Source organism: Pagrus pagrus, assembly GCF_965226575.1.
Source record: "Pagrus pagrus genome assembly, chromosome: 10".
In the NCBI taxonomy this organism is placed as follows: domain Eukaryota; kingdom Metazoa; phylum Chordata; class Actinopteri; order Spariformes; family Sparidae; genus Pagrus; species Pagrus pagrus.
Genome location: NC_140194.1, coordinates 29,055,308 through 29,199,486, shown reverse-complemented (window position 1 = coordinate 29,199,486; position 144,179 = coordinate 29,055,308). Strand labels below are relative to the sequence as shown.

At 41.7% G+C, this 144,179-nt stretch overlaps 5 protein-coding genes across 6 annotated transcripts in view; 4 read left to right on the top strand and 1 right to left on the bottom strand.

Moving 5' to 3' along the window:
• slc7a5 (solute carrier family 7 member 5) overlaps positions 1-4,692 on the top strand; it is a 21,311-nt gene extending 16,619 nt beyond the window's left edge. Inside the window, exons 9-10 of the mRNA XM_084364863.1 lie at positions 2,110-2,287; positions 2,388-4,692. Of these exons, the coding sequence (XP_084220989.1) occupies positions 2,110-2,287; positions 2,388-2,443 (234 nt within the window). The 3' untranslated portion in view covers positions 2,444-4,692. The remainder of the gene's footprint in view (positions 1-2,109; positions 2,288-2,387) is intronic.
• A 16,701-nt stretch (positions 4,693-21,393) lies between these two features.
• Positions 21,394-30,428, top strand: klhdc4 (kelch domain containing 4). The gene is made up of 13 exons (XM_084364586.1): positions 21,394-21,605; positions 21,917-22,008; positions 22,440-22,518; positions 22,807-22,905; positions 24,632-24,768; positions 25,019-25,111; positions 26,127-26,289; positions 26,373-26,451; positions 26,570-26,778; positions 27,162-27,393; positions 27,497-27,679; positions 27,884-28,003; positions 30,003-30,428. The coding sequence occupies exons 1-13, from the start codon at positions 21,507-21,509 to the stop codon at positions 30,173-30,175; spliced, it is 1,758 nt and encodes a 585-aa protein (XP_084220712.1). The 5' UTR covers positions 21,394-21,506; the 3' UTR covers positions 30,176-30,428.
• An 8,137-nt stretch (positions 30,429-38,565) lies between these two features.
• jph3b (junctophilin 3b) lies at positions 38,566-94,880 on the top strand. Its single transcript, XM_084365443.1, has 6 exons — positions 38,566-40,398; positions 56,931-57,417; positions 61,217-61,582; positions 76,695-76,819; positions 78,235-79,229; positions 92,464-94,880. The coding sequence occupies exons 1-6, from the start codon at positions 40,017-40,019 to the stop codon at positions 92,542-92,544; spliced, it is 2,436 nt and encodes an 811-aa protein (XP_084221569.1). The 5' UTR covers positions 38,566-40,016; the 3' UTR covers positions 92,545-94,880.
• A 1,374-nt stretch (positions 94,881-96,254) lies between these two features.
• zcchc14 (zinc finger, CCHC domain containing 14) lies at positions 96,255-127,128 on the top strand. 2 transcript variants are annotated; one of them, XM_084363473.1, is made up of 14 exons: positions 96,255-97,596; positions 99,254-99,484; positions 107,758-108,001; positions 111,844-111,914; positions 112,091-112,162; positions 112,446-112,513; positions 113,778-113,944; positions 115,879-115,915; positions 115,992-116,496; positions 116,701-116,789; positions 119,849-119,946; positions 120,079-120,231; positions 121,456-122,673; positions 123,964-127,128. In XM_084363473.1, exons 1-14 carry the CDS (start codon positions 97,102-97,104, stop codon positions 124,017-124,019), a joined length of 3,504 nt encoding a protein of 1,167 aa, XP_084219599.1. In that variant the 5' UTR covers positions 96,255-97,101; the 3' UTR covers positions 124,020-127,128. The 2 variants fall into 2 exon arrangements, with proteins under 2 accessions (XP_084219599.1, XP_084219598.1); XM_084363472.1 differs by having other exon boundaries at positions 116,701-116,798.
• A 3,178-nt stretch (positions 127,129-130,306) lies between these two features.
• map1lc3b (microtubule-associated protein 1 light chain 3 beta) lies at positions 130,307-139,690 on the bottom strand. Its single transcript, XM_084364578.1, has 4 exons — positions 139,424-139,690; positions 135,878-135,933; positions 132,348-132,454; positions 130,307-132,155 (listed from the first exon to the last, which is right to left on the bottom strand). Exons 1-4 carry the CDS (start codon positions 139,461-139,463, stop codon positions 131,978-131,980), a joined length of 381 nt encoding a protein of 126 aa, XP_084220704.1. The 5' UTR covers positions 139,464-139,690; the 3' UTR covers positions 130,307-131,977.
• Positions 139,691-144,179: the final 4,489 nt, after the last annotated feature.

Genomic DNA, 144,179 nt, shown 5'->3' with positions numbered 1-144,179 from the left:
CTGCAATCTTGTAGAGTCATGACATCTTCAGTTCACATTCAGTCTGTAGCCAGAAGTGTGTGGTCACCTGACCATACCTCTCATAAGTGATTGTTGGAGGCATTCATATGCCGCTATAACAGCCGCCACTCTTCTGAGAGGGCTCTCCACTTGGTTTTGGACGTGGCTGCAGGGATCTGCGCCCATTTAGCATGCGCCCACAAGCACATTAGTTGGGTTCAATACTGATGTCGGGTTATAAGGCCTGGCTCGCAGTTAGCGTTCAAGTTCAACCAGAATGAATGGGGTTGAGGTCAAGTTCTTCTTCACCAAACTCAGAAAGCCATTTCTTTGTGGACCTTGCTTTGTGGACAAAGGCGTTGTCATGGTGACACAGGAAGGGCCTTTCCAAACTGTTGCCACAAAGCTGGAAGCACGCTGTTTTCTCAGATATCATTGTATGCTGTAGCAAAAAAATGTACCTTCATTATGGCTGAGGAGGTCCTGTCCTAATCAAGAAAAACATGCATTCACTAATGATGTGTAATCACCAACTCTTCACTCCCCTTCATTTTGGTGCCTTTCAGCTGATTGTTTTGGTTCACTCGTATTTCATATTTTTTGGTGTAATGTACACTGTTAGCCTCAAACAGCAGAAGCAGAAAGTTAGCAACTAGCTCATGAGCATAGTGGAGCATTTAGCAGCTTAAGAGTCGAATGTTTCTCTCAGGAGTTGGTGGAGACCAAAAACAGAGCAAAAGGGAGTGTGAATATTAGACTTGTATTCATGAGGTGGTCAGAAACATGACTCTAAATGAATACAATGTGGTCCATGCTGCTGTGAGGCTTTTGACCCACTGATCCACTTGATGCATACCTATACTGGTTCACTATCATCCTCTACTAGGGGAACTATATTGTAGTTGCACTTTGCTCCAGACTTAAATCAGAATCAGAAATACTTTATTGATCCCTGAGGGGAAATTGCTTGCGTTATAGCTGCTCCCATCCAAAGTCCAGAAATATGCAGGGAAAAAAGATAAAAAATAAATACAATTTTTAAAAAAATAAATAAATAAAAATGGTAAAGGTCCAGTGTGTAGAATTTAGGGGTTGAAATGGAAAAATAGTCTCAGCAGGAATGGAATATAATGTTCATCGTCCTACAAAGGTACTGGGTCCGCCAGTCTGCCATGTTGCAACGCCACATTTCTACAGTAGCCCAGAACAGACAAACCAAACACTGACTCTAGGGAAGGGCTTTTGTATTTTTATTGGTTTGATCTGCCACCTCAGAGGAGGGTGAGAAGAGGTTGCAATCTGAAACGTCCCCATAAAATTCCACTAAATCATACACACTGGTCCTTTCAATATAATCACACACTTTATTGAAGTTACTAAACTGTTAGAAAGACAACTAGAAAGAGCTGTAGATTTTCTTTTGTTTAGTTTTGCATGTTTTTTATGTTTGTAGGTAGTGTTTTGTTTCCAGTATGTACTTATTTGCACTCCAAATAACTTTTTTTAGAGACTTGGGTTGGGTGTGGTCTTAAGTTGCTCTGACATCTCACTACAGTGTTCTGAGGCAAAGATGATACTGTGTCAAGGGAGAACAGAACAGAAAGTCATTTGGACCTGCTTCAGTAATGAGACTAGTTTATTAAGAGAGAAATTAAAATGTACAAGGGAGTGGACAGCTACATGGGTCGGAAAATCCCTTTAATGGTACTGTAACTATTATTCACTTGCTTGCCAAGTTGGATTAAAAGATTGATACCACTCTCATGTCTACAGCTAAATATAAAGCCACAGCCAGCAGCCGATTAGCTTAGCATTGAGACAAGGGTAAACTGGCTCCGTCAACAGTTGCCAAAATTCAGTGATGAGCACCTCTAAAGCTCACTGATTAGCACACATCTTGTTTGATTAATCTGCACAAAAATAGAAACGTAAAAACAACATGTCATGGTTTTACTGGGGATTATGTACCCTTTAGTCACTAGAAGTGACTAAGCTTTATTCCCAAAATGACGAATTATCCCTTTGAGAGAGGGGCGCTGTAGATCTCTGCACTTTATCTGATGATCTTTCAGAGTTTCTGTTAAAAATCCTCCTATCTTCTCTCTGCAGGTGAATATTCTGCTGCCAGTGAGCTTCGTGCTGGCCTGCCTCTTCCTCATCATCGTCTCCTTCTGGAAGACTCCAAAGGAGTGTGCCATCGGCTTCGGCATCATCGCCACCGGTGTTCCCGTGTACTTAATCGGTGTGTGGTGGAAGAGCAAACCCCAGTGGCTACAACAGGGAATCTGTGAGTACAGCACCTGTCTCTGCTCATGATTGAGCCTCTGAAACTGCTGTTTCACTTGACATTGTGTATAATCATCAATCGTGTGTGTGTGTGTTTGCAGTCTCCACCACAGCCCTCTGTCAGAAGATGATGGAGGTGGTGCCTCAGGAGTCCTAAAAGCCAGTGGCCAATTGGGTTGCACCAACAGTGACCTCTGAGCTCTGACATCAAAGCTGATGAAGCCTGACCTCTGTTGACCCCCCTATCCCATCACTCCTTCTTTCTTACACACACACACAGACACAGACACACACACACCCTGTCTGCTGGGTGTTGATAAGGACCTGATGAAGACAGAAACATGCAGGCGTTAGCGGCCTTTAACTCTTTTTCTCTTGTTTCTTATGTTGCTGACATTTTTGAGTTGTTACCTGTTTTTGAGTATGAACTATTTTTAGTCACTAACTATCCTTTGTAGGCTGTTATGAGTTGTTGTTTATTACGATGCATTTCAATGATTTGTTTTTATTTGTGAATAAGTTGATGTTAAATATCCTCCCTCATCAGATCACTGTTGTGTGTATCAAGCTGTGCCTTATGTGGCAAATGAAGATGTACCTGTCAGCTGTGGCAGTAGTTGTCGATGATGTCTGAGACTGCGGTCAGCCTTGGCACTGACTTGTAAATAGCTGTAAACAGCTGTAAATAGCTGTAAACAGCTGTCAACAGCTGTAAAGAGAGCTCTCTCTTGAGTCTAAAACCTTTGCATCCAGGAACTTTTTTGTTAAAATCCTGCAAGCATCTGCTTTTAATCTCCTGAAACCAACTTTTGCTTCCAAGTAAAAGTAAAAGTTAAAAGATGAGTTTTGTCAGATATTCATGAAGGAAAGCTTTGGGCCTGCAGTCATTACAACTCACGCACTTTTAGCTAAAGTCCTGTGCTCTCTGTGTTGTTGCTCTTTGGTCGACGTTGCAGCACCACTCAGTGTCTGTCGTCTGTTGGGTTTTAACCCTGACCTCTGTTTATGTGACCCAGTGTGGTTTGAAAGCTGCTCTAGGAAGAGGTTTCTGTTTATTGATTTTGACTGTTGACTCAAATGTCCGTTCACATGAAGACATGTCATTAGTCAACTGACTTATACACATGCAGGTGGGTAGTCAGTATATTGAGCTTACTCGTCTGGCTAATTGGAACCCTCAGAGGGAGGAGGAAGAACTATAGGGAGATGTTAAAATGTCATGTTTTTGGTCAAAGCCTACTTGCATTACATATTTATTTCAAACGTATTACATACCAGCCATGGTGGTAAACTCTACTGCAGATCCCCTCACAGGATTTCTGGGAATTGGAGTTTACCTTTGAAGTGCATTAGTCTTTAAATCAATAGTGCGGTCAGATGAACCAAGGTGCATATACCAGGACTCAAAAGTGTATGAAGACAATAAGTGAAAAGTGGGTCAAAATTCAAAGTATGCGCCATTTTCCTGCTGTTGATTATTTTTTGGGTCAGCGACCTCGTTATTAGTGGGGATCAATATCTCCTTGTTCTGAGCCCAGCTCACAGAATGCCATTTAAACTCATCACACTGACTGTTTTCAGACACAATGTTTCAAACTGAACACTAAAATAAAGGCGTGTAACTGTACACACAGTGTCAAGTTAGAGCAAGGGTTTGTTTGTGCGCATGTTGAAGGGGGAGGGAAGTGTCTACATTAGAGGTTCAGTCACTTTCAAACAGTTTTTGTTTTTCAGTCACTGGTGACATTTCTGTGTAAACATCTCACTGTTCAATACTTAGATTTTCTGTCACATTATATTGTATTTTAGTGTGTGTGTGTGTGTGTTTTGGGGAGTCCTTAATGTGTGGGTGGAGGCAGGTTGGGGTAAGAGGTCAAAGATAATACAGAGAGAGATGTTAGAGAGGCAATGAGGAGATTTTTTTTTTTTTTTCTTTTTTTTTTAAAAGAGGGGGAGGAAGGCGCAGAAGGAGCACATTTTCAGATCACATAGTGAACTGCTAGTTTTTGTTTTTCATCCTCATTTTTTGTTTTTACTTGTCCACACACAGCCACAGTTAGTTCTGTATTATTAACGTCGACCCTCCTCCCAGCAACGGACCAAAAGTTCCACGTTACTGTGGCAGCGTCGTTTCCGTAGAGACTGTGTGAGCGCTCTAGAGGGGGCAGAGTCGTTGCCGGTGGATGCAGGAGGGGTTAATGTGTAATATGTTTTAGAGGTAGATCCTTTCTAACACTCCAGCCATCGCACAAAGCCGATGGGGAAACTAACCTGAATAGGACTTTAGAAATTTTATTTATTTATTTTTAGGAAACTTTGTTATCTATTGTTATTAGTCCTTCTAATTTGTTTACAGGGCATTTTGTGCAAAGTGCTTTACAAATAAATCTTGAGGTTTTTTTTCCACTCTTGTGTTCTGTTGTGTTTGGTTTTGGTCTGTGTGTTGTCTCATCTGTTCTCCTTTATTCACTTATTTTTTATTTTATTTTTGTATGGCTAAATGCCAACTATAATCACAGCATAATCCGCAAATACCAAAAAATATAAATCATGGGGATGCTTTTGAATATGGTTTATTTTAAGTTGGAGCTGCTTGACATGACTTTGAAGTTCCACTTTTACAGAGCTCTATAGCATCTTTTAGCTCATTGTTTAGGTTTTTATGGCCCGTAAACATACAGTTTTGGTTCAGCTTAGGTCAGGGCTGTCACCCTCTTTGTTTTTTGCTAAAAAGCTCTGAGAAACCCACTGTACACTACCGGACCAGTACCTAACATCAGACTGACAAGGTAGCAACAAGCTGCTGAACAAGTCTAGATATTTTCTTCAGGAACAGATCTAAAAGTAGAGTGATTAGAAACACAACTCTAAATGAATGCTTATGTTGCGTCTGCTACAAGGGCAGACAAACATTTTTTTGGCAACATTTTAGCCTAACAGCTTTATAAGCTGATTAAACCTGTGTCAATGTGTTGAATATAGCTTGTTGCACTGCCCCCAAGTGGCCAGAATAATTAATGCAGGTTGGAGAAGGTGAAAACCTTTCCAAATTTTCAACTTGTCCTTGATTTCCACGTTCTGTGTGTACAAACAAGGATGCAGATTCTTGTTTTTTATTGGGATAAATAGAAATATACAATGACTGCATTAAAATTAAGGACATCTTAATATTGAGTTTTATATCATTGTTCTCCAAGAGTAAAAACTTTATCTCCAACTTCCTTCTGGAGGGTGACAAACTGTCAAATATCCTGTCCATAAACTCAGAAAATTCACCATATTCTTCTGGGGGCTATCTTAATTCTTCTCTCAGCTGCTTTTGGACAAGTTGATCACTTTATCTTTTTGGACTGCCTCAAGCATGTTGTTGGCATTCAGGGACTGGCCCTCCTCCTACATCCAAGACCAGTTGGCCTCTGTCAGAATTGGGACTTTGTGTTCTTCCTCTGTTCCCATCTCGTGTAGAGTATCACAAGGCTCCGTTTTAGGTCCTATTTTATTCTCATTTTGACTTCTTCCTTTAGGGTATGTTTTCAGAAAATATAATACTACTATCATTTCTATGCAGACGACTCCCAGCTGTACCTCACAGTGTTTATTATCTTTAAATTGTTTTGGGGATGTAAAATCCTGGATGGCAAAAAGCTTCCTTAAGCTGAACCAGAACAAAATTAAGGTCCTGATTTCCAGTCCTGCAGACAGTTCTGCATCCATTATCAATGCTGGGCCTCTTTCATCAGATGTAAAGTCCCGTGTAAAAAATCTTGGCGTTTTCTTTGATTCTGGTTTAAAATTTTATAAACAAATCAACTCAAGATTCTTCTTCTGAAGATTCTTGCTCGACGTACGTAAATGTGCTCTCTAAATACACATGCCTTGCCTCAGCTAAGTTGATAAACAAAATCATGAATAGTCTGGACCCACTTCACACAGGATCTCTGTAATAATTTGTACCACTGGTGTACAATTTATTCTGAAAACCTCAGCATGATTTGTTACTTTGTTACTTTAGTGAACAGGCACAATGAAAGACAGTGCTAATCCACTGAATAACAATTTGAACTCGCTGTTCCATAAACAACTGGACCTTTTCCATGTAACAGACTCATTAACTGATGTCAAAAGCTGCACCACTGTAACACGGCATTGAAACAATAGTGGCTAAATAATTTCCTCTTGACCAGTGCCAAAAACAATACTCTGTACTGCAATAAAACATTAACTAGACCAACAATGTCACCTGCCAGTCACCTTGCCTTCAACACAGGACTTCTTCCGTCAGCTGTTTACTTAGACTCGCTTCTCTTCAGACTGTTTCATGTTGCCATTCAGTGTGTCCATCACTGTTTGTCTTTTTATTTTATTTGACAATTACGTGTGTGGCATTACCACACCTGTGCAGCAGCAGAGTAATGATTGGATTGAATGTGTAAAGAGGAGTGTATGAGAAGAGGAAGTACTCAGAGCTTGTGTGTGTTTGCTGACCATTATACAGGTCACATGTCTCATATTTTGGTATAAATGTTTGTAAGATCATTTTTTGCTTGAAATTCCACTCGATTACAACAAGCTGCTCTATCAGACACTGTAGCACATCTGTTTCCTGTGCCCTGTGTTCAAGTATCTTATTTACTGGTAATCTAGTGCTTTGTGAAACCTGCTTTGTACTGTGTAGCAGCACGAGTAGATTCAATTTGTGTGTTTCCTCTTTCTTTCCCGATGCTCTTTCCAGTATTTTCATTAGCATTGTGGAAAATCTGAAATGAGAGAAAACGTGACCTACTTTTGAACCTTTGTTAACATGTCACACTCCTCTCTCACCTGCATCCTGCCTGACTCCTCACTCTTGACTGTCCCGTGAAGGCAAATAGCAACAAAAATGTGAAAAGCAAATCTTTTTTAATTGTTCTAAAAACAGTGGCGCCCCCAAGGTGGGGCCAGGGGGACCATGGCCCCCTGCATATAACTGTTGGCTGTCTTTGCGAAAAAACACCCCTTCCCCTAGTGAGTTGCATATGCATAATATGTTTCTCAGTAATGAGAACAAAATGCGTTTATCTGATATTTAACCTTACATACTATTTATTTACAGTAACCTTTGGTGGCCAAGCCAAGATTTCCGTGGCCCCTTCTGGCCCCCCCCTATAAAAAATTGTGGGGCCGCCCCTGTCTAAAAAGCCTTACTTACTTCCTTACATTACTTCTCTTGTTCCAGAATTCTATATTTAGGTGTTTTTTTTACAGTATTGAGATTTATTTTTGAAAAGCTTGGGTGATTAAAATCGATTTTGTTCTTGTCGATTGATAATTTAAAGTTATTTTTCTACGTTGAATTATAACTTTTTCAAATCACTGCCTGTAAAAAAAGCCTTAATTTATCGTTCTGTAGTGTCTAGACTTACCACCAACTCTACCTGGAAAATTACTGTGATCTTTACTGTGCGTGGTGCCTACTAAACATTATATTTTGCCTTTGTGCCTGTGTTAAACTGCCTCTCGTCTTGCTCTGTAGCCTCTACAACACAAGACAGGAAGGATGAGCGTCTGAGTGATCTTATTGTTAAAGAGGTAGCAAAGGGTGTCTGTTGAGCGCTTTCCTGATCTTCGTCAGGCCTTACTCTGCCTTCTCATGCTCTCCTCACACTCATCCTCAGTCATTTAGTGTTCCAGTTTCCATCAAAGTCTTGCAGGCAGTCGGAAATTCCTGTTTCCCACTCGTGTTCCCACTTGTAGGTCACAGCTGAATGGATGTGGAATGCCAACGTCTCATCAATGAATTGTGCAACTTGCATAACGTCTAAACAGGTTCCTTGGTCGAGGTTTAGTTTCAGACAGTTAACAAACAAACAAAAAACAGTCAAATTACAATTTAAAATGATTTCCCAACATTCCTTGTTAGTTGAGTAGACACTGAGCTGGATTGAAAATGTGATGAGAGCATGAGAACAGAACAACATTCATCCACTGTACTGCTGCTGCTCTTCCTTTCCTCCTGATATTTGTATGACTTTGTATTTCTTGTTTTTATTCTGCAGAATAAAAAATAAAGACAGAACAAAATAAAAGCAAACTCTGTTTCTCTCATAACATCTACTAAAGTTTTACCATCGTCAACTTAACCTTTTTCCTTAACTTAACTAAAAGTACCAATACGGCAATGTAGAAATACTTTTTTACAAGTAAAAGTCCTGCATGAGACATTCTACCGAAAAGCAAAATGTAGCTACAATATTAAAGTAAAAGCACTGTTTGTCTCTGACTTATTCATTATCAGGTAGGACATCATGGGATTATTAACGCTGAAGAATGAATGTTTAAGCAGCATGTTGGTGTTTTGACTGCTGGCTTGTGGAGTTATTAGTTCTTCTTTGTATAAGGTTTAATACACAGCGACACCAGGTAAGAACAACAGGTAAGAGAGAAGAAAAAAAGTTCTGATACACTAGTCTGTTCAGAATTTTTCTCAAATCTCTGATTTATGGGACCAAATACTGGATCATTTGAACATTTATTAACATGAAAAGATGTGAGAAGTTTAGAGTGGGAAATTACTATTTGGTAGAGCTCGTAGACTTCTGAAATGTGACCACAACCACACTGCTTTTTATAAGACATCAGAAACCAACAGGAACGGTTGGAAACAACCGGTTTAGTCTTTAACATTGTCTTGTATTGTTATATTATCCATTGTGTAAAATCTTCATCTTAAAAGTAACTAGTAACTTAAGCTGTCAAATAAATGTAGTGTAGCAGAAAGTACAATTTTTCCCTTTTAAATGTGGAGTATGAATCAGATCTATAAGTAGCATAAAATCAAAATACTCAAGTAAAGAACAGGTAAGTAAGGAAGTCAAAAATTGTACTTAAGTCTTGTAACTGACAGAATTGTAAAAAACAGCCAGTAGTCGTACTTGAGTAAAAGTATTAAAACATTACTTTGGTAGTAAGTGAAAGTCACCCATATGAATTGTACTTGTATAAGTATTTGATATATATTTCAGTGTCAAGTAATTTTCTGGCAGTACATGTACTTAAGTATCAAAAGTAGAAGTAAAGGTAAGTAACACATATATTCACATGTATGTATATACTGTGTACTACGGCTCTACCGATTATTGGCCTGGCTGATTATTCGATCTGATATTCAGCATCTTTCTGATCAACATTATCAGTGTCGTGTAAAATCTGATTGTCGATAAAATAAATCAATTGAAAATAACACTTCTTTGGCTCTGATGCAGCATGCACTCTGTAAAGTAACTAGTAACTAAAGTAATGAAATGAATGTAGTGGCGTAAAAAGTACAATATCTGCCTTATATCTGCCATATAAAGTAACAGGAAATGGAAATACTGGAGTAAAATACAAATTGCTCAAAAATGTACTGATGTACAGTGCTTGAATACATTTACTTAGTTACTTTCCACCACTGATAATCAAACTGTTTAATTGGCGTTTAAAGGGGCTCTACGTAACAATTTTGTAGTAATTTGAATGTATTTATCACTTTTTTATTGGCCAAATGTGAGCAGAGACCTTCCCTGTCTCGCTCGGTGGCCTCTACCAGCCTGTGGACAACTTGTTTAAGTTGTTTAATGATGCTGGACGGTGGATTGCTGTGTGAAGGACTCGTATTGGATTTTCCTTCATGCACATCCTCCAGTGCCTTGTCTGAGGGCCTCTCTCCGCTCTGCTAAAAGTGGGCAACAGTAGCTAATTTTAGTCCAGAAATGGAGACCACTAACATAAACTAATGAGCGGCTTCCACCACAACACAGACGTTTATTATTGCTGTTTGTTGTTGATGATAGGAGTATCACATGAATCTGTACTGGCAGTAAACTGTCGGAGATGATTAAAGCAGGACTCTGTCACGTTGGTTGCTGAGGTAAACATAACACGCAGCTGATAAATGTTCATAGAACCAAACAAGCTAATCCTCTCAAGTATTCAAAGTATTCAGGGCAGCCAGGGGTGGAAGTGAAGGACTGAAACAAGGTCAGTTTGACAGCCTCATGGTAAAGGTGAGGTGTGAGGACAGAAGCAGAACCTTGAACCCATGGACAAACAAGGCCTGGTTCAAGGACTTTAGGATGGACGAGGTTAATTGTTTCACAAAATCTGTGATCCATGTTTCAAACTCAAGATTGTTGGTGTGATTCTTTGTCTCTGGCCATCTCAGATTAAGTTCAACCTTATGTTTTGATGTCATCACTCAAAATCCTCTTCAGCTGATTGGATTAAATTCCCATGTGGTAAGTTCATCACAGCACTCTTTATCTGTGTGCAATCAGTTATCCAATGTTTCTACAAGCAATGTTGAGTCACAATATTGATTGAAACACTAGAAATCAAATGCTGCTTCTGCCTCCACGTGCAGGGGCAATTGTGATACTTTTGAGGACATTCCAACCAGAGAGCGATCTGTGAGTAAGTAGAGGTAGCTCTTGTTTTCTTCTGGAAAGGCCGTTGTTGCATAAAACTGGGCTGTCTATACAGTAGAAAGAACAATTCTCGAAATCGGCGTGACATGACCAGAGAAAACAGAGAAAAACAGTGAGAAAAAGGGGTGTGGAGAGGTGATGCTATCTCTTGATCCAACTGTACTCTGTGATAATCAGCTAACCACTGGAAACGCTTCAGACTGGAACTCTGTAGCTGAAAGACAGCTGATTCAGCTGCAAAACTGCTGACAGATGTGCAGAGAATCCTGTTTCAGCCATTACATCCATGTACCACCACACTGGCAGAGCCTAGTGAGGGCTGGAAACAACATAACAGTCACAAACTTTGCTACACTGAAAGAGTGTTTTAGGAAACTGCAGTATAGAGGAGGCTGCTGCAGGTTGCTGCAACATTTCACAGAGGGGCCTGAGCTGACCCTGAGGGTACCAGCTGACAGGGCGGTCTTCACACAGCCTGAGAGATGCATTTGTGAGCCGATCATGAGTCTGTAGATGGAAGGATACCTCTGTGTGTATGTGTTAGTGTAGGTTTAGGGCTGCATAGTCCTCAATTACATTTACTGTAATCCAGCTGTGATAATTATTTTTTGTGGAGTCATTATTGGGTTCATTCACTTGAACTAGTTTGTTATATAGTCTTTGCTGACAGGAAATAAAGCTTGGAAATCTGGAAGTCCTCAGTTTCTACCAACACATTATGAGAAAATGTTGGACCTCAGTGAAATCCATCTTCAACTTCAATGAAGACTGTAAAAGTGTCTTCATATTTCTCATTCAGACTTGGATTAGTTGCGTCTGTAGACGTAGGCCTGCTGTTTTACTGCTGTCCCTCTCTGATCAGTGAAAAGAAGTCTGCAAATCTGCCTGATGATGACCTGATGAGAGAGGAATGCCCCACTGAAACGAGACTCGGTAATTTCGAAGACTAAATCACAGAAAACAAGTTGAAGAACCTGAAGACACTTCTGCTGAAGACATTTCCAAGACGTTCTTACTGTCCAGCTGTGGGTGTCTATTACATATTATCCTGTGGTCATCTTTGTTAGTTCACAAAAATCAAAAGAATATATATAAAAATAAAATGATCTGGGGCCTGTTTTTCATGTGTCCGGCCCCTTTAATGGCTGATTAAACATGTTAAACGACAATATAGCAAACATGTCTGTGACAGATGGTCTGTGTTGGGTTGTGGAAACCATTAGAGCACCTTGTTTTCTATTGGAAACTATGACAGACCAGCTGAGCAACATCAGAACACAACCCATAAGAAACCATCACACACCAATAGTGACCACTGGAACCATCTGGAGTACTGGAGCCGTCAGCGATCACTGTACAGCCTCTACAGCCCCAATAAGTACACACTCTCTGCCTCTCACTCTCATACTGTTGTATAGTAAGTTTGAGGTGTGGTGGCTGATCAATGGGAGGTGAAAGAAAGTGGGCGTGAGCCAACAAACTGCTCTGTACAAACAAATGAACTCCTGACAGCTCACCGATGTAGCTAAATTCCTTATACTGACCCATAACACACATGCTCAACCTGTGCAATAGATCATCTGATGCACAAATCAGATGTAGGTCAGTTGGTCAAGTTTACTTCAAATAATCAAGTAGATGCATCAGGAACAGAACGATCAAGACAAGGTGGAGTCCAACTGTAAAAATTTGCACTGAAGTAATCAGACATGTCTGACAGATGTTTGAACAAGACTGAAAGGGACTCACAACTCACAAGTTCAGATTACTTCTGGCAAATCATCACACATTAATGCAAAACACATCAGGGCATTCTATATAAATAATCTATACGGTTCACAATGTTTTCGCTCAGTAAGTTGCTCATGAATCATCTCAAGCAAAACACAAAAAAGAACAAATCCAAGATAAGAGGAGAGAACACAGAGAAACAAGCTGTCACAAAGTTATTAAAAGTGCGGTTCAAACATATTAAGACTGCAGTGGAGAAAAAAAACGGTGGCCGTACACAAGAAATCAAAAACTGAAACATGCATACTCCCTCACAGACTGCTGCTCTTTGTGTAACAGAGAGATGGCTGGAAGAATCACTGACTGTAAAAGAGACTGGCCACTACAACATGTCGCAACGAACCACGTCATGCGACTGCTCAAAATGAATTTATTACAAAAATAAACTTATTAGAATTCAGATTTCTTTCTTACAATCATTTATATTTTATTGGTTCACATATATGCACAAGAAATATTTTTATTGGACCTATTTTATGTTTGAAGTGACATTTCTCAGCCTCCACCTATGGTTTCTAGGTCAAGTTGGGATTTCTCAAAGCTACATAAAATAGATAAATTAACAATGCCACTTCCTTTTTATTCAGTTTCCCTTTTTACTACTGCACCTTTAAGAATATAAAAAAAAAAAAAAAAACACTCCTTCCCTCTCATTGTTCGAGCACTTGAAGGAGTTCAGCTTATTTACTTGCATGATTCTTGCAGTGTTGCAAACCATGAACGCACTTATTGAATAAATGTAAATGTACTATTTCCTATTTTTCTCACACTGCTGCTGCTGCTGATGATAAAGTCTGTGTGAGAGGAAACCAGATAGAGCAGCGGCTGCAGTACAACAAACAGTCTATATCCACACTGCAGGGAACACTGGCAGGTGTGAGCTCTGATTTTCACTTCCCTATAGAAACACACACACACACACACACACACACACACACACTAAGACATCCACACGTAGCGGCATTAACATGCTTCCCGAACATACGTGTGCAACGAAGCTTACACAAACACACACACTGGGTGGTGCGCTGAGATCAAACACTTTACTTGTGCTTGTCTTTGTCTATTGTCTGTGAGGTTTAAAGGAGCACAGAGGAAGGAGACATGACACACACACACACACACACACACACACACACACACACACACTGCATTTTATTTGCATTTGCCTTACAGCTGATTTCTTCAAAATGACTGTAGTCTTTATTATCCCAGTTTGAGATAACCCCAGCACTTTAGTTACAATTAAAGGCATAGTATGCAGGATTTGTCGGTTGCTGTTTGTAAACACACCTTTACTATTTTCAAATTGCTTCATGGCAGTTACATTCAACCATGTGGGAAGGCTGAGAGCAGAAGAGAGATTACACAGAAAAGTAACCTGGTTGCTATGTTTTTATGGATTCACACCAGCTGTCATCCAAAAACGTCACAAACACAGAATACCAAAATGCACAAAAAAAAAAAAAAAAAAAAAAAAAGAAATGGGAAAAACAAAAACAAAACAAAATAAAAAGGTGGAGGGCAGAGTATAGACAGACTCCACCACACTTTGTTAAAACTCTCCACACAGTCAGCACAGAAGAAGTCCCAGTGGAACACTCAGTGTGTCTTTCTGTGATTACCTAAAATACTCGAAACTCTTACATTTATGTTTTTAGAGCCCAATATAGCACATACAGTAATTACTGTAAACTACACTGCAATTTGCTACTTTCTGCAACATGTACATCTAAAAAGAAATAAAAAATATTATCACTAATTAAACCAACATAATGTTACATACATGTTTACTTCAACATACAAGTTTTCAACACATAACATTGGTATGACGTAATGAGTTCTGTTTGTAATGAGCACCTACTGACAATTTCCACATAATGTTGCTTTAAAGGACCTGTTTGTAAGTTCGTTTTTTGAGTCTCATTCCCAAAGCATCAGTTTTTGACGGATTGGAAGTGGGACTCAAAAATCTAATTTCTTTTTATTTCTTTTTTCTTTTTCTTTTTTTACAGACCTTTTCCATTGTTTTGACATTGTTTCTGAGCAACAGGAGGATGATATCAGTTTTCCATACTGGTCCACAATCGTGTGTGTGTTCCTGCCCCCTCGTCCGTGTGAATGCAGCAACAGTGTCTATTTCTAAAACCATCCTAATCACAGGCTGGATGATGGTCTTTCTTTTCAGGTATCAACATCTGCGCTCATCTCATCACCTCAGCCCTTTATTCTCCCCCTCCAGCGTCAGTCACGACCAGACGTTCAGGCTAACAGGCAGACGGCACGAGGCTGAGGGCAGTATTGACGCAAGGATGCTGAGTCACAAATGCATTTGTAGGTGTGCGAGTGTGTGTGTGTGTGTGTGTGTGTGTATTCATGCAGAGGGGCACAGGTGCAAGCCAGCCATCTGTTCTTCTGTTTCCATCACGGTAAACAACATTTGTTCAGAGAAGATGTCCATGTTCCCTTTTGGCTCACTAAACTGGGCTTGAAAAGTACCTCTGTTGTCAAGTCCAGTTACATTGTCTTGAATGAAGTCAAGTCACATTAGGCCATGCCAAACAAAGCAGAGTTATTTCAGGTCAAATGCAGTCAAGCCCACGTCATAAATTCGGAGACGAGACGAGCTAAATCTAGTCAAATTGAATAACCAAAACAAAATAAATTAAATCAATCAATTCAAGTCAGGAAAGTGAAATAAAAAACTGAAACCAAGCAAAAATAAGTCAAAACAATCAAACCAGATCGAGTCGAACCAGGCCAAGCCACGTCAATCTCAAATATTGTCAAGTCAGTTAACTCTAGCATTTTCCGAGGAGAAAATGACAGGAAAAACTAGTTGAAGGCGGCATCAGAAAGACTCTAGAAACCAACAAGAGAGAGCTACATTTTGAAAGTATCCAACCGAAAAACTTCCTTCGTGTAGAGCCACTCCTCCAAAACACATGAATTTATGGATCTAATGAGGAAAAATCTGAATATAGGTTGGAGGTGGGGCCCTCTTCATCCCAATGAAAGCTGCTCAGTGGTATATGAAGCCAAAAAACTTCGACTTCCTGTACTTTTTGCAGAGCTTCCAATAGAGTGTGGATGTTATGTCAAATTGGCTTCAATGCCCAGAGTTATCCCTGGGGGCTTACATGACCTACACTGATCAAGGCTTCCCATAGGCCTCGCCGGCCAGCTGGGAGAAATATTAGACGATAGTTCGCTACATTCCACAAGCTTTCTTAACTGAACTCATCTGATAAATAAATAAATAAATAATAAACTGTGTTCAATGCCCAAATCCTATAAACACAAGCAAAATAGACCTCACAAACATGCCTCCATCCAAAAAGGGTACCCAGTGAATACACCCAATTGGATTAGCCACTAAACAAATCCATTGCTCAGGTGCTGTGTGCTTCATGCTACTCGGTTAGCTGCTGAATGAGTCTGTCGCTCAGGAGCTGTGTGCTTCGTGCTACTTGATTAGCTGCTGAATGAGTCTGTCGCTCAGGGGCTGTGTGCTTTGTGCTACTCGGTTAGCAGCTGAATGAGTCTGTCGCTCAGGCACTGTGTGCTTTGCTCAACTCGGTTAGCGGCTGAATGAGTCTGTCGCTCAGGGGCTGTGTGCTTTGTGCTACTCGGTTAACGGCTGAATGAGTCTGTCGCTCAGAAGCTATGTGCTTTGTGCTACTCGGTTAGCGACTGAATGACAGACTCTGTCAGAGGCTGTGTACTGTGAGTCCTGAACATTGTTGTCATCGCCAACCAAAACCAACTAGCATTACCTCATGTCTCACTCACATGTTAGAAAACATCTAATCTAATAATTAACTCGTTAATAGCCTTAGCAAGATGATCGGAACACTCAGGTCATGCGCAATGAGTGCATGGGCAGAGACAGGTATGCAGGTAGACAGACAGGTAGCATTTCATTTGGCCCGTATGAAATGATTGGATGGACTTATAAGAGACCAGAGGTTTTTCTTTTATTTGTCAGTGCATTTTCTTTACTGATTGCTGTCAGGATGTTAAGAGATTTTCCACAAATCTAACAAAAAATGCCTCAAGAGTAACTTACCAACCCCAGCTTTAATGTGATGTCTCACAAAGGAATTCAATCAGACACCATTCAGGTTATTGGCTGGGCTAGAGCTGTAGAGAAAACTCTTATTCTTCACTGTTAGTTTTTATTTGATACTGGCTCTCATTTAATGAAATAAATATGTTTTTTTTTTAATCTTAACTTACTTTTTATCCAGTTTATTTCTCAGGGACAGTGCATAATAATGAACATTACTGTAAATTTGCTGGAATTAGTCAAGAGGGTAGTTTTATCTGTAGTACCTGGCCAGGTGTAAAGTTGGCAACCTAAAATCAAGAAAGACGTTCAAACCAACACTCAGGAATGTAAGATATGTCAATTACAGTAAAAGCAGGACAACGACATGGGCAGCAAGAAAAAACTGAGCAAATTACAGCCTGTCACTTTATTCAGATGTCCCTCACACATGGACAGTCACTGACAGTCACTGACAAGCCCTTACATTGAAGCTGTGTTGATGGTGTGGGTAGAGCATTTGATTTTTTAATTACAACATGCCTCTCAATAATTTCAAACATGGAACATTTCAGAAGCTTGACGTAAGGATATTCACCATGTGACACCCTGTCTGCTGATCTGCCTGATTACCCCAGTATAACTTAGGTTCCATGGGCTTGTTTGCCCTGTTTTTGCCTCTAAGACATAGAAATGTGCCCTGCATACTTCAGTAAGTCTGCAGACTGGTTGCAAGAACAATGGTCTGAGAAGCAGTATTGCTTTTGGGCCCCTGTCTCATGGATCCCCACATGACTACAGTGAGATGTTTTAGTGGGTCTGGCTCCAAGTAAAGGGGGTTATGTTTCTTATTTGTAATATTAATACCATGCAAATTTGCGGTTCATCATGTTATTCACTTGCTTGACAGGTTGTGCACAGGCATAAGTTGAGAGCTTGTGATAAGATGTGTGACTGTCCTGAGGTAGAGAAGATAAAGACATGGTGAGACTGAGGCTCTCTGATAACCTGCTTTCTCTCTCTGTCTGTTACTACACAAAGACTCAAACAGACACAATTATGGAATACGCCAGTGAATGGAATTGAAAAAATTCATTCTGTCACTTACTCATATGCAAGCATACACACACACACACACACACACATACACACACACGCACACGCACACGCACACACACACACACACACACACACACACACACACACACTAGCAGAGTAGCACATACCTTGGGGCACCTCAGAGGAAAACCACCAAAGGTTAACAGTCATGTGCCGTATGCATGTGTCCGTGTGTGCGTGTGTGTGGTCAGCTGATGTGTGTGTGAACCTTTGTGACTGTTTGTAGATACTGGGAAGGGAAATGAATATCACAATATGTTGACAGATGGCTGGAAAGAGCTGATACCCACAGCAGACGGTGATGAATTCACAGGTCAGTTGTAAACATTGTGTCCTCCATTTTTTAATCACCGTGAACAGATATGAAATAATTACAAGTGATGGAGATGAAGGATAAGATTTCCATTTGACCAGTGAGGGACGAACCCATTCAAAGGACAGGAAGGCACAGATGAGAAATCCTCAGTGAGATTGCAAAAGCAATTTAAAGTGGTATGAATCTATCTGATGCCATCATTTGACTGCCACATTTAATTCTGCATTGGGCAATTTTTCTCTGTTAGAATAGCATCCTTCTATAAAGCAGATATCATTACTCGATATGCAGGTGTCGCTTTAGTTTAGGCACTAAAACACTTCACAAGATCTTATTATCAAAGGAGAGTAACACATTACACCTTGAGGTTGTCCTACTGGAGTGGGTTCAAGTCAAGGCTTTGAAGGACTGGCTCCAAAGAAACACACAGCTGCCCTCTTTTGGTTATAATACGTACTGTCAACCAGGTTCAAAGTGTCTTTGAGGCCACTTGCTGCATCTTCCTGGTGACCACTTTATTTGTGAGAAAAAGGGGCTTTCTTTCAGCATCTCCTCAACAAATCATCATGTTTTATCTGAAAATTAACAAATGTTTCTGGATGCTGTGTGCATGCAGGGCCTGTCAGGAGGGGTTTTAGGGACAAACAAATGCCCTATTAGGGTGTCAAGACACTTCCCTGCTCATTAGTACCTGTCGATTCTCTCTGTGACATTCCACACACACTGAAGATAAATGCACACGTGTATTCAAACACGCAAACAGACCCTCAGGGGCCTGAAGAAACTTCAGGTTGTACTTTAACTTACTTTGTAATTTCATCCATCAAAAAACACGATTAAAAACTGCGACAGTAGGGACCTTCAGCTTGTTGCTGCTATTAAATGCAAAACTCAGTCACATTATCTGCACTCGGTTCACTTTTTCTCAACTCTTCGCACAATTCTTGACTCTTTACTGACATGCAACTCAGCACAACAGTTAATGTCATTTGTCTGCCAACGGTGTCACTCATTATATATTAACCTTAAAAATGACAATTGTTGTCACTATTGTTTTTATTTATATATTGAGCACAAAACCAAGATGTAGTTTCAACAAAAATAAGGTCACCTATTTATTGCTGGAAAAAAGTTTGTCAGAGAAATTAACAAGAAATGTGGCAATATGTTTCAACGGGCTTCTTTTTTTTTTTTTTTGCCATTTGTGCCGCGAGTAATTCCACTTGCACAAAATAAAAGTAAGTAAGTCAAAGCATTAAAAAGTGATCAACAGTTAAGTCCACATTGACGTCTGCTGTTCTGAGTGCAAAGTTTTAAAAAAGTTAACCTGCACAGAGAAATCTGTGACTTTGCAATTAGAAAAAAAACAAAAATAATAAATAAAATAAAAATGTAACTACAAATCAAAACATTATATATTTCCTATACTTAAGATTAAATTTCAACATTTTCTACTTATGGCCTGTGTTTTCTGGCTTTTGTCACAGTAAATCATATTCAACCATGAAGTAACCACTTCCTTGAAGGCTTGTTCCTGGAACAGCAAGCTGCTTTTACCTGCTGTCAGACCTTTAGATAATGAACTTAGATGATGTTTTATCATTATCAGTGACCAGAGTGTGGTGACATGCTGCACTCTGTGGATTAGAGTTAAAGTTCAGAGCTTATACAGGTCCTTCTCAAAAAATTAGCATATTGTGATAAAGTTCATTCTTTTCCATAATGTAATGATAAAAATTAAACTTTCATATATTTCAGATTCATTGCACACCAACTGAAATATTTCAGGTCTTTTATTGTTTTAATACTGATGATTTTGGCATACAGCTCATGAAAACCCAAAATTCCTATCTCAAAAAATTAGCATATCATGAAAAGGTTCTCTAAACGAGCTATTAACCTAATCATCTGAATCAACGAATTAACTCGAAACACCTGCAAAAGATTCCTGAGGCTTTTAAAAACTCCCAGCCTGGTTCATTACTCAAAACCGCAATCATGGGTAAGACTGCCGACCTGACTGCTGTCCAGAAGGCCATCATTGACACCCTCAAGCAAGAGGGTAAGACACAGAAAGAAATTTCTGAACGAATAGGCTGTTCCCAGAGTGCCGTATCAAGGCACCTCAGTGGGAAGTCTGTGGGAAGGAAAAAGTGTGGCAGAAAACGCTGCACGACGAGAAGAGGTGACCGGACCCTGAGGAAGATTGTGGAGAAGGGCCGATTCCAGACCTTGGGGGACCTGCGGAAGCAGTGGACTGAGTCTGGAGTAGAAACATCCAGAGCCACCGTGCACAGGCGTGTGCAGGAAATGGGCTGCAGGTGCCGCATTCCCCAGGTCAAGCCACTTTTGAACCAGAAACAGCGGCAGAAGCGCCTGACCTGGGCTACAGAGAAGCAGCACTGGACTGTTGCTCAGTGGTCCAAAGTACTTTTTTCGGATGAAAGCAAATTTTGCATGTCATTCGGAAATCAAGGTGCCAGAGTCTGGAGGAAGACTGGGGAGAAGGAAATGCCAAAATGCCTGAAGTCCAGTGTCAAGTACCCACAGTCAGTGATGGTCTGGGGTGCCATGTCAGCTGCTGGTGTTGGTCCACTGTGTTTTATCAAGGGCAGGGTCAATGCAGCTAGCTATCAGGAGATTTTGGAGCACTTCATGCTTCCATCTGCTGAAAAGCTTTATGGAGATGAAGATTTCATTTTTCAGCACGACCTGGCACCTGCTCACAGTGCCAAAACCACTGGTAAATGGTTTACTGACCATGGTATTACTGTGCTCAATTGGCCTGCCAACTCTCCTGACCTGAACCCCATAGAGAATCTGTGGGATATTGTGAAGAGAAAGTTGAGAGACGCAAGACCCAACACTCTGGATGAGCTTAAGGCCGCTATCGAAGCATCCTGGGCCTCCATAAGACCTCAGCAGTGCCACAGGCTGATTGCCTCCATGCCACGCCGCATTGAAGCAGTCATTTCTGCAAAAGGATTCCCGACCAAGTATTGAGTGCATAACTGAACATAATTATTTGAAGGTTGACTTTTTTTGTATTAAAAACACTTTTCTTTTATTGGTCGGATGAAATATGCTAATTTTTTTAGATAGGGATTTTTGGTTTTTCTTGACTTTTTTGCCAAAATCATCAATATTAAAACAATAAAAGGCTTGAACTACTTCAGTTGTGTGTAATGAATCTGAAATATATGAAAGTCTAATGTTTATCAGTACATTACAGAAAATAATGAACTTTATCACAATATGCTAATTTTTTGAGAAGGACCTGTATATAGACACCTGAACTTCTCTGTGTCCTCCGCCACGCTAGAGGGCGCTGTTACATTGTTACACCGTGTTAACTTCCAGTTTGTTGCCGGAAGTAAATCCCACTTGTCAGAGGGAAGGCACGCGAGTTTGTTTGGATTTCCATGTGACACCGACTTCGTTCTGAAATAACAGATAAAACCTCTTTAACTTGAACACTATCAGTCTGTGCTTCACAGCAGTCATGGGCAAAAAAGGCAAGAAAGAGAAGAAGGTGAAGGGGGCGGAGAAGACAGCCGCCAAGATGGAGAAAAAGGTTTCAAAGAGGTCCAAACGAGAGGAGGTAACACTCCACCTGTACTAAGTGATAAATGCTATATGATAATATCTGTACTTTTCATATCTCACAAAGAGGACAAGGCCAATAGTTATGTAGCTTTGTAGAAATTACTGTTAAAAGTGTGTTGTAAAATGATTTGTAGCTAGCTATTAGCCTCGTCACTGCAGCAAGGGCTAACTGATTGATTAGTGAAAAGTAAACTGTCTGTAATATCCCTAGGACCCACAGCTAGCTATTTTTTGAAAGCCCTTTACCTCCTTCTGGTTTTGTTCCTCCCATCTTTCATCTTTCCTGCCTCCCTTCTCTGTCTCCAGGAGGATTTGGAGGCTCTGATTGCTGAGTTTCAGACTCTGGATGCAAAGAAGACCCAGGTCGTAGAGACAACATGTCCACCTCCATCACCAAGGTAAAAAGACTGCATCACCTTCTTCAGATGTATCCTGCCTAATGGGGAAATGGTTGTGCATCCAAGTGAAACACAGAACACGCAGAGAGATCATGACAAAAAACACTATACATAACAAATGTATAACACACAACAAATGTATTTCACTATCTCACATTAAACAGTGTTGATTAACATCTGGCCATCATGATCCAGTCTAATCAGCAATGGTTAAAACAACGTCACAATTATCATCCTCCACCACTTATATCTCAACAAGATATTTCAGTCTCGACTGACGGACCAACTTTGCTGTCATTACAGCCGTGCTGCAAGCTTGACTAAGAAGCAGTTTCACAGGAATGTGTAACTTATATATACCTGAATCAAGACTATCATGGCTGGATGATGTACATGTCTTACAGTCTCTGATCTGTTTTTATGTTTTTCAGATTGAATGCATCTCTTTCTGCCCATCCTGAGAAAGATGAACTCATCCTGTTTGGAGGAGAGTTCTTCAACGGCAGGAAGGTAGTGAATAAAATCCTCAGTGATTAATGAAACTTGCCACTTTTCTTACAAACTTTCCTAAAATGTCTTTTTAAGATGAATAATTTTGCAGCCTCTTTAAAGCAGAATTCATCTTTATTCTTAATGTAAACGACTGGTCAACTGAGATTTTGTTCACAATCGTTCACATGGTCAAACTGTATATAAAGCTCATGAGCTTTGATGTGCGTGATTCCTTTTTTCTAAGTTTTGTCAGTTTGTTACCGCAGTATTTACACTAAATAAATCCTGTTCTTGCCTTTTTTGCAGACGTTCCTGTACAATGATCTGTTTTTCTACAACATCAAGAAGAACTGTTGGGTTAAATCAGAGATCCCCAACCCTCCCCCCCCACGCTGCTCTCACCAGGTACACCCACAGCGAGGGTCATTACGCCTCTTTTGGTGCGAAACAGTGCAATGTTTTTTGCACAGTTTAACAATCCAGCAGACAGAAAACAACACATACTCCTCTATTTGTCCACCTGCCTGTGAGTGTTTGACTCTTTGTTACGTTAGTACTACATCCAAGTAAGCAAAGATCAGGTTTTAATAATTAGTTAACTATAACTATAATTAAAGGAGAAATTCACCATGTTTTATGCGAATATCCCAATCAGTGTTGATGGTACATGTAGTTAAATGAGCCAATAGAATCCCCAGTGTGTGGTGTCTTGAAAGTGTAAGTTGGATTATAGAGTTTTCCTGCTTGCAGCTTTATAACCTGTAGTCTGTCTGCTGAGAAGAAGAGCCTCATGGAAATTATATTTAAAAAATATAAAGCAAGTCATTTACTGTTTTTAAAGTCACTCTGTGAAGCTGAGGCCGATTATTCTGTTCGCACTCAGAGGCTGCTGGTGTGAAGCTGTGAGCCGTCTGTAATTCTTTGGTTACAGTTTTGATCACGTCGATTACTCTCCTCTCCTCCTCTGGAGCAGGTTCGGTGGTCGGAGAGATGATCTGCTGCAGGTTTACCAGCTGGTTTGACTCACTGTCATCTGTTGGAGCTGCAGCCCCGAGCGCTCTCGGAGATGCTGCTTGGCTCTGTGCACTCTCAATGTGCCTTTTGGTGTTCCGCTCTTGAAGTGCCCTCTCCGACCCCAACACTGATGGCTAAGGAACAGACGTTCAACACGTCCTTTTTGGGGTGCTTAGTGCTTTGAATTAAGTGGCTTTGTGTTAATTAATTACAATAAGCTTTAGTGTGTGTTTTCCACAGGTCTGTATGTTTTGAGACGGTAAACTGTATGCCTACATATTTTCTAAATATATTTAAACATTGCATTAGACTACAAAATACTCACTCAGTGGTCATATTTCCTCTCGGCCCTGCTGGTCTTGTTTTTGTCCAGTTGATCTTTAGGATCCTGAAGAAGGTCCCTGGCTGACCTCTACGCAAAGCAGAAGTGAACTTTTTAACACACAGGCGCTTCTTCAGGCTGGTTGTCGGCGACAGTATCCAGCAAAAACTGCCCACGCTAAAATTCACTGCAGCAGAAATAATCAGTTTCTGTTGGTGTGGGAGGGCAGTGTGAGCAAACTCACCACCAGTTGCCGTCTTCTGTCGGCAGCTCTCGATAGTCGCTGTTGACCATGTCCTCTCACGCTCTTTCAGCTGCAGCTCGGCCTCTCTCTGCTGGATGCCTTTAGTTTTTTACTCTGACTCGAATAAGCATCCAGCCAGAGTATCATAGTCAGCCCTTCTATGACGCCCCCCAGCGACACAGAGAACATTGAGGGGGGCTCACTGGTGTGTCCCTCAGCACTAACTAAATTCCAATAGATAGAGATTAAGGTTGAAAAATGTTGAAGTTACCCTTTAATAGACCCTGGTAACATCAAATTTGCTTGGAAGTCCTTGATCATTGTTGTGATTCTTCGTTCTAACCACCAGGGGGAAGACTATTGTCGCACAGGTCAGGGGAGACTTTGAAACTTATCAGCAATGTCATCACAGCTGATGGCCTGCTGCAACGAAACCATTTAAATCTGAGGACATTAAACCTCTTTATCTCACTGTGTTCATGCAGCTGTCTTCCTCCACTCCTCTTTGTCCCTCCTCTGTGTCTCCGTCTCCCCTCCCCTCCATCCCTTAGGCGGTGGTTGTTCCCCAGGGCGGAGGTCAGCTCTGGGTCTTTGGGGGAGAGTTTGCCTCTCCAAACGGGGAACAGTTCTACCACTACAAGGACCTTTGGGTGCTGCACCTGGCTACACACACCTGGGAGAACATCAAGTATGTGCAGAGGGTCATAAAAATGGATGTCGGGTTGCCATAAAGACTATTTTGTGATGAATTAATATATGAGGAATTCTGAATTGGTCCTATCATTTCCTTTTATATTAGTCAAGTCAATAAGAAATACACTGCTTCATAAAAAACAGTGCTTGATTATGTAAAATAAGTCCCATAGGTGCGTGGTGTGATAATTATGATTTCACAGACATCGGTGATCAGAATTGAGTTCAGGTGTTGTGTTTTTCAGGGCTCCTGGCGGTCCATCAGGTCGCAGCGGCCACCGCATGGTCCTCAGCAAGAAACAGCTGCTGGTGTTTGGAGGTTTCCATGAGAGCACCAGGTAGGCAGAAGGCTACTGAATGATAAACATGGACTGTACTGTATGCTTGTAATTGAGTTGACCATGGGCAGGTAGCATGTTTGATGACATCTTTACTCTCTCCATACCCTGAAATGGATGAAGGAAGACAACCTCTTCCAAGTTCTGTTGGTTTTAATGCTGCTAGAAACCAAGAGATCATCCCACAGAGATCGGCAAACTTTCATCTGTTAGAGTCAATATATCAAAATGAAAAAGTTGGACTTAGTCATAGTGACATACATGGCCTGGCTGTATAAGTAATGAATTTTTAAAATAAGTGTAATTTTAAATGGTAATATTAAAAAGACAGCGACATGTGGTTCTCATTATGTAGATTTGTTGACATAAAAAAGATGACCTCTGAATTTATGTACAGTGCGTGGTGGTATGCACCTTTACAGTTGGTTTGCGATCTGCCAATAAACCAGAAGAAGAATACAGTACATGCGCCTCAAATGTACAGAGGAAGGAAAAAGTCTACGAGTATTAACCCAACACATCTTTTAAGAGCTATGGAATTAATCATCCATCTTTGCTCACTACATTTTAGCCTTTCTTACCATCAGGTTGGAATAGACTTCATATTGGTATCTGCCATCAGAAACAGGTAATTATCGGTCTGTATCGGCTCAGTAAAATTCATACCGTGCACCATGAACAGGGTCACTTCTAGAGACAAACACAGTGAGAAAATGCTCTGTTGGGTTCTTCTCAGCCCAACAGAGCATTTTAGTGTCTTTTAGCAAACTGTTTTGCTTTCACAGTGGCCCACAATGTTACAGCACACGGACACAGTGGACACCACAAATAGCTAAAAAGCAGGTGAATATTGGACTTGGATTGATCGGGTGGAAACCAACATGACTTCAAATAAATGCTGCTCTGTATATGTTGGATATAAGTGTTTGCCGTATCACTTGACTGTTCTCTACACAGCAGTGTTCAGTTTAGTTTCAGCATTTTCACCTCCCGCTTCCCTTTCCTCCCACCGCAGGGATTTTATCTACTACAATGACGTCTACTCTTTCTCCCTGGAAACCTTCTCCTGGTCACGCCTCACTACGTCAGGCTCCGCCCCCTCCCCACGCTCCGCCTGTCAGATGTCCGCCACGCCCGACGGCACAGGCGTCATCATCTATGGAGGATACTCCAAAGTGGTGAGTGTGTGTTTGTGTCTCCCATATGGATATTACTTAAGATCTGAAATCTGAGTAATAGTTGTGTGATTTTTTTTCTACAGAGAGTGAAGAAAGATGTGGAGAAGGGGACCATCCATTCTGACATGTTTCTCCTGAAGCGAGAGGGTAAAGCTGACCAAGGTACGAAAAAGTTCATAGTTGGAGACAAAATCATTTAAGACAACATAAGTGATAAACCTTCACAGAAAACATCCAGCCAATATCCTTGTTGGTATTATTTTGTTCCTCTGTCCTCCAGAGAAGTGGTCGTGGTCCAGGTTGAGCCCCTCCGGTAACAAGCCCCCTCCTCGCTCTGGTTTCTCTCTGGCGGCGGGCCCAGCTGGCCGGGCGGTACTGTTTGGTGGGGTTTGTGATGAGGAAGAGGAAGAGTCACTGGAGGGCGACTTCTACAATGACCTCTATCTGTATGATACAGTGAAGAACCGCTGGTTCCCCGGCCTGCTCAGGGTGAGACTCTGAAGCTGCTGCATGAATGAGTGTTTGTCCAGTTTGTTTTCAGGTTGTCTGTCCCGTTCTTGTGAACGCGATATCTGAGGAGGGCCTTGAGGGAATTTCTACAAATTTGGTACAAATGTCCAGTATGACTCGAGGATGAACTGCTTCGATGTTGGTGGTCAAAGGTCAAGGTCACTGTGACCCAATGGCGCCTCATTCTTGTGAACATGATATCTCAGAAACACCTTGAGGGAATTTCCAATGTTCATCCTTGAGTCCAACTCCCTTAATTAAACTAGAGCCTATAACGTGAACAAATCATTACAATATGAAGCCGTGTTTAACTACTTGCTCGCTGTCTGTGATAGTTTATCATTTTAATTTTGTCTTTCCAGGGAAACAAGTCAGAGAAGAAGAAGCGCCGGAGGGGGAAGAAGACTGGAGCTGAAGGGGAGGGAGCCGAGACAGAGGGGGTGGAAGAGGAGTCGGCGTCACAAGCACCCACTGAGGTCGTCAAGGAGATCGTCACGGAAGACGGCACAGTGATGACCATCAAGGAAGTGATCCCTGGAGCTCAGGAGGAAGAGGGGGAGGAGGAAGAAGAAGAGGAAGAGGAGGAGGATGATGGCAAGATTACACAAACACACACACAAATTTAAAATGTGAAAACTGAAAAAATATAGACAGGCTGGATGATTACATGTTTCGTTTTCACCTCCTTATACCTCAGCCTCTGCCCCCCTGGTGGAGCCCTGCTCGAGGTCCAGCTCCATGTCAACAACGCGTCAGGGCAAGCTCTTCCTGTACGGGGGAATGTTTGAGGTCGGTGACCGCCAATTCACCCTGAACGACTTCTACTGCCTGGATCTCCACAAGATGGACCGGTGGGAGGTTCTGGTTGAAATGGACCCAAGTAAGTAAAGAAGACATGCAATCAGAATGACAAGAAGAAAGATATGAAAAGAATTCATGGTGAGCTCAGCTGATAGTCGTAAAGCAGCCAGTGTGACGATTTGTCTGGCCCGAATATCTTGTGACGCAGGAGAGCAGTTGGAGGATTATAAGATGGGAGAGAACGGCGTGAGTTTCATTTGGATTTATGATTCTTTCTCCTCAGAGACACAGGAGTGGCTGGAAGAGTCTGAGTCAGAGGAAGATGATGAGGAAGAGGAGGCCAAAGGAGCAGAGGGGGAGGAAGAGGAGGACGAGTCTGAAGAGGAGAGCGAGGATGAGGAAGGTAAGAGATAGTTCTGTCCTACACTTGTGTCTCTTTCGTTCCCACTTCACCTTCTGATGTGACCACGATTAGAAACAAGCACAGTATCCGGATCAGGATGTGGTTGACATCAAAACAGTTACACCAACCTTCAAAACACGTGAAAACATCTCCAATATAAAATCTGATATGGCATCAGTAGGAACCTCTAGGCACTGAATGCAACATACTGTTTCTAAATGTCTTTAATCTATCTATATATTTGAATTGGCCATACCAATATATTTGCTAATATCCCCTTTTTGCAAATATATGCACATTGGTCAATATGTTAGCCAATAGTGAACAAGAAATTACACACAGTAATCCAAACTTTTGTCTAAGGTGGGCTGAGACAGAGAGACATTTTTAGATTTCAACTGTTGAATGTCCTGACCAGTACAGGTCACAACTGAAAAAGACTACGGCCTTGTTCACTGTGCTCGCCCAAATCTGTTTTTTGCCATATGATGATTGTATTCAGACTGATTTTAGAAAGTCTGCAGAGCAAACAAACACATGAAATGTGAGTTTTGCTAATTGGATCCTAACCACAATTAGAGGTGGTTTGAAATATGATTCCAACTGGATTTCTACAGATACGTCTCAGTCCGGACGCTCTGGCCACTCAAAATGTCTTTCGCGTCACTCTCAGTGCCACGCACAACAACAACATCAAATCCAGAGTGACAGAAGTGCAGCAGAGTGACTAAGCAGAATCCGGCATGGAAGACAACACACAGTAACTGTCTGTGGACCGTCTTTGATGGCTCTCCATTTCTCATGCTTCTTTGTTTGGAATACACGTCACAAACATGTGTAATTATGCCCATGTTGTTACCACAGCAACTCATGCAGATAGGTTTGAGATGTTTGGACACAAATGCGAATTGATCACTCTGATCACTAAGCCAGCAGACAGTCTGTTTGAAAGATCTGATTTGAGAAACGGATCTGATTTGCTTGCAGTCTGAACAAAACCTATGAGTCTACAGCCATGCTAGCAGATCTTTAAGGTTGTACCCTAGACACAGCGATGCTTGAAACTAAGTGCTCACATTAACGTGCTAACATACTCACAGTGTTAAACATCAGCTAACATTAGCATGTTAAATGACTTTTAACAGGTATAATATTTACCATGCACTGCCTTAGTTTAGTTAGTCCAATGTTGTTGATATAATTTCACAATAATGGCAGCCTCGTTGTGGCGCTAGATGAAAACTCGAAAGATCACCAAACTGTGTTGAATTCATCCTCTGAGGACCATGAATGTTAACCTATTTAATGCTTATTGAGATAGTTCAGTCTGAGTCAAAGTGGTAGCCTGGCCAACTGACCAAAAACAGGCCTTTTTAACAGCAGACATTTTGTCATGTAACAGTAGGAAGAGGACGAGTGCAATGATGACTTCATTTCATTTAGCTGCTTCAGTTACAGGGTTCATCCTCATTCACTACAACACATGAATAGGACCGAGCCATAGATTCTTTTACTCCTATTGCAAGTCCAAATATTCGCAATAGGCCTCTGCATTCTGTACAGCCATGCCCCTAAATAAATATGGCTGATTTATCATTATCAGATTTTTAAACACTCAAATATTAATATTGGTATCAGCCTCAAAAATACAGTATCAGTGACTCTATACATATATAGACTTTTACTGCCTAGTTGCCTGGGTAAAGCTTTATAAACACCGGAGCTTATATTTGCCTCCATGCTCCCTGTTTGTAAGCCTGACTGTTCTGTCTAAGATAGCCAGTCTTTAGGAGTTAGACTAACTGTTACCTTGGCCACTCCTGTTCATTTGAGTCTACTTAACTCTGCCTGTTGGGAAATAAGCAGCAGATAGGCTCCCTCAAAGTTGATATTCGATCTGGCTGCAAACCAGCTAGAAGCTGTTCTCACTAAATTTGACCGTGATTTTGTAAAATGTTATGAGCAGCTTTAACCTGTCTACCTGACTGTGTGTTTCCAGATGAAGAAGAGCACCCCGCGGTGCAGGAGGGAGAGACAGTGACGGATTACCAGGTGCGTACAGAGCAGTACTGGATAGGACTGGCACGTGCCAACATGGGCCCCGACGCCAAGGACAAAAAGGTTGCCAAGGTCGCCCTCGCTATGGCTAAAATCTTCTATGAAGACCAGTAGTGGGATACGGCAAACGTGCCTGCGTCGTGTGTGCGTGTGTAAAATATTTTTTGTAATTACCTTTTATAAAACATCTCATTTGAACTGTACTGCAAATAATTACATAATACAATTCAAATTTCATTTTAAGACAGAAAACAAAGAAACACTTGAGCAGATGAAATTTGATTGAATGGACTGTTTGACATTTGTTGATATACCAGTGCACATAACGGTTTTCATTGTTTTTCAATAAAGTAAACCCATCATGTCACTAAATAATATTTCACATTTCTTACCTGCATTGCTGCTTGAGCTAAATGAGTGTTAAACAAGCAGGTAAGTCTCCTGTGAGGACTGACAAGATGGAGGTTGTACAGTTGTGGTCAAAAGTTTCCATCCACTTGTAACGGACTTGTATAACATGGCAGCCTTCACTTCCAGTGGTTTCTACAGCTCTCATTTTTCTGTGATGCAATGAGAGGAACACAAACTACTTTGTCACAAAAAACATTCATAAAGTTTGGATCAGTAATGAATTTATTATAGGTCGTCTTTGACATATAATAAATTAATCCTTTGGGTTGGTGGCCGGCCCGACTTGGGAATGAGACTAAAAAAATCAACATTCTTACAATTTGGACCTTTTAAAGGCCTATTGGTGATTTAATACGTTACCTTTTTTATGTTTCAATGAATCCGAAAGCTGTTTTGTTTCCTGCTGCAAGGGGAGACTGTTCATAGTTTTCAATAAACATGATCCTTTTATGGTGAGGACAACTTAGAAAAATGGTAATACACCGTGAAGACAAAAAAAATGCAAGTCAACGTTTATGAATCAGAGTAATTAAAGTACTTAACAAGTAAAAATAAATTATTAAAACACAGTTTGCCCTCAATGGATGTTTTTCTAAACTGATTTTCAACTCTCACAGTGACAACATCCAATATCCATACTCTACTACTGGTTTTCTAAATAGGGTTTGGCCCCATCTGGTGGACATGTTTGTCAGTGCAGTCAGTCACAGGTGGAGAACAGTTGTAACAGCGACTAGACCTGCAAACACTGAGGTGATTTGTCAGCGAAACCAACAATGCAGTGCTTTATGTAAGTGTGCTAAAACTGAACAAGCCAATACAAACATCAGGGTTATTGTACTTTTCCACTTGAAGTCTGTTATGAATAAAGCTCCACCTGAGAATGGGAGAGTGTACTTCAACAACCACAAGTTTTATTGTAGGTTTGAGCTGAAAGCAGCCAAAAGTACTCCAAGAAGAAGTTAAAAAAAAAACCCACAATCTGATATTTCTTCTGTTCCCTTCTGATCTAACTTTAACTGCTTTACATTGGTCATCTTTTCATCATTCTAGTTAAGTTGTGTCTTTCCCCAAGACTTCTGATTACTGGGCCTATTTTCTCCCCCTTTAGCAAGATAACTGCTTCGTAGATATGATGGTTTGGTGTGCCCCCTGCAGATAGCTTGCAGCAACACATGTCCTTTGTTTGAGTTTTACTCCACTACAACAAGCAAGAGGGAGAATGGGAAGAGAGAAAGCAGGCGGACGGTGAGCAGAGACGAGGAATGACTATATTTCGGAATCGTCAAACGATAAGAGGAGTGTTGAGGGGCTGGAGAGCAGGGGGAGCAGTGTGGGAGAGGGAAGAAGGTAGAGAGAGCAGGTGAGAAAGATGGGATGGAAGACAACGGCAGCAGGGAAGAAAGGAGAGGAGGAGCAGTGAGGGATGCGGGGAAGGAGGAGGGGAGGAGTGCACGATGTGTGAGGGAAGACATCAGTCACCGAGCGAGCACCAGCCTATCCCTCAGTGACCTATTTTATCCTCCATCAGCATGCTGAACGAGGGATGAGAAGAGGCTGATGAATAATAGAGGAGAAGGAGAGATGGATGAGAATGAGGCTGCCTTCCTCTCGTTCACTTCTCCCTCCTTCTCAGCCCCTCTTCTCCCTCTTTCCTGCGACCCCCTTTTTTTTTTATTTTAACTCCAGGACAAAAAAAGATTTTATAAATAACTTAAGAGATTTTTTTGGGCGCAGTGCTGACGTGGGGGCACGTAGCGTGTAATCGTCAGAGATACGTCTGTCGTGATTGTGTGTGTGTGTGTGTGTCTGAGAGAGAAACTTGTAGAATATGGGTATGTCAGTTTGAGGCGGGGAAATTTATAGCTTTGTCTTGACTCATTGTACATTATGTTGCGAGAACAAATTGTTAGACTTGTTATTAAAGAAGATGAACTGAGTCACTTTTGGCTGCAAGGATATCAGGAATGATGATGTCAGAGTGGCCAGAACTTCACTTTTGAACCTTGGATGGATACCACAGCGCCATATGTTATTTGAAAGCAGATCGTTTATATTTAACGATTCACAATTTCAAAGCACACTGCTCTGGAGGAACACCCCTATTGATCACAAGAACATTTTTTTTTTTATCAAGGCGTGTATGAGGTGCCACATAGACCATAATTTGCACTGAGATTGTCTTATTACGACCTGAGACATAATACTGAAAGAACTAACACACACACACACACACACACACACACACACACACACACACACAAACTAATGAAAGTCATTTTATATATATATATATATATATATATATATATATATATATATATATACGTTTGGGTGGATGATTAAGCATACATGTAGAGTCGGATGATGTCAGAGCCAATTGTCGCATCACTACCACCAGGTCTGTCTGGGGGTAAACTGAAGCAATTGTCAAATTTGTCAAAAAAAGCTTCTTCAAAAATTGTAAATGACCAGAGATCCTTGAGCATACAGTCAGAAAATATTAGACGAATGGGTCCTGAGATACAATATTTGTTGCGGACGGACGGACAGACACACACGACCAAATGCATGATTGCTTCATTCTCAACACTCTTCAACATGCTTTCAGCAGAACCCCCTGATAAACCCACTGTCCAGTGCCAACCCAGTACCGACACCAGAAAGACAGAGTTAGGAAGTAGCAGTTGAAAACAGTGGCGCATTTAGCAGCTAAAGAGTCAGATATTTTCCCCAGGTGTTGGTGGAGACCAAAATAGAGCTGAAAGGATTTAGCCTTGTTTTCATGTCCAGTTTGCTAACAGGATATATGCATCTTTTCATATAAAATGTTCTATATTAACTTTTATAATAATGACCTAAAAGATAAAAACATGCAAATGTATTTACAATTGTGAAATAGCTACCAAAAAATCAGTTACTGTAGTTTTACAAACTGCAAATGTACCCTTTATTTATCTGTTGTAGATGAGTGCTCCAACAATCTCCCCACATCCCTGCCAACCCAACCCTTTCCTACATCAGAGTACTACACCAAACAGTACAGTGCTTATACCTTTCCAAGACAATTCAACAGGCATCATCAGGTGTGTGGAGGTGAGAAAGTAAGCAGGGTTTGAACTTCTCGCTCAAGCTCTTAATTCATTCTTCACAGAACTCCATCACTTTTCACACCAATGAATAACACCATTAAAGTGAGTGCTCTTCCACATTTGAATATTTCACAATGATCACATCTCACCTCTTTCTGGCTTTTGATCTTGCCTGTGTCTGTTCAGAACACACTATAAACACCTTGCCTCCAACACATCAAGCATACTTATCTGCTGCTCACTGTCACACGTTTCCACTTCACCCAAAAGCCCCAAAATAAAAGTAAATGAAGCAGACATGTTGCTTGTCAACCTCCTTTCTACCACTATAGCTGCTGTCAAGAGCAACACACAGTACACATGGATCAGAGAGGAGACAGCCATGCAAAGACCAAAACCATGAGAAACACAGCTGCCATCTGAGGTTGGATGCATGAAATGCTAGATAGAGCGCCTATAAAAAGTATTAAACCCCTTAATTGTTTTCCATTGTTTTTAATACTTTTATAAATGGAGTCATGGTCAATATACAAAAAATGCACAAAACAAAAAAATTACAAAATACACGTACAAAAGTGAAAGCAGATTTCTTCAAAGTGATGTCAGGCACCTTTGGCCTCAATCACAGCACTGAGTCTGTGCGGATAGGTCTCAATAAAGTTTGCACATCTGGACGCTGCACTTTTAATCCATTCTTCTTTGCTAAACTGCTCAAGCTCTGTCAGGTTGCACGGCGATCGCACGTGAAAGCCCTTTTCAAGTCCAGCCACAAACTTTCTATTGGACTGAGGTCTGGGCTTTGACTCGGCCACTCCAGAACATTCACCTTGTTGTCTTTAAACCTTTTCTGTGTGTAGCTTTCGCTGTATGCTTTGGGTCATTGTGTTGCTGGAAAAGAAATCTTCTCCCAAGTCGCAGTGCTCTTGCAGACTGAATCAGTTATTCCTCCAGGATTTCCCTATTTGTTGCTGCATTAATTTTACCCTCTACCTTTACAAGCCTTCCAGGTCAGCAGGGAGGGTCTGCTCTAGGCAGATTTACTCATGTGCCATATTCCTTCAATTTCTTAATGATGGATTAAACTGAACTCTGGGGGATGTTCAGTGACTTGGAGATGTTTTTATATCCATCCCCTGACTTATCAACGGAGTTCCTTTGAGTGTTTTGTCTTCATGGTGTAATTGTAGCCAGGAATACTGATTAACCTGCAACTGTACCTTCAGACACAGCTGTCTTTATACTACCATCCCTTGAGACACATTTAATGCATCCAGGTGATCTCCATTTCACTAATTGTGAGACTACTACTACTACTACTAAAGGCACCTTTGCCTACATAGGGACAGTGCAATGGAACAAATTAGATAGGGATATAAAAGTCTTATCCAGCCTAAACTCCTTTAAAAGGAGAATTAAGGCCTGGTTACTAGAGAGGGTAGCGGAATAGAGAAGGTAACCATCGAATGTATTTAATTTCTTTTTTCTTAAAAAATATGTTTCTTTGGTTTTATGGTTTTAGGTGACTATTATACACTCTGTGAGTGTCATGTCATGTCTTGTCTTGTCTTGTCATGTCTTGCCTTGATGTTTTATGTGAGGACCACAATGGAAATAAGTCCTGGACTTTCTTGTGTTTTTATCCTCAATTGTACTTTTTATGAGACATTTTATGCTGCAATTAAATAAATCAAAATCAAAATCAAACCACCAATTGACTGGACCTCCGTTGAATAAGGTCAGTCACTTTAAAGGGGGTGAATACTTATGCAATCATTTATCATGTACTTATTTTACTTTCCTTCAAAAGTAAAAGTTCCTAATGTAATGTCAATTACTTTGAAGGAAACTGTTTTGACTTTGACATTAAAACTTTTTTTTTTCAATTTATAAAAGCAGTTATGGGGAAAACAATTAAGGGGGTGAATACTTTTCATAGGCACCATAGATAGACAAACCTCACTTTTAGAGTTAACCTCTAAATTTTGACCTACACATCCTCTCATATGTATTGTATACCCATTATTTCATTAATGCTCTGCTTTTGTCAAAATGTAACCTCATGACCCAGTAACAATTATCCATGATTGTGTAAGCAGCTTCTTAGCTCTAATTGACACTGGTCAGATGATGTCATGGAGTTGTGCGCTCAGACACTTGTGTTACTAATTTCTCTAAATCCTAATCCCCATGTTGTGGTCAGGAAGTCAAACTAACTGTGTCCCATTCTCCTGCTCACCTTCTCTCTATCTCTCTCTCTCCCTCCCCCATCCCTCTCTCTCCTCTTTCTCTTCACTCCCTCCCTCCCTCTCTCTCTCTACTACCAGTGTGTTTAGAGGCCTAAGCCTTAATCCCCAGCCTCACAGTGATTTTATTACTGTAATCTGTGCTGGAATTGGCTTAGCTCTCCCAGACACTGGCAGACAGAAGGACAAGGACAACAAGAGCAAAAGGGCAGCTGTAGGGAGGAGTTGAACGGGAGAAAGGAGGACATGGGAAGAAGCGTGAGAGAGTTCTTCGTGGTCTAGAGGAAGTCATGGAGAGGACAGTCAGGGAGAGGTAGAGAGGACAGACAAAATGCATGGTCTGAGAGGAGTTCACCTGCAATAATAATTTTACTAACGTTGTATCACCTGGTGTTTCCATTCTTCCCACCCTGACATCTAAGCATCAGTCAAGTGGTCCATAGTGGGACAAAAAACTCCTGAGCAAGGCACTTTAAGGGTAAATCCACTGTGAATCATACAGGGAGAAAGATTCAGCTCTAAAACCCAACCAGCACAAGTAACTGGCAATTAAACAAAAGCATGTGTACCAGTAGCAACAGCAGTGAACAATACAGCCAAATGAATATTTCTCATGTGTTGTCATGGCTGCATCCCAATGGAAAATGTGCTACTACTGTCTCTGCCAATACTTGAAACATATTAAATTTGAAAACAAGTTTTAGCAAAGCATCTTTGCTGCATGCAAAGCAGTGGGATGCAATTTGGTGTCCGTCAATGCAGCGGGAGCGCCAAGACAAAACGTCCGGCAAAAAAGAAGTTGAACCGAGCTCAACTTTTGCAGCAGAACAGCACAATGTTAACCAGGAAGGTGTTGTTGGTCGAAAAACATTCCTTGCGGATTAGTATGACGTGAACAGTATCTTTCTACTGTTAGGCTCGCAATCATCCTGACATAAAATAAAATTGTCCCCACAGTTGCAAAATCCTGTCTGTAAGTATTACAAACCATATTCTGGCTCTTCGTGTCGGTTTAACCGGCTGCTGAAGCCCAGCTCTCTCTCAGTCCTCTCCCACTTCCATGTCTCCTGTTCCCACCTGCCTGGTGTTTTTTCACCAGAGTCACAGTCCTCAGAGTCAGAGATCAGAGTCGCTGTAAATCACCTCTGGACTGTATCCCCTGTCTTCAAACTTACCGCTGTCTATTTCAGACACTGTGTTCAGCACCAGTCTGCTGTTCAGCCATGTTTAATTGGGGGCTGCTGAGCCCTCCTAAACTGAGCTCCATTGCAGTGACTGCCGGATGATCTGAGGTCCAGGCAAACTTCATTCAGCAAATAGGGCCACTTAGCTGCATGGCTAATGAAGCTAGCTAACGGCATCTAGTGTATAGTAGACTATACAGAGCAGCAGTTGTTGGTTGCTCTAGTGATAAGCTGCCCTCTATATTTTTGGAGCTACATTTAATTCTGGCCATCCAAATTATAACTTTCACCTGTCACTCAAACTGGACTTTGTAGATCATGTTTCATTGTTTCACATACTGACGGACCATAATAGTGTAAATTAAAAAATCTGTATCAGAGTCAATGTTGCAATCAGTCAATCATTTGAAAGCCTCAAAACAAGGTGCTATAAGTAAATAAAATCCATTTCACACTTAAGTGTGGTTTTCCTTCAAGTATCATAATTCTGGTAGTATCCATATCAGCTAATCAATAGGAAGTCTTTGTGCTGTTTCTTCCTCAGAGAATATCCACTGCATAGACCATCATTAACAACCTTGTTTTCCCACATATACTTCTTTGTCCTCCGTGCTATGTTGAAAAGATAACTTCAGCATTAAGTATCTTTCAGGTAACTGACACCTTTATTTGTGGTGTCACCTGACACGTACTGACAAGTAAAAATATTTGATTAATTACTCATTTACTAGGATTAAAGCCTCTGGTTTTGGCAATTTTTTGCTGGCAAACAAGTGGGGGGCTCTCCAGTTCAACCTTGTTCATTTACATGTACAACCAAAAATACAAAGCTGGTTAAAAAGTTCCTGTTTAACACTGTGGCTGCGTGGGTTAGGTGTAGGACTAGGATTAGGTGTAGAAGACTGGGGTTTTATGCCATTTGGAAAATGTTGTAACACTCTATAACCCACATACTTTATGTTTTAAAAAAACATGGTTTAGATTAAAATATACCTTATCACAATGTTAAAAATGCATGTTTGAAAAGATAACTTCTCCCATGTGTGTATGTTTCCAGTCTTTTCCCTGAGTCCCTATGCTTTGACATTACAAAAACGTTTTGGCCAGTTGTAATGATGTTCCTGGTGCCCCAGAAACAACAATAACACGACAATATCAGATCATGCAGTGGTATCAGTCTTCTAATCTGAATCTCAGCAAGAAGCAAATAGGCGCATTTCACAAAATGTTGAGCTATTCCTTTAACGTTCAGCTGTCTGCCGGCTGGACATATGTATCACTACCACTGCAGTCATCTTTAGACGCTCGGATCAAGCCAACCAGCTGAGACAAGATGCGGTAAGAGAAGACAAAGGGTGAGAGAATGATAAAAAGCTACAGGTGATGGAGGGAGAGAGACGCTTGTGTCCGTGCAGAGTGTGTGTCTCTTTAAGAGCTGGAGTGTGCTATTGAGCAGAGGAGGGGGGGGATTGGTTGGCAGCATTGGAACAGTCCTCTCTAATGAGCAGATTTTCTGAGAGAGAGAGAGAGAGAGGCACACACACACATACACACACACACACACACACACACACACACACACACACACACACACAGATCAGGAGAGAGAGAGGGAGAGAGAGAGAGATACTGAGATCCAGCCTTAGGAGGAGAAGAGATTGTAAGACCAAGACAGCAGGCAGGAAGGCAGGCTGTGCGTCAGCCGGCGCTCCATAGGGAAACATGGAGACGAGCAGGAGATGCTGAAGAGGACGCAACACACCATAACAGGATCATATAGATGGATGTTATTTCATCAAGCAGGCAACCTGAAGGCAACCCACGCAGAAGATAAACCACTTATGGACGCAGTGGATTAAAGACCTACAGACAGACTGAGAGAGAGAGGGAGAGGGGGAAGAGAGGAGGAGAAATTAATGAATTCACTTGTTTATTTTCGTTGTGTGTGTGTGCGCACTTGCTGTCAGAAAGAGTGTGTGTGTGCCTGCATATACTGTGTGCCTGCATAAGGCAGGAGACTGCATTGCTGCTCTCCAGCAAGACAGGACAGACCAAAAAAAAGAAGGCAGCCAAGCAGATTATCTTATGTTTCCCCATTTTTCTGTCTCTCCCTCTCTCTATGCATGTGTAGTGTCGCCTCGCTGTGTGACCAGGCACAGTGTGTGTGTGTGTGTGAAGGCTGGGACTAAGAAGAGGATGCTGAAGCCTGAAGTGAGCTACAGAGTCTGACTTTAAATGGTCTTCTTTTTGTCTGATCATCAAGAGTGGGCTCGAAGAAAAAACAATCTCTGCGGAGGAGAGTCTTCTTCTCAACATGTCACAGCTCCAGTTGGGTGCTGATCAGGGAGCCTGAGGGTGGCTTCTATGCTGGAGGCTTGGAGGTTTGAAGGGCTGCCACCGGGGAGACTTCTCGGCTCTACACCCCAGAGAGGTGAAAGCATCATCAGGTAGGAGGCGAGTGAACGCGGGGGCCTGAGCGGAAAGCAGGAAAGGAGTAGGAGGAAGAGTTGTGTGTGTCGTAGACTGTGTAGGCAGGCCGATGGCAGGACCGGTGGAGCTGCCTGATGCTTTAAACTCTTTTCGCTGAGAGAGGATAATGGCAGCTCTGGGCCCACTTTCCTCCTCTCTCACCTGTGTTTGCCACAGAGAAGCTGGAAAGTGCTAACCGATGCTACAAAGAGCCCACCAAGAGGATGGTGTGAACAGCCTCAACCTTTCCCACCACGCCGGGAGACCCCAGACACCCCTGTGAGGGGCCAAGTTTTGTTCTTCGCCTTGTTTCTTCTTCCTCTTCTCCGAACCAGCTGAAAAAAAGGGGTGGTGTTGCCTAAATTCTGTGGGGGTTCTCTCCCTCTCCCTCCCACTCTCTCCTCATCCTCACCCCTGACCTCACCAACCTCCACCCTCAGCTCCATGGACTGGTTCTAGCACCAACCTGTCCTTATTTTTCCTCCCTTCGTTTTATTTTTCTTTTCTTTTTCTTTTTGTTGAGGCTTCAGGGGAATTGCCAAGACCTGTTTCATGCATGTCCACTGGCGGCAGGTTCAACTTTGACGATGGGGGGTCATACTGCGGAGGGTGGGAGGAGGGCAAGGCGCACGGCCACGGGATCTGTACCGGACCCAAGGGCCAGGGCGAGTACTGTGGGTCCTGGGCCCATGGCTTCGAGCTGCTGGGTGTCTACACTTGGCCTAGCGGGAACACCTACCAGGGCACCTGGGCCCAGGGCAAGAGACATGGCGTGGGCGTCGAGAATAAAGGCCGGTGGGTGTACAAAGGCGAGTGGACGCACGGCTTTAAGGGACGCTACGGCCTGCGGGAGAGCACGGGGACGAGCGGGAAGTACGAGGGGACGTGGAACAACGGGCTCCAGGACGGATACGGAACAGAGACGTACTCAGATGGAGGTAAGAGGGGGAGGAGAGACACACGGGCAGATGCATTGTGGGTGTTTTGGTGGTCGGTTCAAGTGTGTTACGTGAGAATGTGTGAACCAAACTGTGCCTGTTATGGAGCGATATTTGAGAGTGAGTGACAACTGTCCTGTGTGAAATGGACTTATTACTGGACAATCATTGACAGGCCAATAACAGCTTCACATGTGACAGATGTGCATTAGGAGGAGTTTGTCTGGAGGTCTTCTCGGGTCATCGTTTCTTCTGCTGTGCCTTGCAGAGGCGAGGGGTTGCATCAGGACAGGCTTTGAACATGATTCTAAATTTCCACTCTAATTGTCTACATCTGACTCTGCCTTTCTCCGCATCTTTTCTTTCCTCCCAACCTTCACCCCTCTTTTCAGCTACATCAGGACACACTGTGTATTTGGAGTCCTTCAATTGAGGCCATGCAGTCTTAAGGGATATGTAAAAGGTTGGAGGGACAGAGGAGGACAGCAGCTCCAGAGTAACAAGTGCCAAGAAAACAAAGTGTTTTAGAAAGCAGATTACAATGTCACTGTAGTCATTTAACAGAAAGGGTGGAGACATAAAATCCATGTCGTTACATATACCATGCCAGTTTAATTACTCCTGTAATTAATCTATACACAGCACAGAACAAAAGATTCACACTTCAGCGTGGCAGCTAATGTTCAAACATTTTTTCACTCCAAATGAGATGTAATTAGCCGTGGTTTTAGTTATTCTGTCTAGACAAAACAACAGTGTTCAGGCATTAGTGGCTCTGTGAGGCTAAATGTAAAAGTCAGCATGATAAAATGCTCACAATGACAGTGCTAACATGCTGATGCTCAGCTGGTTACCACCATTTTAGTTTAACATATTAGCATGCTAATATTCGCAAATTAGCAGCAGACACACAAAGAAGGCTCTTATGTCATTGGTTTTGCAGATATTTGGTCATAAAATGTTGAAGATGGTGCTATAACAAAGGGGATAAAAGTTACTACAATAGACCCTTTCCACAGCAGACGTGTTGACTTGTCAAAGCAGGACAAGTACAGGTGTAATTTCTTACATTAATGATGGCTTCATTCCATTTAGTTGAGCTAGTTCCTGGGCTCTGGTATTGTGTATGCTCACTTACTGACACGACTTACTAGTACTCTTATTAGAATGGAGCCTTGTAACATTATTGGTCACTCCTGTGCTTTTCCTGCTATGACAAGCCAACATGTCTGCTCAGAAAGGGTGTATTAATCTTCTGTAACCAGTGACATCTATACTAGATTATGTGACATGCAACCACCAGTTGTTGAGATATTTTAGTCTGGACCAAGGTACTGTAACGGATCAACTTCCCAACCGACATTGCAGTTCCTATAAAGCCATGCTGCTAGCATGACTGTATAAAAATACAGCTTGAAACAAGTCTACTGGTGGAAATGTCCAGAAAATTCCAATTGCAATACTATTGTGACACTTGTGACACCCAGAATAATAGTAATAATTTGACTGCAGTACAAAGCTGAAAAATGAATTATGTCACCAAAATGTATGATTGATGACATTTCTGGTTCTATTTGTACTTGTAAACATATTTTAAAAGTGCAATATGTAAGACTTCCAGTTGAAAACATTCAAAATTTACAAAAGGTATCAACAGAATGTGGAGAAATAACAGTTTAGATGTTGTGACGTCTACGTTGTGTGTTGCAAAGACCAGCTAGCCTCGGCCCATCCAGGTCCAAGCTCCTGTGCTGGAAATGTAAAGATCAACACTTCCCTGGTGCTTCGAGTTCCCAGGTGGGACTGCTAGCTGCACAGCTAACTGAGCTATCTAGCTAACAGCGGCTACAGTTAACCGCAGTTAGCGGTAACTATGGTGATATGCTGCCCCTTATGTGTTTCTATTATGAATTCAAAAGGCGGTCAGTTCAAAGTGCACATTTAAAGGACTTTAGTATGTGGAATATCTTTTGAATCAGCTGCAGATTTGTCCTGAAACTGAAATCAATGCACTTTGAGTCTTAGACCCGGGCTCAGTTCAGTCACTGTTAATGAGACACACACCATATGGATTCTGGTTTAAAAATAGACACACACTTGCACACACCCAAGCATATTGTGCGTGCAAAAATGCACACAAATCTGGTGGTGTGACTCGAGCAACAGAGCTGACAGTAGCATACATGCAGTTAAAGCAAAGCTTTGTTGCATAACTCTACAACTAGCAGGCCGTTTTACAACAACTGGTCTGGACACACACACACACACACACACACACACACACACACACACACACACACACACACACACACACAGAGTCCCGAGCAGCCTGATAAAATCCTTAGACCAGACTGGTTTCAGAGGTTGCATCAGGACAAATGGGAAGAAGTCGGACTGATAGTTACCCAGACAGATGGGACGGACGGATGGAGGGAGGGAGGCTGGGATAGATGGATGGACATATATACAGACTGATGGATGAATGGATCAGTTATATTATCAGCAGACAATGGGAGGATGGCCGGCTGGCTAGAAGGATGGATGTATGATTACCATGATTACCATGAAAGATATGCTCTAATCAGGGGATGAGGAAGATGATTACAGAAAGAAAGGGAAAGATAAAAATGGAAAGCAAAAGAAAAAAAATTGATAAGAAAACCTCCCAGGGAGGGACGTGTTGGAGAGACACTGTAGCTCTGTGAAGTATTTGAACCCGCATACTGTAAATGCAGCACAGATTGGCCTAGTTATGAGTGTTTATCTTGCTCCAACAGTACACAGTGTCCTTATTAAAACAGCATGCATTTGTCCTTCATAAAAATCTGACGCAACAAAAATGTCCAAAAAAAATGATTTTAATGGACAGATTAACTGATCACGCTCATAATGATAAATACTATCATAAGTGTCCAAAGAGGGAATGGTTTATCTTTCTATGGCTGACAACTAACATGTCTCTTTTTAGTGATTTTCACCAGACACACTTCCTTCCCTGAGTTATCCTTAAGTTTACTCTAATTTAGTCTCAGTTAGCTTCTTCAAAAGTCATGGCTAATGCTGAAGAGAAAGGTTTGTGTAAAACCCTCAGCAGAAGAAGTTTCTCTAACTGCAGTCTTAGTATGTCAGGGGACTAACATACATAGCAATAGCTGGTAGCTAACACCAAGGCCTTCACACAGATGGGGTGAAGATGAAAATTATAGAGGCTTAAATGGTACAGAATGGAACGCTGTAACAAATTCAAACAACTAAACCCTTGGGTGAAGCATGGCCAGGCAAAATGTGTCTTGCCTAAGAGAAAATGCTATATTAATGAAGAGAAGCAGCCTATATTTCAGATTCAGCTTAGACGAGTTGATGAGCTTTATTCGAAAGAACATTTCATGTATTGAAAGCTGTAATTCATTTCTGGCCACAAAACAGATTCATTTAGAGGCAATTTGGGTAAATACGCTATCCTGATGTTTTAGCAACTAACAAACTGTTGCCTAACTTTTACAGATTCAGCAGGCATGGACCAACACTAGCATTCATTTGGACTGGTGTTTTTAGTCACCTGACAAATTTAAGCTAAATGTCACTTTGTTCGCCGACAACACTTTAGAAAATCTTTCTCTCTAGCAGCTAAATAATCAAATTTCCTATCCAGCTACTTAGTAACTTTATCCGTCTGCCAGATAATATCTGACAGCTAGCATTTAGAAGTTTTCTGCTACTTTCTGCAGATGAATGGTGAGGCTGAAGTACACATATGTACCATTCAACTGAAACAAAGAGCTAAAAGAGGCTAAAGAGCACATTTAAGTCATTTAAGAGTAACTGTAGTGAAGTTTTTAGTTGAACTGTACGCTGTCATAATCTGACTAATCTGAATTTGTCCTTAATGAACACCCAAATTACAGAGAACTTGTGGTCCCAGGAGCTACTTTTCAAAGAACTAAAAGCTTCCTTTAACCTGTTATTGTCTGCTTTTCCACCAGGGTCGAAAGACCTGCCAATAATAAAGATTTGGCAAATCAGTCTGCTGATGTATGAATAAGTGATGGCTGTTTTTCACGCCATTTTCCCCTTTAGACTTTACAACAAAGAAGCCTGGATGTCCGAATCAGTTATCTATCGTACTCTTTTTTTCTGTAACTCCATGTTGATGAGTTGAAGCACAAAATGGTGGCTGTAATAAAATGCTGCCTGTGCTTGGCCAATCACAAATGTTCACTGCTGCTATGCCCCCCCCCCCCCCCAACATTTCTGTACTTTTTTTAAAGTTATACCCCCAGAGCAAGGACTTTGTTGGGGGGTAATATAATGTCCCTATAATGAAACTAATTTCGACCCTGGTCCCTATGGTGGAAAGGCACTGAGATCCTCCAAAGGTCCTGGGGAAAATTCCTGCGGTGGAAACACGGCTCTAGAAATGTCAGAAAAACTCACTTGTCAGTCTTTTCTTGACTTAATGGATCTTCCTTGTGTACTCGAATTTGACGTTGCTCCAGACCAAAGTGTTCCTGCTAAATAAAGCATGAAGGTGGACATTTATTATGCATACTGTAAACGTCAACACATATTAAGATTATTTGATTGAAATCAAAATGTCAAAGTTGTGAAACGTGATGCTAATGACTTTGGCACCCTGAAATCAACTCTAGCATGGGAAGTGGTCATCTGAAAAGGCCAAACACAGGTTACTCTCAGGAGAAAGCCGACAGTCTATCTTTACAACCTCAGGGCTCTGTCATGTCCAAAGCAATAAGAGTCAGCAGCCAAATCATTCAAAGATGCTCTGCTGCCTACACACTTTTGGAACACGCAGCGCACTTAAGAGCCAGCTACTTTTCCCACAGTCAGGTCGAGGCTGCCTGCCAGTCCCACTCTCACCTCCATCTACACCTGATGCCACATTTCTAGGAAACACTCCTCCTCTATCTTATCACTGCTGCTTGGCTTCTGGTTCCTCTCCTACGTTTGCCAACATTTCTCTCTCCTCTCCTCCCACCTCTCTCTATCCTCCCTCGCTCCACTGCATTTCCTCGGAGCCGCTCTGTACAGTAGGGTTTCCATAGCAACGCTCGCCGACATGCAGCAGGTCAGCGTGTCACGAGGGACTCAGTGTTCCTCGCTGCCATTGGCCGCCCAGCCGGCTCTACCGTGCTCTGATTGGCTGGTTTGGTCTTCCGGGCTAATGGTGTTTACTGAGATGAAGAGCTAAGCTGACTGATTACCGACCACACACACGGAGGAAGAGAGAGGGAGTGAAGTAGAAAAATGAGAAGACAGCTTCAGTAATCATTTTAGGGAGAAATGAAGTGAGTCACAAAGGGAGAGATTACAACTGTCACTGTGTACAACAGTGGTAACAACTGAAGATTACATCGGCAGTGGCTGTTGTGTCTGACAAGCTGATATGCCACACACGGGGCCGAACACACAGAAACTCTCAAAACCATCCCTTATTTCACACTGTATTAAAAAATAAGTGTGACAGCATTCATATAAAGGCACATCCAATCACAGACGCTCCATTAAACGGGGCTCGTAACAGCTCAGCAGCATCCTGGAACCTCTCTCCTGTCCCCCAGCTGTTGGCAAATACACTACAACAACATTATAATTGTCCTACATTAACATATCTTGCTAGCTTTGCTAAAGGCTGCTATCAGTGCAGTAATTATTCCAGCTCTGACCATGTTATGTAAGCTGACATAGTAAATTCACTTCTCATGTTTGAATATACCCAGCAACTACATCAATTAATATCTACACTCAAACATGATAGGTGGCCTGAATGAATCCAAAAACCTGCTTCTTTGGGTCATGTGCTGTCACGGTAAGACTCTGGAAGCTCCACGACTGAATTTGACAGAATATATTTGCAGCCAATTTGAGCGTGTGGGAGGAAACTCTTCAGCTAACAGCCACACTCTGTTTTCTATCATCCTGTTACTAAGACGTGTTTCTCTGGATCACCCAGCCGTGCATGTAGAATAGTTATGTTTAGATTGGAAATACTGAGGACCATTTTTAAAGCAGCTTTAAAGTCTCCATGAAACAGGTAGTGGAGTGCTATTTGCTTAAGCATGGATACGTGTTTCCTGTAAGAAACAGGCAGCAGCCAATAGCGCAGACTGTACGTTGAGCCCCACCCCAACCCCCAGCTGCAGAGTCGCCGACGTTGCCTCTGCATGGACTGGCAGCTCCTAGTGAACACGGCCATACTGGAAAGGAACAACACAGCCTCTGAGAAGATGAAGGCTAGGGAATACTAAGGTGGTTCTCTTGCGAGGGTTGGCTCCTGGTAACCTGCGGCTGAGTCAGCAAGGACCAATCTCACAGCAGCTAACTACGTTTAGCAGCAGTTAGCGCTAACTTTAGCAACAAAAACACTTAAACAGCAATTTGGACTTGATGGGAACTTTAAAGACACTCAAAACTGTCCATCACAATTGTGCCATATTGGTGACCTTCAAGACAAAATCATTTTAGATAAAACCAAGACAAACGAGGTCAGTGTCTCAGAAAACAGCAACAGACCATGTTCCAAGTTCCTCTTTCAGCAGGTATGAGCACTGCTGAAGAGTCCTGAACATGACAGTAGGTCCCTGTGGTCCTGGGACGTAGGTCACCAACAAGAGTTATCCAGACATCGCTGTCTTTGCTTTGCTTTCTAGCTAGCTTCACACGTTTACCATCTTTCTGTTGTCTGCATTTACATCCCGTTACCAACTGTTTGTCGGCCATCTTGCCAAGGTGACCAACCAATCCCTGTTATCGTTTCATGTCTCTGCTCCATAAAGTAGAACTGAGTTGATACTAGTGTTAAACACCCTAATACTGGTTTGCAATTACTGTTGTTTATTGTCATTTTAATGCTGTTCAACTGCATGGATATTGCTTTTTTGCTTTGCCAACTATTGCCCGTATTGCAATATCTGATCTGCTCACTTGTCAATGACACTGCTGAGGTTTGTTCAGTTTTCCACCTCTTTCTATCTTTCATCTGTCATCGCACCTTCACTGATGTGATGTGAATGTTAAAAATGTTAACATTGATGATCTTTCTTCTGTGGTTTTGGGGCAAGGTCAACCTTAAAGGGTGGTGCAACCGTGCTCATCTTCTAATGCATCTCTTGAGAAGTTTGAGACATAAATCCAAGTCATCTGCAAAGCACAGGTTGTCCAGCACAGGATGTCTTTGATTGTTGTCAGTTGCTGGCAAGAATAAAAAAAGGGGACAGCACTTATCCTTGACAGGATGCAGGTCATTGCCTCATACATGATGTTACCTCATAATGTTGACTGACAGATCACAAATAGAGGAAGAATAGGTTTTCCCTGTCTATGCCATCAAATACTCCTTAATTAAATAGATGGATTTATTGCTGTATTCCACCTTTCCTCAGTCACAATACAGAGTTGTATTTGGTCAGTAGGGTACAGCTCTGTGTGCTGCTCCTGTTTGAATGCTGTTCCTTCATACTGTTCAACATGATCCTGTTAAGCACTTCGCCTGATGTAGATAGGAGTGTGATCCCTCTGTAGTTTGCACGGTTGCTGAGGTTGACCTGTTTTGCTATCTTGATCGAAAAGTGAGTGTCTCCATCAGGGTGTTAAAGTAGGGATGTGGTCTCAGGTCCTGCTGCCTTTCCAGATTTCTTCTTTGTTTGGTTTATTACCTCTAATGTCCTTCCTTGTCAGTTCTTCTCATTCCTCACTTTAACTGGCTTTTCACTGGTCTTTCTGGCTTTTTCCCCCCCTCCTGTTTTTTCTCAAAGATGAGCTTAATTGCCTCGGTAACTCGACGTGAACGAAATAAAACTCAACACATTCTTGATTCGTCTTCCCACAATCGCCTCTAGTTTAGTTGAAAAACATCTTTCAATCACAGAGTAAGATGTGAAAATATTCGGCCTCTGCACACCTTTTTAGCACACTGCTGATATCCAGCTCTGCCTTGCTTTGAGCTGTCCATCTGCCGTTTCTTGTTGTCCCCAGTCAAAGTCCTGGTCAGATCCTCTGTGTCCCGCTGTGTTCAGGGAATTTGAGCTCAGTTGAGCACCGTTGCCTGTGGTGACTCCTCCTGTGAATCCAGGTCTTGGTCCAGGCAGACTCCCTTCAGCTAATAGTGCCACTAAGCTGCACGACTAACTGAGCTAACTTGCTAATGGCAGCTAGTTATAACACCCAAAAATAGCTACAGCAAAGTGTATAGTGAGCAGCAGTTAGAGGGTATGCTGCCACTTATATTTGTTGAGCTACCTTCGACAGGCGGTCCCATCTTACATTTGACACTTTTAAAGGTAAGATGTGGAGTTTTTGAGTCCTAGCTGCAATATCGTGCAGTATTTTTGTAAGCAGGCCCACCATTTCTTTGATATATGTAACACACGTGACTGTCAGCAGTTTCACACGATTCCAGTGTTGATTAGCAACATGCAAAAACATGTAGAAATTTGCTAACAAAAGGCGGGAAAGAAGATAGCCAGCAAATGTGGATGTAAACAATGCAGGGTACGTTTAAATCCATCCTCAGTATTTAGTGTTACTCTTTCTCCCAGTAGATACAGTATGACTTTTCTTTAATTGTCTTGATTCTTGCTTTTTTTTTTTTAAGGTTGGTTTCCATCCTGTACACACAGAAAAAGGCTCAACTGAACACAACCTATATGTACTTAGAAAAAGTAATATGTGTTAACATATAATGCTGAACTTTAGTGGGAGGCCTACTGCACAATGAGATCTCAACACAAAAACCATCGGTTACAAAATGTCTGTTGACGTTGTGTGGACATTTTTCAATGGTCAGGGACATGGTGTACTACCGTGTTATCATGAATCTTTTCCATGAATTTTTTGAGCAGATAAATAATCCCCAAATGGGAATCTGAAAGACTCAGACAGAAAAAGGGGCCTAGGCAAAATCTCTTAAACGGATAACGGTCCCACACAGTGATTTACACAGGCAGAGGTTTAGCTTTGAACTGAACTTCTCTTGCTTTTAGTGTTCAGTGATTTGACCATGGCCTGCTGTGTTTCTGTCTGTTATCCCGCCTGTCTGTATGGCCTGATGTCTGTCAGTTGTCTCGTCTACATTAGACTTTAGTTTACCTTTTATCTGTCTCTCCTTTTGCCTGATACGTATTGCTTTCCTACTCTGCCCATGTGTCACTAGGTCTTAGGGTTTCTTTGTCTTTTCGTCCTCTCGGTCGCTGGGGGTTTCTTACACTATAGCAAGCTGAGCATCACTTTTCATAGCAAGGGATGCAAAATAGAAACCCGCTTCAGGGAAACACACTCATGTGTAGTGCACTAGATTTACTTGTTTCTCAAAAAAGCATTGCACACTATCCCCACAAATCAGTTCAGTAAGAAAGAGACACATAACCATAAATGGTGGAGTCAAGGAGAATCCACCTCCTCAGCATTTGTTCGTGGCTTTTTTGATTTACCACAGATGGGCTTCAATTGTGTAGTGAAGAAACTATTCAGAAGTGCCAAAGCATTGGCTTTATTTCTTTTTTATTCAGGGTCATCACTAATACGCTCTTCCTCTACTACCAACAACGACCCCACGGCAGGCTTTAGCTTATGTAATGGGAGTGGTTTGATGTTTGTAGTGAGGATTAGCAGTGCCTCTCTGAAACATGCAAACTCCAAATGTCCATCTTGGAAGTCTGCCCTGGACCAATGCTAGTAGTACAATTCTGAGCGGACATACTAATGAGGGAGTTTGCCCTTGAAGCACTTGGGATGGCATGGTGCTGCAACTTCTCTAAAAGTCTTAATGATTGGGGACTGTGAACATTAATAGCAGAGGAGGGTCAGAAAATGGGGAGGGTTGTGGATTTTTATAAACTTTTTTGCTGAAGGTAGTCTCACTTTTTTGGGAGAGTAGGTGAGGGTCTCTTAATTAGTTTTTCACCCCAGTCTTACATTTTCTTTAACTTTTGCCTTTCAGATGAATTATAAATGATTTTCTCATCCACATGTTGGTTATCGGGTACAGTACATCATCTAGTACATCAAGATTCTTCATGCTTCGCCTCTTTGGCTGTGTTCTCTCTGCATGGTACAGCTCACCTCGACTTGCTTTTGGTACCAGGTACCTCTCTATTTTCCACTGCAGATGTTACCCCCTCAATGAACGGGGATGTCTTTGCTGATTGTCATAGCAATGGCAAAAAAATACTGTGGCCTAATCTTCAATGCCACCAAAAACACGCAGCATCAGTGGAGGATATCGTTTCCTTCTGAGATCTTTTCATCAGCAACCGATCAGAGGAACATCTGCAGTCCGTCTGTTGACCCATTACCCCTTTTCAAACAAGGCCTTCAGGTGCTAGTTCGGAGAAAAATGCCTTCTCTAAAACCAGTTATTTGTGTTTCAGCAGCCAAAGAACTGGCTCTTAGCCAGGAATACTGGTTCCAGAGTGGCACCAACACTTTTCTGGTTTAGAACAAAGAACCACTCACGTCAGGGGCTGGGGGGCGGGGTTATCGTGACCGAGGACCAACTAAAACCACTTATGACCTCCATTTTAAAAAAAACAGAGCTCGTGTAGCATGTTCTGACTTATCCATGGGAGAATAAATTAAAGATTTTAACTATTTTCACTAATCAAAGCAACAGTGGTCTGAGGACCAGTCATGTTTGGATGTCAGTGTAGGCACACAAAGCCAGGAGCAACACCTGTAAAGTCATTGTATTCTGCCATAGTTGTGAACATATTAATGTAGGTTTGCAGGTTGAATGAACTCTGCACCAGCACTAGCACCAGTCCAGAACCAGCATTTGGTTAGCTTTGGTGGAAAGGGGGAGCATGGTGTACTTTTGTGGGTGGGCATTTTTCCAAATCTGGGCTGAGTGAATAAAAACATTGCGGTTGTCAGTGTGCAAGATGTCCATTTTGCCCCAGTGATGATTCTCTTTGACCGTAAGTGGATTGCTGTGTTTTCAGTCCACTGTTTAGTATCAGTTCACCTGGCTTGGAACCACAACTGAAGTGACACCAAAACAAGTACCAGGTGCTATCCGGATCTTAGAATGGTTCCAAGCCAGCTGAGTGAAGTCGAGCCATATCAGTTAAAATGCAGTATTTTAGTTATCAATGGTGAATTGTTGTTCTGGTGTTGTTTAATTATTTTGAGTTATTGGGGGAATGATAGCTGTAGATTTTTTCCTTACTCAGGGTGGGTGAAAATTTAACAATTGAACTTCTGTTAAAAAGTGAAACATGACGTTCAGCCCCCTCACACAGCAATCATTTTCATACAGTCCTTTATTGTTATCATTATTCATAATCTGATTATTGTTGTTGCAATTACACATTTCTTAGCAGCTGTAACTGAAGAATTATAATCGCCACAGCTGAAACCTCTGCTGGCACAAACGGTCTGAGCAGACTGTGTGAGAAACTTGACCTTGTGTTGTCTAATCTCCCTCTCCCTCCCCATTCCTCTCACATACACGAACACAGACAGTGCTCCGACATGCAAGTGCTGACATGGTGAAACAAAACATTAATAATTCATAAAATAACCAATTTCAACTCCGGCACAGGCCTCTCTTTCTTACTGCTGCGCTCTACAATCCAATATTTTGAGGTTTAAAGAAGCCAGTGAGGCTACTGTGCAATAATATAGATGCATATGAACTACGGACTTTGACTCCTCTGGAGCGAGTGGCTGAATTTCAAACCGTTGTCATCAGAAAGTATGACTAGTGGTCTAGTTTTTCAAAGACAAAAAAGTACAGTTCAAACAAGAGATTGACAGATTTCGACAAGGGTCTCCTCCTGCCGTATCCTTAGAGTGAAATACAGACCCTGAGAGACAGATGGGTTTTAACCTAGAAATAGAGAACAGACGTGTGCATTTGTTAAAGAGACAATTATGAATTCAGCCTGGGGGTTGGCGCATGATCAAATCGCTGTGCCCCTGTGATGTTTCCGCAGCTTTGATCTCTGTGCGTTAACTCTTTCTTTGCGGCTGCCCCGGCCCTGGGTTACAGGCCCATATGATTTCAGAGCGCTTCCTGTTGGCCTGCAGGCAAAATCAGTGAAATCGTTTTGGCATGCGAGTTGTGAAGCGGATTCTCCTCACAACTGTAGGCCTGGGGTGGAGGCCTTTACATATCCAGAGGTCTATTTTTTTCAAAACAGCTGTGACAGGTTCATATTGAAAATGATGAGTGGTGGATAACCTAATCTGCTGTTGCTGCAGGTAAAGCATTCTGCCTTTTTCGTTCAAAAGACGCAGCTGCAGTGAAAAAACTGGACTGTGTGACTGGATGAGTTTCCATTTCAACTGTAAATGAGTGATTTTGGAGGAATATTCCCACCAACAGTCTGCTGTCAGACTGTATATTTCAGCACCATGGAGAGCGACAGGCTCATTGGAACAGCAGCCCAGTGCCCCACTGAATATTTGATTTACTCAGGCAACACTGATTGAGGGTTGTATATGCCTTCTAGAAATCACAAAAAAGCAAAAACCCACGCACTATTTTGTGTATTTCTACAGTTCTGCAAAAAACAAAACAAAACAAAAAACACTGTGAAGGATTTTGTGAAAGAGGTGGTGACTTGACATTTTGAGGCTACAGTTTGTGCTGCTGTTGAATTGTGTTGTGTTATACTGAAGGTTCGTCAACAATTTACATACGTCTCAATTTTACACATTAAAGTGTGTTTACAGGTTTTGAGGAGTATTGCTGTGAAAAAGTAGTATAAAGCCTTTTGTGGCTCCAGAGGAAGCTGCATGTAATCTGATAAGTTGCCTCCAGTGATGTCACTCAGTCAAATTGCATTGTGGGTAGGTTTTGAAAAGCAGTCAGCTGGTTGCATTGCATTCCTAAATCACTGTTGAACTCATTATGAACATTTTACAAACAAATGATCCAAGTTGATACAGCAGAACAAGAGACACCACATTTTTTATTCCACACAAAACCTGGGCCTATATTACCCACAATGCAACTTAGCCACTGAGTGACATCACTGGAGGCAGTTTATCAGATTACATGCAGCCTCCTCTGGAGCCACAGAAGGCTTTACACTACTTTTTCCACATATGTGATAGTATTTTTCAAAACCCTTTTGTGTTAGTTACCCTTTATTGGTGTGGACAAAACGTAAGAAGCACTGTGTGTGTTTTACGAACACTAAGGTAGCTATAACACTTTGTAGTTTGAAACTGCATAACATTTTGAATTTATTTCCTTGATTGCTACTCAATACATTTATTGGAATAAGAGAAATGTGAAGTGTTAAAAGGTAGCTTTGTTCGATTTCCATACTACAATACACACTAACTCTGTACAATATATACTCAATACTGACTGACAGTATGCTGTTTTTGCAATTGGTATATAAGAAATCTACATACATTCAGCTTTATAGGAACAGGAAAAAATTACATTTCAGTCCGGCAGTCGGTTAGCTTAGCATAGCCTCACATAAAGACTGGAAACAAGGGGATATAGTTAGCCTGGCTCTGCGCCTGTAAAGCTTATTAATTAAACTGCTGTATCATGTTTGTTTATCAGTATTTAATCCAAAGTGTATAAATGCAGTTTTATGTGGGTGATGTGCCTGACTATTTCTTTGCCAGGACGGCAAGGACTCTGGTTGCTTAGCAACCTCACGATGACGACAGTCTTGAGCAAATAGTGCCACAAAATCCCTGTTAAACGGATATGGGTTAAATAAGAAGGTATAACAAGTTAATTAATGAGCTTAAGAGCTGCTGGTCGGTGTGAATATGAAAAGATATCCGGGCTATCTATTTCCCCCTGTTTGCAATATGTATGCTAAGCTAAGCTAACCAGCTACTAGCACATTAGGGAGACAGACATGAGAATTGTATTGATCTTTTCATCTCACTCTCGGCAAAACGCTGAACCGTTCCTTATAAAAAACATTGCCAGTTGAATGAAACAAAGTGGTTACTATTAGTTTGCTGCAGGTTTTCTGGAGCTGTTTCATCACCACTCATAGTTCAGTTTTGGTTTAAGCAGTTTCATTTTCAGTTTAGCTGCCCCTCCGTTTCATTTCACTGGGTTTTTTGTACGCATAATGTTTTGTTTTCAATTTCTGTTCTGTTTTGTCACTTTTCCAGTGTGAACATAGTACATACTCAAAACCTACTTAGAAGTTGTATGCTGTACGAATTTGGGACACGTATTGTTTTGGTCGTACTGCTATCAGTAAGCGTCATTATAAACTTTAGCTTCAGTAATCTTTCTACCAGATGTGTGACCTGCAGCAGACAGAGCCTTTTTTTTCCTTGTCTGGTTCTACCTCTTTCTGCACTGTCAGCAGAAACACAGGGGACGCTGTCTGTCTCTGCATACTCAGGACTGTCTCTGTCTCACTCCCCTGCTCAAACATGCTGCTGGCCTTTTAATAAAATGGTAATCTTATCACGCTGTTGCACGGGTGTTTGTGTGTGTGTGTGTGTGTGTGTGTGTGTGTGCGCGTTCTTTGATCTGTCTGTCATATGGTCGTACAGCTGTGTACTGACACGATTACAAAGGCCCAGCCAGATGTGCTGTCCAGCTGTCTATGACACAGACTGTTTGTTTGTGTGTGTGTGTGTGTGTGTGTGTGTGTGTTGAGGGGTAAGAGACAGCATATCGTCCTAATGACGAGGGCAGGTTCAGAAAGAGGCTTTCAGCAGCACTGTGGATGTGCTTGTTGTGTCTGTGTGAGCGTGTTTGAGGGTGTCTTAGATCGTAAGCAGGGATACAATTGGCTTATAACATCGGCTTCATTGAGCACTTCCCACTTCACTGACACTTGAGCCCACAAGGGAAATGTTTGTGTGTGTTTGTGATGGAGATGGAGAACGTTGCAGTCCTTATATGGTCATGTAGTTTGGTTAGAGCCAGTGCGTTTGCTACAGAATGAATCAGAGTGCTGTTACATCAGAGGTACGGGCAGGCGGGATGGATCACTTGCACTCCTATTGGAACACACACTTCCGTTTTAGCAGGCTGGTTTGAGTGTGTGTGTGTGTGTATGTGTGTGTGTGAGAGAGAGAAATGACGGAAGCAAACACACACATACACACACACACACACAAACACACACAGATGCCCTACTTTTCAGCATCATGGGGATGTAAGGACTATTATGCAGCAGTATGTGCGGGTGCTAGTGCAGAGGCATGGTGTGAATGAATGGGAATTGATGGACAGACAAGAGGAGGCCACTCCCATCAGTACAGTACTACTCCTTAACATAAACCTAACTCAAATGATTTCATCCACTATAAACACAAAACAGCATAAAATGCTGAGGAAACATTATGATGCCGAATTAAAGAGGGAATAAATTCACACACTGTATGATTAATTCATGTCCAGGACTATATAATGTGGCAAAATAGAAAAAGAGCAAACAAGTGCAGGTCATATTGAGCCTTTCATGCAGCCATGGGCGGATTTAACTATTCAGGGGGCAACATTTTTGGTGGAGCCACCATCAACCCCCCCAAAACACACAGTTAGGGCTCAGTCACAAATACGCAAAATTAACAGTTGCAAATTTGTCTCCTGTTCACGTCCATCATGTGCAAGCGAACTGGCACATACCTGTAGAACATTTGGATCCAGTGGGGAAGTGAATTCATAACTTGGCTTAGCAAGGAGGCCAACATTGCTGAACTCACAGCCACAACCAATAGCAAAGACATTTGTGTGGTTGAATCCTCAAAAAAAAAAAAAAAATCGTCCAATCACTGCGTAGTAGGGCTTAGGCGGGATTTAAAATTGGATCGTCATCTTTACTAGCAATAGAGCTACCTTCCTAGCTAGCCCCGTTCACAGATTTATAACAGAACTAGATTACTGATCCTAAAATAGCACACATTCAGTCCAATGAGAACTGCTTGTCTGCTGCATAAGTCAGAGAGAATCTGGCATTCGGGGGTTACTCCCTTTTTTTACGTGGCCCATTAAATGTTTCTGCCACTGGTCCCGCCAGCAAGTTCCCACTCGGCCCATAGACTTTACATTGTGATGACATCACAGATTTTTAAATAGCTTCTTTTGACTCAAGGAAACTTTTACAAATACAAAACCTCAAAAATTTGTAGTAGATAGAGTCATAATCAACCCTGTTTGCAGTTTGAGGTGTCCTGTCTCCTTTACAATGGTGCTCAGTGGGGAAAGTACTCTCTGGGCCGCAGGAAATTGCAATTGCTGCAATTCCACAAGTGGCCACTTGGCAAAACTGGAAGCAAGGCAGAGTGGCACAGCCATTGCCGGTCTAAATTATACATCCATGGCCCCGTTTTGGACTGACACATCCACCACATAGGAGGCAGTCCCCGAAGGTCCCATAGGAAAGCACAGGGAAGCGGCTGTATGCTGCACTGTAACAAATTTCAGGTGGTAACCAAACAGTTAATCTGCGTCCTTGAGCTCTTTTGTCTTATGTAAAAAATAAATGATTATACATACAGCACATATATGTAAAGGAAAATATTTTCATAGAGTTTGTATTTGTATCTTTTCTCCTCTCTCCCTCCAGGAACTTTTCAGGGCCAGTGGGTTGGTGGGATGCGGCATGGCTATGGAGTTCGTCAGAGTGTCCCGTACGGCATGGCGGCCGTCATCCGTTCCCCACTCCGTACCTCCATAAACTCTCTCCGCTCCGGTTCGGAGCACAGCAATGGTACAGCTCTGCTGGACCGGACCGGGGCAGTGGTTCCTGGTCCACCTCCTGTTCCTGGTACACTAACCACCAGCGTGTCCATGTGCAGCACGGGCAGCAGTGGCAGCAGCCCCGCTGTGTCTCGTGGAGGCTTCGTGCTGACGGCACACAGCGAGGCTGAGCTGCTGAAGGGGAAGAGAAAAGGCGGGTTGTTCCGCAGATCCATCCTGTCCGGGCTCAAGCTGAGGAAGTCCGAGTCCAGGAGCTCTCTGGCCTCACAGAGGTCGAAACAGAGTTCATTCAGGAGCGAGGCTGGGATGAGTACTGTGTCCTCTGCTGCATCTGATATCAACTCTACTATCAGGTAATAACAGGAGAAGATGATGGAGGGGGTGGGTGGGCGAGCTCTACTCCGTCAGGTAGCTGTATGGTCTACTAGGAAGTGAAGTTGCCTTTAAATTGAAGAACTTGAATATAATCACAAAGATACAATGGAAAGAAAAAAAAGCCTTTTTTAAAGCTTATTTTATATAGACCATTTTCACATGGCGGCCATTTTCTTCTGATGTCACACTCAGGGTGGGAAGCTCAAATGTTGTACTGCTGTGTTTTACAGGGAAAGTCATATAATTGTTATTTTCCTGCTTCCTGATCGATTAACAACTGTAAGGACAATGGATAGATTGATCTGGAGGGACATTGTACCATATTTCAAGGTAAAACAACAGGTTTGATGACTGATTAGCTTCCATTAGACAACAGCTTACATTAGCATTCAGTCACATTCTTAAAACTTTTCTTGAAATATGGGCGGCTGTGCCTCCAGATTTTCACTATCTTTTTAGTTACAGATCAATTGGGAAGCTATAAAATGACAACAATTTGTCAGATTACCTATGTCTCTATGACTTCTAACCTGTAGCACAGCAGCATAACATAACATTGTCCCAGCATTCAAGTTTTCCACCCTGAGCACCCTGAGTTGGAGGAAAATGGCTGCCACGCGAATAAGGTCTATTGCAACCCAGTACCAATATCAGTTTGAGTACAAGACTTGCTTGTGAACAGCGGAGTCTTTCCAGGATGCCCTGTTCATACCCAATCATCATACCATCACCTGGTACCAATGAACCTGTTCACCTGTGGAAGGTTCCAAACAGGTGTTTTTGGATTCCACCACTTCCCCAGTCTTTTGCTGCTCCTGTCCCAGCTTGTTTGAAACGTATTGCAGGCATCAGCTCACAATAAGCAGATATTTACAAAAATCTTTGCAGCTGATGAGGTAAAGCTTTAAATATATTGTCTTTGTGCTGTTTTCAATTGAGTATATGTCAAAAATGATGATGGTGATGATGATATACAAAGTAAATATCAGAAAGCTTTTTCACATATCATTATGTCAAAATCACACCCTTAACTGTAGTGCTTACTGAGCATCATGTATTAGATTTTTTATCCAATTTTGGGAACAACAAGTCTCCAAGTCCTCACGTCTCTTGTCCGCAATCCCCCTTTTCACACAGAAGCATGTCAGAGCAGTTTCAAGGCCGTTTCCTGGCACCACTAAATCATTACATACACACTGTACTGGCTGACACTGAGAAGAGTTTGTCATATCAACTCCGTCACGAGCTAATAAAATGAACGAACGTGTGGCGCAAGGTGGAGTGAACGGACAAGGAGGCATGACGTACAGGGAGAGGGAACTGTCCTTCATCTGGAGGGCATTAAGACAACAAGAGGCACCTGTCCCACTTTAGTGTCTTTAAAATGGATTGGCATGCGGTACTAAGTGGCCTACAGGTCAGTTTACTGGTCAGCTGGCCTGGAGCCTGAAAAGTTTCCAGTTTAACATTGTGTTATCCAGTCATAAGCCTGTCATGTTTGTCTCTCTGCTCTGCTGTCATCTTTGAATATTCTCTACCAGTCATGTTGCACCAGCTCAGAGTCAGTCACAGAGTGCACATCATGCAGGGTGCTCTGAATTACACATGAATAGTAGAAGCATGTTTCATGTATTGAGTAAACAGCAGTGTCATTGTCTTGAATGCGCTGAATCAATCGTGTGCCACTGGAAACACTCCAGGCACACTGGATTGAGGTCGCTTATTTTTAAAGGCAATTACTTGACGACAAGAGTCAGCATCTCCTAACCTGTTTGTTGGCAAACAAACTGGTTAGGAGATGACAGCAGCTAATCAGGTCTGGTTAAGTGTTGGCACAGCTAGCAAGGATAGAAATTCCTCGTTTTTTCTTCCACAGTGAACATTTATAAAAATGTGTGAATGCCGGATAAAATGCAACGTTTCTAATTAATTTGTATGTTATGTAGTACAAAGCATCAGTGATTTGATGGAGTTGTGCTAATTTTTATCATTTGATGGTGCATATTCTGAACATACTATAGCAAAAGCTCTTAAGATGGGCCAGTGAAAACATACTAAAGGGAAGTACAGATCATTAATTGATGGTCTGAGGAGACAAGATGAAAACAAGTTGATGTGAATCCTAGTTGAACAAGACACTTATTATTCCCCACCAACTTCAGACGAGCTCTACACTGGCTGACCATGAGGGAGTGTTACACCAAGGACTGGTATCGTATAAATAGACAGGGACAAGAGAATAGGGAAAATATCTGTGAAGCGTTGCCAGTGTTTTGTCTGTTCTCAAGTTTTTTGACATTTACATTCCCTATAAGGCATCCTGAAAAAAGTAGCCTTCCCAACTTGGGATTTTTGGATTTGATCATGACTCTGGTTAAAATATTTCTGAATGCTTTGCAATATAAAATTATCAAAGGAATAGTTGAACATTTTTGGAAATGGCCTCACTGGCCTACTTTCCGTGTGAAGACTGATATCAATCTCACGCCTGTGTGATAAGTATGTAGACTTGTGTTAGCATAGCACCTAGCATAGCGTAAAGGCTTGAAACATGAAGAAACATCAAGCCTTTTGGGAGTCTTAGTCTGCATCCAAATGTCTGGACTTCACCCGTCTTGCAGACTTGAGTCCTGAAGGCTCCCAAACCCACAGTTCTTCAAGTCCACAAGGGCCTCAAGTGGACTTCCTGCAGACTTCCAGAGTCCACTTTCACCGATTTAATTACCAACAATTCATTGCGATAGGGATGTGTATGAATATATGAAACAATTACTTTACTTGAATGTTACTTGAGTCATGTAGGTCAGAAATGATTTAACCACATCATAAAATAAATATGTAGAAGTACAGGTTATAGAGGTCTCAAATGGATTTTATTACTGTAGTCTTTAGGCCTTTCAGTGGCTTACATTAGCCTTGCAGTCTCACGCACTCGCAGACTTCCCGTGATGACAGTGAACACATCACAGTACATCTGATAAGAGACCACGAGGGCTCAATCCACAAGTCCAGAGGGTGGACGTTTGGATTCAGCCTTGTTGTCAGACTGAAGTTGCCAGGTTTGGTACCATCCTGCTTGTAAAGAAAAACTTGTGCTTATTGACCATACCTGGCAACCAGTGCTGTAAAGAAATAGCTTCAACATGTACTGTAACTTCCCTGAAATTCCAAATCGTCATTTTTGCATATCTGTTTGTGTGCAAATTAAACAAATTTAATACAAAACATATTACATTGCTGAACTTAAGAGCATTGGACCTTCCCCCTGCCTCCAGTCTCAATGCTGTGCTAAGATGACCACTTCCTGATTTAAAAGTTTCTTCTGTAGTAATCAAGGCTCGACCACTTATGTTCTGAGAAGCCCTTGTCTTTTGACCACACCAGGTGGTGGTCTTGACATAAATAGGTACTTCCTGAAGCTGCAATTATACTCTGCACCTCCGAGTGCGCAAGGGTCCTGGTAACATACATTCTGACATCAGAGGGTGTATGCGTACACTATTTGCGTAAGTCTGCGTACTTCTGATTCAGAAGAAGATTCGGAGTTCTGTTTATGCTACTGGAGTTCGCTTTGAGGACATATTTCACACATGCACATGACGTATTTTGTAGCTTGTTGTAGCTCACAAATAAACATCACCTTGACCCTAGTATACCTTCGTGCAATTGTGGAAAGTATATTTTCAGTTCATACTGTACATAACTACGCTATAGTTTGGGAGTATGATCCAGTTTCGAGTACGCCAGCTAAACCAAAGTAACCTCTCACCTTTCCAGTCTCGGAGATGCAGACGCAGAGCTGGCTGTCGCTGACGACGATGTGGACGCCACGGCAACAGAGACCTACTGCGGAGAGTGGAAGAACGACAAGCGGACAGGGTACGGCGTGAGCCGGCGGTCTGACGGGCTGCAGTACGAGGGGGAGTGGCTTAGCAACAAACGTCATGGCTATGGCTGCACCACGTTTCCCGATGGCACAAAAGAGGAAGGGAAGTACAAACAGAACATCCTGGTGAGCGGCAAAAGGAAGAACCTGATCCCCCTTCGGGCCAGTAAGATCAGAGAGAAGGTGGACCGAGCCGTGGAGGGAGCGCAGAAGGCTGCCGACATCGCCAGGCAGAAGGCGGAGATCGCTCTGTCCAGGTAAGGACTTTACGGTAGTTTGTGATGGAGGTAAAAAGCCACCCAGTTTAGAGTCTTAGCTTCTTCCTACGAGGGATGTGGCCCTACATGAGTTAGAATGTCTGAAGTGGGTGGGGCTCGGTTGGAATAGGTGATCTGCACATCAATCAGGATTTAGAAATATTGGATCAGGTTGTGATAACGGGGATCCTTTGCTTTTGTTGCCAGCAGCATCAATCAAATCTGATCAATTCACACCCACAAAGTCCTGATGAAGCAGATACATTTTTTGGACAAATATTAATGAAGGATGTTTTTTTGTCCTGAACTTAAACTTTGTGTGCTCCTGTTTAGTTATAAATATTTAATGTCATAATGATAATTAGGATCTGGAACATTTTCAGAGGCTACACAAGAGTACACAACATAATGAGACTACATTAAATCATTGTGAGGCTTAAAATATTCTCAGTGAAGTTCCTTTAGTTTCAGGTTACAGTATTTATCTGCCTGGAAAGAAAACACCTCCATTGTAAAAGTCCACAGTTTTACAAATGAGGGCTATGGACTGCTTTATAAGCCTGATTATGAGACTGAATTGCCATTTTGTTTCACATCATTTATTCAGTCACATTGTGTTCAGGTTACCTGATTTTGTTCAGGGGAATAGAATATTTTTATTTCTAATATTTTTTGCGCTGCCCCCTAGATTCATTTTCAGTTGACATGGAAGCTGTGGTAGCAGACACTTGATTTTAGAGTTGTAATTGACAGAGTTCAGAGTTTTTAACTCCAATTTTTTTTTGTCTAAATAGCATTTAAGATTGTGAAATAAATCATAATTTATGGAATAAAGTCCCATTAGGTTCTCTGGGAGACTGATGTGTCCAAACACCATTAACAACGTTGACTTGTTTTAACTCACGTCTTTTTAAATATTCCAAAACATTTGCAAAGTCAGATCATTTTTATTTGCTCTACCTTAGCAACTTATGCAACAATCTGCACCATGAAACACTTCGCTGCAAAGATAAAGTATTCATGATTAATCAAACTGCTTTTTTGTCAAGTTTTAAGATGACTTTTACAGCTTCCTTGTTGCAGTTGTGACAAAAAAAAGTGTGCGCACATTGTTGCACTTTTCGCCAAAAGCTACTAATAGCTTGACATAGCTTCACAGACTCTGGGTCATATGATAATCCCCTCATCTCTTTCCTCTCATTTCCACGAGATGTGTTCAGGTACAAGCCAATCTTAAACATAAAATCTTCCCACTAAACAGACTATACTGACTACCAGTGTCACTGACCGAATCAGTAGGTTTTAGCTGTGGAGCTGTTGCCTCTTCGTTAAAAAGCTTTGTTAAGATAGTCGAAATGTAGTAATTCTGTTGCAGATAGATGAACACTGAACTGTTTACCTGATGAACAGTATCTGTAAAAGCTAGCAACACATGGTCTAAACCACAAACACACTGAATGTACAACTGAGGTGAAAAATCAGCGCTGATTGCTGCTGCGGTTTAAACAGTGTTGCCTTCTCTTACTGATGTGTTTACTGAGGTCATTGACTTCAAACCTACGAACTTAATTAAACATTTATTATTTTTCAAATCAACAAAGCGATTTATAATTTCCACCTCTAATTTCCACTCATCATATTCCATTCCTCCACCTCTCTGTTCATCTCTCATCACTCTGTCCTCATATTGTACCAGTGTCCACCCCCTACTGATGGCTCCATGTGTCTGGACCATGGGGGGAGTTGGCTCTATCTGTTAACACTTGTGGCTCCACATCATAATTGAAATCAATGACAGACTTAGAATTGGATTAAGGTTAAGGTGAAAGTAGGGTTAAGGAGGTTATTGTACAAGTGAAACAGCAAGCGAAGCGAGACCGTCGGGAGCTGCTAAGACTCTGATGGAGCTGCTCTGCTGAATGGAAATGAGAAGCTGCTCTCATTATAACTCGGCTCATTGAACTAAAACAATGAGCACAGTTGGGGTGATGATGTTAATGGGCGTGCCCTGACCTTCTTTAGAAACTTTTGGACAGGAATATAAAGCGACATTTTTTGTTTATCAGCTCAGGACTCAGATCAGAAATTAATTAGCTGTCCTGGGACCTGCAGTCATGGATACACATTGATACTCTGGTCATGTGGGGACCCGTCAGAAGTAGGCCTGTGACCCATTTTGGTCCCAGACCTTGTTGTTTCAAGGAACCAGGTTATAGGGCCATGAACACAGTAGTTCTGTGGCAGCACTTGCTGTCAAAGGTTCTTTTTTTAAACCACATATGATGATGGAGTTTGTTCAGCAGTGTTTGAATAAGGAAATGTAATAATTGTCAAGGTGAACAATTTGGATAATGTTCCAAGCGATCAGTCCAGGGGAGCAAGCAATTTGGCTGCGAGCTTCAAAGGAATCACATCCCACAGTTAGATTTATATTCACTACAAGACGCCAATCCTAAGAAAGTAAAACAGATGGTCACCAGTAAAATGTGTAGGTCCCCAGTGGCTATTTTTACTGGCTGTTTTTAGATCAGTATTTCCCTGATATTGACCCAACAGCCTAAGGTATTTAAAATCTGAGAAAAGTGACCTTATATTAGGTCCACTGTGTAGAATTTTGGAGGATCTATTGGCAGAAATGGAGTGTGATATCCATTATCGTATTTCAATCAGTGTAAAATCACCTAAAACTAACAATTGTTGTTTTTTTCGTTATCTTAGAATGAGCCTTTTATAGCTACAGAGGGAGCAGGTCCTATTCCACAGAGTCCGCCATGTTGCACCGCCATGGTTCTACAGTAGCCCAGAATGGACAAACCAAAGACCGGGTCCAGAGAGGGCTTTTTTCTCATTTTTGCAGCCACAGTAGGGGAGGATGAGTCGAGGGATATTCAGTCGTATGCAATCTGCAAGCTCAGCAGTAGATGCCGCTAAATCCTACTCACTTAGGCTATGGCCTAAAGGTTAGAGTACAACACTTTTGAATGGACAATAGAGGGTCAATGGTTTAATACTTTGACAGGATAAATCTGGGTGGGTAATGTGAAAGAGCAGAGCTGAATCAGTGCTTGGTATCAGAAAAACAAGAGGTTCAGTACACATAGCTAGTACCAATTCAACAATAGGACTTGTACATGCCTAAAAAGATGTATTTTAAGAAATACATATATTATATATTTGACAAATTGGGGAATGCTGAGAGTTAGATAAGAAAATTGATACCATTTTCATGTTTGCAGCCGCCGCTAAACATGAAGCTAGAGCCAGGAGGTCACCATTGTAGTCTAGTCAAGGACTTGAAGCAGGGGGAAACAGCTAGCTCGGCTCGGACACCCCTACGCTTACTAATTAGCAGGTTGTGCTCTGTTCGTGTAATTCATACACACACAAATGTAAAAACTAAACTTTCATGCTAGCTGTGTCACCCAGCGGGGGGGCAACCGCCATTCCGACATAACACCATTCCGACATAACGCCATTCCGACATTAGGTCCTAATTGTCGGAATGGCAACACTTAAGCCTTTAATGAAACATCCCATCATTCCGACATTTTTTGCCTCCTAAGGTCGGAATGGTGATATTTATTTCTTTTTTAAATGTATTGCCATTCCGACACATCTTTTAAAAGGGTTAGGGTTAGGGTTATGGGTTGCTGATTATGGTGAAACTTTGTCGGAATGCCGGGACGTTTGCACGTTGGAATAGTGGTATGTCGGAATGGTGACATGTCGGACTTTTGGGATGTTGGAATTTTGGTATGTCGGAATGCGAATATGTAACCCACCCAGCTCTAGCTAATCTAAGCTAACCATCTCTGCTCTTACTTCATATTTAGCAGACACATATGAGAGTGGTGTAACTACTCTCATCTAACTCTCAGCAAGACAGTTTGCAGCTGTAAGATGAATTTAACACATTTTGGAAATTCATCATCATGGAGTTGAGTTTAAAGGTGCAATATGTAAGAATTGGCCTCCTGTCAAATTCATATGCAGAACAAACAGTGGGCAACATATCACCAGTGTAACTGCTAACTGTTGCTAACTGTAGCTGCTGTTAGCTATCTAGTGCAGTTAGCCAGGGGACCAGGAGAGTGTTATTGTAGACATTGCTGAAGGTGAGGTTCGCCCAGGGCGTCATGCAAGCTAGGACCACTACTGCCTGATCTGATCTCACCCTACTGAGCCTAATGGCTTGTATGTGAACACAGCAATGGAAAGAAGCCTTTTCTGTAACTTCACTTTTATCCAGGAAGACACAGATATTCAGTCCTGCAAAGGAAAGATGTGAGCAACAGTTGAGATAAATGTCAGCCTCACACAGTGTGACCTTGAGTTTGTGAATGAACCAGTTGCATGAAAAGAGGTTAGGTTTACTATCTGATTAGCAGCTGACCTTGGAACAGATCAATATAATGTGTTGCACACTGACATAATGGTCAATAACTGACACACAGTCCATGTACTGTATATATCCTTGTGTTTGCATGTGGTAGAGAGTAGAGTAGATCACATGGTTTCTACAACTGGCTTAAAAGGACAAGCTCGTTAAGAAGAGGATAGAGAAAGAGCGTGACGAAGAAGTTGTGTGAGAGAAGACAGAGATGAGGAGAGTGTAAAAGTTGGAGTTAGAGAGAAAAAGACTAAGAAAGTGAAACTGAAAAAGTTAGAGAGAGTGAGAGAGATTTCCGCATTATGCCAACAATGTTGGCAGGCAGCCTGAGGGAGAGCAGAGGCTGAACCAGAGGCTCTCTCTCTCTCTCTCTCTCTCTCACACACACAAACACACACACGTACCGGCTCTTCCTTATATGCTTATAAGCTTACTTGCGTACTGATGTGTGTGAATGCAGCTGCTGAGCATGCCTGTATTTGTTGAGCGTACATGCAAGAGGATACACGAGCTGAATGATTAAAGATCCAATCCTATTAGTCCTGATAACAGGGCGGTCTGACCACAGCTCGCTCCAGCTGCTCACCTCACTCATCTCACACTGTTGATGCCTTACACAGAAAAACAAAGAAAGACAAATAGAAATGGAGGCAAATTAGAGATAGAGAACACATCGGTCACACATATATCATCATTAGGTCTTCTGTAATTCTCGTTTTTTTAAGGTTGCACATGTAGCAATTTGTACAGCTATTGCAACAGCCTATCAGACCTGCAGTGAAGGTTGTCACATAATGTTCAGACCTCAAGCTTAGCCAGACATACACTGATGGATGGACCAAAACATTGTCACATGTGTAGCCTGATCCTAATACAAGTAGTCTGTACCCACTACTCAGACAGTATGAATGACTAGGAATGGCAAGTGTTCAGTTTTGTTAGGTTGTATCTAAAGTACAACACTTTGTAGAAGCACAAAGTTGAACTTTTATTCCACTGTAAGAAATGTATAATGTAAGTGCAGCAATGCAGACAGCAGGCATGTATATAGATATAAACACTACATAACCTTTCAACAAAAGTGACTGAAATCCAATCTGCCTTTGAAAAATCAGGGCAAAGTATTGTCCAGAGGCAGCTATGCTCATCACAGACCAGCTGGGACAGCCTGTCAGCAATTTTTTAAATATTGTAATATTCCCCAGAGGCTTCAACAGAGGCTAAGAGCGGCTATGCAAAGTCAAGTACCCTGTTTAAAAGGGTGTCAAAATTCTCTGTCCCTGGTTCACATCCTCTAATATGTATAGCATAGTCCAGTGTGGATTATATTTTTAATGTCTTGTTGTGTATTAGAGAAGAGCCCGACTGATATATGTTGTACGATATGCGGCAATATGAAAAAGGTTTTTTTTTTTTTTACAAAACATAATGCAGAAACAGCTGTTTGAGGTAATGAATAATTACTATTTTTCCAGTGAAGTTAACTGTTTCAATGCACTGTTGTCATTTGTTAAACTCTAACATGTCCTTCCTCCATTACATATCTTTATCACAAGGCACAACTCCTAATATCATCATGGTCATTGGACCCAAAAATCGATTTTTGGTCAGCTCTGTTATAGTATATATAAGAGTATAAAGACGTATCCTCACTATACTACTAAAGTAAGTGGGCAGAGATTAAAATGTATTATGCAAAGTGGGTCAACTGGTCACAAATACAATAATGGACCAAAAATATAAAAAAATGTTCGAACTAGAAAAGCATTAATTTGTGGTTTAGTAATATCAGACCAGATTTCTATGTAATACACCACTTTGACACTGTTCGCCATTGTGCACATACTGATGTTGAGGTCATTAATATCTAAGTTTGGATAAAATTCAGTGGAAACTCTATTCCCTGGAATAAAAATGGTTTGCATTGTATAATGATAAGAGATTTGGTTTTGAGTAAGTAATAGTTATTTATCTGCTTGAGCTTTTTATGTTCACTGGCCTTGATAAAATAGATCAAAGGAAAAATAAATGTGAATTCTGCCTCAGCTGACAGAACTGAAACACACTATAAATGATCCATTCCCCATTAAAAGATGTGCCTTTTTGTTGTGCATTTGTTTTCAGCGTGAGCTCGTGGTTTTCACTCGAGTGACTGACTGCTACAGTAACAAAGACTGAGCTTGCACAGATAAAACAAGGCAGGCAGCCACCAGAGGGCACATATAAGAGTTTTGTTTAAGGACATTATTTTAAAATTTAAGTTTCATATCAGTGTTGAGTACAGGAATTGGCCCTTTACATGTTTAAGGTAAGCTAAAACAAACTCTTGAAGCAGGTGGAAACATGCTAGCAAGCTACATCAAGGGTCCTTCCAACAACAAAGCAGTCCTATTTGAATTATTATAGCTTGAGTAGCTAACATTAAACATGTAGATGTAGAGAGGTTAGCTAGTGGTTCTATTTACTGACAAGTAACAGCGTATTACTGTTGACAAAACTAAATCTCTAAAATTGCTGTTCTAACAGTTACATTTTCGGCTTTTCCCACCGTCCTAACCCCAAACAGACTAACTAGCTGCCTGAACTGGTAGCTTGTCTGCTGGCTAGAATCAAGTGTCAGACAGCTAACATGAATGGCTGTCAGGCCACCGCTAGTCTGCTTGGCTGTCATTTGTGCTAGTTGGCTAGCTACATGATAAAACACGTCAGTTAAGCAACTTTGGACTTGTTGGAGGGCATAATTTTCTTCTAGCTATTTCCCAATGCTTTCTGTCTATGTGCTAAGCTAGGCAACACATTTCAGACCTCTACTTGGATACAGAGAGATGAAACTGATATGAATAATTTCTGTTATGATCGAAAACTTCTTTATATAATCGTGAGCATGTGTTTCACAGCAGTTGTATTTACAGCCACATTTCCCATAAACTCTCTAAAGGTGGTCTGGTTTGTTCAAGGTTATTATACTAATGCCTTCAAATGAGGAATTAAGACTCTTCAAACTGTATTATTCATTCTGTTCACCTGGTTGTCTGCAGTTTGCTTCATTGCCCCTCTGTTGGTTTACCTCTGCTTCCTCTCTGGGCCGTCTATGATCCAGCGGCTGTCCTCTCTGTTTCATTTTCTAACAATCATTGTAATGAGTAGGTAGAAATGTTCTGTGGGTCTGAACAATGTTTGACTGAACACTGAGCTGTAATGTGGACCCACAGGTGGCTCTGTCAGAAATAAAGACGCACAGTCAGGTCGTGCATACTGCAGCTGATGCATGCTGAGGAGGACTGTGCTCGGATGTTTGGAGGGCAGGAGCTCATGCACAAGGGGGGACTTAAATTATTTTTGGGGAGGGACAGAGTGTCCTTGTTTAAAGTAGGGTGCCTCTTTATGCACGCTTAAAGCAGATAAAACCAGATCTCAATACAAAAAGTACTTGAATAAGCCGGTTTCATGAGGAGCAGAGCATCGTCTCTGTGAGGCAAGGCTGAAATACAACCAATTTATACTAGATTTGAAAACCACAACATGCTCAAAGATGAGCTCTTTGAAACAGAAGTAAAGTGCCTCTGACACTGCTAAATCTTGTCAGCAGTAAGTAACGTGCATATTTAAAGGGATTGTTTTGTTTTTAGAAGTGTTGAGGTAGTTACACTAGTTAAAGTAGTTACAGTAGATTGTGGTCAGCACATCCCCGGTTTAGAGAATCAGCAGGAGTACCAGTGTAGGAAGCTAAACAATGTACAGCCATGAACAGGAAATGAAGCAGTTATATTGCTCCCTTCAAGGCCACCAGACTTCTTTCACAAAAACAGCAATTTACCAATTACAGAACATGGGGAGTTGCTGGTCTACCGCTGCCTCAAGCCGTTAGTTTGTGTTGTTGTGCCACTTTGGTGACTCTGAACTAAGCCCATTAAACACTGAAGTCACACAATTTCACGCACAAACTAATCGTTAGACCAGGAAGTCCCGTGTTCTGTGAGGTAAAATGACTGTTAATGTCATGGGAGTCTGGTGGCTTTGAAGAAAGCATTATTGGATGCTTCAGTTTTCCATCGCAGTGGTTGTCTGGCTAGGTAAAGTAGTGAATATATTCTAAATATAGCGTACACCTCAACTGATACTGATTACTTTTAGGTGGGTCTTTTTTTTAGGTGGCTAAAATACATTTAGTGTCTCCAGCAGGACATTGCTTAGCTTCCCACACTGCAACTCCTGCTTCTTCTCCAAGCTGGGGGCGAGCCACATACCATCTACTGTTGGTACAACACTGACGATGGATAACCACCTCATATAACCCTACTTAAAAAAACAGAAACAATTTCTTTAGCTGATTTGAAGAGTATAGTTTTCTCGGATAGCGGCAGAAATTAAACATAACACTCAACAATCCTAACGGTACATACAGTAAGTTGTAGCCTGGTCTTTAAACCAGCTCTCTGCAGCTCTGTGGTACACCCATGCACACACACAGAAATGTCTAACCCAGATTCAGACAGCAGCATAGCCCAGGACAGGACAGCCTCTCTCTTTCTTTCTCCGTGTCCCAGAACAGCAGGGTATTTCCTTGTGGAACACCAGGAGAAACCCTGAGAGGTGAAACACAGTCACAGGATAGCTGCTGCAGAGAGTCTTGGAGCTAAATACAAGAACAACAGCAATCTGGTTCAAGGATGAAGAGGCTCGTCGTCCAACTTTCCTGGAGTGTGTGTATTTCTAAAAATGTTAATCAGCTACTTTTGAATGTCCATGTGTACGATCCATGTTAGGAGGCAGAGAGGTCAAAGGTCAGCCTCAGCTCCAGAACAAAATCCTGGATCTGGTAGAAAATCTGTGTCAGCCGTCCACGTGCCTGATGTTACAGTAAATCCCAGATTTGTGTGTGTGTGTGTGTGTATGATACGATGTGCCCTGATGGCTGTTGTCACATGCGCTGATGTAACTGATGCGACATCAGGCTACCTGTGATTAGCTAGTACCAGACAAACACACCACTGACTCACTGCGCTTCGTGGACGGAGCCATTCACTGCAATCCTGTGACCTCGTTTCATCAGCGAGCCTAAAGCCCAACACACACTCTCAAACGCATGCACACACACAGACACTATTAGCAGTGATGCAAACCGGAAAGCTCTGTTAGAGATTCAGGTATGAATCATCCTCATCATCATCATCAGCTGGTTCGGAGTAATGACAGAGATGATGGAGGAGCTTAGCATGAGTCCTGGATTAGACTTTCTCTCCCCGTCTCTCTCCTCATCTAACCTCAGAGTGTGTGTTTGTCTTCCTCTGTGTATCTCTTCCATCTCCTGTTTGTTTTGGCTCTCCTCTCCTTCGCTGTCCTCCTTTATCTTGTGTCCTTTAGGCCTTGGTATCTCTGTTCGTTCGCTCCGTCCTCTTAAAGGTGCTACGTGTTGCACCTGAGACATTAACACCCCTTTGTCAAAGTGTATGTGATACTTTACACAAACGTTCATTGTCAAATCATAGCTTGGCATTTGCGTGGCAAGCCTGTCAATTTTTGGATATCTCTACATATTGAAGTGGTGTCCATTAATGCTGTAGTTAGACTGATACTTGATATTAAGAGTTTGGGTGGTTGTGCTTTTGTTAACTAGCTTTACAAAAAAGCAAAACACAAAAGCAAAATTATAAGGAACTGATTAAACGGTGTGTTTATCTACTTCAACGTAAAATGAGCAGTTAGCTGGAAACGTTAGCACACATGGCTTCTTACTACTGTACCTGCAGTAGTAACCTAGGAATACAAGCCAAGGGTCATGTTATTAGCTAACTAGCCTATATTATCTTGTGGGACCACAGGTTTCATAAGAAATACCCCCTTCTCAAGATGGAGACATCCATTTTGTGAGAACCGAGACATACGACATCAGGTTGAGGTTTTGAGTGGTAAATCTGCCATCAGGCTGTCGGGGCTTATCAAAGGGTCCTTTACCATGAACATACAAAACTAGCGTTATGCAACTAATTAATATTTCTATCATTGATTGATCCATCTATGATTTTTTTAGTCACTGGTAATCATTTTTCAACTTAGAATATAAAGAAAACGGGAAATTCAGTGAAAACGAAACAACAAAGCAGAAAAAAAACGTAGACACCATCATAGATGGGATCACACCCGCTTTGGGCACATCAACACGTTCACGCTGTGACCCATGACCAGTCAGCTGTGATTACTACATTATTACATGAGATCACACCCATCTTTGATCTCAACTACACACCTGTATAGTTTCCTGACTGCATCTGGCACGGTTGTGACGCTATCTGTCCACAATGAAATAAAATGTTCTACTTTTCTGATTTCCATTGAGCAACTTTTAAAAAAACAAACAAACAAAAAAAAACAACTAAACCTTTAGCTTTCAATTACTATTTTCTTGTAATGAATATCACAATATACAAGGTACAAGGTACATTTATTGTCATATTTTTAACAAGGGTTTAAAAAACTAAATAATGAATGAGTCTTTGAGTCCTGCTACATCCATTTTATACACTGGAGTGTTGAGGATGAGTTCAGGAGTCTCATGGCCTCGTAAATGTAGCTGCTCCCTTGTCTGATGGTACTCTGCAGATACTTCTGTATCTTTTGCCATACGGCAGCAGGGTGAACAGACTGTGGCTGGGTGGGTGTTGTCTTTTTGTACCCTTTGGGCTCTGTGCAGACATCCCACTTCACTGATGTCACTGATGCTCTGTAGATGGTACCAGTGATGTTCTGGGTGGTTTACACCACCCACTGTAGAGCCTTCCTGTCCTGGGCTGTACACGAACCGTACCAGTTTATGTTTCCAGTCAGGATGCTTTCCATTGCTCCTCTGACAAAGTTGACCAGAATCTTGCTCTAGACTTCCTAAGTTTCCTGGGAAGTAGAGCCTTTTTTGTGCTTTTTTTTAACCAGGGTGGTGACGTATGATGACCAAGATAGGTTCTCAGTGACGGTAATTCCAAGAAACTCTTCACCTACGTCACCTCAGTCCCACTGATGTAGACAGGGGTATGTGTCTTTGTCTCTGCTCCAATGTGGTCATATCATCACTATAAAATACCACAGAAAGTAAAAACAGGATAACTTTGAGTTATTACTAGGCCCCATATAACCAGAGTGGAGACAATGGGCTGCCCTGTCTGCTTTCAGTGGTATTTTCAGTGCAAGTGGCTCACAGTCAAGCCATATTTCTCATAAACCCTGTTCCTCCCTGTCAGAAAGAAGACATTGCAGGTTGAACCCCTCCCATTCTTCTGCTTTAATGTAGAGGTTGTCAATCTTTCAGGCGCCGCTTTAATTATGCTGTCTAACAATTAATCTGGTAATGATTCATTGATGGTGAGACCTAAGACCTTTTCAACACCATCTTCTTTCTTTCTTCCTTTCCCCTCTCTCCCTGTAACACCATCTCGATCTCTTCTTTGTCACACTTGTCTCTCCTCCCTCCCTCTCTTTCTTTTCTCTCTTCTTGCCCTCCATCTACAACTCTTTTTTTTCCTTTTGGACAGGAAGTTGTGTTGTATAATCAAGCAAGCCATTGAACAGGCAGCTTTTTTTCTCTGCAGGCAGTTGATTCATCCAGAAACAGGTTGTTCCTGGGGAAGGCAGGAGTGGGCCAGGAAGTTGTGGAGGGCAGGATGAGAGAGGCAGAGATTCTTTTGTGTTGTGGTCTGAGCACCAAGGTGAGAGCAGGATGTGCCAGATTAGCCTGAGTGAGTGTGTTTGCATGGGAAGCGGTTTCTTCATGACATTTAAGCCTTGTGAATATGGAAAAAAGCACATGAAAAAATCCTACATGTGATTATGTCATGTGAAACAGTAAGACAGTCTTCCTCTCTCCTTACACCTCACCTCCCCCACAGCCAACAAGCACGCACTCACACACACACACATGGCGGTGTTGAGTATACTGTGGGCCTGGCATAGCAGTGCTGGCAGAGAGTGCAGAGAGGGGCAAAGAGAAACAGAGAGGCGAAGAGCAAAAAATCAATAGCCATCGACATGCAACACTGCATCAAGACTGTTACTGCCCAGAGAGAGAAAAGAGAGGCATGGAGGGAGGGATGGAGAGGTTGTTTTACAGGAGTCGAGAGCCCTTCCAAAGACAGAGAAAGACAGGCGATTGGAAAAGGAGAGACGGAGGTGAGAGGAGGGTTATGATTGAGAGAATAGATCTGTTTGATGGGAGCAGAGAGATAGAAAGAGAAGGTGCTACAAGAGGCAGATGAAAAGGGGATTGTGATAAAGATGGAGGGAGCAATTAGGAATAGGCATAAAGGGACATGGGCAGGAATAAAAGAAAGAGCGAGGGAGATATGAAAAGGAGGCTGTAAAGGAGCAGTCAGAGAGATGAAGGAGATGTGAAAAGCCCGACGAGCAGACGAAGCGGAATGAATTATTTTATGATAATAAACACATTTTCAAGCAAAAGATTACAGCGGCTGTAAACAGATGAATACAGAAGGCCTCATCGTGGTGCAGCTCTGTAATTATGGTCCTCCCAAAGCTACTGTGTGAGGTATCATGTAATATGCTGATGGCTACATGCTGTTCAAGATCTTGTGTGTGTGTGTGTTTGTGTGTGTGTGTTTCTAGCTCAGGTGTCTTTTATAATAAGATTCGTCAGCCGTAACCAGACACAATAGAAAAGATAACTGAGATATGAAGGCGGCGCTGTATGCTGCATGTTCTGTTAATAATGATACCTGAGGATAAACGCTTCATAAGTTCCCATAGACAAAGGAACAGTAAACTGTCGTTGACGTTCGACATTTTCTCAAAAGTTATATACAGTTTTAGTTGTGTAGTGTGTGGTGTTTTCTTTACGTTATTTTAACGTGGTGGCCCAACATTTCTCGAAACTGTCCATACAGTGACACAATTGTACAACTGATACTGGACTTTTGGAGCTGATGCCTTTCCCAATAATAGGGAGTTAAAGATACTGATAGTGATATATCAGCCAATATTACACAGAATATATACATAAACACACATTTTTCCAATGATCACTAAAATGTGTTTATCAAACATTTTTGACAAAGATGTGTACTAAAAGCAGAAAAAGAAAACTTTTAAAATTCCCCCTTGTATTGTTTCCATGTTGAATTACTGCTGCCGCCGCTATCACACACACACTGAGAGAGTGTTAGAGTTTAACACCCTGTTCTCTTAATAGGCAGGTTTAGTTACTTACTGATTTAGAAGAAAGAATGCAAGTTTTGAACCATCTCAAGCAGGGGAACAGACTTTAACACAACACTGGCGCTCTCCATCGAGTGAAAGCCCGTCCCTTCACTCTTGTTTTACCTTCGGTTTCTATCACTTTCCCTCTTCACCTTCTTTGCCTCCTCCTTCAGCGGGGTTTCTTTTTCTTTACAGTGAGTTTCCACAGTTCTTCCAGTGGTTCCAATGTTACCTGGGGATGAACGCCTCTTCCTGTTTTGGTTTGCAACTGCATGAGCGTTTCCTTTGCGCCGTAATGCTGCCTTCATTTTTGCGGGAAACATCCGTCCCAGTGGCAGACAAAATAACATAGTGAAAGTGAGACCCGCTTGGGCCAGTTAGTATGGAGCGTGGTCTGGTAGCTAGAGAGGTGCAAGCTTGCACCTCCTGGGCACTGCAGAGAGCAAGGCACCGAAGCGCTAAATTCTCGCGACGCCTAATTACAGTGCTGCCCCCACGCTCTGACGCCTCTCCGTATATTAATGCATGTGTGCAGAATGTGAAACAAAATCACAAATCAGGCTACATCTACACTAAAAACAGTCTTGTTGCTCCAAGCTGTTTTTTGGTCAGCAGGGAGGTGTTTTCAGGTAGTTTTCATTAAGGTTTTCATCCATACTAAAACGCCCACATGTGGTTCTACACAGTCTTATGGCTCTGCTGAGTGTCAACATGTGTCAACATCTCTGTTCTGTCCCATCCTCCTCTCTCTGATCAATTATACTACTAACTTCTTCAGTTATACAACCAAATTCATAATTCACAGTAACTGTCCTCATCTGCATGTGGTTCTGTTCTGTCAGACAAATGGAGCATAAACTGGTGATTTAATTGCTGCTCTCTAAAAACTCTGTTTTCAGGTGAGATAAGTGTTTTTGTGGACAGAGGGGTCAACATTTAGCGCTTAGTCTACCTGCACTTTCATTGGTTGTGGGTTGGACATCAAAGGTTACCCACCTGTTTTTACATGGGCTTCAACAAGGTCAACGAGAACCCTTTAGAATAATTGTGAGAACAAATAGATTCCTTAATTTGCATACAGTTTCCTGAACTTTAATTTTTTTTCTCCCAATCAAAGAATTGAGCCCACATTGTAAGATACAAGCCAGGCAAAGTTAATAGAGGTGAACTGGTTGCGTTCTGAGGGTGTGTAGTAAATGAACCAGCGCTCAACAATAAATACCCCGACATCAGTGGAAAACTTTAACACTGTGGTGTACTGTTTGCACTTTCATTGTTACAAAAGGTCAGTTATTGGTTTTTTTTTCCTCCAGTATTTTTGGAAACTTTAACTCTATTCTCTTCTGTTCTTTGCATTCCTTATCTCCTTCCAACCTGCTTTACTTTTTTTGTACAGGAATTAGTTTTGGACGGCGCTATGATTCAGTTTTTGTTTTTTTCTCATTTTAAAATGCTTAAAGATAAAAATTTGAATGTGACTATTGACTCCGTACATTCTGTTCCCTGTCTTTTGTGCATCAGGACGGCTCATGCACAGGGTAAAGCAGAGGCAGCGGTGGGAGCAGCTCAGAAAGCGCAGGAGGAGAGTCGTATGGCCCGGGTCACCGCCAAGCAGTTCTCCCCATCCTTCCAGCACCCAGGAAATGGTGAGCAAACATACAAACATGTACACACTGCAGCACGTCCATAATCTGCAACCCAGCCAAGCAGACATATACACGTGTGTGTGTGTGTGTGTGTGTGTGTGTGTACATGTATGTAAGGGTTGGTGATAAAGGTCAGTGTGAGCCCCCCTCCAGCTTCATGTTTCTGCCTCTGTCACTCACACCTGTACAGCACTGCAGGTAGCCAACCCACAAGAACATGCATTACTAAGCGCTGTGAGAAACACACACACACATGCACACACACTGGCTTAATGACACATACAGTACACTCCCACACACAGATACCTGAGATGACAGTGATTGTTCTTTAACCATCCATTCTGCTCTCAGCGGCTGTCTGTTTCTCTCACAGCTAAAAGAAAAAAAGGAAACACTCCATGTTACTGTGAGGACATCTGTGTCACCAAGTATTAGCTGACATTTTGCAACATGTTTGTGTTGAGACGTACATCCTGGACATCATCAAGTACATTACTGTTTGCCTTGCATCTGTACACAGATAAGAACTAAGGGACTGTAAAAAAAATATTAGGAGTGAAGATTTGGGAGGAGGGAGGGTAGTTCAGTTTGTTAAGGAGGGTTTTTCAACATTTTCCCACCACAGATTCATTCACACACAAAGATGTTTTTTACTCTTCATGATGAGCCATGCAACTCAGGCATCATGTAATCCAGTGATCTTCAATGACTTTCAGGCCAAGGACCCCTTAGCTGATAGCAAGATGGAGCAGGGACCCCCTACTATTTATATTGTATACAATTCTGTTTCATATTGAACTGGGCCTATGATAGCATGTAGAGTGGGAGCTGTTGTAGCATGGCTAATGTTAGCTATGTTAGCATCACCTCCTGGGTGGAGGGTATGTCAGAGTCTCTTACTCGATAAGTTATAAAACAATACATTTTGCCTCAAGAGAATATCTGCACACTTAATACAGATAACTGACCAATATGTTTCAGTAACATGTTAGCTGACTAGTTAGCCACTGCAGATAGGTGCTGCACAGAGATTTAGGGTATTGTTACATTAGCTTGCTCACAGGTTTTATTTTTTGACCCAAACGGGACAATTTTCACATCCATAGCTGGCTGTTGTAGCTGAATGGGTTAAATACAGGCCTCTCACCCAGGAGACTGCCACTGTGTCCTAAATGGAACGTGTTGTTTTGTTGTTATTATTTTGATTATTCTCCATTTTGTTTTAGTTTTTGACAACTTTTTTTCTGATAGCGTCTTTCGAAAATAGATCCCCTAATTCATTTTTGTACAGTCCCTAACACGTATTGTGATATCATGCATGTCATTGTTGTCTGACCTGATGCTTATTGTGCTTCATTTAAGCAAGTCTAAAGTAGTAAGAAGAGATGACGTTGAATATCTTCTGACTTTTGCAGGTATGGAGGTGCAGCGTCCCAAACGTCAGGTCTCCAGCGAGGTGGAGGGCGAGGGGCTGTCAAGTAGCGCTGGCACCGCCGACAGCCCCGACCTCTATGTAAAGAGCGGGGCCTCCGACGACCCATCTAACGACGCTGCAACCCCAGACCTCAGTCCCCCTTCCTCCTCACCCCCCCACACTCCTCCGCCCCCTGCTCGACCCAGCCAGCGCAGCAGGAGTGCCCGCTTCCATCGGCAGAGCGCCGTGGACCACACGGACAGGACGAAGGACGGAGGAGAAAGGGGTGAGAAAGGCGGGGGAGGAGGGCAGACGGAGATCCAGGTGCTGATGGAAGGAGGAAGCGGGGGAGGTGAAGGAGGAGGAGGAGGGAAGGAGTACCCACGGGCCAATAGCTGGAGCGAGGACAAGAGGAGAGGGGTGTTGTCAAAGGGAGGAGGTGGGGTCAGCGGACGAGGAGCGAGCCGGACCAACGGACACAAACACAGCTCCTCCAATCACAAGTCCCGGGAGCACGGATCATCCAATCACAGACAGGCCAGAGGGGACAGGTGGACGGAGTCATCCTCGTCTGCCTCTTGGACATCCGGACACAGGGGCGTGCACGGCAGGGGAGGCCGGCTGCTGGAGCAGGACGAGGAGAAAATTAGCAATTATGAGATGGAGATGAAGCCTTTACAGCCCAGAGACTCCACTACCCACAAGCCCCATGGGCACGGGGAGGAGAGGCACGGGCACAGTCACGCTCATGCAGAAGGGCGCTCGCACACCGTGCAACGACAGAGGCATAAGAACCGCGATGGGAGGGAGGGGAGGGAAGGGAGAGAGGGGAAAGAGGGGCGGGAGGGGGGTAAAGACTCACACAAACTGGACAGAGCGGGGGACAAGATGGATTCACGGCCTCTACGTCGGGACCTCACCCTCTCCCCCCCTCTGAAGTCCTCCCCCATCACACCGGACCAGGACCGCAGCCTCGCACAGAGCAAAGGCAACTCAGTAAGATTCACACTGAGCACACCAACACAACTCTATCACACATGAAATACAACACTTAACCAACTCTGACAGATTAAAGCTGCACAGGCAGAAAGATTTTTGTCTCACCAAACAGCTGATGGCTGAGATATCCTCAACATGGCACCGCACAAATTACTTGGAGATAGTTTTTATTGTCATTGGCTGAAAATTCTTCTGCCGCACCAGCTGTGTGAGTTTAAATTTAGGAGAAAAAACACAAGACTAACTCTTCAACAACAGTAAGCAACTCACCTCGTTTTATATCTTCATTGTCTTCACCACATCAGCAGCCCCTGTGAGCAAACAGTTCTCCCATAACACCAGGTTTCTAATATTTAAAACTTCTAAAAATTCCATTAGTACAAAGTTGCCTTTTGTTGCAACTTTAAATCTTTTTTTAAGACTTTTTCTTTATACAGCAATGAAAAAAAAGCCACCTTACTGTTGAAGCAGCTGTATAAAACTGTGACAACTATGACCCTGTAGACTCAAAATACAACACTACAAAATCTCTCATCCCTCTCTATATCTCCTGGTGTAAAACACTTACTTTTCAAGTTCAGAGTCCAACCCGTCCAATTTGAGTGAATTGTTTCAACTTGATTTTGATTTAATTATTTTTATAAATTTTACACCAATTTAATCTGGATGGTTTTTGAATATTAGTAATTTTCTATCATAGTTTGTTAACTTTAAAGATGCATGTATGTAAGCATGGGCCACCTGAACTCAAAACAGACAGGGGGCAGCATATCAACTAAGTTACTGCTTACTGTAGCTGCTGTTAGCTAGTTAGCTCGGTTGGCCTTGCATCTAGTGGTCCAGACTGGGAGTTTGGGGCACCAGGGGTGCTGGTTTACACCTCTGGCACAGGTATGTTGGGCTGAGGTCATGGACCTATTGCTAATGGACACAGCCTTGAGACAGAGCACCATTCATTCCGATGAAGGCTGCTCAGTGTCGCATGAAGCCCCAAAAGGACTTCTGGCCAGGACTCTTCCACATAGCTTCTACATTGTGCGGCCCATAGGCCGTGCACACTAGAGACGTCCGCTGACTAACTTCCGGTTTAGCACCTGGCTAACTTGAATGGGGATAAAATAATTTAATCGTGCAGCTCTTCTAGACTTCCCAAATGTTATTGGACCGAATGGCCCAAATTATGATCACGAAATGAGTCTTTTCCCGGGGTTTGAGGCGCTTCTTTCACAATGTAAGCTCATGTGAAAAAGTATTTTTGGGCTGCAGTGCATCACATGATGATTTAATTACGCGGTTTGGCCACTACGAAAACTGGCTTCAGAGCCTGGTGCTCCTCCTGGGGGCTTGGCTGGGATGGACCGGGGCTAGCTGGTTAGCATGCTAACTTCAGTGGATATCTCAACAACACAATACATAGATGTAATAACGTCAAAACTGGTATTTCTAAACATATTTTTTGAATGTTTTCAACTAAAATTCTCACATATTGCTCTTGCATTAAGACAACATTCTTCAAATAAAATTGAAATGAGCCTCGAGGAATTTCAAAGAGAATAATTCAAACCACATGAATACTGATTTAAGTATTCAGAAAATTTGAATGCTTAAATTTCAACATTAAAGTGACAATTCAATATTTGTGTATTCACGATGGATCACATGACCACTTGTATGTGGAACACTCCAGTTCCCCTCAGCTCTACTGAGCATTTTGGTCTTTCACCTCTTTCTCTGGACCGTCCGCCCCCAGAACATTACTGTTTGATTATCACCTCACCGTACACTACCTGCTCCAGACCAAACAATGACAGACAGACAAAGTTAGCAACTAGCTGGTGAACATATTTAACAGCTAAAGAACCAGATTTGTTTAGGAGTTGGTAGAGACAAAAACAGAAAAACAGAGCTAAAAGGAGAGTGAGGACTGGACTGGCCTTCATCAGGTGAGCAAGATGAATGCTAATTGGAGACACCATGGAAGAGGGGCAACTCCCTCTGTAGATGTTAAAGGCTCAGTTGAAGGGAATGAAAACACAATTATTCTTAGTTTCAGGTAATTATATACATATGAAAACATAATTATGAGTATTATATTCCATTTCTGCCAGTAGATCCCCCTGAATCCTACACAATGGACCTTTAAATGGTGGTAATATATCAGTGCTGTTTACAGCTTCTACTACCTTAAAGTGTCCAAAACATCAATTTTTGCAGATTGAACTATTCGTTAACAATCAAACTTTGCAATAAGAGATTCACTTGCTTATAAGAATCAAATCATTGGCGCCTTTTTTTTCCTTCCATAGAAATTAGACTTTATTTTGATGTCGAGGTGTAATTAGAAAATTTAATGAAACTGGATTAATTTATATATATATTCACGTGAGGTCTGGTTGAAAACCTAATAACATAAACACTGTCCCTGGTGATTACAGGTGTAGTGCTCTAACAGCTACCAGCATCACTGTGTGCTGTCAGGTGTCAGGCGTACAGCACGAGCTGTGCTTGTTAACAGAATTTCAGTTATCTGATGAACTCCCTCATGTATACTGTCAAGCATCACACTGACAAATGTGTGCTGAAAGCATTTTTAATACACACAGTGGCAACCAGGTGCAAAATAGACACAGTTAGAATGTGTTCTGTGTTCATTTGTTGTGGTTCAGCAGTACACATAATAAGGTAATTGCTCTTTGTCTACATCAATACTGTTAATGTGTTTTTGTCGATTTGGCCATCATTCCTGTTGGTTATGATAATAACTTTACACATCTGTTTACTGTTGATATTTGGGGACATGGTGCATCTGCTAGACATCATAAGGGCAAAAAACATGACAGTATTCAGCTCACTTTTCCAGTTAAGTACAGTTGAACCAGGGACGTGTTTAAATCCTGTCTGGTTGTTTGTGTGAAGCCTAATGAACCATTGTGAGATTATATTTAGCTGAGTTTCCGCTTGCTGTATCTCCACAAATTAGCCTGATGGGTAAAGTACCATAATGACTGATGTTAAAGGATAGCTAAAACAAAGGCAAGGTTAAAAAACTGAACATTTCCAACACACAATCTGTAATCAGTCAATTCAGTCAGTGATATGCCATTTTTTAGTCACCATGTTACTCTATATGGCCAGAAGTATATGGACAGATAAACATAAAACTAAACTAACTAAACTAATAAAACAATGTGATTGTTGAACATCTCTGTGGTATAACAGTCTCCACTCTTCAAGTAAGGCTTTCGACAGGATTTTGATACGTGTCTGCACAGATTAGCTCCCATTCAGCCACAGGAGCATTAGTGAGGTCCAACACTGATGTTGGGTGATAAGTGCTGTTCACACCCCAAAGCTATTGGATGGAGTTGAGATCAGGGCCTTGTACAGGCTGGTCATGTTATTTCCAACTGGGAAAACCATCTCCTGATACATTTTCTTAAGTTTCTATAAAACTGTATTAATTGATTTAGCCAATTGAGGGCAGAACAATAGTCTGAAATCACAACATCGGCATAATTACTGTTTAAAGGTGATACTGCAAACATCATAGCAATTTATTGCAATTTACACAGTGAGCAGAAATATTGCAACATTAGCATTTGTCGTCATGATTCTGGCCACCTGATGTCAGTCCAATATTCAGTCTCCTTTAAGCTCTGATTTTGAATTGTGTCACAAGAATGAGTACTAAAACTGGTAAAACATAGTTCTAAATTATCTTAAGCGCACAATATGTAATATCTGTTGTTAGGAGTCTGTCTATCAAAGCAAAACCGAGTCTTTTCTGTGAAGAGTCTGGTGGTGTGGGGGACAGAGCCACTGCAGCTGCTTAGAGCCGGCCAGCTCTCCAGGAGAGCGTCAGATGCAGAGCCAGAACTTCTGGAGGAATAAACACCCTCTTTACAGACGGACTTTAGGAGCAAACTAGTCTAACTCCAACTTTCCAACTTGAAGATTGATCAATTTACATTTTACATTAAAATGTTTATAGTATTATGTAGTACGAAGCTTAGTGGTGGTGTAGTGAAGTCATGCCACGGCGATGTAGTTTGTGTTTGGCCTAACATTAGCTTTTTACTTCTGGCGATTGCATTTACACCTCAGAATATCATAAACGTGCTGTATTTGTGATTATCTTGCTGAACAAAACATGCAAGTATCATAAACTTGTGTTCGCCACAGAGCTTATTTTTCTGCTATTATCCAAAAGTTGAAAAACCCTACAGCTTTTTGATGAGGCAACCAGGGCGATGCTAACTTCCAGGTAAGCCTTTAAAAATACCTAATCCCCGCTGCACTCTATATATTATATCTGGCTCTTTAGGAGCCAAATGCTCCCCTTTAACAATCAGCTTGTTGCTCCCATTTTCTTTTTGGTACAGTAAGTAGCTGAAAGCGTTTTTTATACAAACTTCTTACTGTAGCTAAAAACAGCTGCTCCTGGAAACAACACTGATGAGAGAGCTGAGACTGAGGCAAGATGTTGAGATGCAGGGTATAAAACAAAATCAATGACTTAAAATATGATCTAAAGCTACATAGAACTAAGAAGAGATGTCGTCAATTGATATTTTTCATATGAGCAACCAATTTGACTTTAAATGTAGTGATTTTATCCATTCTTAATATAATAAAATTTACTGTAGCAGCTTAAATCTCAGTAGTTTGAACCGCTGCATGGCTCTGTTCAGCCTTAATATCACCCTGTAAAGCAGCTGTATGGTGCATTTGTCATATCTGTCATGTTGCTGCCACACATTGATTTGACTAAAAGGATTTGTTGCCCACTGTCATGAGGATACATTCCATCCCCAGTGACATAACACAATGTTATCCCACATATTAAGATAATCCTGGGGGAGAGGCACAAGGTTTAACCTTATGAAATAAAGAAAGATTTTTTTGTACTATGAGCAAGCAGGGAGGATTACGCCGCTATAATATAATTTTTTGGCTACGTCTTGACTCAGGCTGGTGGACGGCCCCATGCTAATCCTGGATCATAATACGGTCGCAGCATTAGCTAATGAAACCAACGGGAAAGTCAGCGGCGAGTGAAAGCCACACACGGTACGCTACCGACATGCAGTGAGCACATTATGAATACAATCTCTCTCTCTCTCACACACACACACGCTCTACTTGTGTGTAAACTGTTAAATACAGTTCCACACTGCACACACAACTTGCTCACTTTAATACAAGAGCGTAGACTCTGGCACAGTAAATGAAGCCGGTTTCGTTTGTAGTTTTGTGGCTGCTGCTACCTGCTACTTGAAAACATGAAGCCTAAAATACACACACACACACACACACACACATAGATATTCAGGCAGAGAGAGAACCCCAGCGGTCCTCTCTCCACCTTAGTAACAGCAGACTGGCAAACTAGCCCCTTCCTCACAGAAGGCCCCCTATTGGTTAACCAGTGCTCTGTTGCTAGGGAACAGCTTATGCCTTGCTTCAACGGTGGCCAATCGGTGGGTGTATGTCAGTGACAAGGGGGCGGGGGGTGGTTGGAGGTGGGGTGTATGTGTGTGTGTGTGTGTGTGTGCGTGTGCGTGTTTGTGTGTTTGCAGCCGCAGAGAAGCAAGTGAGATTTGTGTAAGGCAGGTTCACAGCAGACACAGATACTATCACACTCATAAATACACACAGGGAACGCTGCGAAGACCGAGGGAACGCTGACACACACACACAAACACACACACAATATCAATCCATCAATCACTTAATCAAACTTTTTTTGGACATGGTTCTTTTTGTGCAAGATGGCAACACAAAAGTGCATCATACAGAAACAGAAAAAAGATGCTTACTAATTTGGTTGTATCCATTACGGCATGAAACCTCGGTACCAAAATAGCTCTGCACCCCTGTGTCCACTCAAAGACATCAACCAGTCGTCATCATGGAACACAGAAATGAACCTCTGTGCATCCCAAAGGCTCATATTTACAGGAACAACACCGCAGTACGATGTGTCCCCAGATGACAGAGCCTTTCATGGTCCACAATAACAAAAACTAACATGATGACAAAGAGATCTGAAGAGTAGTGAAGAGACAGATAAGCGAAAGTGAAAGGCCAATGTTAGATAATTTAACAAAATTAGCAGGAACACATTTTAAAAGTCTCTTTGACATGCTACTTTTCCAATTAGTGATTGAAAACTGAGAGCAGAATCTTACAGTGTACAAAGATGCATCTGCTACCAAATGGTCAGCACACATGCTGCCGCATTTTGGCTGGTCTGCAGCTTGTCTTAAGCTTTTATTGGGTGGACCACAAAAGAAAGCATTACGGTACTGTAGTCAAACCGACTGATGATAAAAGCATGCATAGGTCCTTTGGTACGGTTGGAAGAGATATGGCAGTGCCTGTTCAGCGTTTCCTGAGATGATGAAAGGCATTGCTGGTGATATTTTGTATGTGACGAGGATCAGAAAGCAGACCGAGGTTACTAGCTCGGGGCTTGATTTTAAGTCACTGCACAACTTCTGTCTCGGAGCCTGTGCTCTAATTAATAGAACGTCCGCCTCTGATCCATTATGGGAAGGTTTGTGACATAAAAGAGCAGACATGATGAATATGTTGGGATTTACATCACAGAGTCATATGGAATTTATAGCCCAGTAGCCCGAGGGATTATGTCCATATTGGCCGATTCCACACACACACAGACACACACACTGATGATTTTTTCATCCAATGCCAGTGTTCAGTGCCAATGCAGGAAGTAGTGTGCCCTTTATGTAGTCAGGCAGATTGTTAGGGCGTGGAGGTGGGGGTGGTACGGTATATGGTGGTGTTCCATGTCACCTTCATGCAGGAGAGCCGGGTCACGTCTCACTTAATGTTCACCTTAATCATGATCATGATCTTTCTCTAACCATAGCCAAATGTTTAAGTTGCCTAACCCTGCAGGAACATCCAGTAGCTGTATGTGGTTTGGTCTAAATGGTAACATAAATGAAATTCTGTGATTGTTGATACAATTTGTTGATGGTTGCATTTAAAGTCTAAACCGCTGGTCCTAGAATGGAGCTTTGGGGCAACGTAGAGAACAAAGTCATAGCATTGTCTCTGCCAGACAGATATGTAGGAATTCTGCATTTAAATGTCAACTTGAGTTGTGTTCTTACATTATCCAAAACGTTTCCAAAAATCCAAAGGTTTACTCAAGGTAATGTTGTATTTCTTTTGGTAGCCTGTCGCTCTTACTTCCAGGATAAATTAAAGAGGGAAGTCCACAAATGTGACAAAACGTAAAGTGTATAAAACTTTCATTAGCTCGTCCGTCATTGTCACTGCAGATAGATTTTCATCGGCAATGGTGGTTGTTGCAAAGCGAGTTTATATGTAGGATCATTTGTGTTCATTCGCTGTCCCCAAACAGCCATATTACTTTACTGTACATTAGCCATAAGCTAGCAAGCAACAACAAGCAATGAAGGTCACAACACTCACCACAGACTCCTGTTCTCTCTCTTCTTTGTCCTTTCTCCTCTCTGTAGTGTACATTTCCCTTCCAGTTCCAGTAGGCAGTCAGCATTACAGTACATAAACACTTGACAACGAAGGTCACCTCCCCTAATCGCTGCTGCAGTCAGGTTGATAAACAGGAGTGAAGATAAATCCAATTTTAAACACCAAAGGTTAAACAGTAGTCTCTGAGCTCCGGATCAGAGCAGAATCCAATGTGACTCAGGGGTTTATTCCTCCAGTTTGTCTGGCTCTGCACCCAACTCTCTCCTGGACAGCTGGTTGGCTCTGAGCAGCTGCAGTGGCTCTGCCCCCCACACCACCAGACTCTTGCCAGAAAAGACTCGGTTTGTTTTGATAGATGGTCTCCTAACAACAGATTTACATATTGTGCGCTTAAGCTAATTTAGAACTGTGCCATAGAGCCTCCCATATCTCTGCAGTTTTATACGAGTACAACATGGTTAAGCGTATCAGAAGTAGCATTTTTGTCATCTCTGGTGTGTTGAAGATGTAAGCCAGGACAAACTTTTTTTCTGCTCGGTTTTAAACGACTCACTCAATAAGTTGAAACACTGAGATCTGTTAAGCTATAGTCAATGTGTTAGCTAAACGTTTAACGTCATTTATTTCGTCTCATTTCTGGTCACGTTTAGTCAAATATTTGGTCTTCTGTTATCTCTGTTTAAGTCTTCAATGTTCGGCTCCTTCGGCCACTAAAATTGTTCTTTCTTTGCCTACTACAGTAGCTGCTAACTTTCTTTGCCATTTAGTGCTGGGCAGGTAGAGTACAGTTGGTTTATCACAGCTTGTTTGCTGAAAGCAGCTGCCTGCTGCTGCTTGATGAGAGCAGTCAAACAATACTGTCAATATGTGGGCCATAAAAGAAAAGATTAGCTAAAAGAAATGAAAGTTTTGTAGAGTTGAAGAGTCACTGCGATTTGTTGCTGCGAGTGGTTGTTTTCACATTACACACAGTTGATGTAGTTGCTCAAATTGTCTTTCCAATGATTTCAATGGATAATTGTTTGCAATTGGCCAACATTTTGCCTGAAGCATCTAAGCTACTTCTCTTCAAGAGATGTTCACAATGGCAGTTCTCAGTGGCGGGGGAAGATGCTAGTAAGCAAGAAAAATGATTTACTTGTTGCCAGCGCTTTATCTTCAGGATAATAAGCATTCTGTTATAAAAAAAGGAGTTTGGTGGGGTCAAGGAGCTGGTGAAGAGACTGAGTTGCATTTCTCTACTAATGACAAAAAAGTGGTTCATATTAGATTGAAGCAAATGGAAAAGAATGTTAAATGGGACTTTCACCATTTGTACTGTGATGATACTTAATCTGGAGAGTACTGCTCTGTGCTCTCTGCAGGAGGATTAAGAACAAACTGTTGCAGTTGATGTGTTCTTGAAAAGTAAACAGTTGTGAATAGTGCAAAGTAATTAGGTTGTAAATTCAGTGTTTTTGACAGCAAATCTGCAAATCTATTTAGTCATATTTGAGGACTGAAGAAATAATTCTAGGAAATACTGATATCAGAGTCACATATTGTAGATACATTATTATATTTATAAAATACATGGGTAGATCTGCTTAAAATCTACCAATGTAAACTGCGGCCCCTCCATACATTTTCTTTAGAAAAGAATAAAGAATCAGAAATATAATCATTTCTGTGAAAAGTGGAATGCCGCCTCCTTTTGTTCCTGACGTTGAGGGCAGATTAAACCAAAGTCCAGGTCCTTTTTGGCAAAATTGGTGGGCAAAATTATTTTGTACCTTTGAGATAGACTGTGTGTGGATACGTGTATATACTTTTTTTTTTCACCTACAAAAAACAGTGTTGACATACTTAATAGCCATTTTATGTCAGGAATGTGTTTCAGAGAGCATGTTTACCAGAACAAAACCAGATTTACTAATGCGAGTCCTGGGCAGAGTCCTAACTTTTGCTTTAGCATTCACAAAAATGGCTTATTTGCTTATTCATTTACTCAGAAAAAAACATATTAACATTTCTCATACTGTCCAGTGTTGCAGCTCTGTATTCCCCCTCTGCCTGAAATGCTCTGTTTTAGCTCCTGTCTCTTTAAGGCCCCCCTCCAGTCTGCTCTGACTGGTCAGCTTGCACACGCCTGAGCCAGCACCGCTAACAACAGAGAAACCTGGCAAAATTAATTCTTACGTGCCAAACTTGCTAGGCATAAATTACGTAAATGTGTCACATGGTGACGTAGCACGACGTCACAAAGTTGCGGAATTTAACGCAGGACTACTGACGAGGCGTTTCATGAGCAGTGTTTTCTGTTGGAGACAGGGGCTTCTGTTGGTGCGGACTTTGACCTTTCTAACTTTCAAGATCTTTTACGTACACAAGAACCTGAAGGGAACACTGAAGGAAAAGACAAAATTGAAAAAGCATAATAGGTCTCCTTAAGAGGCAGAGCTGATCACTTAGACCTGAGAGTTTCTGTATGGTTTACTAATTGAAAATACTAATTATGAATGATCATGCTCCACATGCACAAATGAAGTAATTAGACTGAAAATTGAATCTAATTATTCACAAATCAGCCAACCAAATGTAAATAGTAGAAACTGCAGAGTAAAAAGCACAGACAACAGGTATAAAAGTCAGGAGTGGTACTGCAGTGTGTGGATACATAAAAAGCACACACTTTCTCACTAAATAGAGATAGAAAAGGCTGATTATCAGAGGATTTCACTGTCCTGGTCTGGTAATCATCTATGACACAGATCTGGGATAAGCCTATCACCGGATTGATCAGCAGAAACCTTGTTAGCAGCCACTCTGGACAGATTCATTTACAACAATGTTGCACTGATGCTGCTTAATATCAGAGTAGTGTTACTCAGAGTCCCATTTTCCCTCTCCCACTGCAGCTGTTGTTAAATTATTTTAGAGGTAGACTTAATTAAAACCATAGGTCTTCTGCACCTCCTCTTTTGGTAAATCCTTTAATAAGACTGAAATACACTCTACAGTATATAAATATTTGTAAAATGTGTAATTTTCAAGCAAGGAGATTATTTGTAAGGTTTTCTTCAAGGGGGTAAAAAACTGCTGCATCGATGATAATGTCAGTGAATATACTGGATTCACTTTCACATATTTACACAGAGTGGACAGGTGGTCAGAAAGACTGGCCTTCACCCACATGACCCAGGTTGTCACCAAGCATCTGCTGAAGTGTCATCGAGCAAGGTGCTGACTCCCCACCAGCTCCAGGCTGCTGTTCTGCAGCAGAGCTTGCCCTCTGACCTCACTCTGTCAGAGAAAGTGGGCTTCCCTGTGGAATCAACACAGCATTGTTCGTTTAGCTAAAGATGCAAATTGCTTTGTCATTATTGCACATTTATCACCACTGCTGCTGGGTATCTCCATACGTACTGCAAAAATTAAACAGCTTTACAATTTAGGCCTTTTTTGTGCCATTTTCCCAGAAACAAAAACATAATTCAAACCAGAGAATAAGAAAGAGCGGTTAAGTGATAACTGAATCTGTTAAGTGATTATTGGATTGCCTGAGGACGTGGGCTAGTAGTGTAGCTCTTTGTGGGATTTCTCCTTATTTATCTAATTGCAACTGTTTTATATCCACTATTGACAGTGTCTAATTGTGTTCCTTTCCCCTGTGGACTTGACATGCACTCTTTACAGTATATTATTGTCAGTTTGTCTTTAAACATTGATATGCCTGCTTAATGTTTTTTTGAAACCAGGGGAATTTTTAAATGTAGCTATTTGAGATGACATTGTTGCCTTACTGAGATTCGTGTCTGGATACTTTATAGTTTCTTGCAGGTAAATCACAGAATGGAAGTTCTTGTGTTTGAGTTTCTTCTTCAAGCTTAGAACGACAGCTTTTAGTTTTGCTGCTTAAATGTGCCTCGATAGCTGCTGCACGCACGGAAACGTTTAAAATACTGAAATAAAATAGAAACACTGATAAAACTGAATTTATGCAAGATCCCGCCTTCATATTGAAGTTAGACTATTATTAAATTGCTTGCTTGTCTATTTTGGATGCATTTAAAACTGATTTTGAAAAAGAGAGAGCGGTCAGGTCACCCAGTGAAGCCTGTAGTTTGTGAGTTTTGTTCACGTCATATGAGCTATGTTGCAGGTGGTTTAATACTTTCTGGTGTCCGATGATAGTTTAGTTATGAACATTATCTAATGTTCATTGGTCTGGTCGTTAAAACCAGTCTGATCGTTGGCCAAATATTAGCCTTACCTATCCTCAGCTCCACCCACTGCCTATGAGTGTGACAACCTCCCTGCCGTGACATGCGTGTGTGGGCTACAGTGCTGGGTCACACACAATGGCCTGTTGTAATTGGTCCAGACTAAACATGATAGCAGCCAAATGAATGCTGTCTTTGACTTTTAAAGAAAAGGAAAAAAAAAAACGTCTTTATTGTGTATTTAAATGTTAATTTCAATAATTAGAAATATAAGTCAGGAAAGTATATGTTCTCCTGGTCATTTATGATGGGCTGGTTGTACAATTAGGGGTCCACACCCGTTGGACCCATCCACCTGCTATACACACATATTTTGCACTATCCCTCAAATGAGGTTATGTAACACTTATGACGAAGACTTTATTGTCTAAATTCAGTGCACTGAAACAGTAAACTTAACTGGGAATTGAATAATAATAAATTATCATAAAATATAAAAAATGAGCTTTTTCTGCATTATATTCTCTTAAAACGTTTTTGATATCAGTGCATATGGGACAAAATAGACGCTGATACTGATTTATCTGTGATAGCCAATGATTGCGGATAACATTGACTCTATAAAATCCTATTTGTAACTGTGAATCATTGGTAACCCTGGTTTAGCCATAGAAACACATTTTAAACTGCCTGCTTACATACTATTTCTAAAAGAATATGGACAAGGTAGACTGTAGATTGGTAACGTAGGCTGATTTGTGAGTGTACCCAATACTGAGAAAAACAGGTGGGTTTTTCTTCCACACATCTGAAGAGAACATCAGTCACTGCGGCTGAAATTGACTCATAACAAAGCTCTGAATTTGTTCGTTTCAGCATCACACAGCGGCACTAAAAGCCAGTATCAACATTTATTCAATACAGGGGAATATTACTGCTGTCAGGTGAAAACCTGGCATCTTCAAAATGTCAGAGCATTGTATTGAACCTGGCACCCATGTGTTTGAGTTCATCTGAATTTTTTTGTAAAGGTTCTATAAACCCCAGGGCTGTGGGATTTTCTGACCCACTAAAAGAGCCGGCTCCTGCTGAAGTGACAGTTAGCAGAATTCACCTGACAGCAGTGGGATGAGTGACATGCGTGCAGTTATGCAAGTTTGAATAAACGTGAAATTATTTCAACAGCGACAAAAAAAATCCTTTTTCATATGAATACACTAATGAAAAGGAGGAGAATGATATGCCTTTATGTTAAAAATCGTGGTTTGGTCCTTTAAACTGTGTTAAAGCAAAGCCTTTACCACCCACACTTGACAACAGGTTGGTTTGGAGGTTTAAGGTTCCCCTGACACTGAATCTACTGACGTATTAACGACAGACTATGGTAATGAAAGGTTTCTTGGCTGTTAGGTAAAGACATAAATATGATATGTGGATTTGAATGCATTAGCAGGTGTGTGTGTGTGTGTGTGTGTGTGTGTGTGTGTCCTTATTATTGACACTCTCCCCTTCTCTTTCTCTCTCTCTCTCCCACGCAGGCCTACAGCTCTATCCTCGTTGTCATGGTGATTCTGCTCAACATTGGAGTGGCTATTTTGTTTATCCACTTTTTTATTTAAAGACAGCATCGCTTTCAGAGTCAGCCTATCTATGCTACAACAACTATAAATTCATATGAGTATTACGACGAATCTGCTGCTCCTTCGTGTTCCTGCCGAGAGGACTGCACCCGGCTGAAGGAAGACTAGGACCGAGGAGGGCTCCGGCATCATTTTTGGCTAAAGGTGGCGGACCTGGTCTAACCTCAGCTGAGCTTGGTCCAGAGATTCTGTAGTGCGTAGCCCAAATAAATGGACGGCATAGGGGTGAGACAGTCCAGGTGACTGGGCTACAGGGAGATAATATAGTCCAGGACCTGGACTTAAGTGAGCTTCAATAGTTCACATACAGACTCAAATGGGCTGAACCGGTCTGATCCCCAGGCCATGAGAGCTGCAGCTGGCATTACAGCAAGATGTCTGCTTCCACTGTCTGCAGACAGGACTGACGAGACAGACTTTTTCATCTTCAAATCATAGTTTTCAACAGATTTGTAACTTATAATTTATTTATTAACATTTTCTCTCATGTACAATATGTTGATGGATATATTCTTTATTTTGTAACCCTCCACCCCTCTTTATACAACTCCTGCCTTTTGGTTCCTCCACCTGCCCAGGTGTTGTTACTGATGGCTAAAGGTGTGTGTTCCTGTGTGTGCGTGTGTGTTTTTATGTAAGGCTCAGAGCTGGTGAGTGTGTGCTTCCTGCATAATGGCTGATAGCTCCCTGTCCCTCTCATTCATCAGACCCCACTCTGATACCTGTCTCCTCTCATTCTTCGTCTCATGCTGAGATTGAGAACATGTGTACGTGTGTGTGCGTGTGTGTCGGTGCATGTGTGGTCTCCAAGTAGCTCAGTGGCCTTTCATGCTGTTCATGAACTTTACCAGAGCATCTCATGAGGACACAGTCGCTGCTCATCCACATCTAGCCTTCTAGCATCAGCTGACAGCTGTGCTCTCTCCATCTCTCCCTCCTACTCTCTCCCACCTCCACACACACCAGTCAGAGGATGGAGCTTCCTCTGAGTTGGTGGGAGTTCAAGAAAGACTGTCCTTGGCAAAGCCCTGCGCCTACTGTACCACTAGCGGAGGTATTCAGAGGCGGTGCTGCATCCACTGAAGAAAAGCCTGGATGTGCAACAGCAGAAATATCATATTGATAAATCAGTGTCTCCCACTGCTTCTCTCCAAACTTAACCTGAAGACAATGACTACATCTTTTATACTATACTTGCAAGATGTCTGAAAAAAATCCTAGTCGCCACTTGCTTTGCTTTTGTAGCCCAAATTGATAAAAGTACAACAATGCATGCATATGTACTGTAATATCTTAGTTGTGCGTTGAAACTGAAAGTGGACGAAGCTTCAGAAGCACATGCGACATGTTAAGTTTTGATAGGAGCAGTGTCTGGAAAGAAGCCTATTTGGCACTGATGATTAAACTTTAGAGTCAAAACGTCTTTATGGACTGATATCTATCTTTTCTGGGTTAAATGAAACCTCTATGTGGAGCCAAGTGATACTCCAAGCAGCCTGACAGGAACAAGCAGTTTGAAAGGATTTTAGTGAAATGATGCAAGACTGTTGTAGTAGAAGCAAACAGTGGCCAAGATCAAGGTCAGGATTTACCGCCTCCGTTCCTCAGCTTCTCCTCCACCGACTCAAGACCCTGAATGACAAACACACAAACTAAAGTGCAGTCACAAATATCAGTCACAATTTGTCTATTTTTATAGTCCAGTGAAGACACCGTTTGTGTGTGTGTGTGTGTGTGTGTGTGTGTGTGTGTGTGTGTGTGAAACCCATCTGGCAAACCAGCCTCTGTGTTTGTTTGCATGTGTTCACATGAACACACATCAGAGTGTCTGAACATGTGTGTGCATCCTCCTTCTTCCACGTGATGGGGTGGCTGAGCCCGCTGCCATCGGTAACAACTTCCAGGGGGCAGGAAGGCTCGCTGTTGTTTTTTCTGTCCGACAGCGTTTCTCAAACTACGGATTGGAACTCAAACTCGGCTGTAGGCTCATTTCCGGTGTTTCCCCACATTATTACAAGAGTACAGTCTAATGTGCCTGCACCCCGAGAGGCAGAACAATATATTTTCCTTTCATTTGGGTCCCAGACTGAAGCTCTGCTGTATGCCATCAGCCTGGTGACGATGCCCTGCGCCACCCTGTTAGTCCGCAGCATGCTACAGCATGCCAAGCTCTCTCTCTATAGTTTGACTCTCCTTTCTTTCCTTCTTTCTTTCTTTCTTTCTTTCTTTCTTTCTTTCTTTATGTTTCTGGGAATTACTCTGTTTTGTTTTTGAGTTATGTGGAGAAAATAATGAAAGTGTTTGAAAGAAAATGACTCTTGGCTCTTGTGTTTTTAATAATGTCTCTCTCTTTGTGTTGCTGTGTTGTGTTTTCATACTTTCCTTGTGTGTGTTAGCAGGCAGCATCCCTGATGCAGAGAGGGAGTGGTACAGGCCCGGTTCAAAGGGAGGGGTATGGTTGCTATAGCAACCTTAACTGAATTTTCCTCCGTCATTGGAGGGGCGGGGCCTGCGTTTGGAGGCGGGGTTTACCTCTAGAGACCAATGTTGTCAATGAGAGGGAGGATGGAGGGAGGCTGTGTTGATGGAGAGGAGGAGACACTAGAGAAGGGCACGGTGGGGGAAGCAAGAGCTAATACATGTTATGTCATTTAAAACTGTGTTTAATCAACATTTTTAAAGGATCTTTAGTGTGTGATGTTTTTATCACCTGTGATGAGGCATGGATGGTCAGGTGTCATGATGGATGCAACAGCAGGTCCATCAGCAAAGTGTGCCTCTGCATCAAGGTTTCAACGTGGACATCTGGCGCCATCTTCTGGTCCTAGATATGAACTACAAAACTAGAGCATCAAGCAGCTTCACTGCAGGACACTGAGGAGTTAAGATAACCCTAAATAACCCTAACCCTAAATAACATGTAAATAATAAAAATTACATAATATGTATTATCGCTGCTTCCATGTAGGACATAAAGTATGTCAATCTATACAGTGGCTTGAGTGAATCTCCAGCCAGTCTGACCACATCTTTCATTCATTGCCAAAACTACAGTAAATTTCTATAGACAACCCTTTGATACTCATTGCTGTGCCTTTAAAGTGACTTTTCTTATTTATGGCGTATTAAAGCTGGTAATTGCACTATTCCTTAAATATTTCAATATCTATATGTGCTTGTTTTTGTAATATTCAGTTGTGACCGTCATGCCAGCCCCCTTGTTTTTCTTACAAGTTTCCCTTTTGTTTAGTTAAAGTAGGCCTATGTCCGTTGCTATCATATCTGAGAAGGCTAGTTAACTTCTTAAACTCAAGTAGTAACGATACTAAAAGTAAAAACTACATTAGTCGTAGGTGATACAGACCATAACTTTCTTTACGGTGAGACTATCGTACCAAATCCATGATCTAGCATCAGTTTAACGTGTATCTGGCACTTTAAAGCTCCAGTAACTCAGCTCAGATATGTATGAGCGCATGAGAAAAAGATGTGAAATAGCAGGGCAGCGGATACCCCTCGGAGCCAATCACGAGAGAGGCTCCGAATACAGACGGGGCTCGCAGCCAATCAGAGGACAGGTTTCCGTACGATGGGCTGGTCTTGCTGCCAGAGTTGGGGATAATGTCATACACAGCTGCTTTTTTTCTGCATTTCAAGACTCATGGTAGAATTCAGGGAGCGTACAACTGTATTTTGCACGGAATTCATTCATGGACAACGAACAACACCTCCAGTATCTGCTGTTTTCTAAACCCACAGCTGCGTTTGACGAGGTAATGTCTTGAAAATGTTATAATGTTTATTCCAGTGGCAGCAGCAGCAGCAGCTTCAAGCCACACTAGTTTTGTTCTCAAACTTTAACCCAAGCACAGTCTTGCTCGCGGTTAGGACTTTTGTCGCTGGGCTTCAGCCGTCGGCTCTTCGCAGAAGTTGTGGAAAACCATGAGGACGGAGGAACAGCTGCACAGGACGGGTTCGTTGTGGGACAGGAGAGCGGGGCGGCAAAGTTTCTGTCCGGCTCAGCGTCCCCTTGAATGGGGCGGTGTGTTTTGATCCTCCTTGCCATTCTGCACGAGCTCTCTCTGTACCGTGAGGGGGGGCAGCGGTCCGACCGGCGGGGAGGGACACGGCGGAGCGGAGGGGCTCCCGGCTGTCGTGCTGCGTGCTCAACCAAAACCAGACCACTTCTCTTACGAGGCGATTTGGTGAGATTATGGTTCGGAAAGGCCTGCTGCTCTGTGCTGCTGGCCCGCCAACACAGGGAACAACTGCTGTTTCTGTTATTTCACTGCTATAGCCACAGACAGTGGGACTGAAGAGAGACACAGCGTCACTCACTGGTTTGACTTCATGTTGATTAATGAGCTCTGACTTTATGAAAGTTGAGCTTCTCACGCGCGCCTGCGCAATTACGCACGCACACAGACACGCGCTCCCTTTGTTGTGAAGTTTACTTTCAGCTGAAAGTCTGCCATTTTAATTCCACTCACTGTCCAAACAATTAAGGTCAAGTTGAGTCGGAGTGGAGGTGTGAGGATGGTGGAGAGCCGGAGCTGTGTACAGAGGGAGGGGGTGTACCGCTGGTTCTCCTCCCTCACCTCAGCACAGAGAGCAGAGTTCTTATGCGGCCTTCTGGACCTCTGCGTCCCCATCGAGCTCCGCTTCCTCGGCTCCTGCCTGGAGGACCTGGCCCGCAAGGACTACCACTCCCTCCGGGATGCGGAGATCAAAGCCAACAACCCCGCTGACCTCTCGGGCCTCACCAACATCACGGACGAGGTGGTGCGCAGCAAACTGCTGGTGTCCCTCGCCCTGCTGGGCTCGGACAACAGGGAGGCAGCGGGGGTCCTGTACCGGACCCTGACTCACATAGACACCGTAATCAATAACTACGGCCTGGCGCTGAACGACGGGAGGACGGAGGAGCAGTTTCTCTTACTGTTCACCATGGCCTCTCACCACCCGGCCTTCAGCTTCCACCAGAAGCAGGTGCTGAGGCAGCAGCTCGGACAGATCCAGGACATCCTGCAGGTGAGAGGGATGCTCCAAGTGGAGAGCCACTGAGAGTCCAAACCTGAGCTTCACAGGGCCCCAGCTGACACACTGCACTGAATAAGATCTAAATGTAATTCAACCCCTATCAGATCATTGCCACTTTTGTCTAAGTGAAAAAAAATTACATTCTTCAATAAAATCATTGTATCTGTACTAGTTGAGTGAGAGTAGAACATAATACATAATGTACCTTACCCAAGTTATTTCTCAGAAACTCCTGATATACCTTAGTAACTTAACTTCTTTTCTTATTTCTTACTTGAAATGCCGATTTCTCAGCATTTAAATGATCTGACACAGGCCTTGTTTTACACAAAAACCATTCATTCAAAATGTAAGTACAGGGGCACAGACTATATCGGGTGAAAAAAGTGTAACATAGAGATATGTGTTCTCCTGTCATTATACTCTTATGAGTGTGAATGGCATAAACAATAAAACAACAAGTAGTAAAAGTCCTACTCAGTGGCTGACCGAGAACATGTGGTGGTTACCCACTGACTGACAGGTTGGATTAAAGAGCTCATAAAGCAGGTGAGATGACTGCATGCTGCTGCAGGCTGTTTCTCTGCTATGAATCCACATCTCTCTGACACGGTGCCTTCTTCAGGATGAATAAATCCCATAAATTCAGACCACTAGGCGTTGTTAACCAGTGCTGGGTGCTCTGAGTTATCACCACGTCAGCCCATCCATCAGGCCCCTGGCCACAGGTGAGCTGTTCACCTGCTCAGAGGAAAGGAAAAGTCATATCAGCAGGTGAAATACAAACTAATTTTAGGCTCTCTAGGGGGTTGACAGAGAAAATATTTTAAAGAGCAGTACAGCACACTGACATGTTACCTATACACCAAAATTACAGGTGAGATAGTCAATGACAGGCTGCCTCAGTCATGTGTTATTCAGTGGTGAACAAAGAAATTACATGCTTTGCAATGCAGGAGTTTTCGACGTCAACCACAGCTGAGATCAGACCAAATACATTTTTTGTTGAAATGTTTTAGAGATGTATTTATTTTTAAAACAATCGTCTTGATGGCTTCTTTGATAAATTGCAGTTCTTCATGCATCTGTCACCAAATGTAATTTAACGGCTCTCAATGCTGCAGAGTTTAGTCTGTCATAGGAAAATATCAGCTCAGAAACAACCAGGCTACATCTACTACAATTTTGGCAAAAACTGGAGCAATGATTCATGTCCAACGTTTAATCCCAATGCTCCATTTGTTCTGGTTGTTGTTTTTTGGCAAAGAAAAAGAAGAAACGAATATATTTGTTTTTTGCACATCACATATAACAGTATGAAATATAGAATTATATGGTGTGTGAACTACTTTATATGTATTTCTATATTTTCTTGCCTTCATTAAATGTGCAAACCCTGTTTGAGGCAAAGAGAAGGATTTACTACTTCAATTTTCACATATGTGCTCTGGTGCATCATCGTCTTTGCTCTCTCATAGGCTACAACATCAAATTTGGACTCTTTTAAGGTTTGACAGTCTCTGAAATCCATGCTCCTGTCACTTGTCACTATAATAGAGAAGACATAAGCAGAAAGAGGCATGACCCAACTGTCACATCTTACTCTCGCTCTGTTTCTGATTCTGGCATCTTTCGAAACATGTTGCAGGTGAGCAGTGGAGGAGGAGGTGGAGGGGGGGAGGCTCAAGCAGCGGGCCCTGGCGGAGATCGAGCCGCCGTCTGTTACGCTCAGCGACACCACCACTATCACCATCAGACTGTGTCCCTGCCTCTGGCCTCTTTGTCCCCCGCTGCCTGCTCCCTGCCTGATGCCAGCGCTGCCTACCTGCCTCTGTCTGCCTGCCCACCCTGCCACACACATTGCACCTGCTGGCACAAGGTAGGGAGCAACACAGCCAGACTTTAGTTGGCTTTGTTAGAATCCATGTACATTTAACAGAGGAGTGAGTTTCAATTCTTAAAGACATGAAATAGATGTTTACATAGAAAGGATTTCACTGATGGGTCATCGTGTCATTCTTACAGGGAGTGTGTGCATAAGTGTAGTACACATTTATATGTTTGGATTGCTCATCCATTGTTTAATATATCCATTTGATGTTTTTCACACTTAAAGTTTTCTGCAAGTGAAATCTGAATTCTATCTGGATTTAAATGCACAATATGTAATTTCTGCTGCTAGAGGTCTCGCACTCAAACAATGAAAACAAGAGCGGTAGTTTTAACAATAAGTTTTATTTGTTCTACGTTTAGTCATTGATGTCGACTTCTGATGTAACACCTGGCGTTTACCCCGCGACCGAATGAAATGTAGGTAGCTTGAGCCGTACGGTTTATGGATTTCTCCATATTTGTTTGTTTGAACAATGTTTGAACATTGTTAGAAACATTTAGGATAATGTTAGTAGACAACTCAACAAAATAAATGACAAAGGTTGAATTTTTTTTTTATATTATAATGCAGAAATATATATATAATGTCCTTATTTAAAAAAATAATAATACATGAAACTGTACAAAAAGAAATGTATATTAATTTGACAAAATGTTGATATAAAGAGTTCATGTGAAACACATCATTTTTTACTAATAATCTTTTCAACTAAAACACAAAATTTAAATTCAGAACACAGAAGTCAAATACTGTTTTGTGACGCAGCTTTAACATATTACATTGAATGTTATGACGCGTTTTGTTGATGAACAAAAGATGACAAGATGAAGACTGCCAGCTAGCACCAGCACAGGTTTTTGAAATATAAAATAAAATTCACTGAGCAGTTTTTATCTTTAGTTTTTAAACTTCAAGTGTGCACACTATTTTTTCCTTATGATGCACGACCAGCACAAGCAGCCCTCAGTTAGGTGTTTTCCTGACCTTGATATTTGCAGTACCCTTTGTGCAGTATTTTTGGCCCAGATTTAACAGCTAGTGAGAAAAACAAACCAAAATATGCAAGGTGAACATACTGTATGTGATAAACACACTGCTTTATCATCAGAAAGATTATGAGAAAGGCCCAATAAGGATTTACTTCAGACGTTTCTCTTTATGCTAAATATGGTGTGTTGTGATGTCATACATAACATATACAGGGTATACTTTAACCCTTATAAGCAGTGAGCTGTAATTGTACGTGTGTGCACAGGTGTGCAAACGGGTGTATCAGACGTGTCAAAGAACATGTGGGAGTACAAACAAAAATGGCACTCAGTAGAGCGTACACCTCCGCCAAGGCCCACAGTCCCCTTTAATTCATTCAAGCCTGATCCATTATCAAACTTTATAGCCCTGCACCACTCTACATTTTAAACCACACATAACTGCTGAGCCATAATTTAAGCTCACCAGATCTGTACCAGCCAACCATCAGTATAACAAAACAATGCAGATTACAATGATCTCCATTGTGTTGTGGAAAAAATAGTAGGTTGATTTAAAAAAGAGAGACCGTGTTAAGGTCAAGCTAAAATGAAAAATGCCATAATCATTTTAGATCACGTCCACAGTCACATTGTGCACCTATTAAACAATACATGCCCAAAAAAATGACCCCAAAATTATTATATCAAAATTCAGTCATATGTTCATCCTGTAAAAAAATGTCACATGTGCGTAGGTAAGCTAACCAACCAATCCCAACGAATAATATAATGACATCGACCCATCGATCTCTAACTTTGAGTGGTAGTGAGTGGCACAGAGCTAAGGTTTCGTTTCAGAGAGATGCCACTTGTAGCATTGTGTTTCTTGTGGTCGGGCCTCACTGAGTGCTGTATAAAAATACTAATTTATAGCTTTATTCACTGATTTGGGGGAAACTGGGTCATATTTTGTGGAGACAATGTTTTGTGGTTTTTCCTCATATGTCCTTTAACTGCTCAGCCTCAGCTCTCTGTGATTTATGGTGTTTTCTGATGAAGAGACGGCTTTACTAACAGTACCTAACTATACCGGGCTCCAAGTGATCACGGCTGGTGTCGGGACCAAACACAAATTACAACATCAACTGTGGCCAGTTTGACGACAGGGAACCAAGTACGGAGGTGGTTTATAGAGTTTAGCTGCTGTTAGACAGTTACATGTTTAGTTATGCAGCTAACGTTAGCAGTCCTATTAGCTGACTAACATTGCCAGCAGCCAAACCAAGAAAACCACCTTGGTACTGTATTCCTTGTCGCTTAATTGAAAGCTGCCAGTCTTGGCTACTTTGAAGACTAGTTGCATGGCAGGGGGCGTTAATGTCCTCGACAAGTCCCTAAACATGTTAATATGCAGAAACAAATCACACTCCACCTCTGGTATCATGGGGACTTGAAGACAGTGAGAAAAAAATCCTGGATTCCTCCCTTTATTCTAATCTGCACCAAAAGTTGATGGGGTACATTCTGGGCCGAGACCCATCCTCCATCCAAATTTAAAGGAAATCTGTCTGAAATCAGTAGTTTTTGTATAATCCTGCTCACAAACCAACCAACAAACAGACATGGATGAAAACATAACCCACTTGGCTGAGGTGACAGTGACATGTGTTGTCAAGATCATAAATTCTCTGTTTCCCTGGATGAATTCCTTGACTTTCACCTTTTTATGACCAGTTTAATGACTAGTCTAAAGCTAGAGGAGCTGGATGTGGAGTTTGAACCACCCACCTTCCTCCTGGCGATCACTGTCATGTGATAAATGTTTCGAAATGTAAAGACTAGCCCTCTTCTTGTAAAAACAAATACAATTCTCAAACAACACCATCAGTGGTGAACCAGAAATGTCCAAATATTTAAGATAAAGGAGGACAGGAAGAAGAATATTGTTTACGACCAATTGTGGTCACTTTGCCTGGATGTGTTGTAATGAAAGGTGGATATAATAGGGGGAGAGAGAGGAGGGGATTTCCCGGTGATGCAGAGAGCTGAGTGGTTCATTAACCTTCTGTTACAGTAACATGTGGGATCACCCTGCAGACAGCTGAAGAGGGATTATTCAGACACGAATAAGGACTTTGAGAGGAGAAAGAATCTAATGCTCTATTAATGCCAGCAGGATAATGAGAGATGTGACAAGAAAGATGAAGAAGCTAGACTTTGGGTATTTTGTTCCTGTCTTTCTCACAGACGTAAACACAAACTTAAATGGTCACACAGAAGCAGACAGGCACACTGTTTAAACATGTGTGAGCAGTGAAGGGAAAGTACCCAGCTCAGAGAGGAGCGTTTGTATTTAGTGTTTTGTTGCCCTTGGCTCCTGCTTAGTGCAGGTCAGCACATTTCTCTATGCTGAAATCAACCCTCTGTGGTGTGTGTGTATGTGAATATGTGTGTGTGTGTGTGTGTGTGCAACTGTGAGTCTGTGCATGTGTGTGTGTCTCCAGTGAATCCCCAGGAAGTTATAAATGCTCTCACTCTCTCTCCCTCTCTGGCTCTCTTTCCTTCCCTCAGCGCTCTGCAGGCAATAACAGGGTTTCACTGTAAACCAGAGCAGTCGTATACTTATGTACAGTAGAGAAGGTTAAAGCCAGGCCTTCTGTCACCTACTGTAGATGTGTTTTTGAAACAATATTCACTCAAGGTCGTAATAGTGTGTATCTCTACTGTAGCAGGGTTAACAGTAGCCACAGCGCTAGTAGGCTGGAGAGAGTGTAACAGAAATAAGTAGTCCAGTAGTAGACATTATTGAATTTCCAAGTAATCAGTCGTGAAAAAGTACACAGAACTTTTACTCAAAGCTGCAGAAATCTGTGTTTTCAGCTTAACTAAAATGTTTAACATGAACATATCTCTGCACTTTAGTGTCTATTAGCTTATTGTTTTAGTGTCATGTCTCACAACTTTACTGTTTTGGTTCACTCTCTCAGCTCTCATCAGCATCATTCACATTCATAGCAGACAGCTTTTCAAAGAGGAAAGGCTTCGACAGACTCACACCAACCGGCAGACAAAGTTAGTGACTAGCTGTAGAACATATTGAAGCATTTAGCACTTACTGTAAAGAGCCAAATGTTGCATGAAAAATAAAAGGAATTTTCACATGAAAACTTGAAAAGCTCTGTGTGGAGATAATTAGTCATTTAAGAATGATTAGGGTGATTTTGTAGGGGAGTGCATTTTATCAATCAACCAACTTAGGCCCTGCTTTGTTTGATAAAATGATCAAGAATGATTGTGACTGGTGGTTTGCTGTGCATGCAGAGCATGTATGACACTGTCATGCAAAACTCCCATGCATCCAAGAACCCGGACTAAATCATGTAATTTAAGACAGACATCTTTTGAAGATTTGTCACGGAAAATGAGAACTGTGTGAGTTGTGACATGATGGGTCTGAGTTAATTTGCCTTATGTGACATTGCATGTCCTGTGCTTCAAAGTTGCTGTTATTATTGTTGCAGTAAAGCAAGACAATGTAAACTTTGCTAAACTTACATCATGGCCTCAAGGTCAAATTACAGGATAATGGCACATTGGACTTTTTCTCAAGATTCTCCAGAGTGATTTGGTTGCAAAACATTACAATATGGGTCACATTAATGACAGCCAGTGGATCAGACCACGAGCAGGAAACACCAAATATGTCTCCTGCATTTAATTCTTTTTTTACTTCCGTGAAAACATGTGCTAGTGTAACCGTAGAACAAAAACAGGTGAGTCATAGAGTCAGTGTAACTGACTCAGTAATGTGAGTAAAACAGTAATAACTGTCTAAAGTTTGCAAACATCAGCTAACATTAGTCACCTTAAGGCACCGGTCATACGAGATGAAGTAAAGCTGTAACAGCTAGACCGCTAAGGGCACTGAATAGAGCAAGGTTAGGTTTTATTGTTCATAAATTTTACCTTTTATTTGTATGATGAAGAATGTGCTATTTCTTCTTTTTAAAAAGACAGTTTTCTCCAACATCTAATCAGTATGTTAATGTTATAGCACAAGTTGGAGCTAAGTTGGAGCTAACTTTGAACTGCTCAGTATACTATTGGGATATTGAACTATATTTTATAAGCTCATCATCATACTGTATTTTTACTCAGCACGATCTTAATCTTCAAAGTAACCAGTAACTACAGCTGTGAGATAAATGTAGTGGAATAAAAAGTACAATATTGTCCTCTGAACTATAATTGAGTAAATGCATGGCACATATATCATCTAAGTCCAAATACCTCAAAGTTGTATTTTCTTAGTGACTTGCCACCACTGCACAAGAGACAGACTTTTCAAGAGACAGAGTGCTGCTCTGGCCGCTGCAGTCTGTTCGTCCTCCAGAGTTTAAGGAAACGTGCATGAGTTTATTTTAACACAAAGCAGCTGGATGTCGAGTCACTGCCGAGGAAAGATAGTTGAATTACATTTTCTCCAGTGAGAATTTGCAGCAGAAACGCAGTGGTATAAAAGTGCTATAAAAACAATGGCAGTGTGAGAACAGCAGAGTTAAACTAACTTTTGTAGGAGAGGGAGGAGGAGTTGATGTCAGCACATGTTTTGTGTTTATAGTTTCAGTGATTTCAGTTCAGCGCTGCTTGTTTTTCTGCTTCTTTGTAATCTGACTCATGTTGTACTCATAAGTACCATTTCTACTCCATGTACCTCCAGTGTAACAGAGTCAGACTCTTTCCCTTCACTAACAATCTGCAGACAGCACAGAGTTGGCAGGTTGGACAAGTAACATGTGGATGTGGCAGTAGCTCACTTAATTGTTTTCAGATCCACTGCCTCATGCTGTGCATGTGTAGGATTGCAGGGAATAGCACGTGTTTGGTTTATTGGGATATTTTTGCTTTCAATTCATGATGTGGTTGATTAAAATCTTTTGTAATGATACAAACTCCTTTTCACTGAAACATACTTTGATTGATTTGTTGGCCACTTGCAGCCAGTACAACAACACATAAACACAACGAGAACTATTTTTTTGCTATCTTTGACTTTTCATAAACTAAACGAGTAATTCATTATGTTGAACGATTCATTATGTCAGACTAATCCGTAATGAACATAATCATTGGCTGCAGCCCTAGTACAGTATGGACTAAACAACTGGTCTCGGTCCACTTCCAAGTGGACTCTGCTGCGATTCGTTTGTGGTGTGAAGGCTCCAGCATCAGCTGGTAATGTTTTCACTTCATGAGTCTGTGTGTGTCATAATGGCAAAATGTGGTCCTGGCGACACTTCTTGTAGCGGGAACTACCGCAGAAGTAGTTTTCAGTAAATTGCCAGGTGTTTGTCTGTCTGTGGACAGATTTTGTCAAAGCAGTAGCGTCACAACAGTGCGAGATACAGTCATGAAACTTTACAGGTGGGTAGTTGAGATAAAATGAAGGCCAAGTTCAATGATAGGTGTGGGCTCATGTAAAAATACAGTAACAAATACTAGTAATAACTACTGAGCAGTCATGGATCAAATGTGTTGACGGGCATCATGGCTAGTGTGAGCCCATTGGTCTCTAGTTTTATATTAGTACTAGACCTAATACTGGGGTTGGTATTGTTTTCAACTTGTGCGCCTCTGTGTGCTTGTGTCCTCATGGCAAGATATGGTCCTGGAGACTTTTGTAGCGAGGACTAAGACACAAAAGCAGTTTTGAGTATATGCCAGGTGTTAATATATTTTTATGTCTGTGGACAGATTTTTGTTATTGTGCAAGAAGGAGTCACAAAACTCTACAGGTTCATTGTTGAGATTAACCCATGAGTTCTGAGAAGGCCTACTCATGAAATAATGTAGCAGTGATTACTGAGTGTCATGGGCTAGAACGTCAATATGACCGGTGTAGTGGCTGGTGTCATCCCATCGTAAGATGCTCTCTAGTTTTAGTATGATTTCAAAATCTAAGCAACTGATAAATATATCTACTGATCATAAACTGTTCCGGATGCAATTTTGTAGTCAATATATATATAAGCAATGTATATATTCATGTAACTAATGTTCTAACCCCACGTATATGTGTCAGCATGAGTGCAGGGATTTTCCCTGATCAGTCAAGAGCAGTTCAAACTGTGGTGTGTTTACATTCTACTCTTTGTTGTTTATTAAACTCATGATGGCGTGTGAAATAGTCACCCCTCAGCAATACCCACCATATTGCTGTATAAGATGCCTCCTTTTTGTTCTGTCTCTATCTGTTAGTCATTATTCATACTGCACCTTGCAGGTGACTTGCAGCCTTATAACTCTAATAACACTTGGAATCAGTTATTTCTTTGTCAGCTCTTTGTGACACCAGAGACTTTAAACATTAGAAGCATTAAAGTGCATAATCACCTGCTGTCAGTCATCAGAATTCGACAGATGACTGACTGACTTCAAGGAGTTATCCAACTCATTGTGAAGTCAAAGTCAGCTGCGCTGCAGGAGTGAAACAGCCCAACACAGTTTTGAAAACAGGCATTTGCTGTTTTATAATTGAATTGTTTGGAAATGGCAATAGTTTTCAGGTTGCAGTTCCTGGACCAGGTTAGAAATGTCTGGTGGGAGATCTGGGTCTTTTACTCAAAGTGCTCTTGAGCAAATCACATAATTCCCTAATTTCAATCGGAGCAGCAGTTTGCCTAACAGTAACAGACAGCTCCATGTTTAAATGTGTGTTGGGATGTCAACTCTTTCTCCCTACAACTGCTCCTCGAGGACGTTGCTATAAATAAAAGCGCCCTCTCGGTTGACGAGCCTAGCTAAATATTGGTTTGCTCTGCACTGCCAGATCTTTCTCCTCACTTTGTTTTAGCCCTGTGCCAGCCCGGCAGAGAACGTTGCCTAGTGTTTGAATTTGTTCAAGCAGCGACAGCACAGAGCTTAAGCATTACATTCATCTAGACGGTTATTGAATGTTGTCTTGTGTGTGTTTTTGTGCCCACTTGAGACTGTGAAGGCAACTGGTTGAGCAATGGGGGAAATTGTGTGCGACTGTTTCAGTGTGCTCACGTGGACGCAGATGCAGATTTCACTATCTGCCTTTTTGCAGTCGACCCATCTTTAACCACAGACGTACCACTTTTAGGTCAATGTTATATTGATACTGCACATGCTCCAGTGTGCGAACAAGCTGCACTTGAGTCTGAGGAGTTAATGCCTTTCTGTACTGTATTTACTTATCCCCCACCTCTGCTCTGTGGTGTTAACCTCTCTCTCACTGAACAACCTCTCACCCCTGTGCTGCAGAGCCAGAACAGAGAGGCAGGCGCAGTCTCAGGGCCGGGCTCAGGGGTCAGCATGGGGCGACGTGACCAAGCGGTCAGCCAAGAGCTCAGCCCTCCTCATCCAGACCTCGCTCCTCCACCTCCTCCTCTTCCCCCTCCTCCTCCACCACCACCTCCTCCTCCTCATCTGCCTCCTCCTCTACCTGCTGGGCAAGGCCAGGATGCAGCAGTGCCAAGCAAGAACCACCAGGGGAAAGCAGGAGAAGGTGAGCTAATGGAGCAGTCATTACAGAAGTTCTTGGTTTTATATTGACATCACTCTCAGAAGAACACTTGCTGTTCTTGATCTTGAATGTTCAAGAACATGTAGATATTCTTGGTCTTGTACTATTTACAGTACATATGGGCTATGTTATGGAAATTTTGTCCGCTGTGCTTTTCTTAATCTTGATGTATGTATGTATGGTTGGCCTCCACCCTCCATCTGTGTGTATCGTCATGAAGTGTGTGTGTCATGCTATACATTCAGTTAAGCCCAGTTGAACAAGATGTGGCATGCTGGCACATCTGAACACTAAAACTAAGCACAAAGAATGCTGCCCTAAGGCTTAAGTTTGTGTGTGTGTGTGTGTGTGTATGTGTGTGTGTGTGTGTGTGTGTGAGAGAGAGAGAGAGAGAGAGAGAGAGAGCTGCAGTGTAGTATATCACTTAAGGATGCACGTGGTTTCAGGTTCAGGGTGAGCAGTCAAGGCAGTCATCACCAAACCTTCTGCATCAACAGTCACTATTATGATAATACTTTACTTTTTTGTTCAGTTATGCTAAATCCTATTGTCATGCATTACTACAGTACATTCTCATATTAAATGAAAATAATTCAAGAAAAGTTTAAGCTGAATTTACTATTCAATCTTTCAGTTCACCTCCTGTGTATTGGGGTGTCAGAACAAATCTCAGAGGATACGGAGGTACATAGATGTAGGTATAGATAGATATAACATCTTTGTTTCATTGTTGTTTTTTGGCCAGGTTCTTAGAACTAACGTATTAACAAACAAGCCTATGTACATAATCAGCAGACATGGTGCGACAGTAGCATTCACTTGGTGTTGTCTTTGTTTCCTTCCTTGTTACATATGAAAGTCCAATATTCCTGCTCTGTTTTGGTCCCCGTCTCTTGCTGGGTTCGTATTTCTGCAATATTTAGAAACTAAATACTACTTTTGCAGTAAGAATTATTACTTCTCCACACACTGAGGTGACACGCCTGAGTTTATTTAATACTTGTGTGACTTGACCCATCACCAACATGTTACTGCCCCATTGTGGCATGGTATAGTAATCCCCCGAAACAGAAATGACTTTCAAAAAGAAATCAAAATTACCCACATTGGCTCTGAGAGATTTTAGAGGCTTTAAGCCTTTCAGCCACAGTACATGTGAATATTTGCTGCTTTGACACTGGGGCTATCACACTTGTTACTTGCTTTTATACTTTACCTTTATTGTAATTATGAGTTTAATGAGAGTCAGCAGCCACTGTCCTCGCCTCGCTAGAGGTAGCTCGTCATAGCCCTTTGCTCAGTGTGGATGACTGGGATGTTGATTACCATGGCAATGGTGGATGCTTCAAAGCATTTGGGTCAGCCCTACATATTACACATAGTCATTTGATACAGTGTCAATATGTTATTATATTTTGCAATGCAAATGTATCATTATTATTTAATAAAGTTGGCCCTAAATGAGACCAAAATCTCTTCCTACATAAAACACATTTGATTAGACATTATTGGTTTTCATAAGATGATTAGATCATCTCCAATATCTTCCATTATCATGTATTGGAAATCAATCACCCAGTGACCAGCTGGTGTACAGTATGCGGTTTGAGGTGCGGTAAGCCTCTCCAGCCCAGTCTGTTATTGTCTTGGCCCTCTAACTCTGTCTGTAACACAATACTCAACTATCTCACTACCTCATGGTCACACCACATAGCTGTCAGCAGCATACAGCACACACACACATAATGTGGTTGCAGTCAGCATGTAGAAACACATAAAACACAAATGCAGAGAAGCACACACACATTCTCACAGGCGCACACAATTAAGTTTATATGCCATGCCCTGCCATTTTCCCTGTGTGTGTTTAGAGTGTTTGTTACCTCGGGCACAATGAGCCACACCTCGTGTTGCTTTTACGATGTGATTTTTTAGCACAAGCATAAACTAGTTGTAAAGTCATAAAGACAAAGAGGCAACACCATGAGGGATGTTGATCAATATGCAGTATTATCTCTACAACTGAAACTCTTTTAATCATCTCATCAGCATGTGTGTGTGTGTGTGTGTGTGTGTGTGTGTGTGTGTGTGTGTGTGTGTGTGTGTGTGTGTGTGTGTGTGGGTGGCAGCCTAGATTAGTGTGAATGGCAGGCGGCATTTAGAGCCCTCCACAGCTGCTGCCCAACAGGCACACAGTAAGGTGGTGAGGGATGTGTGTGTGTGTTCTATGAGCAACTCCTCCCTCTTCACTCCTTTATCCCCCTCGTTATTCGTCTCCTCCTTTGCTAATGTCGTCCCCTCCCTGCTGCTTGTTCTTGCACGCCTCATGTGGTTTCAGATTGAGGCTTTTGGAGTCTAATATGTCTGAATCAATACCTGGAGGTCTTCTGCACACACACACACACACACACACACACACACACACACACACACACACAGACACACACACACACACACACACACACACACACACACACACACACACACACACACACACACACACACATCTATTTAGCCTTAACACCACTTCAACTCACCTTGTATGTTATGGCATGGATCTAATAGCAGTGGAGGAGCCCTAACTTGCCTCTGCACCTGAGGCATGCATTCAGACATGGAACTAGACATGTGAATGCATACAGTCCTCACTTATGTGTGACTACAGACAGATTTTGCCAAAATTAAGACCACATGTATCCTTAACACTTTCTCAGGTCCTATACATTTTTTTAGTGAGGATGGGGTGGGAGGATAATTTGACTTGTCTGTGATGGAAATGTCATTTCAGAACCAGGAGTGAGAGGATTTGGCACCAGGTTTGAGGGCTGAATCATTAGTTAGAGGTTAATAGTCTTTAATGTCAGCACTTGTGTTTTAAATTTGATACAAATAGCTCCACACAGCCGATGGGCAGATTCCAGGTTGGACCAGACAGATTTGGGGAGGTTGAATCCCAGGTGGGGAGCGCCATCCTGAATGAATTGTGTAGTAGCAGCTGTTGGTAGCGATTTGGCAGCGCGGTCAGACAAAGTGGAAAATTAGAGTGCATACATATGTACATGGTAGAGTTGTTGCCAAGATGTTTTGCCTCATCTGATGCACAAAATGTTCAGTCAGCTTCCTGCTGGATTGTGAGTGTACACAGCCAGAGATCTCCAAAGTCTAAGTAGTATAAGTAGTATAGTAAAGTAGTATAGCGACAGAAGCTAAAGTTAACTAACCGACTGGTGAGTAATGAACTGCAACAACGAGATTCTTCCACTTCTTAAAATGGACTGCAAATGACAAAAAGTGACACATTGGTAATAATACGCAGAAATAAGCTAACAAATGAGATTATGAACTGTTGGAAACTTCTATCAAACAGGTTGTTTTTCTGCAATGTACACAAATTGTTATAGTACTCTCCTTCACCTTTCAGCGGGTAAGATGTGCTGTATGTATCTGGGGAAGGAGAGTTATTCGGCAACATAATACAGGAAGTACATCTCAGCACCTGGAAAAGTAATAGACATGAAGTCTCTGAAGATGGTCGACAATCCCACCAACCCTTTGTACAAACTGTACACGACATTCAGTCTGTTCTGTGGGACAATAGATGCTACACATCAGTCCACATCACAGTCGCTGCAGTAACCTGATTAAACGACTTCACTAGCTTCTAGTTTTGCCCATATATGACTTATCACCTATGGGAGAAGGCCATGTTTAAACCCCTCTCGGCCATTTAAACTAATCATCCCTAAATGACTGAAGTGTTAAAGCAACTGTCACAAACATGTCATCTGGTTAATCATCTGTGAAACGATCTGTGCCCCTTTCAGCGCTGATTGAGAGGGTGGTGCTGAGAGGAGTGACACACAAGTCTGAAGACAGCAGTGAATATATGTTTGAGGTGGGTCCAGTTTAAACACTGAAAACACATCACTCCTGCTCACTTTTCCAAAAATTTCTCTGCTCATCTCTTCATGTTTTTACCCCCTTTTCCCACCTGGGTTTCTACTCCATCACCTAAACTTTTCTCTTCTCTTCTCTTCTCCTCACCTTGCTTCCTTTCCACTCCCCCCTCAGGCCAGCTGGTCAGACGGTTTTGTGTCATCCGTTGTCAGAACTCAGCAGGAGGTGACAGAGCTGCTGTCCCAGGTCAGGACCACCACTGAAACACACTTTAACTGATTCATAATAACACTTTCAGAATACACTCATCCATTCATTCGAAATTAGCAAATGAGTTAACCACTTTGTCATCTTTTTCCCATTTACTCATGGTTAACAGATATTTGATCCTAATTACATAAAGTGTCAAGCTGTTTGCCTGGTTTTATTGGGACGTAAAGCTTAGTGTCATCAGCATAGAAGTGTGATAACACAATGAGCTAAATGTTGTAAATCTTCATGTCTTAATCGCTGAACTTTTCTCCTGAAGCTGTCACAAGCATTTCCTGATGAAGGAGTGGAGAAATTCCTCCCTCAGTCCATAGAGCTGGACCCCAGGTTAGTCACATAACATTTCCTGTACATTTTTGTCTATGAAAACTGTTTCTCTGTTTCTCTTCTATGGTGGTGAGGTGTGCTCCAGCTGAAGATAAGAAAGGAATTTAATTGAACTCTGTCAGTAATGGCTCATCAGAGATTTTGGTTACTTACAACAGATCAAGTACAGTTTGGGTCAATGATTAACATCAAACACATTTTATTCTATATGTATAGTTTAAAGCAGATTTTTTTAATTATTTAAACTCTGCACTGTTTACATCTATGTTTGCCTGCTTACAGTCTTCCTCCTCATTATGTTGTGTTGATGCTTTTCATTGTTTCTTGGTACTTTACTGCCTTCAACTAACACGAAGGCTGCAACTAATGACTTTTTTCATTGCTGCTTTATTATTATTTTCTCAATTAATCAGTAAGTTGTGTGATCTATAGAATGATGAAAATATTTCCATCAGTGTTTCCAACAGCCCAGGATAAGGACCTAAAATATCTTCTTTTGTCCACAGTGCAAAGATATTAGTTTACTGTCAGAAGGGTGTAAAGAAACCAGAAAATATTCACATTTAAAGGAGCTCTGTGGAACTTCTGTGTTGTGCTGGAAGCCAGTCGTTAGTTTATGTTAGCAGACTCTGTTTCTAAACTAACTTTAGCTACTGTTGCTCTCTGTTAGCGGAGCAGAGAGAGGCACTGAGACAAGGCTCTTGAGAACGTGCATAAAGTCACATCCTGTGGACTGTCGCAGAAAATCCAATCTGAGTCCTTCACAAAGAAATCCACAGTCCAGCAGCATTAAACAACTGAAACAAATCGTCAACAGGCTTGTGTAGGTAACTGAGAGAGACAGGGAAGGTCCTCTTTTTCACGTTATTACAATCTGCTCACATATGACCAAAAAACAAGTGATTAATAAATATAAATTGCTACTAATTGTTACATAGAACACCTTTAAGAAGGCGGAACTGATAAAACTTGATAAATGAACCAACACAGTGAAATCTGGCTGGAATTTGTATTAAATCCCCATGTCCTGTGCATGACATATCATATTTGCAAAATACAAAACAGCATCATCGGCAGCTGCTCGTGAACATCACCTTACTTGCCTTCTGGTTGTCTGGCTATCAAATAAGTGACAAAAAGAAGATGTGGTCTTTTTTAAATCCAACTCTGAGCATCTCTTCTTATAGTTGACTTTATTTGGCCTCCCTGTGTCTGTCTGACTCCCTGTCTGTCCCCCTGCTGTCCTGTCTCACTGCCTGCCCAGGTGTCTGACAGCGCTGCCCTGCCATGTCCTCCAGCACCACAGCGTCCAGCTGTTCTTCACCTCCACCAGGCCCCTCTCACCCAACTCTCCTGCCTCCCTCCCTCCTTTGCCCTCCTCCCTTCCAACGGCTCCTGTAGCTCCATCCTGCCCGTTCACCTCCAGCTCTAGTAAGTCTTGATTTTGTTTTATTCTTAACGAGATTTTGAATTTGGATTTTATTTAATTTCTGTTTCTTTCTTAAAAAGATGTTGAGAAATGAGAGATGATAAGTCGCAGAATTCATCAGATAGGATTAAACTGCAGATGTCATGAGTGTGTGTAAGACACTACAGAGGGCCGCAGGGATATAAAACAGGCGATCTCTATTCTTAGATGTGGGCAATGAAGATGCCAAGGAGGGACGGGGCAAAAGGGCAAGATAAAAGATATCATGTCTTGGTTTTGGAGTTGGAGGTGAGAGAAAGAGTGGAGTAAAAAAAGACATAATGGAAAGGACAAGGCCAGGGGTGTAGGTGTTGGTTGGTGGTAGTGAGGAGGTGACAGAGGTGAGACTGCAGGCAGGATTTTCAGTTTGTGTTTTGGAGGTGTTGGAGGGAGCGGACGGGGTCTATTTTAGTCTGGTGTGGGAATTCAGCGTGGCATGTTTGTGTTGGGAAGCCTAGAGTGTGGTGACCTCATGTTAGAGTGTGTGACTGTGACTGTGTGTGTTTGATATTATGTGTGTGACTTAATCCCGGAGAGTATTTATAGCCATCGGTGCAGTGTATCTGTGTATCTTTTCAGTGTGTGTGTATGTGTGTGCATGCTGATAGGAGACCCCAGGGACCCAGGCTAATATGAATGTGTCTGACTATGCTGTAATATGCCTCCACAAACACACAGAGCTCTGCCCTCCACCACGATATATCACATCCATTCTTCATAAACTCAATATGAGGCTGTTACATCACAGTTATTGCTCTGAACACATTGGTCACTGCTTGTCTACTTCTAGTTAATGGGTTCACCTCAATAAAAACACAGCACACACACAAAAAGCACTTTCCAGACTAGAGCAAAATGAAACCTGATGTGTGTGTAGTTGTTGATAAGTTGTCTCCTTGATGAAACTTTAAGGAACAGTTCACCCAAAAATGACAATGCACGCACTATCTACTAACCCTCATGCTGATGGAAAGTCAGGTGAAGTTTCGTAGTCCACAAAACATTTCTGGAGCTTCACAGCAAAACAGCGCTGCAGCATTCTTCTTAACAATTGAACTCAAATAAATTTTACTCCAGACGAGCTGTATGGAGCCCATGTTTGAACATCATATGATGTCAGCTCGGCAACTCGTGAACCAAAATTTTCTCAGACTTTCCAAGTTGTTGTCCTGACTCGAGAGGGCATTCACGAGAATTTTTTCAGCCGGAATAACATTTTTCTGATGATTCCTACAGCACTTGAACGCACAGAAGGTCCACTTGAGGCCCCCTGTGGACTTGGTTAAGTGTGGCTGTAAACCTACCAGAATCAGAATAGAACATAAACAGTAAACTGATGCAGTCAAACATAAACGTAAAAAGTAAAGTAAAAAATAAACATAAAAGTGTAAAGTCTGACTCTAGACTTCATTCAGTATTTACAGTAATACAGAATATTCAATGAAATCAAAGTTTTCAGAAGTCATTCTTTATCTAGATCATTTTGATACTGGCTTCTGCTTGTTTTCTCATTCCTGTTTATGTAATCCTGAGGACATGCAAACTTGTTTTTGCTTAAAATCCATTACTGTTTTATATTAAAATCTAGCAACAGTTGAAATTCTATTATTAACACACAGTGTTGTGATGCTCCGATTAACTCACTGTGTATTACCCAATTTGATACAGATGTTTTCATTTTGTGTGTTATGTAAGATTTGAGGCCAAAGTGTGGCCCTGTAGGAACAACACAATAACAAGATACTGTAAATGTCAGTGTCTTACTCTTTCTGTTAAACAAGCAGTTTTTCGGGTTTACCTACTAGTTCTTCGAGTTAATTTAATCCGAGTTGTTTAAAACCTTTGGGTTGTGATGAAAATGAAGACGATGAGGGTGTTTTTGTTTTCTGTTCTTCAGATCTTGGCTGTATGGTTCAGTACAGAGGAACTAACAGGTACGATTGTTTTCTCTCATCTTCTATCATTCATCATCATCATTTGTTCCCCCTCACACTGTCTTTCTCTTCTCAGGGCGGTGTACAGAGTGGCCAGTGTCCAACCCGTCATCAGCACCCACAGCTCTGTCTTGACTCGCCCTTCCCCGCACCTCTCGTCCCTCCCTCCTCCTCTCCCTCCCTCCCTTCCTCCTCCCCAGCACTCCCCCCAGCTCTCCTCCCTCCCTCCCCCTGTGCCAACCCTACCAGCACAGTGCTCCATGGCTGTGGGAGGTGATCCCTCCTCCCAGCCGCATCCCCAACTCACTCAGTCGCACTCGTACCCTCAGCCCCAGCAGCACTCCCAGCACCACCTTCATCCACAAACCAGCAGTCAACCCAGTGCACAGGCTCAGTCCCTACACCTGTCTCACTCCCTGCCAACATCCCACTCACATTCCCAGTCCCGTTCCCAGTCCCATACACAGGCACCATGCCAATCCCAGCCCAACACCCCAGAGCAGAATGGGATACTGGACTGGCTCCGCAGGCTTCGGCTTCACAAGTATTACCCCGTCTTCAAACAGCTCACAATGGAGGAGGTGGGTCAGCTTTAGGTTCTGTTCTGTAATTTATTGATTCAACAGATCTTACAGGAAACAATAAGTACATTCAACCAGTCCCTAAATTCAGTATTTAAAGCTGTGGTCCTGTGTTAGCCTTTTGAACTCACAAATAATCCACTATGTTTGCTCTTCTTTTACATGTTTATTAGTTTTAAACTGGTTTCTCTTTGTTACCTGCAGTTTTTAGGGCTGACAGAGGATGACCTGAACAAGTACGACCTGACCCAGGGAGCAAAGAAGAAACTCAAGACTCAACTGGAGCTACAAAAGTCAGTCGAGTAAGCTGCAGATGCCACTGTATTTGTATTCAAGGCATAACATTGTTTTGTTGTTATGTGGTAATTAAGAGGCTTTAATTTTTATCTTTTATTGAAAAAATGCTTAGAATGCAGAGGCTGATGAGCTAAAACATTTCCATAACTTAAAATAAACATTACTTAGTGAAATATTTGCTTTCTTGCTAAATGGTGCAGGAGGAAACAGTAAGCTGGCCTCTAAAGGTATTGTTCTGTGCTGTATCATAGGCAGCTGGACTTGTTTCAGTTTCTTGAACAAGTTTCACCTCTCATCCACATCTCATCCTCGTCTTCAGTTCTAACTAACTGGAGGGGAGTTGCAGGCTTTAAAACTCTGTGTGGGAGTGTCCTTACAGAGACGTTAGAGCACTCTTGTTGTTGTCTAACTCTCGGCCAGATAGCAAATGAGCATATTTCCCAAAATGTTGAACTAATTCTTTCACTCCTTAAAAAAGTAAAAGCCCTGTAACATGAGGAATGCTGCTCCATTAGAGCTGTGCAGGCAGTGCCTTCCACACAGAAAGGCTATTCAAAGTGATTTACATAATGCATCAAAAACATGAAAAATAAGACATTAAAATGCAAATTAAAAGAATACACACCTTTTTCAAAGACGCCCTGTGGAGTTGTTAACCACTATTAGCACTATAGAGCAATGATTATATTATGAGTGGGCCCCTGTTTTGTTTGTTCTCATGCACACGCACAAGCAGCCACCTGCATTGATCCATCGATCTACAGGTGGTAACCTGGTAGCCAACAAAGGCAGCGAAGTAGATGACTGCTGGAAAGCAAGCAAAGATGAAAAATACAGATTTAAAGACCAGTCACTCTTGCAAATGATTTATGAGGAAGGAAATGCACTTGACGTGTTTGTTAGGACTCAAAGGGCACCTTTAAATGACATTTAAAGATTAAGAAGAATTCACAGCGCCTCTACCTGATGACCTGAGAGGCTGAGATGGTTCGTAGAATTAAAGACAGAGAGCTGTAATGGTCCATGAGTGATTTATAGTCAGACATTTTCTACATTTTCTCAGCCTTTTCTGTTTTTTTGGAGAGGCCTGAAAAAATACCATCATGCTAATCTAACCCAATGGAATTAAAGGTATGAATTAGTTTCCTGTTTTTAAGGTGGTGGACTTTGTAATAGAAAGTGATGGATTTGCCGTGGCTGTTTAATAGTAACTCCGAGTTCAAGATAACACCAAGATGGCTTGGTTTTTGGTTTTCAGAGATAAGAGAGAGTTGAGATGAGCGCTAACTCTCAGCATTCCTTCTTTTCTGCCAAAGACAAGTACCTTTGTCTCCATTTAGCTGGAACAAGTTCAGGCGCATCCAATAGTATTTCTTCGATTCCTTTGGAAAGATAATCTATGAGAATGTAGTTGCTTAATGGCTCAGGAAGGTAAAGGTGGGTGCCACTGCGTAATTGAATGAAATTTGATATTATAGTTTTGTATAATCTGGCCTTGTGGAAGCATGTAAATGTTAAATAGAAAAGGACCGAGGATTGAGCCTTGGGGAACCCCAAACGTCAGATGCATAATAACCAATTGAGAGAGAGTACTTCCTGTTATGACGAGTTGACTTAAACCACTTGAGCTCTTTGGCTGAGAGCCCAACCCAGTTTTCTCATCTTTCCAGTGTCCTGTAGTATTGTATGGTCAACAAAGGCAGCACTGAGATCTAATAAGAGTATAGTATATATCTAAAAATAAGGCCTGCCTCTGGCCAGTGAGAATGCAGAGTGAGCTTTAAACATGGTATAATTGAAACGTAAATGATAGCCAGTCTGTCATAGAAAAATCCACTGTCTGTCACTGTTGGAACAAAATTAAATCTATAGGGAAACAAGAAAGTGCTACATTAAGTGTCCTTTTCTCCTGCTTCCTGAGTGCCATCTTTGTGTCATCCAGAGCCAACAGTGGCTCAGCCTGCATCCTCTCACATGCTCAGAATCTACGAGAACATCTGGAGAGAATCATGACAGCAGATTTTGAACTGACGATGCACAAAAGAAAATGTGGTAAAAAAAAAAAAGATTCTGCACTAACAAATGCTTCTGCTAATTTTGATTAGCATCACAGGTTGGTACAGGATGTATTGGCAAATGATGCTGTCACTATCCCAGGGTAGAGCTTCAGTTAAAATAACTGCTCACTTTATAATGTAGGAAGTCACTCTACGTACAGGGTTTATGTTGTTAAATCTATAATATGAGTGAGTTCAAATTAGGCTTGTTGGCATTCATTTCAGTATCCTTTACAATAGAAGGGCATGGTGAAATCAGCAGCTGCTTTGTCCTATTAACGATTAACAGACAGACTGATCAGTTGCTGATATCGACAGCAAATATTCAGCACTACTGGTCCCGAAAGCATCAATGGTTAACCAGCTGTAGGTGGGCTGCCAAGATAAGATGTACTTATGAGGAGATAACCAACAGAAACACATGCAACAACACAAAAACATGGACATGCAAGTAAATGCGTCTAATTATGCTACTTACATAAACACATCCACACACACACACACACACGCACGCACGCACGCACGCACACACACATACACACACCTACACCTGGGTTCGTCACATGTGTACCTGCTCTCTCATTATCTCTTGATCTTGGTGTTTCCATCCACAGTATCAACATCTTTCCATCAGGCAGGTGGCAACACCTGAGTAACTGTTTGTGTCTGAGCATGCTTAAACAAGACACAGAAAATGGAAAGTTCCCGCAGTGGTTTTCCATGTGACTGTCTGCAGATGTTTGTGGAAGAGCTGTTGGGATGCTGAGGAACATGTTGAGTGGACAGTGTCTCCCCCTGGTGGTGAGAAGCGACCATAAACTGCCTTTCAACCCTTATAAAGACCTGGACAGACTTAATGGGATATTTTGTCTTATTTGAGCTCATTAAATGATTTGCACCCTCATATTTATGCTAAAAATTTACTTAGAAAATGTATGTGCACAAAACAGGAGGAAGCACAACATGCCTCACACCTCTTTGTCTGTGTGTGTCCTCAGCAGGGAGATGAAGATAGAGAAACGGTCCTGCAGCGGCATCGCCAGGGTGACGCCCTCCAGTCACATGGGACCCTCAACACATCCCACCTCCACTGCAGGTAACGAAGCTTGTTGTCTCTGCTAATTTGGCTTCAGTTTACATTGTTTTGTTGTGACAAATGTTTTCTACCAGTTGCCCAAAAACAATGTAAATGCAACTTAATATTGTGGTGTATTGAAATGTATTTCAGGAGAGCTGCGAGTGGAGGTGGACGCTGTGCCGCATCATCACCCCGTCTCAACAGACAGCAGCTCATCCTCAGGCTACTCCAGCTCCTCCTGCTCCCCCCGAACACCACTCTGCTGTGACTCCACCTTCGACAGGACCAGAGACATTCACAGGCGTAAGTTTTACTCACAGGACAATTGAATCATTACAGAGTGATAATCCTGAAAATAGGAAAGTAGCCGAATGGGTTTGAAATTCTAAAATGCAGCAGCTTGAAAGTGGACATATTGATAGTGATATTCCCCATTTTATTATTTTGCACATTTTCCTACTGTTTAATTCTTTATCAATGTATTCCCATTGATGTACAAAATAAAGAGCATAAATTAACATTAGTATGGGCTGAACAGAAATCTCCCTAGTTTTTACCCTTGTTGTTAAAACATTAAGACATGTCTGTTTCTCTTATATTGCATTTACCTAAAAACATTATCTATATATAGATTAATATAGCACAAACTGTTTCTATAAGTTGTATCCTTTGATAGGTCTGATATTTTGAGATGTTTCTGACAATGGTATCACAGCAAACCACCTGGTGTCATATTACTGGAAATATTGCGTCACCAGTGGGAATCCTGCACAAATCCAGGAACTTAATTATTAATGAGGAAATCTGAGTTGAGTTATTGTTTACTTTTTCTTTTTTTTTTTTTTTGATTTTATTGAAACCTGTTTTCCTGTGATTCCTGTTTTCCTCTCTCTGATATTTAGTCATACACACATTAAATGTTTTTTTATATTTTTATTATGCCACTAAAAGTGGTATTCTATCCCCCATCTTTAATTGCATTCACGTTACAACAGTGCTGTTGTTGGAATCATCTTTCCAAGCCAGTTTATGCGCTAGCTAACATTAGCTAATGCTAGCTAGCAATAGCTAATGCTAGCTAGCAAATGTTGCTGTACCAACGCTAGCTAACGTTAACGCTGCTTACGCTAGCTAGCTAACATTAGGGCAGTACAGTATGCTGGGTGCATATTGTAGCACTCAGCCATTTCTATTTTTTTTCCACAAACTGGCAACTACCACAACTGTTGATTGCTGACGAACACGGATACAAACGTTGGTAGAAGCTTGACCAAACGGTCAGAATTCTCACACAGACATAAACAAACATTCATTTTGGACCTGACAAACATTTTTAAATTAATTAATGAATTAATTGATTCATTCACAAATATAATAATGTTTTTAAGGAAAAGAGACACTTATTTTGCAGCTTACTACAAGCTACAAGTCTGAATATATTATTTTTTGATGATTTGTCTACATAAAAATGTTATTAATGACCTTTAAGATGAGCTTCAGAAACACCCCCATGTATCTGTGTTACAGGTGTGTCAGGTCCAGACGCAGCAGGAGGGGGTCCTGAGAAGGACCGGTCCTGCCTCTTCATCCTGAACTCCAGCTGCCCCACAGGCTCCAGTCGCCCCACAGCCCAGGTCTTACCTGTACAAACAGATCCAGCTCCTCCTCTCCCTCCTTCCTGCTCCTTCGGCCTCCCGCAGTCTCCCTACCACCCACAGGCCAGTTACCCCCAGACCCTGCTCTCCCCCGTCCCAAACCCAGCACGCATCCTGACTTCTCCGCGTAAGCCCAGGCCCCCTCCGCTGAGCACGGAGGACAGGACTAAGCCGCTGGGATCGGGCCTGCCACCAGCTGCTGGAGGCTTTAATGTGGGGATGGGGGTGAGGCTGGAGAACCTGTTCCCTGGCCTCAACATGGACGGCTCCTCCGCACTGCAGGACTCGGGGGTTTGCCGTGGCCTGGTGGGAGGTGCTGTGGGTCTGATGGTAGAAACCAGCGCTGCTATGACCTCCACCTCCAACAGCCTCCACCACGTCTCCCATCCCCCTCTGCACTTCCACCTCTCGTCCTCCTCGACGCCCTCTCCATCTGGATACTACTCCTGCCCACCTGCTTCCTCTTCCTCCACCTTCTCTTCTTACTCCTCCTCCTCCTGTCCCTCCACAAAGTCTGGCTTGCAGTCTGGCAGCTCAACTAGTGGTGGTGGCTTTGTTCCCATGGCAACTGCAAACAGCGTTCCTGTGGCTGCGGTACCCGGCAACACTTACTACCCACCCCAGCCTACTTCAAGCCCCTCCCCTTCCTCCTCCTCTGCCTCTTCATTGGATCAAAGTTCAGGTCACGCCCCCTCTGTGTGTGTTTGCAGCTCCTGTGGCTGCCGGGGGAACTGCGGCACCTACGGGGCGTTGCCTGGATACGCAGCGGCCGGCTACCTGCAGCCGTTCTCTGCTGGCCCGTCCCTCTTCACCTTGGGTCCTCTGCTCCACCTCAGCCCACTGATAGCCTCATCCACTAATGCCGGCTCCGGAGCCACGCCCTTCTCCTACCCGATGATGATGCCACCGCCCCTGTACCGCCACAGCCCCCTGTCACATGACCAGCAGCAGGGCTTTGCCTTTTACCAGCCCCATGGCATGCTGGGAAGCCAGAAACGTGCAGCTGGGAGTCTGTCGTGCTATAACTGTGGTGCCAATGGACACAGAGCAGAGGAGTGCAAACAGCCGCCCATGGACTCAGCACAGCAAGGTGAGTGAAAACATTGCTACAATTATAAATTCAGTGATAATCAATTCATAAATTGATCAATTTAAAAAGTGTATTATACCTTGTTCTAGTGTGCCCCGTCAATGCAGCGAGACAAATAATTTTTTAGTCACGTTTGAATTGTTACATGAATCACACATATGGTCAATTTAAAAGATCATTTTTCATCTCCAGAAAGTCACAGTTTGTTATGAAACTAATGAAGTAGGAGACTGAAAATACGTAAGTAGAAAGACTTCACACCGTCACTTCATTTAACGGTCAACAAATCCCATACCCATACCACATTTTCGCCTTCTTTAATAATTTTTCTGTGCCGAGGTGACGTGTATTGAACGAGGCGATGTAGTTCACTGAGCTGTTTACATTAAAATAAATGATACTTTACTCTCTTATAACAAATGATTACTTTCTTGACTTGCAAAATTATCTTTGAAATTTACAAACATCATATGTGCAGTTCATGACTCAATTCAAACGGGATCCAAAATGTCTCTCACCAGTGACTGCTGTACAATTTTTTGTGAAATGTGTAATATGACAAGTTGATAATTAAATGTTAACAAATCACAAAATAGAAAACCTTCTGCCATTTTAACAATCACATACGTTTTGTACATTAATGCATGCTTTAAAAGTTTATTTTATTCACTTGGGATTATATATTAATAAGTTTCAATTAAACACACACACAGACTCCATAATTAAAAATGTGATGAATGTTATTTGAATGTCAAAGATGATGATCCATCTCACTAGTCAGTGGTAATCTTAAAAGAAATCCCCATGATCAATTAATAACAGTCACCAATGTTTATACTGCAAATATCTGTGTGTATGTTAAAGATCATTTTTGTGACTGAGACTGTCGATTACCTAAAAAACAATATTAACCATTCATTTTGGATTTATTTCCCACATTTATTTTATTATATATTATCTTCATCTGTTCTGCTACAGATTTCTCAATTACCTGATGGATTTATATAAATAAAATATATTTAAGGCTGAATTTTAATAACATTTAGATTTCTATATCAAACAAAGATAAAGTTATAATGATGTGAATCTTCACCACACTGATTTCAAACCTCTATTCTTTTGATAATAACACCTCTTGCAGTCGGGGCACAGAATGTCATACAACTTCAAATGGATCCATAAATACATAAGACTAGGGTGTTTTTCATCAAGCAAACAGGACCTATGACTGCATGTCTTTGTATAATTTGGGAATTACAAAGCTTCAACTTCCTCTGTTGTGTCTCACAGGGACATTTCGACTGAAGTACACTCCTCACTCTGACAGTAAGGACTCAGGGGACTAACCAGCAGAAACACCAGTGGATCTGAACTGTCACACTCCTGACACAACTGTACCTCATGTTGCTGCTGAAGCCGGCAGGCAGCAGCCTCGGCGTTTAAAAGGGACGAGACGAGGCGACACCAGTCTGTTCAAAGACGGTGGATCTGCAAGCACAGACCTCCTTTTTATACTTCTTTTAAGACAGCTTACAGAGAGATAAGAGGAGCACGGAAAGGAAACAGATTGGCGAGAAGAGGAGCGGTTGTCACAGATTAGCTTTCATCCCTCCTCAGATCTCCACAAATACAAACACAAGTTTCTGTCAGATGTAGCTGGAACTCTGTTCATCTTCAGATAAAACGCTACAAACATGCAATCAGTTGTGTTGCTCACGGTGCAGAACAACCAGAGAGTCTCCAAATCAGCCACCCAGCTGATCATTCATAGTCTTTTAGATGGTTAACAAACCAAAGACACAGCACTCCCTGGAAACTCTGTGCATTTTTCCTTGTTCTAGATATAAAACGCTGTTTGATAAGAATACTGTGGCAGACTGGATACCTTGGATATTTGTCCAGCTCTCACAAGCCACAACGAAGCACCTTTGACTGAATCTGATGGTAAAAACATCTCAAACTCAAGGCCTCGATACTTTGGTTTTATATTAATAGGAAATTATGCAATACACGCTCTGAGCGAAGGCAATCAACATGCAAGAAGTTTAACTACCATCCACAACTCTTTTTGTGCAGCTGTGAGTAGCCCCTTTGTAAGCATTGTATTATTGGAGAATAGTGTTCGACAGCACACACAAATGTTTTTAGTACGCACACCGACTCTTTTGAGATACTGAATTTTGTTACGTACACACCACATACTCAAAACCTTTAGTTTAGGATTAGTGTTCAGTAAAGATGTAGGACACAGGCAGGCTGTTGTTAAGGTTTTCAGATGGGTCACCCTCTTGGTCATCCTCCTTTAAGGGGAGAAAAAGGGGAAAAAGTCCACTTTAACGGTACCTTGTGGTGGTTTTTGGTGGTAATATATATATAATTTATATATATATATATATATAGTGTTTTATGTAGAAGGAAATGCACTCAACATGTATGTTAGAACTGAAGGTGAGAAACTCTTCATATAAACATATTCTGTTTGTTTACAAGAAAACTCCACAGGGCACCTTTTAAAATAAGAGTTCCCCTGATTCAAACAATCTGCTCAAGAATGTAGATCCTTTCCAGAACCTAAGGGTTTTTGCTGCTCTTCTCCCACAGAGACCAAAAATTGATGCATTCAGGCGCTCTTATGTCAACTCTCATGTCAAACCAAGCTCCATGTGCAGAAGAAGATGTGGCGTTTCAGTCCAACATATGATGTTTAACTGGTGCATCATTTTAATGCTAAATACAGTAAATCAATAGAACGTTAACATCTTTTTATGCCCTGTGATAACTACAGTACATGTCAGGTGAACAGGAGAGAATGCCTGGATTCCAGCAGCTTTTTCGTTGGTCTAACCACGCCAAAGTTTGGATTATGCCCACCAGATGATTCCTTATTATTTTTCATCATCTGAGCATGGCGGGCAGAAGGACATTTTACACAGAATATCGGTCAGTTTAGGGACCTTTAGCTCCATGGCCCAGCATTAAAGTTCAGTTTAAGGGGAAAAATTTTGGGTCCCCCTGGTCTGATACATTTGACATATTTACTTGTAATCAGTGATCACCGGAGCACTGATCTCCTTTCAAGAACTGGCAGTCGATTATTAGATACTGGAGGATGCATATCCTTGTGTACACAAATCCCTTGTGTATCCTCCGAGAGAAGGTTTGCAATGCGACAGGCCCCGTTGGCTATGAGTAAAGGCGTCCATATTGGGTGAAGATTATCCAGCCGTTGTGCTGCTGTCAGCAGCTGGCGTTCACAGAGGGACCCTGCACCAGCTATTTTCTTGTCCATAAAAACCTTCACCAGTGCCTGAAGTCAAATCCTCAGCTGCCTCTCTACCTCTGAGAGAGAAATGGCCTCCAGTGCCAAATGCTGTTCCTCTACAGCACGACAATCGGAATGAACACTGAACAGATTCAGGCACTTTGTGCACCGACTAAACAGCCTCTCAATGTCTTTTTTGTATCTTCAGTTGACATCAGTGTTTCTGCGCTCTTTCAGGTTAGATGGACATTTCAAAAGTGCCATCTTTTCAGTTCAGTTTCTTTTTTCGTGTTTTTGATGTTTTTGAATGAATGTCGAGCCGCTCAACTGGAGCTGACTCTTTGTATTAATGTGTGTAGTCTTTATGCAAAGGAAAATTCAGGGCTGCGTCGGAAAGGATCTGAGTTTGTTAGTAAAGGTCTGACAGTGTATTCGAGTCTCTGATGCGAGCGAGTTGCTGGGCAGGACCCAGAGTTTTCCAGACACGAGGACAGCTGGTCCTTCAGATGAAACTCTATCTGTACCCCTGGAGGGCACAGCACAGGGACACGGGGTGTTTATTTAAAATAGTAAATACTGAACATTCAGTGTGTATAACAGCTTCTGTCTGTCTGTTGTTTAGAATAAGTCAACAGTTTTGTATTTTAATGTAAAATATCTTTGGAGCTTTTTCACAGAAATATGAGGCTTAGGATCAACTAGCCAGGCTTCACTCGTTCAGCTCAAGGTTCTTTAACTTTCTGCTCACAGTGCGATTGTCTCTGTGGACATGGCCGCATAAATACACGTATATATTTTCTTCAAAGGTTTGCACAGGACGAGAAAACTGCCTCCATAGATCATACCAAAGAATGCCTTCTTTTGAGGTTGTTTGTCATAAAACTCAATTTTTGTTGGGTTTTTTGAAACCATTAGTTTTGCAGTTTCATTAAAGCAGGACGTGAGTCTAAATCTATCAGTCACAGTAGAGGCTGGTTCACTGAAGCACCAGCATGCATGTTTCTTCATCTTTAGCAAAACGTGCTTTTGAAATGTTTGTGTGCAAATGTTTGAGCACAGTTTATAATTATCCAGTTCATTTTTAGGTCAGATTTTATATCGCTGTTTGTGTTTTAAAACTTTGAGATGTTTATTTGATTTGAGGGAAAAAAAACATGTTTGAGTAATAAAATATTTTCTGATTCTGTCTTTCATCAACTGGTTCATATGATTTATTTATAACTTTCCTACTGAAAGGAGTTTTAAACTGGTTCTGAAGCAGTCTCAGTTTCATACTGATGCCTCTGTGTGACCTACATGAGCAAATGAGACCATCAGCGAGAAGATTTGGCTATTTCTACATAATAATTCTTTATGGCTGTACCTGGGTGGGATTTGGACATATCAAAGTCAGATAAGTCATAAAATTAAAACCATTTTCTATGGCAGAGTGCTGAGGTCTCACCGCCCGAGGAAAGAAGCTGCTCTGTAGTCAGTATTGGTATTAAAAAAGTGTTGCAGCTTTCTTCACATTCAAAACAAATGCAAACGTTAGACAGATGAAGAGGTGGTGGCGCTACTGCTGCTTTTGTCCAGCGGGGGCCGCCAGAAACATCCAAATGAATGTTCCCTATCTATGCTTTAAAGAGTTCAACCAAATATGAAAATTAATTCATTATCTACTCACCCCCGTGCTGATGGAGAGGCGGGTGAGGTTGAGTCCACATAACACTTTAAAACGAAAAAAAAAAAAAACTCAGAGAAAAACAGAATGGCTCCATACAGCTCGCTCGGCGTAATCCCAGTTTCTGGGAGCCCAGGTAACCCAGATTTATTTGAAAAGACAATATTTACATCTTCAACTCATAGCTGAGCTTGTGCACCTACTTCATAAGGGATGCTGAACTTTAAGTTTAGCAGTTCAAGTAAAGCCTTGAAGGCTTGAAAATCTAAATAACAGCTTTTCAAATCAGTTTTGGTTCTTGGGGCTTCTGGATTCTTGGAGTCTCTGTTTTTTTCCTTTTTAAAACAAGTCTCCAGCTACTTCAGTTGTTTCGGACAATGCTGCAACGCTGTTTCGCTGTGAACTCCAGAAATGTTTAGTGGACTACAAAAAACTTCACACAACTTTTCATCAGCGTGGGGGTGAGTAGATAGTGAGTGAATTTTCATTTCTGGAGTGAACTTTTAGGCAAAGGGTAACACTCCTTTATAACTGCTGGACACTGCAGCAGAACAGAGATATCCTCTCTTTTATTCCACGGATTCTTCTTACTTGTTAAAACATAGAAAATACATTCCCCACAATGCACCTTGACTACCAACTGTTCCTTTTGATGTGTTATGTTAGTAGTGGCTAATGTAGCCTCGAGAAGCTATCCTCTACAGAGGTCTGGTAAGATCACTTGTAACTCAACACCCACAGAATCTTTTCATTTCAATCTTGTAGTCTTCAAACCTAGCTGTCACTGACTCAAGTAAGATCACTCAAGGCAATTTATCAGTTGTCATGCAGCTCCCTCTGGTGCCACCAAACTCCATTTCACATATGCAGAGGTTCGCCCTGAGGCCTGTAGACAGACTGTTGTGTGCACTTGGAGTTAAAATGTGTGAACTTTCAATGAAAGTGAATGAAGATTAGCAAATCTATTTCTAGAACACTAAAGAACACATTTGAGCATGAAGCGCTTTATCTAACATCCAATTTCGTATCTATGTTAGATACAGGTCTACTCGTGTCATTAGATATTTTCAGTTCCGCCTGAATATAAATCCAATAATACTTTCCTGTCTCAAAAGTCACATCTAAATGTTCTGAACCAGTGGGCGGAGAACTGTTCAAATTAGCCAGTGGAGCAACACTGACATTACAGGTCTAATTTAGTCATGGATAAAAAAAACATCATTCTCATCCATAGAAATTACAGGGTATACAGCGAAACAGACCTATTTTTACACACGTGTGATTAGAATGCTAAAAAATGCATCTTCAGTGTTGCAGAGCAGGACCATTATTCTGCAGTTCAGTATTTTTGCCATTATTGCAAAAACCAGCTACCAACCATGAGCTAAATAAAGGGTCAACATTGTTTTCTCAACCTAGACATAAAGATTGCACATGAACACACACACACACACACACACACTCTGACCACAGACACATTACATCTTAATGCTTCTGATGTCCGTCTGCTCCATGTTCAGGAACTGTGCTGCCTCAGTTTTACGCTCTATTGTGTGTTTGACAAGTGATGGCTGAGGAGCTGCTACGGTAAACTACATTTGACAACCTGATTACTGAAAATATTACAGGTGCCGTATCCAAGAGTTTTAGTTGAAAACATTCAAACATTGACTAAAATTATCAAGAAATAACAGGTTTGACATTATGACTTCTGTTGTATTACAGAGATATCTACTGAAGTTAGCATGCTAACCAGCTAGCCCTGGCACATGCAGGTCCAAATCTCCTGTGCTAGCTGTGTAGACACCAACACTCCCCTGGCACCCAGGGCTCCCAGTCTACACTGCAAGCTGCATGGCTAACTGAGCTAACTAGCATACAACAGCTACAGTTAGCAGCATTTAGCAGTTATTCTGGTGATATGCTGCCCCTTATTTGTTTTGAGTGTGAATTTGACAGGATTCCAGTCGTTACATGCATATTGTTAACAAAATAAACCTGTTGATAAATGTGCTTGACAGCGATACAAAGCTTTAGAAGAGCTGTGTAAGCTGTTTTAGCCACCAAATAACAGTCAGCGCGTCAGCGGGTCAAGATACCAGAAAAGCATGTGGTGTTTAGTGAGACTGAACTGTGGATTTGGGAGCTTCACACTGTTCTGAGAAGATTTGGTAACACTTAAATGGTTAATTTATAGTTAATTAAACATTAGTTAATAGTAAAGCCCAACCAGATGTATCAGTATCGACATATATGTTGTCAATATCGGCTGATATGAAAACATTATGGTTTTACAGAACACAATGCAGAAACGCACCATTTATTAAGCAATTTATTTTTAAATAGATGTAGCACAAAGGAGTATTTCATTGTTAGTTAACAGTCAAAAAACTGTTAACTAAAGTTTAATTAACTATATATTTACCATGTGATTATGATGGTTATTATTGTGTTACCAAAGATTTACATCTGACGATTGTTTGCCAAATCAACTCACAATTGTTTTAGTTGTATGACTGCAGCACCTGTAACTTCAGCAGTGTTTAATCATGCGGTACGTTTTACACAGCTGACTCACTCTGTCAGTACTGACTCATTTTAGCTTGTATAAGAATTTGTGCTCAGAGTTATTTGTCAGTTGGTATGAGTAGCAGCATAATGGACACCTGTATAACACCGTGCAAAAACAGGAAACCAACAACTTCTTTCTTTTTTTCTGTTTTTATTGTTTACAAAATACCAACATAAATACATAAGAGGAGGCTGGGTGATATTGCTGTGTGTGGATATGTGTGTGCGTGAAACCGAGGAGCAGGCAGAAAGGACAGCACTGAAACAAATGCTCCACCCCTCTGTAACAAACACACAGTGGCTTTCACTAGTCAGAAAAAAGAGTCACCTTTATACTTCACATACTGTAGACAGCGAAGAGTAAAGACATGGCGTACAATGGAATAAAATCACATTAAATAAAAAGAACCAAAAAGATAAAATACTGCGATATAAAAGCAGCTAAACAGTCTGTTAAAAGACGATGATGAGGAGGAGAAGTACGTCAGCACAGAAAGTGCAGAGGAACATCTGCAAACAGACAGACAGGTTTTTTTTATGAGTGCAGACCTTGAAAACTCACTGGGCAGGTTCCCCACGGTGAGAGCGCCCGTTGGATTTCAGTGAAGTGAAACTGAACAACAATGACAGCTGTGGGAAATCAGCCCGGTGGGTCAGAGGCACAACACAGATGAACAGTCAGACATGATGCTCGTCACCCTGCCCGTGCTTCACTCTTGTTCCGACTTTCTTACATTCCTTCATCACCTTTATAAATACTTGTGACAAAGGACACTAAAAAGGAAAGAAAATGGCGACCCCCTCATCAGCGTTTACAGAAACATCCTCCATTCACACATGCACTCAGACCATGCTCCTTGTAGTGTGTCCAAAGTCAACTTGGTTACACTCTCGCCGGAAACCCTTTTATAATCAAAGCCGTAAAGTCAATATTATCTGTACACCAAGGCATTTTTTTTTCTTTTTTGCAAACTACAATCATCTGTTTCGAGAGCAAAAGCAGTTTCCTAACATCTCTATGTTACAGTGAAGATGCTTTAGGCTACAAGGCAGGGAGGGATAAAAACACCAAAGAAGGACCACTGAGGGAATGTGACGACACACACAGCAGAGATCCGCTCATCAACAAGGATCTTCTCTACTTCATTTTGCATTTTACTCTGGCAAAATAACTCCGATCCAGACTACAAATCCCTTAGTTTTTACCTTTTAACTGCAATAAAAAAAACACACTTCCCCAACTTTTCTCTAGTTCCTGTCTCCAAAAACCTTTAAGTAAAGGTTGGCTTTGTTCATCGGCTAATGTATATATAGATAAGTGGTGGAGCCTCACCACTTTTATGTAATATCACTACCTGAAATGTATATATACATTAACATAAATACAGCCTCGGAGACACTTAACCACAACACTGAAAATAACTGCCGTCAACAGGCTGCACGTTGCCATGAGAGCGGACATGAATCAACAGAGAGGACAATAAAGAAGCAGAGACACTAAAGACTCTCTTGGCCTGAGTCATGGTCTAATTTAGGGATTTCTTTACTTAAACTCTGCTGTTCTGGTCAACCATTGTGGCTTTATGCTACTGGGAGAGTGTGGTGGCACACAAACAGACTCGTTGCAATCATAATTTAGAGATCACATCCTCGACCAGTTCAAGCTGGGAAAATATCACACGCTGTGTTTAGATTTAGCAGTTTGTGTTTTAGTCGTTACACTAAAGGTGTGTGGCAGGAAACATGGAGGGGGCTTAAAACTACTGATTGTCCAATGGCCTGCCAGGTGGAAAAAGAAGGATGGCTGTTCATTGGGCGGTCATGGCGAAGCCAAAGGTCTCCTGGGAGGCGTACACCATGTAGAGGAAGCCATCTTGGTCCCGCTCCCGCTCGTAGACCTCGGAGATGGCAGCAGACACAGACACCATGCTGTGGCCGTTGACCAGCAGGAAGAAGGCCTGGTTGGAGTTGAGCTGGAGGCGCCTCCTGGTGGAGAGACAAGGACATGACAGTGTGAGGAGTATGACAGGGAATAAGGAAAAGAAAGGACAGAAGAAAGGGAAGATGAGTTGAAAAAGTAAGGATAGCAAAGGAAAGAAAAGAAAAAAGTGGAAAGCAAAAGGAAGGAAAGGAGAGGAGGAGAGGAAATGAACCCAGAGTGGAACACTTCAGCTCTACCTGATAATCTTGATGAGTTCACTCATGTTGACGTGATCTGGCACCAGGAACTTGGTCTTGTCCAGGATGGGAAGCTGTTTTTCTCCTTTATACCTCTCAATGATCACCTACAGGCAAAGGCAGGAACATAATCAATCTCTCCACTTTTATTCTGGCTGGTGAAATTCTATGAAGGCAACATTTCCTTTGCTGTTTTTAGACCTTATACCCTGACAGCAGAGCAGTGTCCATGATCAATAGTGAGATGTAATAGGGAGATGAGGTCATGGATATTTGTATAAGGAGGAAAAAGAACTCAGTCCTCTGCTTGTGAGTCTAAAGTCCATGTTTACTGGACCAAAGCTAAAATGCTCGACCTACGAACACAGACTGTTTTTATGCAGTGAGACATTTAATCAAGTTAAAAGATGCGTTTCAAATAAGCCTTTTAAAAACTGCCCTGCAGAAGCACACTGACCACTGTAACACTAATCCATTAAGGCTGGCTGCCACAGAGAATCTTCTGACTGATTTGAAAACACTCTCTATTACTTATCTGAGCTATTTAAGGTACTAACTTTTAATGCTTGTGTTTATCAAGGTAATGTATTTTTTTAATCACACAACACACACACACACATATATATATAAATATATATATATATGTGTGTGTGTGTGTGTGTTGTGTGCTACGTACAAAAAACAAGTATACCCCCAGAAATAATAATAATTGTGTAGAGCTTCTTTGAATGTTGCATCAAGGAAACCGTAAACAGCAGCGCCACCGTGGTGACGATACGGTTTTCATCCTCGCATCCAAAGTCTGTCATCTCAGAAGCACTGTCCAACTTTGTATAGGTTTGAGCACCACGCATCGATGACGTAACCACAGAGTCTACCTCTCCTCATCCCACCGTGATCATGTGCTCAGCCTCTCTGCCTTTAATAGGATATTATACACACTGTGACAACCTGGCTGTCTGATACAGATGACATATTGTACCATGGAATGTGTGATCCTATATCACTACCGCGATGTACACTGTGGAAGAGAAGTCGTTTATTACTTGGAATGGACAGCATTTCAGATTAGCGCTGCAGTGGTTCTGGTGATTAAACGATGAGTCTATGTACAGAAAATGAATCTGCAACTAATTTGGTTTTCAATCTTTTACTTATACTAAAAATAACATCCAAACATCTTGTTTACAGTACAAATGTAACAGTTATAATTAGAATCAGTTGATTATCTTTGGGTTTTGGACTGTTGGTCGAACATAACAAGATTTTATGATGTAATATCGACCAAACCAGGTATCAAGAAAATAATAAGCAAATAAGTTGTTGATGAAGGATGGCTGGATGGATAAATGGAGCGAAAGAGATATGCAATTATAGTGACCACAATCCAGACGATACTGAATGCTATATCAGGATACTGACAGGATATTACCCAGCTCTAATGTAAATGTATCTGTAATGTCAGCTGATTACTTTATCATTTTTAATGTGTCATTTGTTTACTGTTTAATCTGCATGCTGAGAAGTGTTCGACTGAATCAGGAGAATTCATTTCTAACTTTCAATCTTTCCAAGTCAAAAAAACAATCATTACGGAAATGAAAAATAAAAATACAACTGCTGCTCTGAAATTTGAGCAAGTGCTTCCAAGTGGATTCACTTCCTTTTGGCATGAAAGCAGGTCTACAGTTCAGTGAGTTGAGGCTGGTCTGAGAGCTATAATGAGTCTGTCATACAGTCTTCTGCTCCCACACCCCCACAGGCTCCACTGAGCCAGTCTGGATGGAGTTATATTACAGTGACACAGCGCGTCTGCCTCTGGTCTCAACACTTAGCATGACATGGCAGTTTATAACCCCAGTGGAATACACAGGAAACACACACGGACACTCACACACACACTGGGGTGCTTTTAAGATGAGATGAGGCCTTACATGCAGCAGCAGATGGAGGGCTGTGCTGATACTCTAAGTGATAGAACGAGCAGGTGAAACATGAGGTGTGTGTTTGTTTATGGCTGGTTGCTAAGACTCCTGACTCATTAGCAGACAGGTCTTCTCATAAGAAGAACTTGAAACATCTGCTGTGGTCACTGTGAGCAGGAAGCTAAAGCCGGACCACAGAAACTAAACATGAAATAAACTTAGAGTACAGGGCTCCAGACTTTTTGCACTTGTACCACTAGTGCAAATTTCCTGAACATCAGCACAAAATTTAAGAGCACCACTTAAATCTAGGGAGGACTGAAACTGCCAAGATTCAAAATAAATAAGTAAATACATGACTCAATACTTTTGGTCCTTTTTAATAAAATATTAACTTATTTATTATCAAAAATAAATGTAGGCATTAATTACTTTTTTTGCATATTAATGAACATAACTGTAAATATGCCATAATTAGTTTTCCATCTGTGGTCCCTGGCCAAACAAAATGCGTGTAGATTTCATCATATTTATTACATATTTATGATGTTTCAATTTACTTCTGTATTTAATCACCATTGCTTTAATTCCCCTATTTATTTCCATTTTAAGTAAAAATGTTTTCATCTTTATATGTATTTATTTATTTCTGTAGCCAATTATTTTCCCTTTGCATTTTATTATTACATGTATTTCTCCTTCACATATGTATTTCCTTTTAACATTTTCTACTGCATTTCTGCTTTGTTATGCTATTGAGAGGTCTGTCTTTCAAAGTGTGTCATAAATAAATACATTTAAATATGAATAAATTAATAAATACAATGAAAACAGAATTGGGAAAATAAATATAGGGGAATTAATACGAAGATCGAATAAATACAAGAGCAAATCAAATTTCCAATTGTGTCACATTTTATACATTAATCAATGCCTACATTTATTTTGAATTTATTTTTGCTCCATTTAATGGCATATTAATTTATCTACTGAGTCATTTATTTAATCATTTATTTTTGAATTTGGCCAATTCAGTCTTTCAGGCGTTTTAAAGGGAGCAGCAGCACATCCTCTAACCTAATATTATAAATACATCAACTGATAAGAAATCATTTAAATTGCGTTTATATAATGATGGGTCTCCTTTCTTGTTGGGATACAGGCTACATGTGCTGTAAACAAGTATTTGTGATTGCAAAGGGGATTTGCTTATGTATGTTTGTTATCATATTTAATAGTCCCTTTTTAGATTTGTTGTGATGTCAACTCCATAAAACATTACAGAGTTTGTGTTCCACTGAATCCATGTAACAGACATCAAGGTCAGACAGTCTGCTAATGAGAGCTCATGCAGTTATGTGTCTGACGCTATCAAATAACATTTAAACGATCTCACAGAGAGTTCAGATCAGGAAATATGTGGTAACACTTTCCGTTGAAGGGAGTTTGTCTTGTTCTTACTCGTGTCTTCCTGTTATACTCATTATGCTCACACATTTCTGCCCTTTCATTTTTGTTCTCAAAGCATTTTGAGAATGCTTTGGGCTTTCTGCATACAGCAGGCTTTGGTGCTCACTCAACCACAGCAAGTAAATGCAAACTCACAGGTATCTTGTTGGGGTGCTGCTCTCGGATCAGTCTGACATCTTCTACTCTCTGTTCTGTAGGGCAGACAAACAAACTCGGTTAATGGAAATGTTCAACAAGACAAAGAGATTAGCAGGTCAGCAGAATCAGCAAGAACTGATCAAACACCAATGAGGTCAGAGATATCAGACACAAACACGTGAACAGAGCCACCTAAAAAGGAAAAGAAAAACAGAATACAGTCAAAATATATCCTCCACACTGACTCCTCTGTCAGTTAATGTATTTGGTGATCATGTGATCAAGTCGCAGTCATGGTGTAATTATAATCTCCGGTTCAACAGCTTTGTGGACTTGTTATCACACATTCCTGTTTAACCAAAGTGTGTCCCAGCTGTAATTCCTCTTCCATTACATCTTATCAGATCTACTTGAAATAGTATTTAGTAAAAAATCATAATAAGATTACATTCTTGGAGCTTAGTGCAGAACAGAATAAAAAGTAGGAACAATGTATTTAAAAGACTGCTTAGAGGACTAAGGCACTGCAGTAAAAAAAAACCATAATGGGCTTTCCCTAAAATCCACTCATGGTGTAACCACAGTGTTTCACAGTGATTAGCAGATTATTAGAATGAAATTAGGATTCATTCATTTTCTACTCAATTTAATCAGCGTGTGTTGATGAGTGTGTACAGTTTACATCCCTTAACACACACCAAAACTGCAGGAAATTAGCTAAAAATTGTCACTTACATAATGAAGATTTGGTCTGTTTATTCCTGTCATAATATAACATGTACAGCCACTAGATGCTCTCAGTATGGGCTGCAGAATTCACCTCATGTTCATGTGGGCCTGGATGGTTTCTACTAGGGATCAACCAATATTGTTTTGTCAGGGCAGATACCGATTAGTAATAATCAAGAAGACCGATAACTGATAACCAGTGAGGAACCAGTCAGGGAATGCAACTAACTACAATTTTCTCAAGTGCTGTACTTAAGTACAATTTTGAGATACTTTACTTGAGTATTTCCATTTTCTGCTATTGTATTCTTCCACCCCTCTATATTTATTTGATAACTTTAGTTAGTAGTCATGTTGCAGATTCAGATTATTCAGTGTTGATAGGCTATTATACATGAAGAGTAACCAATCAGACAGTGGTGTGGGCGGGACATTGAGTGACAATATAGAATGGTGACTGCAGACAGAGAACAGATCATGCATCAGGGCCAAAGTATTGCATTTTTTAATGCATTTATTTAATCTGTGATTGGACACAAAAAACAATACAGATAATCTGTCTATCTCTAGTTTCTACACATTGGTTTGTTAGAGTCTCAGCTAAAGGTGGACCTTATCAACACAAGGTTTCTCCTCCACTGTGTTAACTCAAAAGGTCAGGTCAGTAACAGCTGCTGATTGGAACTAGGCTCCTCCTTACTGAGGTTTAACCCCATTTGAAGTCATTTGTAACTGGGCCAAAATAAATGGCCACAGATAACACCTTGGGCTTAGTGCACTTTGTACTGACAACATCAACAACAATCGGTTGGTCAACATGGGATCAATCAACAAACTTGAACATGTAGGGGGAAAAAAACTGTCTGAACATCATCACAGTCATCTCCATCAGTTTGTGCACTTTGACGTACAATGAAACGTTTGGTAGAAAGAGTATCAAGGAAGCTGGAGCCAAGCATTCAAAGGCAGTACAATGGCTCCTGTCAGCCAGCTGAGTCACTTAAAGCCTTGTGTTACTACTGTTATCCAGGCATGTGACATCAGGCAATAATAGATGTTAACACCTACGTTACGATAACTAACTCCATCAAATGACAAATATTTATCATCCTGAGGGCTATTTGCATGGTAAATTTGAGGAAACGTAGGGCACTGTACATTTAAATCAGGATGAGCTCATGGCCCGGGAACAAGGAAGCTCTGTATGTGTCACAGCTGGTTCTCATGACCAGACCAACAGCCTTCGAGTCATCAGATTTCAATCAAACAAAAGAGGAAAAAAAAGAGGGAAGCGGTCGACTTAAAAGCATGTGGGTTTTTTTTTCCTCTTCCAGATATTTCTGTTTTGTCACGATATGGAAAAAGTCAGTACCACCCAGCACAACTGGAAGATTCCCTGTGGTTTCATGAGTCATGTCATGACCTATTCTACAGATACGCAACTTGAACTGTTTCACACTCTGAAAGTGAACTCAGGTTTGGGCCTGCCGATTCATACAGGCTAAATGACAATGTAACGTACGTCGTAGAGCAGTGTATGTACTCAAACATGTGGGCCAGATCATCATGTATACACACAGGACTGAGGTTCATTATGACTACAGCTGGTGAGGCCTATCACAATGTAAACAACCACTCATGGATCACTGTCTGCTCCTGAAGTGGCAACGTACGTAGCTACAGTTAGTACTTTATCGCGATATTACAGTAATAAATATTAATTAGTGTCAACAGCTTTACTGTGGCACGCTCTCAAATGATGTTGAACGCACGTGACGCGATGTTTCCCTCGGCTGCCTGGCCCTCACGTGCTCTGGTTGTGTAAATTTGGACCAATAACGTGACGTTAAACCGGAAGTCGGTAACTTGTAGTCATTCTGGGAATTTTATTTCCAGGACTGAAGGTAACCGTTACCATTTTTTGTTCAAGGTACATAACACTAATAAAAAAAAACAACAACTAATGGCGAACTTAACGACCTAGTGGGAATTTAAACACGTTTTTATATAATTACACTGACTTACCTACAGAAAAAACACAAATTATATGCGATAAACTAGAGGCAAGAAGATAAACGACTAAGTTTGTGCAGCATCGCAGGCCTGGTCTTTAGCTCTGGGGGAAGGGAGAGCATAACCAAAACAATAATCCGCATCGAGGCTGTGGCCTAGCCTCCAAACAACAGCTCAACTTCATGTCTGAGCACCATCTGAATCGGTTTCCTCTTCTAAACTCCTCTCTCCTCATCCACAAACTGTCCCATCCCCCAATCCTGCAGCTCCCTTTTTCTCTGCCCTGCATTTCGACACCACTTTGTTTTTCTCCAGTCGCTCTGATGCAAATAAACACACTCACGCACGCATACACGCACACACACATACACAGGGAGAGACAGGCCTGCAGCAAAATAACCATATTTTATTCCATTCTCATCCATTTTAAACCTTTTTGTATACGACTGTGAACATTTCTGTCTTTTATCCTATTTTAGATGAGTTGACACGACCATCGCTGACGGTGTCCTGTAAGTTCATTATCTGTTCAGATAAACATGCAGTATCTCTTCTCTGTGAAACGTCAACATTATAACTGTCGGCTACACTGAGGTAGCTTGACAAAATGAACGCTAATACTCGCAACTGGGACATTAACCAACAACTACCTGGCCTGTCTACATTAACGTCGTAGTGCACTGTTGTCCACTACAGAGGGAAAACTCGGCCGACAGCTACAAACATACTCAGCACATGACAGACACGAAGCGGAGGAGCTTAGTGAGAAATGATGAAACAGGATGAGATAATAACACCTACCGAATGTCCTTCTTTGTTTGAAGGTTTTTTCTGAAGGCATTGCGTCAAAGTCAACCAGCTGGCAGTAGGGATGAAGACGGAGGTAGCGGCTGTATCAAAGCACAAATATAAAAGATAAAAAGGGTTTATAAAAGTCTCCGTGAAGTCCTGCTGGCAGCTTTTCGGTAAAACGCTAGCTGAGGACGACTTTGAAGATGGTTTGGTGTCGCTGCTTCCTTCCTCTCGCTGTGTTTTTATCTGAGCGAGCTCGAGCAAGCAAAACAAACCGGTCAGCTGACCTCTGACGTCATGCGCCTCCTCTCTCTCACCCCTCTCTCTCTTCCTCTCTCTCCCTCTCACCCCGTCTCTCCCCCTCTCCCTCTCGTTCCCTCTCTCTCCCCCTCCCCTCCCCCCCTCTCTCTCTCCCTCTCACCCCGTCTCTCCCCCTCGTTCCCTCTCTCTCCCCCTCCCCTCCCCCTCTCTCTCTCTCCCTCTCTTTCCCTCTCACCCCGTCTCTCCCCCCCTCTCTCTCCTTCCCTCCCTCTCTCTCGCTCTCCCTCTCTCCCCCCATGCTCCCTCTCCCCCCTCCCCCTCCCTTTCTCTCTCCCTCTCCCCCTCTCTTTCCCCCTCTCTCCCCCTCCTCTTCCTCTCTCTCTCCCTCTCTCCCCCATGCTCCCTCTCCCCCTTTCTCTCCCTCTCTCTCCCCCTCCCCTCCCTCTCTCTCGCTCTCCCTCTCTCCCCCCATGCTCCCTCTCCCCCCTCCCCCTCCCTTTCTCTCTCCCTCTCCCCCTCTCTTTCCCCCTCTCTCCCCCTCCTCTTCCTCTCTCTCCCCCTCTCTCCCCCTCCTCTTCCTCTCTCTCTCCCTCTCTCCCCCATGCTCCCTCTCCCCCTTTCTCTCCCTCTCTCTCTCCCTCTCTTCCCCCCTCTCTCCCCCTCTGTCTAACTCACCTGAAGACACACACACTTCATTACCGATGGATAAACAAATACAAACACAAGATTGTAGGACTGTGGTACACTTTGAGATTTCTCTCAACAAAAAATGGCAAATATTGCATCACTATTTAAGGACTGAGACAAAATTTGATAATTACAAGAAGGATTTAAGATAAAATAAAATAATCCTTCATTAGTCCCACAACGGAGAAATGTGCATTGTTACAGTATAACAGGGGGTGGCAAACATAGAAAGTATCAATTAAAACAGTAGTAATACATAAGTAAAAAATATAGGAAACATAAGTAAAAAAGTAGTAGAAACAACATTAACAATGTAAATAAGAAAATAAAACTCCATAAATATTTACACCATTGCACATTGAGATGCTGAAGTTGTCCATCGGGATAATAAGATTGCACAGTTTGAAGTCTTTAGTATCAATGCACTGTTATATCGACCAGACATCAGTGCCAGCTGATATTCACCTTGTTGACTGCTGTAGAGAGCCAGAGTCACGGCCCTTCTCGTGGACCCCATGGGACCTTTTTTCAGAAAAATATGTATGTTAGTGAATGGAGAGAAAAAAATCATCAAAGATCATTTTTCAACTTGAAATTAAGATTGAGTTTGATTGAGTTTGTTGTATATTAGCAGCTCGCAGAACTGACAAACTACCCTTTCCCGTAACTGCAGGTGTCAATATGACCAGTTTTATTGTGCTTTTCACCTTTGTTAATACCTTTTCTGTGCAGAGGAGCACACAATGTCGTTCACTGAGCGGTTTCACACAAAGCAGATTATACCTTACTCTCTTTATAACAAATGCTGACTTTCTTGACATGTAAAATTATCTTTTGAATTCTCAAACATCATTTGTGTGCTTCATGGCACAATTCAAACGGGATCAAAAATGTATTAGTCTCTCCACACTGACGACTGTACAGTATTTGCTCTTCTGGTCCACCGGAAGGGCCTCGACTTCATCTCTCTGTCTGCCTATATCGGCAAAGATGACATTCACCCATGGCAGTGGCTGATGTTTACCTGTTGTGTCACATCAGTTTTGTGCAGGCTCATCAGCTCCTGGCTCTTGTCATCCCTGCCATCAGTTTGTAAGGCTAACTACTGTAAGCACTGAAAAAATCTTATCATTGAGTAGGTAAAAAGGCTTTTGAAGCACTTACTTTTCACAAAAAGCATTCATATGAAGAAGGTTATATTAAAGGGGCTCTATGTAACAGTTTTTAGTAATCTACATGTATTAATCACTTTTTCTTTTTACCATATGCAAGCGCATTGTAACATGATGTGGTAAATGAGACCTTCTCCGTCTCTCTCAGTTGGCTATACAAGCCCGTGGAAGTCATTTAATGCTGCTGACTGTGCATTTCTGTGTGAAAAGGATGTGACTATGTATTTTATCGAGAGCCTCCTCTCAGTGCCTCTCTCTGCTCCACTAACAGAGAGCAACAATAGCTTACATTAGTCAAGAAATCTGCTAACATAAACTAACGACCGGCTTACAGCACAACACAGAAGTTCAACAGAGCTCCTTTAGAGTTTGTTTCATAAGTATGTTTGATTGATTGGCTTTGTGTTAGATAGTTAATGAATGACTTAGGATTATTCAGTTACTTTTTTCGTATTGATTTTGATTATTTGTAACGACGGACAACAACAGGAAAACTTCTGTATCAGCGTCAGGTATTGGCCAAAATGATATTCTGAATATTGGTATTGGTTTTGTCCCCAGACTTTTACAATTGGTGCGTCCTTGATTGTAGAATTTTCTCTTCTATTGTCAGTTTCAGTGACAGAGACATTTGAAGCATGTTGTTCTGCATTAGGAAGTCAGCCAAAAGGCCTTGGTCATTAGATTTCATTGTTCTTCATAGACAATAATGCAGAAATATTAAGTGGGGCCAGCGCGTGTAGCTCTGATCAAAAGGTGTTAAAAATCAATTTTACCCTCTCTTGGTAACCAATGTAGGTTGGCCAACACCGGTGTAATGTGAGACCTGCATCCTGCAACAACAACTGCAGCCTTTGATTAACACGTCAAATTGACTGAAAACACTTTTTAACCAGTATATTTTTGTATTTAGTCTGCTGTGAGTTTAGATCCACTTTATATGAATTAGTGCCAGCTGAACCTGCACTGGGGCAGACTGAGAGATACTGGAATAAAAGCAAGAAATCAAGACTGTCACAGTACTTCACACAGGCTACTCTGGCTGATGTTGACTTTACAAAAGGAAAAAGAAGAATTTACCCGGAATTATTAGTTCTTCACTTTCTCCAAACAAGCATTTGGTCGAGACCCTCAAAAAAACAAACAAAATGTAACTTCCTGGAGTAAGATGAGAGATGATTGTTAAAGATGCACTGTGTAGTTTTGGGGGGGAAAATGTAATGAGAAGAGAAAGATCTTCATTGACTGATTTTTTTTATGCCTAAACAAACTAAATAAATAAACTATATATTTTTTCTTGACTGAATAAACAACTAACCTTGAAGGACAACACAATTTCATACAATGTTTTATATGTGGCGGACCCTGCCACCTTTCTAACACTGTTCTAACAGTACTTTCCTCTGAGAACAGCTTGTTTATTCAGTTATGGAAAAAACAAATATTTGAGTTTTGATTATTACCTCATTATTATTGAGGATTTTAAAATGTGTTTTGAATTGAAGAAAGTTTGAATTTCTTCGCCAAAACTTCATAGTGCCCCTTAAGTCTCATCCTCAGGTCGTCAAATACTGATGCTTTGGGTCGGGCAACCGAGCTGCCAACCCAAAGTGTCAGTATTTAACAATCTGGGGATAAAACTCAACATTCAACTATCTACTAAGTTACATTTTGTTGCCTTTATTTTGGCCAAATATACTAAAATCTATGGTTTCTCAAACAAATGTGAATCCTATTCCTAACCCTGCCCTTCTTCACCTTACAATGTTTACTGCAGCCTTATAGCCAGTATGTGTAATGTTTTTAAATAATAAAACAGCATATCTATAGTGTTTGGGAACAGTGTATATGCTTTGCCACTGAGAAAAGTGATCAGCTGTTTGTGTTTCATCTGACTACAAGGTTAGTTAAAACAGCTAGTGAACTGAGTACTGACTTTCACACTATGTTTGCATTTTTGCCCATTTGAATCAGCAGCATTGGTTACAGCATCAAACTTAGTCAGCCGGTGCATTTTAAAATGTAACTGTGGTTGGAAAGTTGTCAAATTCCACTAATGGAAGGATGATATTTACTCATATACTTGAGTATTAACAGGAGATTTAGATATTACTTAAGCAGCCAGTGTTAAGATACTTGTTGTAGCTGATCCTGGTGTTGAGTGACTGGTGGTGAGTTGGCTTACTTTGTTCACTTTCAGTAGTTTGAAATATAGCAAATCATTGATATTATGAGATCAAAATCTGTTTGGCATGTACAATCTGTGAGGTAAAGGTAGAGATTGGCCTACATGTGGTGGAATAAAACATCCAGTATTTTTCTCTGAGCTGTAGTAGGATAGAAGTAGCATTAAATGAATACCTAAACCACCGTCATACTGTAATTAAATCCAAGACTTGCCACTTAAACACTTAATCTCTGCTAATGGACATCATGGTGGATGGCAGTTGTAGTCTCAAAGAAGTAGGCCAAGAATAAGCTGCAGTTTTAATTTTAGTCCAGCAGGTGGAGAACTCTGATCACCTGTTGCTGCTGATCTGTGCTGTCGGCATTGGGGGCAAAGCCTGGTGCACCGCTCGAGGGCTTCCTAACCACACTCTTCACTTCATGCAGACATTGCAGAACCTTTAAATTACTTTGAGACT

Bases quoted from the DNA above. Each gene is read 5' to 3' on its own strand.
- zcchc14 (XM_084363472.1), top strand. From the start codon at position 97,102: ATGGTGGAGAGCCGGAGCTGTGTACAGAGGGAGGGGGTGTACCGCTGG. The intron at 116,497-116,700 runs GTGGGTCAGCTT...TGTTACCTGCAG, and splicing joins AACAGCTCACAATGGAGGAG to TTTTTAGGGCTGACAGAGGA. The intron at 116,799-119,848 runs GTAAGCTGCAGA...GTGTGTCCTCAG, and splicing joins GAGCTACAAAAGTCAGTCGA to CAGGGAGATGAAGATAGAGA.
- klhdc4 (XM_084364586.1), top strand. From the start codon at position 21,507: ATGGGCAAAAAAGGCAAGAAAGAGAAGAAGGTGAAGGGGGCGGAGAAG. The intron at 22,009-22,439 runs GTAAAAAGACTG...TATGTTTTTCAG, and splicing joins TGTCCACCTCCATCACCAAG to ATTGAATGCATCTCTTTCTG. The intron at 22,519-22,806 runs GTAGTGAATAAA...CCTTTTTTGCAG, and splicing joins AGTTCTTCAACGGCAGGAAG to ACGTTCCTGTACAATGATCT.
- map1lc3b (XM_084364578.1), bottom strand. From the start codon at position 139,463: ATGCCTTCAGAAAAAACCTTCAAACAAAGAAGGACATTCG. The intron at 135,934-139,423 runs GTAGGTGTTATT...TCTGCCCTACAG, and splicing joins CAAACAAAGAAGGACATTCG to AACAGAGAGTAGAAGATGTC. The intron at 132,156-132,347 runs GTAGAGCTGAAG...TCTCTCCACCAG, and splicing joins GAACTCATCAAGATTATCAG to GAGGCGCCTCCAGCTCAACT.
- jph3b (XM_084365443.1), top strand. From the start codon at position 40,017: ATGTCCACTGGCGGCAGGTTCAACTTTGACGATGGGGGGTCATACTGC. The intron at 57,418-61,216 runs GTAATAACAGGA...TCACCTTTCCAG, and splicing joins GATATCAACTCTACTATCAG to TCTCGGAGATGCAGACGCAG. The intron at 76,820-78,234 runs GTGAGCAAACAT...TGACTTTTGCAG, and splicing joins CTTCCAGCACCCAGGAAATG to GTATGGAGGTGCAGCGTCCC.